Source organism: Papilio xuthus, unplaced genomic scaffold (genome assembly GCF_000836235.2).
Source record: "Papilio xuthus unplaced genomic scaffold, Pxut_1.1 DF825928.1, whole genome shotgun sequence".
NCBI lineage: Eukaryota > Metazoa > Arthropoda > Insecta > Lepidoptera > Papilionidae > Papilio > Papilio xuthus.
In genome coordinates, this window is record NW_013532721.1 from 6,390,276 (window position 1) to 6,520,751 (window position 130,476).

The 130,476-nt window shown below is 35.1% G+C and overlaps 4 protein-coding genes across 4 annotated transcripts; 2 read left to right on the forward strand and 2 right to left on the reverse strand.

Annotated features, from left to right (window-relative positions):
- Positions 1-14,951: 14,951 nt before the first annotated feature.
- On the reverse strand, positions 14,952-15,827 carry LOC106125222 (ubiquitin carboxyl-terminal hydrolase-like). Its single transcript, XM_013322332.1, has one exon. The coding sequence runs from the start codon at positions 15,740-15,742 to the stop codon at positions 15,056-15,058; it is 687 nt and encodes a 228-aa protein (XP_013177786.1). The 5' UTR covers positions 15,743-15,827; the 3' UTR covers positions 14,952-15,055.
- A 6,879-nt stretch (positions 15,828-22,706) lies between these two features.
- Positions 22,707-63,839, reverse strand: spg (dedicator of cytokinesis spg). The gene is made up of 35 exons (XM_013322505.1): positions 63,673-63,839; positions 62,663-62,746; positions 62,243-62,436; positions 59,616-59,764; positions 37,989-38,103; positions 36,190-36,468; positions 35,216-35,413; positions 35,013-35,112; positions 34,518-34,753; positions 33,849-34,008; positions 33,308-33,431; positions 32,954-33,108; positions 32,551-32,719; positions 32,141-32,275; positions 31,296-31,542; positions 30,881-31,067; positions 30,313-30,554; positions 29,955-30,116; positions 29,617-29,745; positions 29,277-29,421; positions 28,822-29,050; positions 28,358-28,514; positions 28,046-28,159; positions 27,524-27,652; positions 27,018-27,209; positions 26,535-26,676; positions 25,976-26,133; positions 25,596-25,703; positions 25,019-25,332; positions 24,561-24,650; positions 24,387-24,486; positions 23,867-24,042; positions 23,586-23,680; positions 23,314-23,454; positions 22,707-22,878 (listed from the first exon to the last, which is right to left on the reverse strand). Exons 1-35 carry the CDS (start codon positions 63,707-63,709, stop codon positions 22,709-22,711), a joined length of 5,562 nt encoding a protein of 1,853 aa, XP_013177959.1. The 5' UTR covers positions 63,710-63,839; the 3' UTR covers positions 22,707-22,708.
- On the forward strand, positions 44,237-58,993 carry Inx3 (innexin 3). The gene is given in 9 exon segments (NM_001311926.1): positions 44,237-44,416; positions 49,058-49,243; positions 55,403-55,599; positions 55,918-56,040; positions 56,395-56,490; positions 56,564-56,674; positions 56,850-56,986; positions 57,218-57,365; positions 57,588-58,993. Coding segments are annotated over 8 exon segments (1,161 nt in total). The 5' UTR covers positions 44,237-44,416; positions 49,058-49,080; the 3' UTR covers positions 57,774-58,993.
- Positions 63,840-67,587: 3,748 nt separating the features above from the next.
- RhoGAP100F (Rho GTPase activating protein at 100F) lies at positions 67,588-98,994 on the forward strand. Its single transcript, XM_013322854.1, has 22 exons — positions 67,588-67,674; positions 86,399-86,518; positions 86,877-86,960; positions 87,846-87,944; positions 89,448-89,724; positions 90,035-90,164; positions 90,443-90,607; positions 90,735-90,875; positions 91,028-91,158; positions 91,252-91,720; positions 91,794-91,879; positions 92,047-92,198; positions 92,885-93,119; positions 93,320-93,582; positions 93,665-93,853; positions 94,114-94,336; positions 94,531-94,731; positions 94,870-94,980; positions 95,266-95,436; positions 96,217-96,297; positions 96,440-96,552; positions 96,640-98,994. Exons 1-22 carry the CDS (start codon positions 67,588-67,590, stop codon positions 97,258-97,260), a joined length of 4,149 nt encoding a protein of 1,382 aa, XP_013178308.1. The 3' UTR covers positions 97,261-98,994.
- The last annotated feature ends 31,482 nt before the right edge of the window (positions 98,995-130,476 follow it).

The window sequence follows — 130,476 nt, forward strand, 5'->3', positions numbered from 1 at the left end:
TATCGATATTGAAGAACTAACTTGGATACATGCGTTTAAGACACTGGTCCATAATGATTATACTTTTTAATTGTTATTTTTCTAATATATTTTACTTAATACTTACAGTTTTTATCACTACGGTTCTGTAGACTTTTGTCAACAGTTTCGAAGCTTAACAAAGTTCATTAATATTGTTGAATGGACAAAAACAATTGCAACGTGCAAGTAATGTAATTAAAATCTATGAGAGTTGGATTAATGCAAATTTCCTAGCTGTAATACTTCGTAGATTCTTCGCCAAGGTAGCTGTGTTCTTTAAACTGTTGCTAAGCTTTGTGCAAAGATATGAATAAATTGTATAAATATTTATCAGCACGCATAATGGCACCAACCACCGGCGTCTAGAGCGGACAAAGCCGACACAAAGACAAGATTCTGGTCGACATAATTGTTTTTGCCGATACCCGGGAATGTTATCGGCCGGGGCACACCGCTAGTGCCAGTTATGAGAGGCACATCATTTATGCAGCCACAGATTTTGTCCATCCTTTTTATAACTATTAAACTCATTCTGATTTCAAATTAATGCGCAAACAAAAGCAGTCCTTGGAATATCTGTGATCTGTAGCAAACCTCTGCTTGCAATACTATTTTGAAAATTAGAATATTGTATGGCATTTCAAAATGTTTCGCTGTCTTTAGTTTGACTAAGAATGTCTGCGTTAATTGTTATAAAACTGCTAGAAACGTCGACGTGGTTTGTATCGGCCGTTCTGAACTTTCTTAACATTGGTACCCACTTTGTCCACGTTTAGGAACACGACCGATCGACGAAAGCTCCGTCTCTCCAATTGATACCAAATGCAAATACGTGAAGCATTGTCATCGTTGCACGACAATAAATCAAAGCAATACTCTATCCGTCGCCGTCCGCCGCACCGCGGTGAGGGCGCGGGTATCCCGCTGTTAAACCGCACAAATTTACGACCGCCCCCGAACGTTCCCGAGCGCTCGCCAGATGCCGATCTTATTCCCGAGTTATTTTCAACAAAATATCTTGATTTATACAAAAGTTTTGCGGGCACTACGTACTCTCTACCTCTCGAGGCTAATATCTCTTAAAGCGAATGCAATAAATTATATAATGCCGTATTCACTTTGTATCGAGATAGAACGCGCTGTTACGACTACGGAGCGATCTTATTAGATTCGAAAGGCAAGGACCCGGCTACACTATTGCTGAGGTGAGGTATTGTATTTTCATAATAAACCAAAATAAACATATTATGTTGTAGAAAAGAGGGACATATTTAATCATGGCATATTACAGTCTCTTGTCTTTATTTTATGAGAAAAACAAACTTAATTTCCAATCGAACATCACAGGGGCATCCACAGAGCGACAACACGGCTACATGCAGCACCTCGCTGCGCCATAACTGGTACACCCCGAGCGAGCACTTCACGACCTCAACACGAATAAATATTCCTTTTATTCCAATTTGTCAGTTGAGTCACTCTCAAAGCGACCCATCTCTCGGAACGGTAAGCTCTCGCCAAAAACAATAAGGCAGTATCGTTAAAAAACGTGCTCGGATGCGGCATTTATCATCGCTGATTAAATACCATTGTTTCGTATCGGCGGAGACGCGGCGGCGTCTTGCTCCTTTTGGCCGAGGCTCGCAGCGAGCTCGCATTATGGCCGCACGGAGACAATAAGTCTGTTAAATTGGCCTCCTCCGCCCGCCGCCGTACGACTGTTCGTGTTTGTTTGCGTGGACGCTTGTTCCTACGTCTGCTCGCAGTCGCCTTGTAAATTCTTGGCGGGGACGAATGAAATTTGTTTTGCGATGTTCGCGAGTTATTGTCTACGGATGCGAGGATTGATTTTTTTGTTTGGAATACACATTGGATATTTCGTTAGATGATAATGTGTACTTAAATATTTGCTTAAAGACATGATATATTATAAAAAAACAATTTAATTAACAAGTTATAATATTATTTTAACCACATTTATATTATTTTTGTCATAAAAATCTACAGTCGTGACTCTAAATAGCAAAAATAATATCTTAAAAAGCAAAAAAAACCGTATTTCCAGCTATTCAAATTTACAAAAAAAAAAATAACGGAATTTAATTTTATTCTAAATAAGACTTAACTGGATTTTCAAAAGCTTAAAAAGTAGCAACACTCGGAAATTTAACCGCGCAAGATAAAAGATAACAGACGTAAAACGAGATCTTTAGGAAGACACGCGATTCCTATATCTAGATCTTGAGCTAAGTGGACACCGCGTTTTTAAATAAGTACTTTTTGGAAAGACACGCGTCCAAGTGCCTACGTGACTACATAAACTGCGCCGGCGCAGCTCCACTGTCCATGACTACAAGCCTCTACTTTCCTTCCATTGGAACAAAAAAAATGTATCTATATATAAATCTATCATACACTTCTTTTTATTTCTTAAATTAACAAAAAAATAGACTAACTTTCCAGCGTGTGTTGTCAATATTATCTTAAAAGCTGCGCTATTTAATGTTTCTCAACTTGTCAGTAACTTAAAAGATCCTTACGGATTTTTTTCAATTTGATGCGTGTATTATACAAGGATTGGGAAACTCTACGTCATTTTAATGATTACCAAAACAGTATACAAGAGAAATTGTAATTTAGGCAAAGTTTCAGATGGAAGAGTGATTGTCATTGACTTCCCGCGAAAATTGTCGATAACTCCAAAAAAAACTTTTCAAGCAAAGAGGACGGTTATAATTATTAATTTATTAAGTTACATAGCGTTCATTATCATATGCACTTGATATGACTTATGAAATATACATAAACCTGAAACTGATTGGATAATCTCTTACTCCAATAAGGAACAGCATCGTTGGAGCATAAGAAGTGGTCCTTGCAGTCATCGCTTATCGCAAAATCACGGACAAAAACTCATTCAAAACGTACCTCCCATTGATAAATTACAACGGAAACGTTATGAGATAATATGACAAAAATAATAACCAATGTGATTCAATCTTTGACTTGAATGAACGGCATAACGGCTTATAATTAACCATCCATCGAACTTCGATTTAAGTCGCGAAATATGAAATGGTCCGTCGAACGAAACAGCATTCCCAGTTTTCGAGACAAAAAATAACGATGTCATATAAATGTAGTTCCGACATATACGTACGTGCCAAGAAAAACTGTAACCGCCCAAGCGTAGTATTAATATGGTTAATTAATTTATTAATTAGCATCAATTAATCGTAATACCGCCGCGGCGGAACGACCCAAGAGATACGGATGGATAGTTTTTCCAATGTAACCCAAAGACAGCGTCTCACTTGACTATTCCTGAACGTCGACTACAAGGACGCCGATAATGGAAATGTATCAATGTAAGATGGAAATGAAAAGACAAAAAAACGAGAATTACGGAACGTAAAGAGCTACCGATGTTTAATTATGCTATCCTGGTGTTTGCAAGTCGATAGAAAGCGGAAAATAAACACGCTTTATGTTAAAAGAAAACCATAGTGAATATTAATTTGTTTTTTACGGATAGTGTTAATGAAAAAGGTTACACAACCGCATTTCTTGAATGTAGTTTTTTCGATGATGTTTATTAATACATCGTTTTGTAACATTTCTGTTTAAGTAATTGCAATTTCAAACAACTTACGTCTAAAAACAGTAAAAATGTATTACTTACATGAACAGGAACAGTTTGCTGAATTTTAACTAAGGCGAATTAACAAAAATCATTTTTGCTGTTTCTTAACACAATCGTCATCAAAATGTCATTGACCTTATATGACAGGTATTAATGACGTTTAATTTCACGTTCGTTTTGGGACCGAATTAAACATAAAACGAATACAAACAACATATCGAGGGTAAAACATGATTTTCTTGTAATGTAACACATTTTAAAGATAACTTTCGGGTTATTTAATTGTAACAAACGATCAATATGAACATTTGAGAGGTATGCAATTAGTTTTTATTGTGTTTTATGTCAGTTAAGGTGCAAGGAAGTGCGTTGTTCGTACGGATATCACCGCCATCATTAAGGCCCGTTGCCGGCGTTTTGCGGATCTTTTATGGATCGTATTCTTGGTTTAGAGCTGTCGTTGTAGATAACGGTGTATTGATGTGTTTTAGATTAGACGCAGCGCATCGTTTTAAGGCGTTTAAGCATTCGTAAAATTTACACTATTCTGCCAATTGAATGAACAAATTATTGCAATTAAGTTTGATTTTATTTTTGTTTTAAATAAAAAACAATGCTGTTTTGTGTTTAGGAAAACAATTTTTTAGCAGGATTTCCATTATTTGACGGAGGAGAAGATGCATAAGAAAATAATGTAAGGCGAAATATTCTACGCTTCTTCTCCTCCTTCGATTAAAGGTAAGCAACGCATCTGCAATTGCGAATATCTATATGAGTAAAGGTCGCTTCGCAATTACGATGAATTTAGATGGCCGTTTGCTCGTTTGCCTCACTTCTTAACAACGTTAGTACTTATAACGAACTAAAAGAGTACAGTATTAAGTTGATTCTCGTAAACTTAAGGGATCAAACAGGAAATATTTTAAGTGGCATTTCATATGAATACAGGGGGCTTATTAGATTGGTATTTGTTGGTCAAACGTATAGTGTAGTGTCGGTAGACTATCAGATACAGTAGTGTTCCATGAGGGCCATTACTTTATCATCTTTTATCGCTTGAGCTGTCCCCGATATCTGTCGATACTTCAAAATAGATAGTTGAGATTTTTATGGCCCGACGCCAAAACTCGACTATCGTATGATCTGTTTGGCTGCTGTGTTTAGTTATTCAAAACCTTCGAATAAAAAATCATAAGTGATCGTTAAATGAGTACTTTAGTTGTTTATTTTTGTATTAATCTTTTGTATCATTTGAAAACGTTTTGTATGTTTGTTTAAAATTAGAAAGTAACATCTTTAGACCAAGTTTCAATAGGGCTGACACTATTTGTATATTTCTAGAAACCTTACCTTGATTTTATTAAATTAATAAGAAATAGTTATTATACCTTCCTTTACTATTTTATTCTTTGTTTCTCGTAGTTATTTAATTTTTTTTTCAAAATCTCAAACTTGAATATTGATTTAACGAAGTATTTAGAAAGATGGAACGGATTTCGAGAAATTCGAAATGACATTGTTGTGTGTTTAATGTTCGTATACATTAATATTCGTAGGATTTATGTGTAGTGGGTAGGCAGAGTCCCAGGGGCTGCGCTGCGGGGCTCGGGGCGGGGGGTCCCGGTAGCGGTCGCCACCCGCAGGCCCATGTCACTCGCTATTACCCTATTAGAGGTCCTACTTATATAACTACCTAATTAACGAATGCTTTTCAATGTTTTTAATTAAAACTAATCTCTACCTCATTTTGAATATTAATATCGTCTATAAAGGATACTTTGTAGATTAAAAAAATATCGGTAGCGTTATGATTTTTTCATGCGGTTATTAATTTTTTTTTCATAGCTATTTTAGTAAATGAAGGCAACTATTATATACATATGTACGTACATATGTCTACAATGAATATAGTTATGTACATAAGCTTAATTATTACAGGCTTACTTTTTCCGTATTTGTGACAACTTATCATTGTATTGGAATAAAGCATTTGAACGGTTATCCTTTTTTGTGTACATAAAATACATTTTGTAGGAAATCTTAAGATACAATGTATACGTATAAGCTGCACCTACGTATGGCTTCTGAGAAGTAGCTAATCCTTGGATGTCCTGCAGCATGGCCTGCATCATCACTCACATCATACTTATAATGATGTCACAAGTTACCTAACATCGTTTCTTGTCCACCCATTGTACTGCTCAGTGCACCAACAAAAAAACATTCCCATTTAAAAAATGACTTCCAATTTATTTGAGGCACAAAGAGGCAACATTTCCCATGGCAGAGTTCGACTCGCGCCCGAGCGCCATCCTTCTTTATTATTTCTTGTTCGTTTTTTATTTGAATAGCTTTGACATTTTGGAAGTCAGGCCACTTATTAAATTAGCCTTTGTATTTAAATGTACAAATGTAATTATATATGTTGGTTAAGCTTCTGTTTGTCTGTATGAAAGATACTGATAACTCGCGTCATATTTAATACTAGCTGTCGCTCGAGACAACGATAGCGCGGGATTAAAAAAACTTAATTAATAGGCTATGTGTTCTTCCAAACTATGTTCTACATCTATGCTAAATTTCAACGAGTTCCATACAGCTGTTCTGGAGATATAATCATGTATTTATTTATCATATTCTTAATATAGTATATTTAAATAAAGAAAAAATATACAAAATATATTAAAAATAGAGCATCACCGGCTGGGGAATCCCATGAATCAAATAACCAGTAGTCAGGGCTGCACAGACAGGAACATTCTGACGATGCGTGCGGTTTCTATGATAACTGCCTTTTGTACCGGGCCCTTAATCCTACTGTTTAACGAGAGCTTCTTGAGATGTTGGTGGAAACTCGCATTTATAATATTAGTAAGATGTGTATTATTTACATTTGAAGGTAACAACATATTACAGTAGAGATATTTTGGCAATAGGAGCCCAGGATAAGGTCAAGAACGTATCCTGTTTTCACTCAATTAATTTAAGTACTCCAAAAATCTTGGGGTAAGATCAAGTAGATGATGAAATTGAACTATGTTACCTGAGACATCAGGTATCGGCTACTGAGCAATAGCGTACGTATAAAATTAACGTCAAGTGTCAACTCTTTGTTTATATATGGGTATTAATCAAATGGTGATCAATGATTTAGTAATACCCGGTAGCATCGGATACCGCGCCTCTCCACGACATCCATCAAACTGCGTATCTACGCAACGCATCTAATTAGGAATGTAACCAACAAGTAGCATGTGGAACCACCTTCAAAAATTGTCAATGGAATTTAAGATAATCTGGCATTTGTTTTTTTCAATGATAATTTTAAATGGTTTGTTAACCTCCAGTGTTTTTATGTAGAAATATTTTTCTTTATTTAAATTATTTTATATTTAGATGCAGCATGTAGACTAGTAATTAACATAGCCAAACATTCTGTATATGTGGGTAAGTTCCATGTATGAATAAATAAAGTAGAAGAAGGCAAAGGGGTTGGTCGTGGAGTTTGGCTTCAAAATCTCTATTTAAAAATGTATCGACATCCCTGTCTGATGCTTAACAAAGCAGATATAACAATATGTTTTAAACTGGGATTTCGTACTCAGAAACCCTCGGTTAGTCGCCTAATGTACTTTAGTAAAACGTTATCAAACTAAACAACAAATGTTGTAGATAGACAAGTTCAAATCAACATAGGTAGCCAGTAAACCAGTGATTCCGGTAGCCGTCCATCACGCGAACGATATATCAATCGATCTCAGTCCCGGACAAAGTTGAACCGCAGTCGGATCGCTGTCGGACCGCGGCCGGATTCCCGAAACGAGCCGATCAGCGGCATTCCGATAATATACAGTAATGAACCGAGTGATGAACGATTTCACTATCAAGAACGCGACTCGGCATCGCTTACCAGTATTGTTTCAACCGTATCATTCAACGGTACCCGCGATATAGAGAATCGAATTGTCCCTATGCAGTTACATTACAAACTTTTGACTATCGCAATCAAAGGGCAAGACGATTGTTCGGCAAACTAGAAGCATAATTTAATGATTTAATTTCAACGATAGATAAACGATTGAATGACATTTCCTTGGTATAAAATCTAATTACGTGTGTGTCCGTAGACCTACATTTTTAATTTTTTTGCCTGAAAATTAAACGATACTTAACACAGTAACTAAACATTTTGTCAATAAATCTTAAATGTAGTTAGTAATAACTCAGATATCAATGGTATCTTTATTAAAATTTAGTAGAACATTATCATTGGTACATATTTTGTAAGATCTAATACATAAAGCGTCCTAATATGATCCCTCAAAGTATCAGATGTCGATTGAAGAATTCGACGCAACGACAGGTCGGGCGGGGCGGGGGCGGGGCGGGACGCGGAGCTAAATGATGTCCGACATTAATCCTAATGTACCAGCCTACTGACTAAACGTCGTTTAATCTAAACACAAATATTTCAATGCGCCCAATAAAACTATGGAGCGGAGAAAAAAGCCCGGTCAAATGGTGCACGCCGCCCGTAAGGTATTCGATGAATATGACTTCTGGGAAGCTGTGCCTTCCACTGTCATATCACGAGCGATAGTGATGCCCCGTGCTATGCCAGGAATTTCCATATCGATATTTACAAATTAAAGTCAAGGTACTTAGTCAATTAAAAACGGATTATTTGTAATGAATCACAGTTGATTCTTTACGTACTGAATTTACGGACACAAAAACCCCTGGAATACCACAAAAGCTGACTAGTACTGAGCGTAAATAGAATCCTACTGATTTATAAGTCTATAAGTAAGTATATAAGTATTCACCAAATTTAAAAAGACAACAAATAAACTAATTAACTTATTACAAAATAATTTTGTTAATTAATATTTTTATCGATAGCTTTAATTTTTTGTGGTCGCAGTCCTAAAGCAAGCATGCGCAGGCGCAGGCGCACGACAGATGATCAGTCATGCGCCAGATGCAGCGCGATAAGCCCGCGGTAGCCGCTCATTAATCTGCCCACTCCCCACTCCCCACTACCCGCTACCTACCACTTCAATAATTACGCGGACACAAAGATACATAGCCATGGATTCTATGAATCCATGATGGATACTGTTACCAAAGTATACGGAAATTATGTAAACATAATCTAAACAGTTAGAAATGTTCATATTTGTCACGAAGATAAAATATTTATAAAAAGAACCAGGAGGGCTATAAAAAATGCATTCGCACGAACTTCAAAAATGTATAGAACTGACAATAACTTTCGATAAGTCACGTGATTGTCGCGCATCAGTTCCATACATTTTGTAGTTCATTACGGAATCGCTTTGGAGCGAATGCATTTTGTAACTAATAAAAGAATAAGTCCTATTGGTGATGATATAATAGTCTCTGTGGTCAAGTCAATGATTCATCATAGTAAACAAGTATTAGAAAAAGAGCCGCGTCCTCATTTCGATACTGATTTTCCATATTTGGAGTTTGGCTTCTCAATCACTTAGTGTTTTTAACCAAGCACGAAAAGGTCTATGCACTTTTTTCTCTTGATAAACTTGTTCCAAGTTTGTTCATTTGTTCAAATGCGGACAAGATATTTTACAACTTGTAGGTTTGTTTCAAATATTCTTTTCTTAAATATAAATTTAGTTTGATTTGATATTTACTTTCTTTTAAAAGCATTGTATAGAACTAAATTGTTTTATTAGTCTTTTTATAAAACTAATTTTAGCAAACATTTGAAAAGATATAGGACAAAATGTTTTGTACTTAAACGCCAATGTATTTCTGTTTTTGTTCGTAACTAAATCATTATTATTATTGATGTTTAAAACCCTTATTAAACTCTCGTTGGTAAATCAGGATTTTAAATTACAATTAACGATTTAATTACTACCGACTTCAACGCCAATTAAATTGTAAAATGTGGCCAAACACGAATATGTCGTGGTTGTTTGTTACCTTAACGCTTCCCTTACTTTGGGTTTCTGAGACCAATGTCCTCGTTTAAAATTTACTGTTTTGTCAAAGATAATGACGGGAATGGTATATTTTATGCAGATTTTAGTCTCAGCAACCAATAGTTAGTGAAATTTCATTGTGAGAAAGATCGATTAAATAGAATAACATAGCTTGAAGTCACCTATTTTAAACAGTGAAATTTTAATATCTCTCTTTTGAAATAAAAAAGGAACAACTTTAGCAAAGGTAAAATAAAATAAAAATTCAAATTTATTTTATACAATGCAAAATAATATAACCGTCTCATCGTTGCCTTACTAAAGAATTTCAAATATGTATGCACATCAACATAATAAAGTCGCATATTTTCTTTGTAGCGGTGCACTGTTGTTATTTTACAACGTTAAAATGAGCTGACAACAATCGACAACAGGTTCCGTCCGACATAACATCCCCAACTTACTGATATTGCCAAACGTTAACTGTCTCACTTCGTTACTTTTGCATAAAATTACAAAAATTTTAACTTTTAGATGCTTTTGGTAGCAAATTAAATGAGTACACCATGCATCGAGCTTTTCTTAGGATATTAACCAACAAAAATACAAACGTATATATTTTCAAGACAAGAAAACAAAAGAAAAGACGCAATTTATGCGTAAACCTGAAAATACATTACTATGTATGTATGTAACATTTTAAACAGTTAACAAGAAATTAAACACTCGAAAAGTAATCGTAATACTATGGTACTTTGCGAGAAAAAGTTGACATGACTTTAGAAAAGGTGAAGACTGTTTTTAGAAAAGTTTACGCTTTAATATGTCCGAACATACCTTACTTCCACGTTAATCATCAATAAAGAAGCAATATCAGGGATAAGTCTCAATTCGTTAATACCTCATTCTTTGTATCACTTAAAAAATATAACGAAACAATTTTAATCCTGTTATCAATACAAGAATGATGGTCATCATATTCATAAAGAGCGTCGTACCGGTCAGCAGCGGTAGTTGTGTTGCGGACACGGGTTTATCAATCAAGAGACGAGTTTACGAGTGCAATCAGGACACCGCCGGCATTATATTTCCACTGTTAACTCACCATTTGTTTTAATGGCCGCCCAGCGTATGCCTAATTGAAGGAATACAAAACTCCGCGGGCGGCCGCTGCCGACTTCGATCGAGTTTTACAGTAATATTTGAATTGTAAGAATATTGTTCTAAGATTTATTTTGTATAACAATTGCCAAAGACTTCATCCGTACGGAAGTAATTAAAATCTAGTAATAAATAGAGCATATATTGACATAGGTCAACCGGAGATAGTGTAGCTTCCCAACAGTGAAATTATGTTTCAAACCAATTCAGTAGCTTTGGAGCACATTCAATGCAAACAATCAAACCATTCCTAATAATATTAACATAGATTTAAGATATCTTCCAGTAGTCAACATAACCACTTAATACCTAGAATCTGATAATATGTTTAAGGCTAAATTATAAGCTTCTTTCTTAGTTTATTAGAAAAATCTTTACATTCGTTTTTTTAATAACTTTTTCGGTGATGTATGCAAGCTAATAAAATTTTTAATATGTAGTAGAAAGCTGGTTTTATAATCATAGTACTTCTATGAGAGCACCTCGGCCGTTATGGACTTAAAAAATTGTTTAACCTGCGACCTCAAGATCGCACGATAAACGACTTTAGATCAAAACGAGCTGCTCTTGATGAAAACGTGATTTTAAGAATGCAAGAAATATGCGCGTATTTTATATATTTTTTTTAAATTACGCAGAACGCTAAAAGTGACCATCTCGCAGGTTTTACGACCTATAAAGATTTTAAAAACAAAATCTCCCCGATGTCATCAATTCCGGACCCAAGCGGTCACATCCACCTAATTTAATTTAGACAATTTACCGTTTTTAGAAGATCGCTGCATCGTGCCTTACCGCAGCTCTTCTCGGAAATCGTAAAGGACTCGCGGCCCGGCTGCGCGCGCATCGTTTGTCCACATCATCCCACTTTCTACATTAGGACATGAATATACGTTACGGCGTATGTTAAACGCATCTCTACATTTTACTCTCGTCACCAACACATTATTTTTAGTACCTTTTTATTCTACCGCAATTTATGTAGCTGAGTAAATTTATATAATACATTTTACAGATAAGGAATACTTATTGATTTAACTTTTTAAAGGATTAATTTGACTAATATTATAAATGCGAATGTTTAGATGGATGGTTGGATGTTTGTTAGAAGGCACAATGGATCCCGATGAAAGTTGGCACTGATGTAGAAAATATTCTAGACGAACACATAAGCTACTTAAAAAGTTTTTTTTGTAATTTCGCGCGAACGGAGTCGACGGCAAAATCTAGTTAAAAATGAAACTTGTAAAACTAGTTAGATTATAAAAGCGATTCCCAATCGAATCCAGAACGCCTTACTGCAATCGGTATTGAAAACAATGATGATGTTTTATTCATAACCAACATCTATGCATACTCGTACTTACTTCTGATCTAATTTCATAACATCCTATATTGGTAAGTTATAAAGCGAAGTAAATGAAACTTATTACTTAATACTATTGAATTAAAACTAATACAGAACATTACCCTGGTTCATGACACAATTAATGTAAATTTCGCGGCAACTTCTTGATATAATTTAATTCATAACCAGATATGTCTTTTGTTTCTGTTATCATAGTAATTTTATACGCTATTAAAATATCACCATTCCAAACATTCTGTTTCGAACTTATCAAATCAATTGTATCGCACAAAAAAGGACATCAGTTTAAGATGGTATGGTTTTATTGTCACTTTAAAAAGCAGGACACGTTTTCAATCTACAAATAAACGGGGTCCATTGAGGTCCATAAATCAACGAGCGAGAGCGACGGCCGTTCAAGAGCAGCCTATTTCCATGTCATTAGGCGCGCGGGCCGCAGTGTTGAATGGACAGCTTATTAATATCGTGCAGCGGTCAAAAGTTAATCGGGTTTAAGTCGCTCGTATCGCCCACGAAGATTCATCACAATCGTCATTATTCACACACAAATTATGTAATTTCAATAAATGGAACTTATTGAATAGTGATGAGCGTCGGTAGGCCGGTGCGGGACCCCCGCCGGCAGCCGCGCGCACTCAAATATTATTAATGTTCTTTATTGAACTCGGTTCTACTTACAATGCATGATACATTACCATTTCGATTACATAATTACAGCCTCAGTCGCCTTGTGAACCAGCAATGTAATTCACGTTTATGTAAACAACTGAATTTCGTACGCTACGCGGAAATTTTACCATTAACTTAAAAGCATTACATTGTTTTTTTAGACCAATACCGTTTCAAAGTCCGCCTCCGAACTTAGTTAAACAGTTTACGCTTTCCTACTCTGATGATTTCGAAAGTTGCGATTTGATAAAACAACAAAAACTGAATGAACAACATCGATGTCCCGTTCACTTGCAGGTTCTTAGTCATCAAGTGGCAATAATTTTGAATGTATTATAATAAAAAAAAATCTCAACGTGTAATCAGTCAAAAGTTCATTAAGGATAAGTTCAAAGTGTACGTCTTCGTACATATTGCATTATTTATCATCACCAATAAAGAAAGGAGGTGTAATAGATCGAACGTTATATCCGACACGTTTGTAATTGATTTATAGGCAAATATTAAATCTGTTCTCGCCGGGACTCCGGCTGAGTAATGGCCGTGTAAAATGCTGTTTGTGCTTTTGTTAGAAACACTACGCCAATCAATACAATGATTGGATCTCTGCACTCTTAAATGTTTCTTTTTTATGCCCGAAAGTGACAAAACACAACTTGTTAATATAAAAAATTCGAGATTAAATTCTACAATAAAATATGATCGTATTTGCCGATTGTTCTATTGTTTATAGAAAAAATATTGAGAATCTTGGTAATATTATAAATACGAAAGTTTAGATGGATGTTTGTTTGAAGGTATCTCTGGAACGGCTTAACGGATTTTGATACAATTTGTTTTAATTCCGCGCGGACGGGGTCGCGGGCTAGCATATACAAAGACGAATGCTACAGTTTTGACAGTAATTTATCAGATGTGACGTTTTACTCTTTTTATGCAAAAGATGGGAACGGCTTGTTCGGTGGCAATCACTCTGGCCAGATGAACAGGGCGACTCAATCACACGTGTAAGTTGTCGACAAGGCCCTCAGGTACGTACATCGAGTGGAGGGGTTGTTAGGACAGGGGAGGGGAGGGGAGAGGAGGGGAGGCTCAGGTTATTAAAACAATACAAAACGCGGTATGTTGTCGATAGTGATCGGGACCGCGACGAGTATCTAACTCCATTTTTTGTCGCTTGACATCGCGCTAATAATACTTATGAGAAAAATGCACGCCGGACCCCCGTCATCCTCCTTTTGTTTTTAATTTCTACCTCAGTGGCACCGATTTAATTGGGCTCGCCTCGCACCGGCGCACCTTCGTATTTCACCCCGGCTCGCTTCATTTGAATATTTAAAGCGTTTCGGGTCCCCGTCGCATTATTTTGTTTATTTACACAAATACAATATTTATATATATTTATTTCAGGGTCGGTGTCATTTATTCGGTGACGTGACTTACCGATGTCGCGTCCTTCCCAGTATCGGCATAGTTAACGCGGTGAATTCTCTCGCGTTCCATTTTAAAAGTTTTAGGTGATTCGTCGCTTTTGTCTTTTTGTCACAGCCGCGTGTGGCGGCCGGCGGCGGCGGCGGCGGGCTGCGCTCTTCGTTGTTTTCTCACCGGCTCTTATCTTCGACAAGATTGCTCGTTTTTAAATGAAGTTATATCGTCCCGATTGAACACCGGCCACGGAGGCGAGGCGAATTTTTAATTAGTTTCCGAAGATAGGGAATTTTAAGGAGGAACGCGGGGTCCGTGTTGAGAGTGTGAGCGGATTTCTTAATCGAGTATCGTCGACGGGGGACGATTTGTTAAATGCAAACCGATTAATTATGAATTAAGAGCTGGAATCGAAAAGTTCGCGAGAAAACTGCCGGCTTGTTAACTACTCGCTAACGAAGGCAGGTTGGCGTAGAGCGCTGCAGTTTGCAGCTCGCGTGATGCCGCTATACCTCGCAGCCACCTTGTCAAACTGCTACTCCACTTATACAAAGATGAACAAACATCTACAGGACTCTGCTAGATAAAACAATTGTATTAATTTTATGAAAAGCAAACAATATGTTTTATTTATTTTATTTTATTTCTCATATTTGGGAATATAGTATCATTTATTATATTATATATATTACGATAATTAATCGCACTTTAAAAATGTAAAATAAATTAACCCTTACCTATAGGTGAAAAGAACACATAACTTGTGAAATTCTAAGTATGGAAAAACTAAAAATGAATTCACTGTTCTGGAACGAGAGCCATAACATTGAAACAAATGTTATCAGGTTCGCGCGCAATGAAATCGCGCACTATCTTCGCTGCGTCCTCTAAAAATCGGTCTTCATTTGTGGGGCCGTGCTCTATAGGGAAGGATTTTCTGCCATCCAGTTCATATAACGTGCCGTCTTTATGAACGAAGGTAACAAAATGATGACTCACAGTGTCCGGCGCTGTGACCTCCTCATTGCTACTGGCCGCTACTATATCTTTGTAGGCTTCCATCATGGCTGCGGAATTCTCAAGTAGCGCCCCCTTAGCCGCCGCGTCTAGACCATTGGCGTTCTTTAAATAAGTCTTCAAAATACCTTCTTCCAGTTCAATTTGATTAGTGTTGTTTGCGACGCTGTGAACTAAAGCAATAGTTCCGCACACGTTGCTTAGTACTTGCCTCAAATGGAACACATCCTTGGGTGCCTGGTGGCCTTTTTTCATCAAATCCTCCTCTTGTTTACTTCTTAAATCTTCGTAAACCTTAGACAAAGGGAAGAGGAGAGTCAGAGCGAGGACTGGTCGCGGTACCCAGTGCAGTGCATCCTCGTCCAAGCTGATGACGTCAACCATCCGCCACTTATCAGAAACGCCAAGTCTCTTCAAATATTTGTTCATTGTCTCAGGATTCGACTCCATTGCTAGTGCCGCTGACATTTTTATTATTCAAAATATTTTGCTAATTATATCAAGAAAATTATTTCAATGACAACTTTTAAGACAATTTTGCTTTTTACTTATAATGACAGAATTATCAAAGAGGTTGAAATTATGCTGTAAAGTTTACAGTAAAATTTTCAAACTATAGACCGTATAGTGGATTATAGAAGGTCAATGGGAAAGTACACACTTGGTTAATATTTTTTTTAATGTGATACAATCCTAGTTCTTACTAATATTATGGATGGATGGATATTTATTAGAAGGTATCATCAAAGCTGCATGAATCTCGCCAAATTTGGCACAGATGTAGAACATAGTCTGGAAGAACAATTAGGCTACTTATTAAGTATTTTCCCGAGCGGACGGAGTCGCGGGCGACAGCTAGAACACAAAAATACGGGTGGTCAATTCACTACAAAGTAATGAAAAATAAACATTGTTAGTGAATGCTATAAGAACAATTATGACGATTATTCCTGCCCTAGGAATTACGTGGTCGACAAGACAGGGTCGATTGTATCAACAAGAAGCATAATTGCTGTGTAAAATTAAATTGATATTAATTGCGATGTTCAAGTAACTAATACGTTATAAAAAACCTTCAGCTGTATTTTTTTATGGAAATTTCCATTCAACAATTAGTTTTAAATTATTTGATATGTCGGACAAGGCTTCAAGAATATGTCTAATTTCTTTAAAGTATATTTAGTAACAGGATATAAAATCAAGAATTAGTGATGAATAAAGAAAAAGTCACATTTTGTGAATGCACTTTTTTTATATCATAAGGTGGCAAACGAGCGAGCGGCCACCTGAAATCGCTAAAATAGCGAAGTGACCGTTGCCCATAGACATACGCAATTGCATATGCGTTGCCTACCTTTAATCGACGGAGGAGAGGATGCACAGAAAGAAAATATTTTCCCTTTCCATGCATCCTCTCATCCGGAAAGTCGACTTCCACTTCCCATCTTTTCCTTATAAGAAAAAGGGTGAGAAGGGAAAGAGGACTAAACTTGGCCTCCGGGACGCACAGTCATCAGAAGAATTGCTTCCACTTCACGCCTGTCTTCTGTGTGGTCGTGGTATTTCACCGGGCGAGCCGGGCCAATTCGTGCGAAGATGTTAAAGCGGGCTCTACCACTGTCAAACTCTGACGTGGATTGTCATGGAAACTTTTCCTTGACTTGTATAGACGAACTTTGTTTGAAACTAACTTCAATATAATAAAAAAAAATTAGCCAGTAATTGACATTAATTAACCATTTAAACACTTTTAATTTCAGTTCTGATGTTAATCCAATTTTTATTTTTATTAGAAATTACATTAAGTTGAATGATATTAAAGAGCTGCCTTTCAAAGTAACACATCTTCTGGCCTTTGAGTTACCAAGGTCCAGTGTTACCGCTTGTTATGTAACACTCTCAAAGACCTCTTCTCTCTCATTAAGGTGTCATATATTGTCAAACATTCTCAACGTCCATTAAGGACAGCGGAGGCGGGGCGAGTGTTAAGTTAGCGAGCGGTACACAAGAGATACGGATCAGACGATCAACTCTCGCGATCCCTAGATCTTAAGGATTACTCCTTCACTAGTTAACTATTGAGGTTGTAACAGGTGCATATAAGAATTACACAAATTAAATTATTATAAATTACTTACATTACAAAACAGCGCAACATAAAAATTTCAATTCATTACAAATGATTACAATAAGTACTTTGTTCTGTTCGAAAATATATTACGAAACAAAAGCTAATCTTGTAAAGTAACGCTGTTATAAAACAAATCAATATATATCTTCGGACATATCCACAGATGAACATGCACGTTCTTGGGGCGTTCCCGATTGTCCGCTGACTACCTTCAATTACGGCCAAAGAGCGCTCATTATTACTAAATTTGCTCTGTTGATAATCGATTCGCATGTAATTACGTCGCCTCTAGCGCAACTTGATATTATAGCAACACGTCACACAGAAAACTCAGCGTTATTACAACCTTTACCACCTTTCGTTTTGTTTGAAAGCCTAAATTAACAAATATAACTTAACTCACACATTAACCGTGAGTTTCTGATTCCAAATACTCTATTTAAACCATAGAGACGACGATATGTTTTATACAGACATTTAGGTGTCAGAAACTCACGGTAAGTCGAACAAGGATTCCTAAACCGGTGATAGAGGATTTTCGACGTTGAAAGGGGGGCGCTAGTGAGCTGTCAACCTACTCGGAGCTTTATGTCCACCGATTTAGATAGCCTTGGTCTATAAATAGAGACACGTCAAATTCCGTATATGGCCATATTAATATTAGTTAGTTTCTATGAAAATTGTGAGATAAAAAGAAATGATATTGTAAAATAAAGATAGGTAATTTTATTACTACAAGAGAAAAAGTGTTTTAGAAGAAATATTTTGGAATTAACGTCTTTTAGCGTAAATTGAACTTGGGTAATGGTAATACAAACGAAATCACATTAGGTCAATGCCATTTCAAATAACTACTTCAGATCTTAACCGTCAGTAAAAGAAAGTAAAAATCACTTTATAGTTAAAATTGCACAAATATTAAAAAAAAACAATTAAGTTCTTATACAAAATAATGTAAAAATAAAAAAATAAAAAATTTCATCTAAATATTTTTATTTCGCTCGTATGCGTACATGATTAAAAACGATTACACATTTGCGACGATTTCCCTACATCCCTACACTTTGTACTGGACAATTTCAAATGATGGCCCTATTTGTAAAATCTAAAGAGATATGTCAATAAAATAATACATTAAACCCAAATATACACGTACATAGGTGTATATAAAATAATACATAGACTATAAGATGCCTTGTCATTTCTAAATTATAAACAAAAATTTGCCGAGACCAAGTATACACCTACTACAAACTTAGCCCCACATAATAGTTACAAGTGGGGGAGAGGAAACCTAACACCAGCTAGAATTGATACTAAACTTTCAGTCATAATAATTCAAACCTAGGTAACTTTATTTTAGGTGGGAAAAATAGGTCACATTTGACATTTCATCATAATCCAACGTAACCTTGTAACGGCGATCAAAGTATATTTTTTGAAATTAGAACTGAATAATTGCATATTTATTAAATTTCGATTACATATTTTTTGTTATTATGATCATTGAACGACATTACAATGTTGCCAGTGAACCCTTCATTGAAAAATCGATTTATTCCCAATAACGAAATATCGATTTACATGTTATCCGTATCGATTAATACACATTAATCGATGTTATTAATCTTTTTACTCTGAAGCTTAAACTGACAGACGTCAAATGTGACCTATTAAATTTGCCGACCTATAGTCGCGAACACCAGACACTACACAGTAAGTAATAAAAAAAAGCAAAACTACCAAACTTTTTAAACCATGTTCAGAAAATTTATAACGCGTATTTGATTTAAAAAATCACTAACTTTGCTTCCAAATGTTTTACAAGAGATCTACAAAATTACCAAAAATAAACTAATTCTCTTATTTAAGATTATTTGTTAATACAAAAATATCTTTCTTACTTTCGGGAACATCGCAATGGGAACATTTTTTTTATAGAATTCAAATCTCAAACGCGATATTAGTCAGAAGGATTGGCGACATTTGGTCTTCGTAGAGTAAGTCTTGGAAGCCAATTACATAGTGAAAACCAAGCAACTAATTTAGTATATCATTTTGTATTCATGTTTGAACTTTCAAGTCCGTCTTATATCACGATGGTAAAAAAAACATAAAAGTTACTATAGGTAACATTTTAATTTACCTAAATGAACTTTGAACTTGTCTTATATAAACTTTGTAGTTTTGCGTAAACTTTGTCGTTAACTTGGTTTATGCGCAGTGTCAATTCTATAAACTTTGGGATTATCTTATATATAAACAAAATTGGTTACTAAGGTTACTAATCTATTTACTAAATAGTATCTCAAAAACAACTACAACATACAATAGTAACTACAACATACAAAAAATAACAGTACAATTCCATTGCGTTACACATGAAAAGATACATATTTTTGTCTCTTTCATTCTCTTTGATGATGAGCGTCGGTGGCTCAGTGGTCAAGCACTTAACTTGCAATCTGCAGCTTCTGGGTTCGAATCCCGCCATGTACCATTGTGTTTTTCGATTTCCGATTTACATATGTACATTTATCCTATGTTCTTACGGTAAAGGAAAACATCGTGATGCAACCTGCACATATCTGAGAAGTAATTCAAAGATATGTGTGAAATCAACCAACCCGCACTTGGCCCGCGTGGTTGACTATGGCCTAGACCCTTGATTTAGGGTAGGCTCCGAGCCCCTCGGTGGGGACGTACAGTGAGCTGATGAGCATTCTCTTTGATAAAAAAGAGACAACGATATGTATAAAAGAATTACAGCAATGGAATTCTACGGTTATGTTAATATAAACAAGCAATTTAATTCGCATACAGAGTAATATGAGATAACGCATGACTTACAAAAAAGTTTACATATATTTTATGAAATTGTTCGTTGGAAAATCGACTTAAACACTAAACACTTAAGAGCTACAATTATAAAAGCTACTGAATTGTATATTATTTGAAAATATCACTCGGTTATTGGAAAGACTTGAAACTGTCGATTGTTAAATTTTGTGCATTTGACGTATTTGTAACAGTCAAAATATAAAACTCGGAAAACGTATTTTATATCTACAATTAGCAAGTCAAGATTGCTAAGAAACTTCTTAATAACTAAGATCCAACTCTGATTTTCGCGTATTTATTAACGCTAGTGGTCACCAATTAGTCAAAATTCATAATCAAATAATTTCATTTCAAAAAACATTTAAAATGGACATAAAAGTTACTTAAATTTTATATAAGTTATAAATTAATAATTTCATAATAAGAGATCTCAAAATACAAAAATTGTGATAGATTTATCGTGGGTTTCTGAGACGAAATTCACGTTTAAAACATATTAGCATCTTTATTTTCTCAAAGATAAAAACAGGGACGATATGTTTTATACAGATATTTTGGTCTCAGAAACGAACGCTTAATCATTTCTATGAGCTTTAATGACTTCTGTTGGTTCCATTCTCGTATAGTTTAAAATAAAACCAGTCTTTTTATTTATAAAATCGTTTAGAAAACTTTATAAAACTGTCAAAATGTATTTAATATTACTTAAGCTAAGATTGCACTGTCCATGGAAGATACTACGCGCGTCATAAGAAATATTGCTTTCATAGTTAGGAAGAAAACTGTAGTCATCATAAAAAAACTATTTTTTTATTTTTCAAAATAAGCATCGCACTTAGATATTACTATATTTTCAAGTGTATAAAATCTATATCGTTAGTTTTTTAGACACGAAATACCACTGGCAGAATACTTTTATTAAAACATTTTGTTTATTTAATACTGCCAAAATCCATGATTGTAAATCATTTTTTTTTGGATAATTTTTTCAAAATCAAATTAATAAAAAAATATCAAGAAATTATATTGAGCAAGAAATTCGTTAAATTTAAACTAATAAAAACTAAAAAATATTTTGAACAAAACAATAAAATTATAAAAATAAATTTCTAAAAAAATATATTGGAATTTTAAATTTTATTTTTTGCAAAGGAATGATTCCATGAAGTTTAAAGATTTTTTTTAATTTTTATGACTCGCTTATAGTCAAGTCAATTTAGCAGCTAATTAATCTGTTTTGTCAAAACCCTTAAATTTCAATTAAATAAGCAATTTCTCATCTGAATGATCAACATTTTTAAAACCAAAGTTGTAATAATACTGATAGGATTATGGTTGTTTCCCGTTGGACCGATCAGCCTCCCTATCATCGGCCCAATGGAAATATTATCATTATTATTTTAACTCCAAATAATGTCATAAAATGTCTTGCTTGTAATGAAGTATTACATCGACCCATGCTTAACTACATATTTGGTAATAATATTAATTAGATTAAAAAAAATATTAAAAAAATAAAATTATGTTTATTGAATATGATATAAACGAGACCTAAATATATCAGCGTACCAAAAAATCACAAATTACGATCCTATAGGGCTAGGGCTGCCACTAAAATAAAATTACGGGCCTATACCAGGGCTAGGGCTGCCACTAAAATAAAATTAAAAAAAATATTTATTAATATTAAATTCATTGTATAATTTTATGGCTTGAATATTATTTAAATGCGATTTCATTGTTTCCAAACTATATCTACAAAAGTAAAATATGTATGCGATAGTGTTATTTTCAAAAGCAAAAATAAAGTATTTTGTAAGCAAATAAGAACAAATGTATTATGTTTCTTAATTATCAATTCATTTATCTTTGGCATGCTCAGATGATATTAAAATTACTGCTTAAATATTATTTAATTTTATAAAATTATAAATATCAAAAAAAAATATCGTGTATTGCCAAAAAAAATTAATATTATCAATATAAAAAATATTACTTAATGCCGTCATAAGAGAAAATAATATGTTTTCTACGATATATCTGAAAAAAGCGACCTTACTAAAATATCAAATATATAATTTCAATATTAGCTTTAATTATACAAATATTAAACGTCTAAGCTGAGATTTGGTTGAGTTTTATCATCGTATTTTATTTTTTAAACTACCCACACAGTTAATGCCAGGCCAGCACCACTGTCTTACTGTACTGGAATACTGTAAATAAAGCATTATTGACAAAAATGTTCATATGTCAGAAATCCAAGATGCTGACAAGAGCAGACGACTACCCTAAACTGTATTACAAAAAAAATGGACCAGGCATTTTCAGAAATTTTGCATGTCTTATTTGAAATATTCAACTTTTATACGGCGTTTGACATATTTCCCCTTTACTGGAATACATTAATCCAATAAGCATACAGTAGTAACTAGGTACTAGGTATAAGAGAGAGTGTGCAGTTAGCAGTGCGACTCGCCGTTCTCGTGATGTCCGGAGTCAAAGCTGCTGAGATGTCCGAGTCCCTTGGGTGGGATGGGGGGCGGCGTCTCCTCCTCCTCCACGCGCAGCGGCTCTGACATCATTGAGATTATCTCCTCATAACGTAACGACTCCACTGTTAAGTCAAGATCTGGAAAGTTAAAAACCGCTACTTAAGCAATCATATAATTAATTAAAGAATCTGATTTTTTTACATCACGAGCATGCCTACACTAATTGTAGATTATTGCCTGTCTTCATAGAAAGAGTATGTTTACCTTCCTATGCTTCCCCTCCTCTGCCAAATTCATTGACCTTTTCCGCATTATAAAATGATGGGAAAGGAAGGTAGATTAAAATTAGGCTACCGACACGCGCACACGAGAGAAAACTGGGCTCATTCCATCAAAATTGCTTGGCGCCTATCTTCTCTATGTTCGTGGTATTAAACCAAGCTGACTCATTGGTGCAACAGATTTTGCTGGATTCTATCACCACGTGTACCACTGTGTTTAGAATGTAGTGTGTGCATGTACGTGTACATGTGCGTGTACGTATGCATGTACGTGCACGTATGAGTGCGTACCATTATGGTGTGCGCGGTGCTCATCCGCATTGGTATACGCGTGTGCGTCGATGCTGACGCCCGAGTCACGCTCATCACCCGCCTCACTGCGCGCCGCTCGTCGCGGCACCGCCGGCGCTTCGCCCCACGATCTCTTGTCACCTATACATGACAACATTGGTTAATAGAATTACAAATATTACCAGAGTAGAGTACCTATTCCGCTAAACATATGACCAGGAAAAGTTCGGTGAGTCAATATCTCACATACTAGTTGGTAGAAAACTACTAACCTGACACTCTGGGCGGCAGGGGCGGCGCATCACCCGGCTCACTCCACGATGCTCGGCTGTGTCGTCGGGTTTCTACTTCTTCATCCATTGAATCCCTTCAACATTTACACATATTAAAGTTAAGTACCGTATAGAGTAGAGTGAATAGACATTTACTAAGCAAGCGCGTACCAACTTTCTTCCACATCATCACTTAACATCAGGCCTGATCGTGGTCAAGCGCTAGCTTATTCCAAATAACAAAAATCAATAACTTTATGAATGGCTTGGCAAGTAGGCACCTGTAGTTATCCAGTGGTGGTCTGGTAGGGCTCCTGGGGTCTCCGGACTTGGGGCGGCAGGGCAGGGGTGGTGCGGAGTGGGCCATGGCACCGCTGTCCACACTCTCGCGATTGTCTTGCGCCGGCAGACTGCTCGACATCACGCCGCTCTGCTGCTCGCAGTCGTCCAATGTGTACTGGTATTGGATAACAAACATTTTTTTAGTTTACTTATGGAATCAATGTGTGACTTTAACATATGTAAGGTAATTTTATGGTGTTACTATATTTTTAACAAAATTTATACATTACTAGCTGTCGTCCGCGACTCCGTCCGCGCTGGATTAAAAATAGATGTTGGCCAATTCTCAGACCTACTCAATATGCCCACAAAATTTCATGAGAATCGGTCAAGCCGTTTCTAAGGCGTATGGGAACGCAAATTTTGACACGAGAATTTTATATATATATGATATACGAGAACACCTGTATTTATTTTGGTACGCTAATAAACACTATATTTAAAAGTATAAATACTCACAATGGGTTTATTATAAAGATGACCATCCTCATAATAATTATCACTCTGTTGTATGCTTTGAGATCGTTTGTCCAGGGCCGGTACTGGCGGCAGTGGGGTGCTGTAATATGCATCATTATTTAATTATGTATTTAAATACATTTCAACATTATTATATATAATTAAGCAACTTACTTGACGATACTTTCAGACATCTGTCGTCTAGCGCGTGCTAAACCAGGCCCCAAATTCTGTCGTAACTGATTAAATCTTTCCACCAATCGCCTGTAAGTTAAATTAATGTTAAGTATATAAACCACTACCTTTTGCTCGCGACTTTGCCCGTGCGTAATAAAAAAAAACGTAATCAGTAGGATACGTGTTCTTCCAGACTGTGTTATTTCAGTAAGATCCGTTCAGCTGTTTTGGAGATACGTAGTAACAAACATCCATCCTAACATTGTCGTTCATATTATTAGTTAAAAATAAGACAAAAGTGACAAAAATATTCGCCACTAATGTGAGCAAATTTATTTTAGTATACTTCAACCTTATTTAGACTAACTAAACATATTATGTGACTTTATGTACCATTTTAACCATTCGTCCCCAAAAGTCAATATAAAAGGGTATAAATGGGCAAAATGACTCACCGATGCAAAGGTTTAACTTCCTCGGGAGCCAATCTTCCATGCAGCGTCAATCCAGCATCAACAACAGCTAATTGCGAAGCTATCAACCTCCTTAGTTTCGCTGCAGCAGCTAATTCCCTCGGAGATGCAGTCCTTGCGAATTCCGCGGTTAAGAACGCCTGTTCGTATTTACTGATGCCCCCTTGTACGTTCGCATCTATAGTTCCTTGTAATCTCATTGAAAATGGGTTGATGTTTTGTGTAGGATCCGCTGTGTATTGGGATATTAGGCTTCGCAGCTCGCGTTCTGTTGCCTCCATTGTTTCACATGCGTACTGAAAATTATCAATAAAATAGTGTCAAAATTAAGCATACTAGGAATAAAACTCTATAGCCTATATTTTCTTCCAGGCTATGTTCTACATCTATGCCAAATTTTATCGAGATCTACGCAGCCGTTTTGGAAATACCTTCTATCAAACATCCATCCATCCATTTATCCAAATATTCGCATTTAAAATATTAGTATGACACAACATTAAAGGTCCCTTGATATTATAATATTTGTTTGTTGTTAATCTATTAAAAATTGTTTTACCTCGACAGGTGGAATTTCTTCAACAGATCTCGATATAACTTCCGACCATCTTAATATTCCTGGCAATGTGTTTTCCGTCACTAGAGTTGTTCGTTCTATCCAAAGGCTCTGAAATTATAATTTAACCAATTTAACATGACAACAAAGAGATATAAGGGTTCTTTTTTTCCTTTTGAGGTACGGAACCCTAAAAATGGTCACTTTTTGGGGTTTCGTACCTCAACTTTTTTGAGACTTTATTTGTTGTATAACAATTTTTCCTCAGTGCGGAAAATATTTGTAATAGTATATTATGTTTGAACCTAGGCTTCTATTGCTGTAAAATTTTTGTATAAAGGTTTCAGTAGTGTAAACCCACGGTTATTAGTGTTGTGTTATACCTTAAACTCGTTATCCTTATCGATTGGCGGCTTGTGCAGCGGGCGGTCACAGAGGAATGTGTCGACGTCATTGCAGGCGTAGTAACGACGCACCGCCTCCGCCGCGCCCGCAGCCACCGCACGCCCGCACACCGGCTTCACATTGCAGATCTGGATGTCTGTACAATACATACATCTATTATCTATACATACCCCTTCTAAAGCTAAATTTAGGAGAAAAAGGCCTCCGAAGGGCCTTTTGTTAGGGTAAATTTGAAAAAAAATGACATTTTTAAAATCAGAACACCTATAGGTTATTTATATGTATGCTTATACGAATTTAAACTGCTAGGTAAAACAAGTTACTCGTTTATTCAGATATTATAAAAACGGGGAGACCCTTAGTATGTCTTATCATTGCCAATCTTGTTCTAGCACCACTCTAGGGCCCAAGTACTCAGAGGTCATATAGATCGATTTAAAAGGCCGTGTGCGGTTCGGTGCCGCGTGGAACTTGTTCGACTCTCTAGGAGTCTTTGCTTAATTCCTAGTATGAGACAAACACAGCATCATCCCTTACATTGTCCGTCAGCAGCTATAATAGAATCATCAGGGGGCGTGTTCCGCATTAGTATGTGCGCGGCGACGTACTCCGCCTGCAGCCGCTGCGTGAACGCGCCGATACGCTCGTAGTCCTGTCCGCGGTACACGAACTGTTTGTTCTGGAAATTGAAACATGGCAAATGCTATAAATACATTTTCAAAGATATATCACAATGAGTTATATAAGATATCCACAGTTTGACCTAATTTTAATGCTCTAGGACCATCTTTATCACAATGGAAATGGTAGTAAGAGTTTGTGAGCGTCAAAAACTAAAGATTAGTCAAATTAGGTAAGTAATTTTGCAAAATTTCATCATCCCGGTCTTTCTCCCGGTCTGAGATAACAACATATTTTATACAGAAATTGTGGTCTCAGAAACCCCTCATAAATAAGCCAAATTGTTTCATATATTCATCTGTATTAAGTAAGACTATGACTACAATGATTATAACTTACCCTGACAAAGAGCGGGCATCCTTTGCCGTAGAATCCAACTCTGAAGTACTCAGGCTCAGGTCGCAGCTGCTGCAGCGCGGCGTCGAGGAATGCGGCGTGTCTGCGCAGTACGTGCGCCAACCGCGCGTAGTCGCACTGCGCCTCGTGTAGTGCGCCTAACTCACGCAGTAACGGCAGACCTTTCTCCCAGCACTGGGGAACATGGAAGTTTTTATAACATAAAGAGGTAAACGAACAGCGGAAAACTGCAGATACGTTTCGTTACCTGCCTTTGAGGTGATACATTGATTAATATTCATTTAAGGTAAGCAAATCTGTAATCTTCAGTTTTATTCCAGATGGCTAGAAACAACTATAACTTCGCTATTTTGGCGAAATCAGATGACTGCTTGATTGTTTTTGTAACATGAAATGTGTTTATTTTAATCTTAGCAACAAAGGCAGGTTTAAATAATTATTAACATAAATATTTTGGTGTTTATTCGCACCAATAAGATATTACTTACTTTTCCGCGATCAAAGTACTCGAGCACTTGATTATATAACGCCTCTTTACGTTTCCATTCCGGTACTTCAGGATGCTCAGGATCTACGCCTATTTGGTCACTGTCCCAGCTTAAGGTCTCCGCATACAACTGCATCAATTTATGTAATCTATTAAACAGTTATATAATATCCACTCAGATTAAAATTTTGCTACAACAAGAAGAAAACTCAAAATGTTACTAATCTTAGATAGCGGTGTCGCCGGCGACTTCGTCAGCACAGAATAAAAGAAAAAGACTATAATATGTTCGCATATATAAGCAAAGCAACATTCCCGTGTAAGTCACGTAAAAATCGGTCCAGCTGTTCTGGAACAATCGCGGCCGTACAGACATACATACAGACAAAAATGTTAAAATTTGATTTTTCGTCGTCTGCTTCGCAAATACTTGATGTACGAAATATAATTTTTTGATATCACATAGAGACACTTGAATTTTATTAATATGAATAGATTTGAAATATAAGAAAAGTTATGTTACAAGGAGCGTGCAGCCGGCCTCGACAAAGTTGTCAGAGGCGATGTGCAGGTCGTGCAGTTTGTACACGTAGCGCAAGTACATCTCCTTGCGGTCTATCTCGTTCTTGTAGAAGTTCTGAAATCACATATCAGTCATAATTCAATTCATGAGAAATGATACACTCATTGTCCTGTCTAAGCTCAACCCTACTTAATAGGGTTATAGGAATATGTTTTTGTACAGACAATTCGACATTGGAAACGCACGTAAGTACGCACGTTTGTGAGGTGGGCGTGTCAGAGTGGGCGTGGCTGTGTATGTGTGGGAGGTTACCAGGAGGTTGACGGTGGCTGCCATACGCTTGTCGCGATGCTCTGCGCCCTGCATGACAGCACGGTAATCCAGCAGCCGTTCCAGTAGCCGCGTCACACAACCCACGAACGCCGCGCCGGCCTCGCGCCAACCCTCAGTGGATACGCGCTCCATTAGCCTGCATAGAGTACAATGTTGAACTGTGACGTCATAAACACTACGTATACATTATTTTTCAACCGTCTTAGTTCAGTCTTGAAATATTATACGAGTAAATAGTACTAGATATACCGATACTTACACTGAACTCAAATGCTCCCTGGGGATATAGTAGGCATAGTGAAAATATAGAATATCAATTAATATCGGACAATAATGAGACAATATGTTTTACAAGCATTATTTCAAGTTGACTTCCTTTAATAAAAAAAAAGATGAATGAAACGTGAGAATAGCAAGAGTTTATCTTCAAGTTGTGTACTAACACGGTGTCAAAGAGTCGTCTATAATGATCATCGGCTTTGTTATCAGCGACGAGGGAGTCGAGTTTATCAACGAGTGCGGCCTCAGTGCGGCGTGCGCCTCCTGTGGCCGCACGCTCGGCCGCCATTAGTGCGACCAGTGCCCCCAGCGCCGCACGACGTAGTGCGCCCACCAGTGTCACCTCCAGTAGTGCGCCCACCGCCACGCCTATAAGGTGGAGCTGTGCCGGTCCTGAAAATACATAGCACAAAAAAGTGAGACTTTTTCACTTGAATTACTTTTATTCCACACGTGAACCCTAGACATACTTTGAAATTGCACTTTTCTGACTTGTGTTAATTCATATTGTCATATGTATTAAAGAAGTTAAAGGAAGGAATTTCTTCATTCTCAGTATATAATTTTCAAAGGCATTAAAGTATCTGAATGTTTGCAGCTATACTATATGTTCACTAACCAAGTCGGCTCCATACAGCAAGCACCTGGAGCCCGGCGGCGGCGCGCATGCGCGGGCGGTCGGGGCCGCGGCCTGCGCAGCGTTCCCACTGCAACGCCCGGCACGTCACCAGCGCCACACCCAGCTCTAAATACCCCGACCATAGCTACACACATACAAATTTATTGGTTTTAAATGGTCAAAAAATCTAGGTGACATTTAACGTCTTGCGCCTGCCAATTTTATCGCAGCAAACTCAACAATATGAAAAATTGTTTTTCGAAGTATATCAGATTATATCTTTACAGACGATTTAATCAACTCCATTAAAATTAAGCGCTGTTGAGAATGTCAAGTTTACCTGAGTGTCAAATTGAGGAGGTTCATCGCCCATAAACCTCTCAAGCAATGGTTTTGCCAAATCTTGTAACGCTGACAGTAGTACTTTACAGCTTTGAACTCGTAGCATCATCCAATCAGATGGAAAAACCTGAAGAAAAATACATTAAATTTAAAAATATCTTATATAGTATTAGAAACATTTCATCAAGAAGCACTTAGATTTTTCACACTTAGAAGTTTCTTTCACAGTTGTTTCTGTTCTTTGTTGGTTTTTACAACTTTATCACATCTCTTATATTTTTGATTAAATTTACTGAAATTTCAATAGGTTAAGTTTTACTAAAGTTGTCGACGTACATCCTGTTCTATGAGATGTCTAAAGACAAGGAAGGCTCGCATGAGGAAGTCCTTGAGAGGCTTGCGGTCGTGCGGATGCGGCGCCAGGTGACTCCACAGACGCTGGTAGTGCGCCGGCCGCAGCAGCTCCATCGTGCCCAGTAGACCAGCCACCATAGAACCCTGCAACACATAGCGTACGCACGTAATGAAAAACATCCGCCAATTCACTATCAACCAAACAGTTCAATATGCTGTATTAAAAAAAATCATATACCGTTGAATCGTAACAACCATTATCTTAGACTATGTACTACTTTAATTTAGAACCATTTATCTATTCAATACATCTAGATAAGAACAAAATTTTCATTCTCACCAAGACCGGCGAATTTCCTCCAATCAAATGAAGCACAGTCTCTACCAATACATCGAGTGTGTTCAGGCAGAGCACATCGACGTCTGGGTCTAGTTCATCTTCCACAAGGTCAGGGTCCTCCTTCTTCCACAGCAGCGTCACCAGCTCGCCCAGCATGTCCGCACACTGGGACAGCTCGTCACGTCGCGCGAGATGCACGCGCAGATGATGGCAAGCGGTTGTTAGAACTATGTTACGTGCCTCTGCAATTCATTAAATATAGTTGGATGGTTTTTATTGATTATACACGTTTTAATTAATGTAATAGCTATAACCAAGGCGTGAGGCGTTATCAATCAAACAACAATCATTTATACGATTGACTCCCATCAAATCAAACAAAATCATATGTCGATTTAAAAGAGTACGATGAAGGTTTAGGCCATCCGACCACCTCAAGATACGATTTTTTCTTTTTTGGAAAATGTGTGGTTCATAAATTGGAGCAATATGTATAAAACTCTATAAAAGTAGATTAAAAAATTACAGAAAAGTTAAATAGAAGTTAGAAGAAGAATAATGTACTAACCAGGGTCCTGTCCCAGGGGTCCTTTGAGTATATCCTGTGCGGCGAGAAGGCGGGCCTTGGCGAGCGCGGGCGGGGCGTTGCCGGCCGCCGCGTCCAGCATGGCCGAGGTGACTCGCGCTGCCTCAACCGCACCCAGCGCTGACGCTACCTCCTTCGCCACGCTCGCCCATGATGTCATCAGTGCTACCTAGAAAGGTCCCAAAGTCATTAAGTAGTCACCCTTAGTGAAGATTAATTATGATTTACAAATACTGAGCATTGATTTCGAATGAAATAGCGTCAGGTTTCCTTGACCATACATTAAGAGGTCAAGAGCAATATAAATTTTAACTAAAGTAATACTTAAGCAAAACAACGTAAGCATAACTTCATACTAACGATATCAGAGGTAATTTATAACTAGAACGAAAAATACTTGTGCAGGTGCGAGATGTTCCCTATGCGGATGCTGTGCGAGCGCTTTGAGCGCGTGTAGCGCAGCGCGGACGTCTCGGCGGAAGCTGTCCTCGTACTGTCCGCCAGTAGCACGCGCGAAGAGACGACGCGACCGCACCGCCAGCCGGAACACCGCGCCCAGCGAGCGCAAGCACTTGCGGATCGGCTCCTGACCCTCCGCCCCCGCCGCCCACTCCGCGCAGTGCTGCACCGACGATAGCAGACCTCTACAGAATTAAACATACATACTGTTATATATTTGGAGCCTCGGTGACTCAGAGGTCAAGCACTTGATTCGCAGTCTGCAGGTCCTGGGGTCGAATCCCGCCATATATCAATGTATTTTTCCATTTCCGATTTACATATGTACGACTTTTTACGACGATTTACATATGTACAATTTATCCGACGTTCTTACGGTGAAGGAAAATATCGTAATGCAACCTCCACATATCTGAGATGAAACTCTAAGATATGTGTGAAGTCAACCAGCAGTGGGCTAGCGTGGCTGACTATGGCCTAGTCACCCATAACTTAGGGTTAGGCTCCGAGCCCCTCAGTGGGGCGTATAGTGTGCTGATGGTGATGACTGCAATATTTGTTTTTATTTGATTATTAATATCACTCTATGTAACAGTGTTCTGTTTTTAAAAAAAAATCTCGTCGTTAAATCAACCCTATTGTTGGTTTGGTAAGAAGGCGCGGCAATATTTCTGTAAGTGGAATACTACTAAATTCCCCGACTGTACGTGTTTTATGAATAATGTCTGTGGTAATAATTGTTTTTCCTTTGTTCCTTTCTTTCATACGTGCAAAAAAACTTACTTGTAGACCAAAGCAGCTGAAAAGTGTTCTTCTATGTAGACGTCGAGCACGGGCCGGAAGTGTTGGAAGCGGCTCTCGTCCAGCAAGCTGCAGATTGACACCAACACCAAGAACACCGTGCCCGAGTGGGGTGTGCTGTAAATAGATTAAACGTTCATATTAACCCATATAAAATCAACAACTCGAATTAGTTATAGCAATTCACTTTATGAAATAATGTTTATGTAGGTTTCCTTATAATAAAAAAGGTGGAAGGGAACATAGACTTAAGTCAAAGGCACAAAATTATTTATGAACATATGCAAAACACTTTACGCACGCAATACGTACGTGCCATGTTCATGTATACAGTACGTACGCACTACAAAAATGATGAGCCTATTCAATTAGGTTGAGTATTCAGTATTAACCTGTTGCCGTCTTCAGTGGAGAAGAGTGCGAAGAGTGCATCCAGCACGTCTCGTAAGAATTTGATCAGCTCTTCACAGCTGAGGCCATCACCCAGTCGCAGCACTCGCAGCAGCGTCTCCTGAACACGTTCTGGGCGCGCGCGCCACTGCAGCAGCGCCAGCAGGTCCTCTGAAACATATAATCGTAAATGTAAGTAGTACATACTTTGCTGACCCTCCCTTAGAGCAGGGAGGTGAGGAACGCACCAATAGTAACTCGGGATAGGCTTTCAGATAGCTACTCTGTGGCATAGTGTGAAAGAACACATAGGCTACTTATTAAGTTTTTATTAATGCCGCGCAGACGAAGTTGCGGGCTACAACTAGTATATTAAAAAGAAAAGTCTTATACGTAAAATCATACCATTTTGTGTAAGTTTTGTTGAGCATAACAACGTGCTGATGGTACAAATTTCTTTGGAGCTCCTCTGGAAGGTGGGTATGACGCCGTTAGATGGCGCTGTACGCGCTGTGTCGTTTGCACACGACGGCAGCGACAGGTAACTTGCATTCTGCAATCTGAAAACATCACAACAAATATTAATGGCATTTATAAAAGAAACAGTTGTCGATAATAAATATTTACAATTTCTATACCTTTCATATGTTTTTGATAAGCTTTACAATCACAATTACGTATATTTACTAAGTTTTTTCCTTAAGACTTAAAATGGCTAAGAATGGCAGATATAAGAGTATCAATGTACAATATACTGACTTGGTGGGATCGTCGCATTTATATACGTAGAGGTCATGAGCGCCATCTCGCAGCGTCGCTCCACTCGCCTCCATCAGCCGCGCAAACGAGAACCCGAACAATTTCCTCTCGTTCTTGTCCCGAGCTGAAACATATCAAATTTAAAATAGTTAGATTGCACTGGAAGACTTCAAATAATAAGTAAGTTAATTAAGACGATAAAAATAAGGTCTCTCTCAATCTCACTGTTTTAGTTATCCTTATCTTAAAGCTAAGAAAAGGCCTTTTTGTAGTTCAAGAGCTAGGGAATTAAATCTGTATCTAATGAAAAAAAAAACATATTTGGAGTATAATAAATGTTTAAACATATCTTGGCGGCTCTTAACTTTATGGGAGTTTGGGTTTAGCGGGACGTACTGGCTATGTGGGGGGAGGGCGTCACTTAGCGTCAGTGACCTTGGACCGCCAAGATATTTAAAAATACATATTATTGTCACTGTTATTTGTAAGAGAATGAGTGAGATGACAATAGAATAGAATATAGTATGTGGAGCAGACAAACTGGAGCAGTGTCGGAACTCGATGCGGACGTGCGCGTGCGTGAAGGTGTCGAGGGGCACGGTGAGGCGCAGCTGCTCGGCCCAAGCGGGGCTGTTGTTGTGGTACAGCACCAGCGACTCGTAACATGATGCGCCTGCGCCGCTCGCGCCCCACACGCACTCCTGTATCAAACAGTTACCGATTACTTTATCAATGATGCCAACCACATCATCGTGAATAAGACTGGACTAAGATCTTGTATATTTATTTCAGATCTAATTGTCACATAATATTGATGTGCTTACATACTGTTTCTAATAACCTCCTATGTTCTTACATCATAGAATAGTCAGGTAAGGTTCTTTCATTGATTGACTAAGTAACTAATTGTTAAATACCCTAAGGTCAATTATCGATAGTCAAAGTATTTTCATAGCCTATGTTACTCGACTGAGGTGTGTTTTTTTAAAAGGGCAAACAAGCAGCACGAAGAGTTGATAATTGAAAATAGAGAAACTGCAGATGCGTTACCGGCGTGAATAGGTGAAGATAATCTAACTTCTTCAAAGGGCTCTAAGATGTATTGTTTTGGAATTCCGTAAGAATCTTACATTTGAGGGTTAAACCCATCATCTATGTCCCCACCGACCCTCGGGTCATCTCTGCTGAGGTAAAATTGAGATGTACTGACACTGATAAGCTGCCCCGTGTTATCGTGCACGTTGACAGTGGCGAGCACGTTCTTGGCGGTGCTCTTGCCGCCGCGCTCGAACTCCGCGCGCTCCAGCGTCAGGTAGAGGTCGTTGCGCACGTCGCCCGGCATTATGATGTCCGGGAAACCGCGCTTCGGTGTCACTGTCGCCCCGGAACCCACCGCTTCAGTTATACTCGCAGGATTCGTTAGTAAACGTAATGCTACTACAATACCTGGGGAGAAAAACAATTTGATCCCATCAGTGTGAAATTAACAATCTATTTATGACGAGTTGTAGTCATCGACTCTGCCCGCGCGAAATTAAAAAGAGCCTAATAAGTAGCCTGTGTTCCTCCAGACCTACTTGTGTTCTCTTGGCAACTTTTACCAGAACCGTTGATTCGATCCGGCTTCCGGCTTCCTTCTAACATCCATCCATCCATCTTAACTTCCGCAGTTATGATATTACTAACATAAGAACAAATTACATACCGTAGTTAGGTTGTCCGGGTAGAATATTGCACTTATTTGTTTGTTTACGTATCAACATGTCATGCAGCTGATGAAAATCCTTCTCTTCACATTGATAAACCTGAAATAATACAAATATTTCTAGGTAATAAATATCAAAATGTAAAATAAAAGTGTAAAATCTATCCCTCTTTGTACTTTGGCTTAATTTAGTCTATAATTACCTTAAATGTGTATTCTCTTTCAGCTGGATGATGTCCGGGCTGCCTGAGGAATTCTGCCAGCGGCAGCACGCCGGCGCCGAGCGGGCGGCGTGCGACGGGCCCGCGCCGCTCCGTGCCCGCCGCGCCCGCCCACCGCCCCACGCGCACCACCCACGCCACCAGCCACAGTTCCCGGGACAGGTCCGTCATCGACAGGTCCTGAATACAACACAAGCTAACTCACAGACAGACACCGGATTGATACATGAGTGTATGTGTATTTATTTACTTTAAGGTTTACGAATATTTAAACACAACGCATGTGATGTTTCTCTATGTATGAGTTGATTTATGGAGTCGTGTTGTCAGATTGCATTATAAACTTTAATTTCTATATTAATCAATGTAAAAATAAGTTAGCCATTTTATATTATGACCAAACTAGTGTACACAATGACGAAAATATTATGGATAGAACATATCTTCATCACACATTTTTGATAAACATGTCACATTTATAGCCTTAAAGTTAAAAAAAAATAGTTCATTGTGACCTTTTTATCGTATTTAGTCACTTTAAAGTACTTCATTACGTTATGATGAATAAATTAACGCAAGAGGAAGGGCAAATGATAACATAGAGGTACATGAATGGGATTTTAATATCCGACTAAATGATGAGTAATTGGAAATTTTTATATCTATATCAGTGCGATTTCAAAACACAATAATTTCAACGCCATTTTAAGTTTAAACATTTACTTAAGCCGCTACTATTTTTAAAAAACTTGAAATCCAATTCCACTTTTTTTGTTCTAACAACCATCAACGTGCGAAACAAAATAAAATCAAGTTACAAAAAGCGATGAAGAACCTTCTTTAACGTTTCTTCATTTATTTCAGTTTTCGATTTGCCGGTTCATTGAATGTTTAAAAATTCTTTTGTCATAAAATCTTGAGAACGAAAGTAACTATTCAATAGTTATAATACTCACAGAGAAAAGTGTACTATTAGCGTGTAATCTATCCACGTAATTGGAGAATCCATCCCTCGCTATTCTGACGCGAAATCTCTCAGATAACGGCTGCGCTCTCCGTGCATCATGTAACCATAGCAACAGCTCTGCCTCGTCTCCGCCCGCCGTGTGGCCGAAATCTCTCATGCTGCACATGAGATGGTGTGACTGGGCGGGCGCGCTGGAAGCACCACTGGTAAGCGTACCAGAGTTGAAGCTGCTGCCTGAACCACCTGCACGACGAAGAGTACCCCGCCACTGAAATTGTTTAAAATATTTTTAAATTACATGCTCTTTTTACAACATCATTTAACTTATGCAGTCTTTTAATTTCTCATTCTTATCCAAAATCTACATTAAAAATCACCTTCCACTGTAGAGCTCAATAACTAGGCTCAAGCTAGATTCAGAAGTCTTTAACTAAAATATCAACCTAATTAGAACACTTTTGTAAGATCAGAATTACCATACCGTTAGTGGCTAACTACCACCAACAATCTTGGATAAGATCTAACTACGGTTAGACTCACGCTATCGAATAATACCAATAAAATTAAGAGGATTGGTTTTTTTATATCTTATTCGGTTTCTTCTTACTCTGGATTTTATTTTATTTTATGAGGATTAGAAAGATAAGGCATATTAAAATATAAAGACGTTTATTCTACATTTTTTCTTTCCGGAATTTTAGACGTATTGTGGTGTCAATAAACTTAAGCATAGGCCAAAATAATCTTTACCAGTAGATCACCTTAAAGACGCTGCTCTAAATGATGAACTTAAACTTTAAAAGAATATTTTAGTAAATTGTTTTACTTATATAAGGAAAAATGTGGTTTTAAATATACTCATTTGGTTGTAGGAATTTTCTTTTTGAAATATCACCAAAAACCACTAGAACAATGCATTGTATTACAATACAATTCATGGATGACTTGCCGAAACAAAAGTAATAACAGTGACAAAGCTCACGTACTGTGGGTTTCTGAGACGAAAATGCCCGTTTAAAACATTGATGACTGTATGTTATGATACAGACATTTTGTCTCGGAATCCAACGGGTAATCGATTACAAGGTAACGCGACAAAGTTCCAAAACTTTAAACATTTATAGTGACGCAACCGTGTCGTGGATTGTGCAAATTACAATAAAATTGCTACATTTGACACAATTTTAATTTCTACGCCCGCGGTTTTTATTAATAGCTTCATTGCTTGTTTTGTTGATTATGTAACCTTGGCTTTTGACTAACATTATTTTAAACATAGTAAAGATAAATTGACTAGCAGTTTTATAAAATTTCCTGTTAAAACAATTTTATGTAAGTTTCATAATTTTATCTATACCTTATTACAGCTAGTAATTAGTCCCTAGATGTATAAGTTACATTCAATAAAGCGCATGTGGCAAGGAGAAACCAGATACGTCGTATGTCAGCAACATGCCCATAAACGGCCCGACTAATATGACCCCCTTACAGAAAACATTTCACCTTAAGTAATACGTATATCAAAATAATCTTACTAATATTATAAATGCGAATATTTATGGATGGATGGATGGATGGATAGATGGATGTTTGTTTGAAGGTACCTCCAGTACAGCTCAACGGATATCGATGAAATTTTGCAGGGATGTAAGAACACAAAGGCATTTGAGTCGCGGGCGACCGCTACTAAATTTATAAATATAATATAAAGCTGTACCTATAATTCTTCATAACAAATGTTTACTACTGAAACGGATAATAATATAAGAGGTTTATGTAACAACTTACTGCTGCAGCTCTCTCCGCACTTTCAACATGCACCCTGTACAGTTCCACAAGGCTGATGTCCTCAGGCTCCACAGCCTCCGCACCTCGTCGTGGCACCAGCTCCAACCCGAGTTTTCTGTTAACAAAACATATCGTTCCTTTCATAAAAGCATTCATTAGTGATTTAATTATTTCTTTTATTCTTGTTGTTTAGTTATGTGACTAATGAAAACAAAGTAGTTCAAATCTAGGATTTCGCTTAAAGCACTATTTACTTAAGTATGCTATCGTACTTAACGTGTAAGTACTAAATGCAAAAATAATTAAGAAAATTACTAACAAAGTGAAACATAACTACAATCATTTTAGTAAGAAAGATAGGAATAATAGTCTAAAACGTTCTTTCAATTTAGTATCCCTTACTGACTACGTGCTCTTGAGGCATTAATGTGTAATATGTTCGTACTTTTCCCGTAAATATGTCTCATTTTATGAAACCGCAAATCCATTTGTGCTGTCACGTATTAAGATTATACGTTTGAATGACATGTTGTCATGAATTATAGGGTGTAGGTATCAATTCGTAATAATAAAACAGAAAAAAATTGTGTTTGTTACTTTGGAATCTGTAAATATATATCTTACTTCTTTCTAATATTATAAATGCGAATGTTTAGATAGATGGATGTTAGTTTGAAGGTATCTCTAGAATGGCTGCGCGGATTGTCTTGAAATTTTGCATACCTATTCCGCGCGGACCAAGGCACGGGCGACAGTTAGTGTACACGTAATATCAAACAAAACAAGAAATAAAAATATGACAAAAAATAATAATTGCACTATAGACTCGCTACAAACTAACTTCAATTCAGTTTGAATTATACATTCAGAAGTAAAAATAATAAATAGCAAGCCAACGATTTAACGACAATATTCACTCGTACAATAAGTACGCATTGTACATAATAATTTTACATATCATCAGTCGAGTCTCACGAATGCCAATATCAACCAAACTTATTTCTACGTAAAACTGTCCAACACTCGGTCCGTGTGAATGTTATGAATCGCTTAGTAGGCTTTCGCGGAATCGCACACATGGACAATCGACAAGATTCAATTACTTTTAATGTAACTTAAAACAATACTGCAACTTGAATAGCGTCAATTGAGTACTACACAAATATGGTGTCTGGAAAGTTAGGTCAAAGAAGGTCGTTCCCAAATTGGCAAAAGTCGTAAAAAAGATGAAAGAACTGGAATCATCTACAAATATATAGATATCAGAGCAAAGTAGCAACAGAAAGGCAATAGAATAAATCCCAATACTTGATTAAATTAACAAAAACCATAATGTATGTCTTTTTGTAGGCAAATTGTTTGTGACTAATTTTTTTCAAACCAATCACTTATAGACAAACTAGTCTCCATTCATAAATTTTTATTAAATAAATATTGTTAGGGATTAAAAAACTAGTTTGGACTAAAAGTCAGGTATGATGTATGGTCATGGCTGACCCTTTCCCAACAAAAAAGTGAAAGCCTTTGTTTTTAGTTTTTTTTTTCACTTTTAAGACGATAAGCTACAGGGATGACCTTCTTAGAAAATGTAAAAAAAACATGAGAGAATGAATGGAGAATTTCACAATAAAATATTGCAATTTAATGGAATTACATTTTAATAAATAACAAATATATAAACACCAATGTATATGTACTTTATATCAACGATAGAGGAAACACTCAAAAGAAAGTTCTAAGCCTTCAGCCCTATTCTCATGTAAGTTAGACCAAAGATGTTTCGACGTAATAAAGAAATATTTTAAACAAGGCAAGGTTCTTTTGTTTGAAAGGAGTTTGAAGACATAAGAGACAATATTTGAGGAAAAAAGAGCGCAAATATCGCTTTTTACTTTGATAAAATCTTTCTTATCAAGGAACAAATCTGAAACTGGCAACTAAACTTCAATAATAGCACAGACATGTTTGCAAAAAAAAACACTTTAAAAGTCAAATTAGATAAAAGGATAATCGGTCACGTAACCGCCATTGTGGTGAGCTTTCAATCAACTCACGTACTTCGTAAGTTTGCATATTAATAAAGACAATCAAAATTTAACTTTAGTCTCACAGCAATAAGGATCCAAGTTATAATATTACAAACATTAGTAACAAATAAGAAGTCATGAAACAGAAACTTTGTTTTAGTTAAAGAATGTATGTAAAGGTTTGTTATGTACTCAAAAAATTTGCTCCCTCGTCATGTTGCAAATGCGATGTATGCCTATGTAGATGGGAATGACGAAATAAAGACAAAAAGGTTTATTTATTTGCCCCACTTTGCGAGATCAAATCGATAAATGTTAATGACACATCAGCACTAATGTGGCACGACGCAATTTCGACACTTGTGATGCAATATTATCTGACTGAATAACGGAATCCGCATGTATGTACTTTAAACCACTACAGCGGTAAACTTGTGTTTATATGTGTATTGTACTAGGTGTCGCCCGCGACTACGTTTGCGAGGATGAAAAAAAACTTAATTACCCTTAGTACTTTTACTTTTTACCCATAGTAACCTCTACTTGACTTTTCGTAAAATTGAATCGATCGTAATCAAAACATGCACAATAATGTATTTGGTAGGTTCACATGCAGTGTCAAGAACACTGAATATGTACAAAACACTCATCGCAAAAAAGGATATGCAAAACAAGATTTGCAATAGATTAAAAAAGTTGCAAACGCTTGAATGTTTAGTTTTTATTGAAACCTTGTGCAAGGAAAAATTAAATATAAAAAGGTTTAAAATGTAATGTCTTATATGTAAAATCATTTCGAATTTGTTATACAGTTGATGTATGATATTACATAATGTAGGCTGAGAGGATGAAATCACAATTGGAAGATGAAATGAAGTTTCCAACGTGAAGTGTCACATATGTATTCTGTTATCTATCAGTAAGTACTTTTGTCAAAGTATTGATGTGATCCTCTCAACAAGAAGGCTGTCAATTATCGAAATAAATACACCTATCCATAGACGTCGTACGATGGCGATGATAAAAAATCTTGGATATTACTAATAACGAGTTATATCACATACCATTAGGTTAACGACCTATCTCCTCGCTTACATAGAGAAAGAGATATAGGAAATCCCACAGATAGATTATAAAAAATTGAAGAAAACTGACGATAGTTCGCGCAAATCGAAAACCAATAATTTATAGTAGCGATTTCATATCAAATATCAAGCTGGTTAAAAGTTTCGATCGATCAAACATATCACTGAAATCGATTTCTTTCGTTGCGCAGCAGAAAGGTCGCCAAACCAGTTGTAAGCGCGGCACTGGTGTCTCGAGCGACTCGGAACGTTAGGCGTATCTTGGGAACTAAACGTACTACCTATATGTTTGTGACATTGTTAAAACCAGGAACACATACATCTGGTATATACTTGCGCGTAAAGAGGAAATTTGTGTGGTAGAATCATGACAGAGACTTTATTTATGGAGGGTACCAAATACACAAAATGACTAATATGAAATGTAAATTTTGTGCAAATTTAAATTGATACCTTTGTAAATTTTATAGGAAGTAGGTAATTGAAGATAAATTAGTTACTATTGTTTGATACTACTACTAATATCACAAAGACAAAAACGCGGATGAGAAATAATCAAAACGCTAAGGAAACAGCAACAAATATGAAAATTTTTCTTTTCTAAAGATTTTGTTAGACTATTGATGTTACAAACAAAGGTTAGTTAATTCCGAATATTTTCCCCATTTTAAATGTAACGAACTTTTCAAAACCTGATAGGCTCTTCAAGTAATAAAATTGCAGTAAGACTTTCAAGCTTTCGTATAATATGCTTTCTTACTTGTATTATCGTAGTTTGAGAATATCTTATATTAAATTAAAAAGTAACAAAGACTTGAGTAAAATTTCAGAACATCACAATTCAGACGTCTAGACGGTTCCCACAAGAGTCGAATCTTGGCACTAGTAAATCAAGTTTGACAAGTATTTTGGAGCATCGAACTTTATTTTATTCGTTAAGTATTACGTAAGAGTTTATTCTAATTTCATTAAAACACAGGCTTGATATTTAACGACTTTAAAAAAAAAGAAAAATATGTTCAAATAATATAGAACTTGTTTAAAAATGTAATGATAGCAATAAATCTTTATAGAATGTTTAGTGTTTACACACAAGTCAAAAATTTATTAGAATTCGGTAGCATAACAACTATCTCGTATACCTTAACAAAAACACAATGAAATCAAAAGTTATAGAGTCACTTTCATTACCGTGACTTTCAAATGTTATCAAAAAAAACCTTCTATTAGTAAACATTTCACTAATATAATTTAAAAACATAAAATCAACCAGAGATTGACTAATAAGGAATATTACGAGCGCAGCTATATAAAGTTATAGATCGTTATTCTTTATCCTTGTGCCAAATTCAGACTTAATACAAACATCCATAAAAGTTTATAGTCATTATGTTCATAAATGTCTATTTCAACTTATAGGGTGATGCATCAACTTTATTATGATTTAATTTACATTTATCAAATTCAAGGAAAAGTGGAGTGTAACATTTTAAATCATTCAAAAAGTTGGTTTTCGTAAAACATAGCCATATTGCACAGTTTACTCAAATCGAAAAAAACCGGGGTTAACGTTTACTATTACTATTACAATGAATGAAATAACCATTTAATAATATAAGGCATAACGTCTTAGCTTATTTGCAATTAAGAATATGCGTTTTCACTATGGGAAAGGCCTATGCCAAGCATTGGGGAGGCAAAGGCTGTTGATGATGATGATGATGATGTTTGCATTATCTCACTTTAATATTATGTTTTATAAGAAAAAGTTGAGTGGCATAAATCATAAAAATAAATGTAGGTTCAATGACCTATCTGAGTCGTATTTGTAGACACTATCAATCTATAACTTTATATTGGGTGTTGAAATATAAATAAATCGTACGACACAAAACTCTGCATTGTCTTGCGGCAAAATGATTCAGAATTGATAGAAAAAAGGGATGAATCAGCTTTTTACCTATAGATTTGAACAGGATGTAGTTATTGGATATTAAATTAAATTAATCGTCCTGAACAAGTAAACTAATCTTAGTAACCACATCCAACTGAGTGATAGTTCTACTATTCCTTTAGAAAAAATCGACGCTGTAATTAGGCATGAAGCTGAAAAAATGCTATGACTTTTCTAATATAAATCGTGCTAAAGAATATAACGTAACTAATACAAGAAATATACAAAAAGCACACAGTTAAATAACAAGTTTCAATACTGATTCGGTAATGTCATTGAAAACCTGATTTTACATAATGACTTCGTAACTCTGTATTAATTTGTGAAATTAAAAAAGTGTTAAAAATTGGCAAAACTAAAAGTTCAGATGATTTATACGTTCGCGGAACCGATAATGTGAAACCTGTCTATTTCTCGTAATTTATTCCTTTATTTGTAAGGATCGGGCGGGCAACAGGTAGATGGTCCGCATGCCTAGCCAATGACAGAGCTCCGGTCGCTTGCGTTGACCTCAGCCCAGACATTTAACTTAGCCTCTTTGTGCCCGATATGAATTATTATTAATCAGTGTAAATTGCGACATGCGACATCGACGTCGATGGAACCGCCTCGTAATTACAAACATTAGCGAGATACGACAGACTTGCATAATCATATCAACTATGTATGTTCCAAACAAACATTCATTACTCGATACCTATATAATAAAAATAAATTCTTTAATCAGTTATGTTCATAATACTTTCAACTGAAAGCGCTATACCGATAATTAAATCTTTTTCAAATTATCATTAATATAAATGCCGTCAGTTCTGATATTAACACATAAGGCGACGCGGTTTAAATGCAGGAAGCAATTCTCACTCGTATAAACCGGTAATTATAGGCGCATTAAAAAAAATTGCCATACGAAATTTCAAAGCGCCGCTAACGGAGAAAAGTGGTCACGACAGACTCGAACTCGTTCGATGGATTCTCGGATCCGACTACTGTGCATTTGGGACGGTGGAAAGAGAAGGAAGTCATATGGGTACCGGTTGCATTAGGAGAGGGAAAGAGACAAGCATAGCTGCGTACACGCCGCGCATCAGCCGGCAGCGCGCGACGAGCGGGCGCGCGGCGACGCGCGAGTGCGCTTTCCAGTCCGCGCTCCCGACTCGCAGGCGACTGGCGTGCCCCTGCGACGCCTCCACCGGTTTCAATCTACTCAATATTATGTCCATGACGTATCATTTAAACTATGACGTATAACTGAACGAGTACGCGCCACGAGCCCTCCGTTGTGTTGTGACGTTAGGAAGGACAATTAGTGCACGTAGTTTTGGGGAAGCGACGAGGGAAAAGTAACTGTTGATTTTAAAGGTAAGTTAAGTTGTGTCATAAAGACTCGGCTGGACGAATCGGAAACACGTTTCGGCGACGCAAGGAATGCAGTTTGACGGCATGTGTATGGTATATGCAGGAACAAAAGCCTTGTGCACAGTCATCGTGGATCTCTTTTTACTCCGAGTGCTACCTCGTTAGGCCGCTAGGTAAACTGAGATTCCATCCAGACGGTTCAATAACTTTTTTTTTTAAAAGCACAAGGTGTTAGCCATCCCATAAGCCTACCTGTGGAATACTTTGTCACTACCTGTTTGTAATAAAAGACAAGGGTTGTCCCGAGAAACATTTGAATATAAAAGACGAGGGAATAGGCCGTATTACTAACAAATCTCGGTAATATTTCCATATTGTTGCGACACTAATTTAAAATTGAAACGAAGCAACGGCCGTATCGTAATGTTAGTGGTTAATGACCCTCGATAGTTTAGGAAAAAACGTAGAATAGCTTGTGCTATTTAAGATGCCAATCATTACTTTTTATTTGTGGCACAATATTATTTTTCAGATCCGCAATAATGAAAGTTAACGGCGACAACAATGTTAGTCTTTTTGTGAGCACAAAAACGAAATTGGAAGTATTGATATTCTCACTTTGATTACAATTAAATGAATATTGAAGGTGTTTAGTTAATATTTCTAATTTAACGTCACACAAACAATTCAATCATTAGCATAACTTCCACGTAATATTATTATTCATAATTAATTACATCAATGGAATTAAAAGTAAAATAACTGTACCGCTTATATTAAAAGAGAAAATATGTAGTTACTTGATATGTGTGGTTTCAGAAATTACTAGCCCGAAATAAGACATAAGAATATATTATTTCGGTCTACTAATTTCTGACAAATTCTGCCAAAAAAAAATATAAGCACAATGAAGAAAAACCCACGTCTACCTACATCTCTAAAAATTGGCCGAGATTAGTTTATCCTAGGTTAGAAAAACGTGTTCTTTATGCCATATCTGCCCATATTGGTTGTCTTCTTTTCTAACATTGGGACCGCATCAATGAAGTTCGATGGAACATTCGTTCTCTTACAATGGGCATATGATGTTACATAACACAATACGTCACATTCAACATGTGAGAAGTGAAGAAGAGTTTCCCACAGTAGTGCGCGGGAATTAATTTCATTGTACTCCGGTGGCATCTTTAACAGGTCACACTTGTTGGATTCCAGTCACGCGGCGTGCGCGCAACCTGCATCGATTATCCCGGACTTTAGTATATTTAGAATACACGTTCTATTTATAAATACAATCCTTATTTATAATTGTGTTATATTTATGATAGAAAAATAAATTATAAAAATATCTTACCAATATTATAAACACGAATGTTTTGATTTATGTTTATTACTACTACTCTAGAACGACTGGAACAGGATTGGAACATAGATATACTGGAATTAAGCAGAATACTTACTGATACTTTGATTCGACGCGAACAACGTCGCGGTCGATAGCTAGTTTATGATATAATTAATTACAGGTTTGAGTAAAATTTGCCGGTTCTTTGTTCTATGAACGTATCTCGTTTGAAAGCCAACGAATTGATATACACCGCGCGTCATAACAATTAGTATGGACTTGTTTTACAATACGCGACTCGCTTACCAATCTTCGCGAACATATCGGTAACTTTGACCTTTATGATAGCCAAGTGAACGTATTAAATGTTTACAAATATTGATAACATCATTAAATCCTTCTAACCAAAAGGAGTAAGCATATAGCACAAATTAACTTAAGCGTTAATATTTTAACATTATTAAAATACATTATATTATGATGGATCAATCTTAACAAAAAACTTGACATGTTTTGTTTCTGAATTAAAGTTTATTTTTCATGCAAGAATTACCGGAATTTTAACCAAAAATAACACACATGTATTTAACAATATTTAAGAAAAGAATCTCAAGGTTTGTTACCAATGTGGCTTTGCTTACGTTATTCTAATTTTAAATATAAAATAGAGAATAAAATATATTATGCTTATTCGATGAGCAAAAGCTTGAAGTTATACATGAAACTTGGATTATCTGAAACGTGAGTAAAACACAAGGGTAACCGCAACATAGATATGCGATGTTTCCGTATTACTTGATATTGTTCCGATGACACACAGCGGTGCCACAGACAACCTAAAGATTACCGTCTAACCACCTCACTATATAGGCGAGATACCGTGGGTTTCTGACACCAAAACCGTTTAAAACATATTAATTTCATTAAATACAAAGGGTCTTCCTGAGTAACCAATTAACAAGTCAGGGTATACGGTAACGATCATATTCTTTTGTTGGATAATCCAGTAACTTTATTAGTTTATGTTCATTGAGTAATCCTTCCAAGAATCTTCTAAAGGCACTCATTAGGAATTCAGGGAATACAAAATAGTTAGTCCATTAGTATTTATGATACCTTCGGATATAATCTACAGCGTTACTTGTCTCTTCAATCAGTGGTAGGAAATCCTAGAATGGTATTGGACAATACTGCTATAGCCATAGATTTTGAGCTATGGATTTATTCCAAGACAAGTTTACATGTGATCGGATATTTCATTTTTATTACTTGAGGTTCTTCCTCGGTTACCGCTGTTATCAAATTTAAAACAGATCGAATTATGAGATTGAATACGAGAAGTTGTTGTTCGTTTGACGTCGTCACGTACAATTACGACAGACAATTCACCATTCACTTGCATCCGACCGCAGATTACCTAACAAATGCAACGCGTATCAATGTCGCGTCATTAGATACGCTTTTACACGCCCATATCGTTATTTGAGCTCGTCTTTTAGAAACTTGACACAAAAAGTGTCTACAAGTGTTGTACAACAAAAAGTGTAAACAAATAAATATATTTGCCTCTCTCTCTCTTTTATTTCTGTCTTTCTCAGCCAAAATTGCAACCACATAAATGTTAGTATTTTAACCGAGAGACGTATTTGGGTGCTTTTATTTGCCCACCTTGTATGCGACTACACTTCCTATTGTTAGCGATTGACTGCATACACACGGAATTCCTTTCCCACGGACTAGTCGCACTATGTGAGCCCGCCAGTCCGCCCGGTGGTACAGAGCACAGACGCGATCGTCTCCCGCAATTAGTGTTCATTCAGGGAGCCGTCGCGTGCCGTCCGGCTCAACAAGCGATGCGCACAACCTCGGCTCGCCGCATTCTTAGTTCAATTTAAATTATAATGACTCATTAAACATGCTAAAGATTGCATAATTTGTAAATAAAACAACGAGAAAAACATAATAAGAATATTATTCATTATCAAGACAACGTATCTGGTTTCTAGAGACGATACAAAGAGAACGCCATGACGTATGCGTCTGCGACTGTCATAAAAAAAGAATGCTCCTTCGTGCCCTTTGCTCACGCCCATGTTATTATCACTGAACAAACAGCGCACAAATCAAACACTCGTTAAATGAATACTTTAACGATACGAGATGTTCGTTCAACGACAATGTCATAGACATAATTATGATAATTCCGGGTAGTAGAGGACTAATGTTTGATCGGCCGTTGCAGAGAAATTCAACCGTCAACCGTCGTAAGTTCGCCAAATCGTTCAACATTGTCGCTACGCAAACTACAAAACTGGTTTCAGCGTAAAATTGGCGTCGGCTCGCTGCAGGAGTAGCAGGCCGGGGCGCACGGAGCGAGGGGAGGTTTGAGCGCAGGCGGAGCACGGGCCGAGTACCGGTCGACGACCCGCCGCGGCCCTGCGCCCGCGCACCATTCGCCTTCGTCGCGGTCGACCTCATCCTACCGCGATTATGAGATTATGATAAAAGGTTTTCAAGTGTACTTAGTTCATCTAAGATTTACGTGCCAAGACATATAAACGTCTTATTTAAAAACTAGTAACATTACAAAATAAAAATTATTTTCGAAGAGCGTTTAAAATGATATTAGTTTGTACCTAGCATGTGACCTAAATAACAACGTGGACACTGCGTAGGAACGGGATCAAGAAGTTGCGAAGGTCAGATCCATTTGTGATGAATTACCCACTAGGATCGTATTCATTCAATTCTACTTGCATATTTCATAGCGACAGACAGCAGTATATTCTCAGTACGTTACAAATGCATAAAATAAAAATAGATATAACGATGTGTCTATATCGACGCGTGTGACCGCTTGAACTGTGAAGTCGAATATTGGTTCATAAAAAACGCGGACCCGAGATTCTAATGCGGAGCGTGGGCGAGAAGTAGCTACATCGTTAAATTATATGAGAGGTCATCGATTGAGATGTGTGACTTCGGTACTCAGTCAGTTGTAATGCCTGTATGATTTAACGTTGGAATCTTTTAAGTCCCGAAACCGGACCTTTATCGGAGCGACGAAAGCAAATATAGATATAAATTCGGGGCACTGTATAAACAGTGAGAACGTACAGATTACAAGAAGGAACGTAATAAAATATACCGTTTGAATTTCGATTTAGTATGTGCACCGTATGGCAATTGTCGGACATGTCAATGTGACGGTTTTATAAATAGACCCCTAACCCTAACCATTGTCTGGTTGTTTGGATCTAAACGTAAGCATATAAATGAAACAGGTTCGTTTGTTACAGACAAGAGGAAGAAATAATCCAAGATGGCGCTGTTTGGTATGGCGTCAGCGGTGGCGGGCTTCGTCAAAGTCCGCTACCTGATTGACAAGGCTGTCATCGACAACATGGTGTTCAGAATGCACTACCGCATCACGTCCGCCATACTGTTCCTGTGCTGCCTTCTCGTTACAGCCAATAATCTTATCGGTAAGTTCTTTGTTAATGCAACGACCTCTTCCTTTGTATTTTAGAGATATTACAAGAAAACAAAACAGTACAGGTTTCCTTTTTTCCGTTGGGTCTATCATAAAAAAGGTTTAGTTGTTACTTTTAAGAATTTATAATAACTTAAGTCATAAAATATTTCAAGCCAATATTAGCGTAAAGTGAAAGTTTAATAACAAAAGTTATAATTAAGATCAACAATCACACCATTGCAGTATTAACCGTGAAATTGAATGACCTAGAAACCGAAGACCAAATAACCCATAAATATACTAGGAAATAACAGTTCGTCTAGCCGGACTATGTGATTTTGTAACAACTGTAAATACATGAGTCACTTTCAGTTCATTCGGAGCGATCGGTGTATGTAACAGTTACCCAAATCGAGACATCATGTCAAATGAGACGTACAAACAGAACAACGTGGTAGCATACGTGATAAGGTTAATACCGAGCGTGCATGGGACATTGAACTTGACGCAAAGTTACTCTTCCCAACAAAGTAAAAGGTACTTCGCTACATGCATTCACTCACGCCTTTATTTATATTCTTGTTGTGTTGTATATTCAATGCCTTTACATTTGGATGCTCAGAACAAGTCTAGAACAAATCATTAAGCCTGTGGATTAGATTTCCATTCCAATTAAATTAATATTATAAAACGGTTTTATATGTCTACTACTTCAGGAGCTAAAGGCACATCGCGATTATCGACATGAAATAGTTCGTAGTTAATAAAAGGCTTTGAGTTTATTATATTCTGTTCTTTATTCCTCTTTCTTTGGGTTAATAAACTGTAGCGTTAGAAACAGTTTAATATTATAATCCACAACGTTGATTAGCTTGTAACAGTGTCAATAGCTAACTGCAGGAATTTGAACTCCAGCCTCTTTAATGACATGTAACATGTAAATAAAAAAAATAATTGACTATATACAATAAAGTACATTATTCCGCTATCAAAGTAGTGCAGACCGCGAATGAAATAACGACGTCTATTATATTCATGATAGCAATCATCTTGAACCGGTTTCTTTATTATACATGCGTGCGCATACACGATCAAATGGTGCAGAATATAATGTCTGGATTGGAATTATCAAAGCTGTAACTTGTACTACGATAAGAGGGTGAACAAAATTAAATGAAAACTATTCATCTCTGATCGTATGTGTCCATTGATCTTTTACAGATGTAATTTAAAACAGGAACAAACAGGCTAATTTTTTGTACAAGAAATTGACACGTGCTTCCCACATTTGGAATGTTAAGGCATGTAGCATCAATGTTTCATTAATAAAATGTTTAATAAGGAATAAGATGGACTTGTTTCTCATAAAGTAGCATAACTGCGTCTAGTACTTTTATACATTTTCCATAACTATGCAGTTTTCGAAAGGTTTTTAAAATGAGGGGGGGGGGTGTAAAATAAACTTATTACTTACTGACGTGAATAAATTGATTACAACACAGACCAAGTCACGTCTAACTTCACCACAAATCGATATGAGCGTGTTATTTAATACTTTTTAAATTCCACTTAAAGCGTGATGAGTGGCCAGTTAGTCAATTGTTATTCATAATATTGGCGCTATATCATCAATGATCATGATCCGCACAGTAATCAAACGGTCTCAGGTTACAATTTCAACTGAATTACTGATTAGTATTAAAAAAAAACAATTGCTTATGCAAGACACATAGTCATATCTTTACACAAATACTAATGAGGTAACCACGCTGACACGAACTTTTAAGTATTTTTTGCTTTTAGAAAATGAAAATAATATTTGCTTTTTTTTTAATACTTTTAAATCCTTTTCAATTCCGACTAACAATGATAGAATAGAGCCCCTAGCCGTAATACAAATCCTTACAATTGCTCTCGTTTCCCCTACAACAAATTATTATTATTGTTCGTAGGCATAAAAATAAAATGAGCATGTGCGTGGCAAAAGGCGTGTACTCAAGCTGTGCGTATGCGCATTATTATTACCTGCACAAATTACCGGACCTAGATTGCATTAAATCACGTTCACTATAGCTAAATGTCATACATTAAACAACATTGTTATGAACGTGTAATAAATGTTCTTATCCACGTTTATACAATTGCAAGTTCTAGATTCAGTGAAACTAACTTATATAAATTGTTTTTAGTTACCTACTTTACAGTTACCTTTACGTATTAAAAAAACCTATCCAGTTTGTAAACAGGTGATTCTTCTAGCAATTATGACATCATATTTTGCAAATTAATTGTTAACAAACTAAAGAAATGATTAGGCATGACCTATTGTGGTGGACTAAATATAATTTTTATCACATCTTCGTAGGGACATGATCCTATTTCATTTTTACCAAGTCGCATAAGCATTGTAAGATAAGTCAAATGCAACGTAGTAGTTCGTGACCCACTGTCCATTGCATACGCCTGATATTGCTAATCGAAACAATATAACGATAACGGTTGTAATTAGATCCCATCTGTGAGAAAATTATAATCGAAATTAAATCAACACATCTTCGAAACTGCAGAAGCAATTGATTTAATTGTTAATTCAATTAACTTTGTATTACATGTGAATGCAAATATTATTTTGTTTCTTTTTATTTTATATCATCACTCAAAATTATGAAGTCTAACTTTTTGATAGAAACGAGTTACTACATATTTGGTATCTAGACTAGCTTAAGAGGAGCTAAAAGAGGAGGTTTTCAAATCATCTATGTATTGTGTTTAAACAGTAAGACATTTCCAATTGATATGGTCAACGCGACATTTTATAGCGCATGTCGCATTCATCATAGTATCTCATAAAACTTGGTATTGCGAGAAAAATAAGTGAGTATTGTTAAAGTAATTTAATTACACGTAATGGTAATATTTGTTAGTTGCTATTGCATTTAAGTCCATTGTTAAAAATATATAAAAATCCCAGGCGTACAATCATAAACTACGACGACCGCATGACAGGGTATTTAGTATATTTGACTATCAAATCCCAAGTACATACATAATGCATGTATTCATGGAGACATATTTAACTTTATTCTAGGCTGAGACTGCTTTAAGATGCGTATTTTAATTGTATTTCTTCAGATATCAGCAATATAAATCAATGTTGCATATATCGTCGAAAGTTGCATCGAAGTATAGCAATTTGGAATCGAAAGGTCCCAAGTGCACGCAAGGCTAAAGTTTGCAAAGAGCCCAAGTTTGCCGTGACCCAGTACTGAGCGCATGAAAACCGTACCGATGCTAGTTATCGACGATCGTTAAATCTTATCACACGTGTCGCCGATATACACACACCAACATAACGGTACAATTAACATAACGAGAATTGGCCCGCATGCGTTCTTACTCAAGTTACTAAAAAAATGCTGCACATGTTTGAGCAAAACTACTTTTATATTGAGAATGATTAAGTGATAGTTATGGTCCGACTGAAATACAAGTAGTTTACGCCCGCGACTCCATCCGCGCGGGATTAAAAAAATAGTAGCCTGTGTTTTTCCCAGACTATGTTCTCAATCTTTGTCAAATTTCAGAGGGATCCGTTCAGCCAGTCTGGAGATATGTTCAAACAAACATCCATCCATCTATCTAAACATTCGCATTTATAATATTAGTAAGACATTAATTATAACTAGAATGAATTCTATTAATATTTGAAACGTGTAAAATTGTGCGTTAGTTAATTTTTTTTCTAAGCTTACCACTATATCTATATAAGCAAACATACGTCATTCAGAGAAAAAACACTATTACTTTTACGTCTACATATTTCCTTTCTTATATACTGTGTTGCTTAAGGACAGAGGCTGAAGACTAATTTGATGATTAACGCACTAACTATGACAAATGCTTGTTAAATGGTAATTAGAATCATATGACCGAAAGAGATATATGTACATGAAGTTCTCATAGAATTGTTATATACTATTACTTGTTAAAAGGTATCTCCAGAGCAGCTTCATGGATCTCGCTGAAATTTGCCATAGATGAACACATAGGGTAATAATTAGGTTTTTTAATCCTGCGCTAAGTCACAGGCGACAGCTATTGGCTTCAAAGTTTCCAGATAAAACTGAAATTAAATATAAATCTTTTACCTTTAACTACGTATGCTTATGAATAGGACATTACAAGATTCTATAACTCTACAAACAGGAAGTATCGCTTCCTCTAATTATATACTTAGATTACAAGTTACATTTATTGTACTATCTCGGCGTCATCATGTTTTGCAACACTAAGCATTGGATAATGATTCAATGCCGACTGGGAGTGTAAACGTTTTGTCCAAAACGAACGGTACGTGACTACAGACTACTTACGATATTACATCAGTCAACCTTAGTCATAAAAGTAAATTCTATATTCATACAAGTTAACATGAATCGGCATTCAAAGAATCGCGATTGTGGTTAGTATAAAGGAAAATATTTACCCCTAAAATGTCGTTACAATTTTCCTTATTTAATATAATTTATTAACTAAAATATCGCACTGTCTCGATATATTTCTTAACCTACTAACGACCTATTTAATCTTTTTAATATTATAAATGCGAATTGGATTGTTTGTTAGAAGGTATCTCCATAACGGATCAAAGGATCTCGATGAAATTTGGAACATAGTCTGAAATAACACATGAGCTACTAATTAAGTATTTTTTTACTTTTGTGCGGACGGAGACGCGAAAACGGAATAGATGGAAACAGTGAAATAGGAAATTAAAAGTCAACAAAGTTATTGCAATCGATAAAATATGTTCAATAAGATTGGATCCAGCTTTTAAATAAGACAGTGAAAGATATTATTCAACATCACATTTAAATGACCAAAATTCTTTCTTCTAATTACAATTAAAATTACTTCTAAACAAGTTACGTATATGTGCATTTCCGCTTTAGTTCCTTCTCCGTTTCAAGCGTAAACGTAGATATTTTATGATCTAACTACCAATACATCCGCTTTAGTTCCGTAACTGTTAAACTGTACCTACGTGCACTAACAACTTTACAAATACTTATTCAAAGTATAGGTTGGGGGTACTCATAACGGACAAGGTGATTGGAGTCACGGCCGATACAATTACTATAGGCAGGGGCACTACATTTAGATATGTCCTCGACACTGGGATCGGTGTAGGTAAAAGGAAATGCAGTACTGCGTCATTACCGTCTCATACATTGTAAAAGATTCGAAACCAGTAATAAAGTTTTAAATTTAGAAACATGTTAAGTCACCAACCAAATATTTGTAGTCTTAGATAACTTCAGTTTGTACTATTTGCCATGCTTCCCTCTCTCTCTCTCTCTCGCTTTATCTCTGCGTATTTAATTAAAAAAAAATTAGATCACAACAAGTTTTATCAGTGCGATCCTATTTGTAAAAATATGTAAACGTTCAAAACTTTGACATGACATCGGCTACAGTTGGGTATAATATAATAATATTTTGTATTGGAAGAGATAATTCATTATAGTACTAACAAAAACAATGTCATATATGGAGCAACTTAAACTATTTTACCGTTCACTAATGACTATGCGTAATGTGTCAATGTTGATAACACTAAATAAGCAATCTGAACTTGGAACAATAACAATGTTTTGATTCATCAGTCTACGTACAAAATTAGTATAAATCGTATAAATCTAATGAAAGCTTTACATAAAGACAATCGAATCGATTTTATAGTCACTTAAGACCAAGCAAAAAATGATTAATCTATACTAATATTATAAAGCGGAAGAGTTTGTTTGTGTAAACACGCTAATCTCAGAAACAACTAGTCCGATTTGAAAAATTCTTTTTTTGTTGGATAGTCCATTTAAAGAGAAAGGCTTTAGGCTATATAATATTACGTTGCGACCAACAGCTTTTTTTTAATGCCGCGCGAATGGAGTCGCGAGCGACAGCTAGTAAAGTGTAAATAGCATTGTTTAGAATGACACCAATTTAATTGATGTACCATTGTTTTTTCTGCCATTTTATAAGCACGATTAAACAACAAACTCACACACTATCATACGATTTCTGACAATGCTACTATGAATCACATCAGGATATTTGGCAAAAGCTTCCCTTGAGTGCTTGCATTAAACAGTCTTTCAATTGTTTCCAGGCGATCCGATCTCGTGTATTAACGACGGTGCGATTTCCCCTCATATCTTGAATACGTACTGCTGGATTACCTACACGTTCACCCTGCCCTACACCAAGAGCAAGGGCATCGCGCATCCCGGCCTCGGCAATGATTACGAAGAGGAGAAGCGCATACACGCCTACTACCAATGGGTGCCCTTTATGCTGTTCTTCCAGGTAAGGGAAAATACATCGAAATGTTATAACTTAAAATGCAAAGGAAGTTAAATTCGCCTATGACAACATGCCTGGAATCATCAAGACATTAGATTGGAAGATATGAGGTCGAATTAATTGGACGCTTTATTCTGATAAATTACACTAGCTAGGAATCTTTACATGTTTCATGGATGACTTTTATCCTAGCATAATTAATTACAACACGTGATTAATGTTGACCACTGACCGATACTAAGTATAGTTGTGTTGTAGTATCATAACGTTACATAAAGACTTTGTATACATATTTAACAAGGTTGCTATAATAAATTCCAGGGTCTGCTCTTCTACATTCCTCACTGGATCTGGAAGAACTGGGAGGAGGGCAAGGTGCGCATGATCTCTGACGGAATGCGTGGAACATCCGCCTGCATCGCAGACGACAAGAGCAAGAGACAGGTAACATATTCCCGATCTTGTTCATATAACTGATACAATGTCCCGCTTCACCAATTGCTACAATTGAGATAAGGCACGGTGCTAATAAAACTTGATATCCCTCGTAATTGACCCCGTGATCGTTGTACGAGTAGCATTATTTGTGCGTTATTAATATCATTCATTTCATAATAACCCACAAGTTACATATTGCTTTGATAATATATTCATTAAATAGTAACGCGGTATTCATCCTAATTATAATAATTTACATTTAAATACAATCTTCAATACAGAGAAAACTACTAACGAAGCAGACCCTTAAACTATTTAGGAATATTCCGGAAATAATTTTATTAATTTGGTTAATTACAGAGTCGATTGGTCCAGTACTTGTACGACACCCTTCACATGCACAACACCTATTCTTTCGGCTATTTCTTCTGTGAGGTTCTCAACTTTGTCAACGTTGTAAGTATAGACTCTAAATATTATATCAACTGATGTTCAAAGAAATATTAATAAAATAAATATTATTTTTTAGGTTGGTAACATCTTTTTCCTGGACACATTCCTCGGAGGCGCTTTCTTGACTTACGGCACTGATGTCGTCAAATTCTCTAACATGAACCAGGAGCAACGTTTTGACCCTATGGTAAGTTCGGTACTTTTCATATTTTTAAATCCATTTGAACTTTAACTAAAATTACCATCAATTTCCAAACAATATCTTACGCTTCCTATCATCATCATCAGCTCACTATACGTACCCACCGAGGAACTCGGAGCCTCGCTTACGCTTCCTATAATAATACCAAATTTATTTTCAGATTGAAGTGTTCCCGCGTGTAACTAAATGCACATTCCACAAATTTGGTGCTTCTGGAACAATCCAGAAACACGACGCTCTCTGTGTTCTCGCCTTGAACATCCTTAACGAAAAGATATTTATCTTCTTATGGTTCTGGTAAGATATGCATATGTATTTTATAGCTAATTCGTACCTGAAGCGTACATTAAAGTGTACGACGTTAAAAACACAAAAAAATCCTTGATGGATAACACTTCCTAATGTAAAATTAATTGTTTTTCAGTCTCCGTATTTGTAGGGCATTTCCTACTTGTAGACAAAAACAACTGTACTGAGTCACTGGCTTTGCTATAAAAGAGTGTTTTAATATTTTTTTAATGATTTTAGGTTCATCATCCTGTCAGTGCTGTCGGGCTTGGCACTAGTGTATTCAGCTGCTGTGATCCTCCTGCCGAGTACCCGCGAGACTATCCTCAAGAGACGTTTCCGCTTTGGTACACCTAACGGCGTTGAGGCACTTGTTAGGAAAACTCAGGTATGGTTTAAAAAAAGGTTTTTTTATCCACTAGATAGATTGTACCAAGTCAGATGTCACTATTTGCCTTTAAACGAACAATCGTTTCAACTTTGGAGTAAATTTTGGATCCTAAATTAATATTGTTATAACTGTAACTTATTTGTACTATTTTAAAGCCACTGATGGCTGTAACATACTTTAAATAAACTAAATTTTAAGATTGCTATTTATTTTTACCAGGTTGGCGATTTCCTCCTGTTGCACCTTCTCGGTCAGAACATGTCAATGCGTGTGTTCGGTGAGGTATTGGACGAGCTGTCGCGTCGCCTGCATCTCGGCTCCAACGCACCCTCAGCGCCATCTACTCTCGAAATGGCACCTATCTATCCTAACATCGAAAAGTACTCGAAAGAAACCGAGACCTAAGCGATACGGTAAACTCAATTATGTCTCATTTACATTTTTTGAGATATCTCCCCTTGATCTTAGGTAAATCATTTTTAAATCTCAAACTATGTATTGGAGACATTGCCATTTTTTGTTCCTTATATTTAGGTATTCAGAATATTCATACGCTATAACGGTACCTAGTGTTACGATTTCTATCGAAGATAATTCCATTTCATTAGCTTCAATACATTCCTTTGTGTAGACAATATTACCTTTGTTAAGGTATCAAAAACAGTTTACCTTGTTATTAGGCTTTTACATGGTCTCAATCTGAATGTTGTGAATGATAGTATTTTATAATTATAGCTCCTTTTGGGGATCATATACTAAATTGATGAGCATGACATTAGTTGTTAAATATATGTAGTGAAAGCATTGTGAATTGACAATTAGACAATAAAGAGAAATGTATGAAAAATTGAGAAACAAAACAGTGTCTGTGATCTTACCTATGCAGGGTAATATAAAAAATCACTAATCCTAGAAAAAATATACACTCTCTAAATTAAACATATCTAAAACATAGTAAAAGACATATCGCTCAAATTATTCAGCATCGATTTAAAAATGTAAAACTGTATACATAGTTTTTAAACGAAATACTTTACATCGTTGAAAGTATTATATTTTGTCTACTGATTTCATTTAGTTTAAGATAGTAAATAAACGACATAAGCGATATGAATTAAATCTTAGTTTATATAAGCTTATGGTGAATCATGTATGAAATAAGTGAACATTGGTGCAAAAGAGGTGTGTATAATCTGTATAAAAAATGTTATACTCGTTTACTGTACTCTGACCATTGTGCCATTGAAGCCGTGTAGATGCACCAGGCTTGCATTTGACGAAAAATGAATTCCACTTTTTTATATATTGACATAATTAGTATATAAGTTTTTTTTTTCTATCAGTCATTTAAGCCATATACAATAAGTGCCTTATGTATCTAACATCAATGAATCTCCAAAATTCTTCCATATTAATAATTAAGGCATAATAGCACATATAGGATATGTAGAATAATGAAATTTATTATTGCAAATTTAAACTAAGTATCGATTAATTTGAATTTAAGCATTCCTAGATTAGATTCGTTTTGTTGTATTCAACATTATTTTTAGGAAGACTGCCTTTGTAACGATTTCTATATCAATGTAATTTCTTTTTGATTTAGAATAAAATGAATTATAATATATCAGTGTTTTATTTGGATATTCCTATATTTTTATTAGAAAAGTCACGTTGACATTTTGAATTTTACAGATCGCTTGACATAATATTTGTGAAATAGAAGGCATGTCTAGTCGCAGTGCTGTGTAATTTCCATCAGCCTTTAGTGAACAGCACTTAATATCACAAACGTACATTTAACCAATTTTGCTTAGTTCTGACACTAGAGGGCTTTAATTATAATTAGTTTTAGAATCTAAACATATATTTTTGCAACTAAAACTAAACTACCAAGACAATGTTTTTTTATAGTGTTCGACCAGCGAATAAGTAAATATAGATATAGCGATTTACTTTACATCAATAATCGTCTCCTCACGTGACTATAAAGTCTGAAAAATCTTCAACATGGCCTCTATAAATAGACTGGCTATAAGACGTACTTTTTTGCTCCAATTTGATTATGCATTTTTGCGCTGATGGTAGCAGTGGTGTGGATTCAAACTAATAACATAGATAAAGGTAACTGTCACGTAACACCAACAGCCGCGTTTAAGCATGTGGGAACGAAGCAAAAGCTGTCATTTCCCAATCCATCAGTGTTAACATTAAATCAAATCAATTTAGCAAGAAAAAATAACTCACCTATTTCCCCAGTCCAGTTTGGCAACGAGCTTCAACCGCAGCGCACGCGTTTGGTCCTGCGTGAGCGTGCCGGCGAGGAGAGCACGTCGTCCACCTAATAACTCTCGCATCACCTTTGCCACCGCACTAAATCTGTACGTTTCTCGCTCCTGGAAGTTACACGACTATTAATAAAAAGCAAATTATAAAAAAAAAACTAGGAGCCTAAAAACATAGGGAATTTTTTTTCATTCTGTGCGTCCCTTCGATCGATTAAAGGCAGGCAACGCATCTGCAATTGCTGATGTCAATTGATGAATACAGGTGGCCGGTTATTTGTTTGCAGCCTTATAATATAAAAAAAGTATGATTGACTACACACTAAGGGTCACCAAAGTAAATCTTTCTTTCTTTCTTTTCTTCTTATCTATGTTTCGTAGCTAAAAGGAATGGATACTAAAATAAAAAAATTGCAGGAGACAGTAAAAGCTTGGTTATTTAAACTAGAAAAATATCGTTACAAAATTGAAGACAAACCTCTCAACAAAATAATTTCAAGGTATAAAGCGGAATTACCTTTAATTAGTTTGAACTTACGTCATACTTAAAAAAATCTTGGACCAGACAAATAGCATCGGTAATTATCTTATTTGTATAATCATTAGTAACGAGAACAGACATTCGGACAAACAATAACTTAAACCAATGACTAGTTTACAATTCTCACTTATCTATAACACAATTGAAGACAATAGAACATGTAAAGAGGTGTCTACACTAATGAATATTTCATTTCTTCACGTATAAACTTTTCTATACTAATAAAGCGGTAAAGTTTGGTTGAATTGTGTCATTAACTAATTGAATTTAAATAATTAAAGCTCTATATTTCTTGAATAAGAACATAACTACAAGAAAACTAGCCATTTAGTTGCAGATGAGATGAAATTTATAATAGACTAGCTGTTGCCCGCGACTTTGTCCACGCGGAATTTAAAAAAAAAAATAAGTTATGTATGCGTTCTTCCAGATTATGATCTACATCTAAGCCAAATTTCAGCCAGATCCATGCAGCCGTTCTGGAGATGCCTTCAAACAAACATCCATCCATCTTAACATTCGCATTGGTAATATTAGTACGATAGTAAGATTCCATTAATATTTGCCCAAAACTATAGTTTGAAAATATAAGTTTTTTTTAAGACATTTGAAGACTTAAAATCAATGCAGCCGACTATTTAAAAAAATATTGGTGTAAACGCGGCCTATTCCCACTCCAGATATCATGTTAAGACCACAAATCAACCGCAAAACTATACAAATTGAGGCGTAAACATATTAAAGCAGAATAAAACTATTTGAGAAGGTGATAAGTAACAAATGATATCCATTCATCTTACTAATATTATACATGCAAAAGGATGGATGTTTGTTAGAAGGTTTCTCTAAAACGGTTGCATGAATCTCGCTGAAAGATGTAGAACGTAGCCTTAAAAAAACACATACGCATTTGCTTCAGTTTTTATTTAATTCCGAACGAACGGAGTCAAAGGTGACATCTTATTCTGTATAGAATCCGAATATGCATATTGTTTATTTAATCATGTTATTAGATCTTCATACAATGAGGTCAGAAAATACCAACATGATAGGATAAACAACAATAAGCAAATAACAAGACAATAGTTAACGTCTGTGCAACAATTGCGTCACTCAAAGATATGATACGTTTGAAGCGAAATTACAATAAGATAACATCAACATTTACTGCACAGGCTTAAAGATGACCGAAAGTTCAAAATTATAACGAAAATAATGTCTAGAACAATCACTATTTTTATTTTGTTGTTACTTAAATGTATTTAACATTATATCTGTCATGTTATATGAATGTTGCGCCAATGGAAACCCACGGTAAAAATTGAAAACAAATTTTCCAACACAACAGTCAATGTTCTCCATAAAGTTTTCATATGGGAGGGCAATAAGAAGGGATCCATATATGTCCGCGTACAATTACGCGATATAATAAATATGTCCCGCGCGTCCGTCGCTTCCGGACTGCGGACTTTGACCATGTTCAACGACGTGATAGCAATGGAACACAAATCATATTCGGTTCCGGCCCCTGATGTATAGCAAATATGCGCAAGCGCAAAATTATTGCACATTTAATATTTGCAATTGCATTCTTATAATGGTATAAAGCCAAAAATATAGAACTCTCTAAGCTTTGAACTTTACATCACACTAGCTGTCGACCGTGACTCCATCCGCGCGAAATAAAAAAGAACCTATGTATAAAAGTAGCTTATGTGTTCTTCCAAGCTATATTCTACATGTATGCCAAATTTCAGCTAAATCCATGCATCTGTTCTGCACATACCTTCTAACAAACAGCTATCCATCCATTCAAACATTCGCATTTATAATATTATTAAGAAGTAAGATTGGTCTTAACATATAAACACAAGAAAATACATACTTATAAGGACATGAATAACTCTATAAATGGTCAATAGATACTTTTTTAGGAAAGGTATGCACATAGATTATGTAAAAACAGAGTTGTTAACTCTTAAAAAAATAATATATTCCTTACCTACTATTGTTATTGGAATTAGATTAAATATATTTCTTATACATACCACATAAAGCTTCTTCCAGAGACGTGCCCAATCCCTCAAGACGCTTGCTATCTCCCGCACCAGAGGATCATCTTTCAACTCCGCAATCGCTGTGGCGCCTGTTCCTTTGACCGTACACGGTCTAATTGATACCACACACGCCGGGAATATGCCCCATGCTGATCTGTTTGTTGTACTGAAGCCTCGATACCAGCCTGAAAGTAGCAAACATAAGTTTAGAAGTTATATGGACTTGAGTAAGTTTGTGAAAGGAGACATTAAAAGTGGTGGCTTGTATGAGTCTGAGATGCTTACAGAAGTGTGGCATGAATCAGGTGGTTACCAAGTTAGGTGCTGAAGACCTAATATCCTTCACTTCAGCATTTTTAACTTTAGTGGGTGTATCGATGTAAAATATTGTAAACTTAATAAAAATCTTACCTCCATTTTCTTCTAATATTTGCACTGTCTCTCCAATTTCCAAAGGTAATCCGGAACGTACATCTCCTTTCCAGTTGTAGACAGCTGAAAAGGTTTATTTTGATTGTAAATTTTAAAAAGTAACATTTTAGTCGATTGTTTCAATAAAAATTGTCTTACAAAAACATATCTTACTAATATTATAGAGTAATTAAAAATATGAATGTTTAGATTTTTATTAAAAGTATCTACAGAATGGCAGCATGGACATTGTTGAAATTCAGCATAGATGTAGAATATAGCCTGGAAGAAGACATAGGCTACTAATTAACTTTTTTTTAATTCCATACCAACTGAGTTGCGGATTATAGCTAGTAATTTATAAGTATAATTTATTTATTCCAAGAAACTCTCAACTGTTTGCAAGTTGTTATAACATTTGCTTCTTATATAGTCACATGTTAGTGTGTTTGTCAAGATAACATTTTTTAATTGTTTTTTTATTGATGTTATTATGAGCTATGATATAATTTTTTAACTGAAATAATTTAAGGGGACTTTATATTTGTATAATTAAAAACAAGAAGTATTTCCATTGATTATTTAAATTAGTTGCCACATGTATATTAAACATAATGGTAGTGAATTGAAAATCTCTTAGAATATATAATGTTCAAAATAAAGAAATTATTGAAAACTTGTAACTAAAATACTGATTTTTTTTAAGTTGCCTTGTATGAATAGATTGTGAAAGTATGCCACATAGTATTCAACACAAACATTTAATCATAATGCAGACATTTAAATATACAAATGTTTTCTTGCAGAAATGTTAAGATCTTTTGTTAAAAAAAAATCCTTTGTACTTTTGTATAGCGTGAAACCTAGTATATCTCGACGATAGGCGGAAGATAAGGAGAAGTAACATTTTAAAATATTATTTATTAAAAATTCAAGACATGTCTTAACATTTCCGCTGTAATAGTAATCAGGATACATTAATTTTGATTAAAACTATATGTCAAACTTACCGACACCTAGTTTAGGTGTTTTTGATGCAATCCACATTATTACGATGATACGTTTAAAATATAAAGTCAACACCACTTAAAGACATCACTGATATACAAGAAAAAGTGCAAAATTTTATCCAAAAACAATAAACACAAATTGTACTACAGCTCTCATTCAACCTCTCAAATTCTCAAATCTGTTGTTATGTAGATTGCACATAGATTAAAGCAAAGAGTATTTAAAAATGAATGATCTACAGACTGAATATTAAAGGAAATGCACTGAAAGTGCACCAAAAAAGCAAAGTTGGCGTTATATTTACTTAAAAACTAATAAAATTGTCAAATGGACAATAATCATCGATAAGGAATAACCGAACATTTTATTTAAGTTAGAGCTTGATCTTCCAAAACAAGATATGACCTGAAGGTCTATGTTACCAGGTCATAAAATTAAAAAAAAACCGGACATTGACACACGAAAATTGACAATTGAAAACGGATACTGCCAACTGCTGACGGCTGTCAATATATCAAGATAAACCCTGACATATTTATGTTAATTTATTTCTAAAAAAATAATAATAAGTACAAGACTATTATAATTTAAGTAAATATGAATTTAAGTTTCCGTGAAAAGCAAATCTATATTAGCCCGAAGTTGTAACAGAACACGATATGATATATGATATTGGCGCCAGTAGTTTTGCTTAAATTGCTTGTTTAAATTGTTAATACATTTAAAAGTTATTTATCAAAGGTCACTCAAGTAAAGCAAGAAAAAGTTAAAATGTCTGACGACTTTATTCCTTTAAATCAAAGTACGCCTGTACAAGACCGATGGCAGGGAAGAAATCAAAACACATTTCAAAATAATAGGCAGCAAAATTTTCAAAGGCGACGTGGTCATTATAACAATCGTTGGGGCAACAATTCTTCAAGAAATAGCTATACGGTATAAAAGCCATTATATTTATAACATATATTATTTTACATCTATTGTTTAAAAGCTCGGACTGTAATTCTTCTCTCAATCTCTACTTTTTCACATTCAACATTTAAATGCTATAAGGTTTTAACGATGCCTTTGCTTTTGTATAATCGCTTAATTTTATTGATTTTGCTAAATCTTACTCTTTTCCTATGTATTGGAACTCATAATAAAAAATCTATCAATAATATACTGTATTCACAGAGTGACAGCAATAGCAGTTATGGAAGAGATAATAAGAACAACATTGATGCATATCTACATCCTTCAATGCTGCAGGATCCATGGGAGCAGCTTCGGCAAAGGAAAGAATAATTAATATTATTCACATTAACAACTTCTTGGAATAATATAAGAATGAGATTTGATTGAATAAGTGTACTAATTTGTAGAATACAGTCAAACTTATAGCGAGTCATTGTCCATTCCTGATTGACTCTTGCTAATCCATTTTCGATTGTTTATAGTTGATGAATTAATTAGAATAAAATATCTTAAAAGTAAATTAAATAACTGTAGCAAAATTAGTTAACAGAAGATTGTAATTGCTTTTGTTATATTAATTGTGAATTGTAAAATATTATTTTAACCCTGTAACATATCAATAAATGTCATGACAATTTTTTTATTGTAATAATGGTTCCTGTAAAGTGACGGACTCTAATTTCTTTATCAGAACTAAATTATTGAAGGCTTTTAGAGAGCAATAAATTTTTTTACCAAAATTAAATAATATTTTTTAAACTTATAAAATTGAGTTTACAGTAACAGTTCCATCGCTTCGTTCTTCTTTTCAATCATTTTACGCTCATTGCCTGACTTAGGCCCGCCCCAAAGATTGCTTCTATAGCTCTACATTGAATGAAAAAAGGTCTGTTTAGAAAATTGCCATTTGCATTAAAACTGATTTGTTGACTGGAATATCGTTCCTTTTTACTAAAACCTACCTAATCGTAAAGTTACGTTATTGAATATTTTTTATATGCTGTGTTAGCATGAAACGCATTCGTCATGTCCTCGCCTGAGGGTGAAACAAAAATAAAAAATAATTTAGTAAATTGCCCTAATCAATTCGGCTGGTGGACACCACGCTATTTCGAAATTAGGGACTGACGACTTTGTTTCATGTATATATGTAGAGTAAGTCTAATATTTCGTATATAATTTTATTATTGTATATGTGAATAATATTTTAATACTTAAAGAATAAAAATCTTATCTTTTTAAATGTACTTTTCTTACACGCATAAAGTTACTCACAGAAAGCTACCTATCGACATTATCTTTAGCTTTATCACTTTGATATTTAAAAAGGATGAGAAAGCTGTAAAAAAAAAGTTATCAGGTCGAAGTATATCACGAGGTTAGAATGCTGATAATTAATGCAAAAAGCGCGCGCTATAATGTACTCTACATTCTATGAAAAATGTACGGTATGTCAAATTTAATTTTACGTTATGGATTTTTCATTGTTAACGGTTCTTCGTTGCTTTCATTCAGCTTAGCTATTCCAGGTCACAGACTGGGCATACACGTGTGAACACTTTTGTGACATTCACCTCCAAAGGTTTTTCAAATCTCGATTTGTATTACGCTGAGTGTGCGTGGATCAATTTTCACAATGGTTAATGTTATCAGCACGCGATCCGCTTTTATGAAAACATTAGCGTTGCGTCAACATGTTTAACATGATTTTGTTACTTTGCCAATTAGACGTAAATTTTTAGTACCCTTAATATATATAGTATACGACAAATCAGAATAAGAAACAAAATAAGTTTTTAAAACTTTTTTAAAATACCGGTTATTTTTAAGACTGCAAATGTTGCCCTAAATAAAAAAAAAAACGTACAATTGAGATGTGAGATTGAGGATCAAATACATGCGAAGTTTTTATAGAAAAACTGTTACAATACTTTTGTAACGTTGCCTAATATGTAACAACTACTATTTAATCTTTTAAATTTCATGAATTAATAGACCATATCCTTGAAGAACATTGGTATTGTTTGATTGTTTATTGCTGCCACGGTGGTCGCGACACATTTATGTATGCTAAGTATGTAAGCTGGATGCCAGAAAGCTCGTAGAAATTCCATTAATTTACGGCCACGTTACAGTAACGGAGTCTTAAAGTAGGTACCTAAGCAAAGTTTGTGACCCACCCTCGTGCGGTTTTGACGGGCCTTTGTGTGGCTAGAGGAAGTTAGGGAAACCGACCTGCGGAGTAACTTGTTAGGAATATTTTTTAAATCAAACGTAACATTTTTGTGTAAACCTATTTAATTTTTTGTTTGTTATTTTAACGTGAACTTTTAATAAAAAAAGGGTATTCTAAGAAAAATTACGTCAAGCAATTTTTTTCATAACGATTTCAATCAACTTGGTGTATGCTGAGACTTGGTCAATGAGTTAAAATAGCTTTATAGAAAAATTACGCAAGCGGTAAGCCGGCGTTACTACAATAACAGTTTATTGTAAGTGACCACCTGTTCAGGTTAGTTAAATGACCATTGATACAGGCTCGCTAAAGGGTTAGAATCGCGAATGCGAGTACGTCACTAAACATCGACCTTATATATGTCGCGGGCCACTAATAGGCCGTCTGCCGACTCGGTTGCACCTCGGAAACGGCTCGCACCGAATAATCGCATCGATCGCCAAAAAACTAACCCACATACGCACTGCCAGCGTAGCCGGAATTATTAATCGCGAGGAGTAAGTGGGCAGGCGAGGCGTGTGGGGTGTGGGGTGTGAGATCGGGGGTCGTGTCGCGAGCGCGAGGGCGGGCCGGCGCAGGCGCGCGGGCGGCGGGCGGCGGGCGCGGGCACTCCGCGAGGAAGGCTCGCGCGCTCCGGCCGCGTACCAGGTCCGGCGGCGGCGCGATGCGCGAGCAGCCGGCCCCGCGGCCGCGTCCGCAGGCGCCGCGCTAAACTGTCCCCATGCAGTGGCGCAAGCTAGCCAGGTTGAAGACTTCGCCGGGCGGACAGTCGCGCGCTCGGAGGATGCTCTGCTGCGGCCGCAGGAAGGTATGCGATCCGATCGATAGCGCGCGCCGAAACCGGCGCCCCTCCCGGCCCGGACGCGACGCCGACGCCGTTCGACGACCCCGCGCGCTACCACCCTAACTCCTAGCCTCTTTAGTTGTCCTGGTAACTTAAATCTCAAAGAGAATCATCCATTTTTACGTAAAAGTATTGAAAAATCTGTAATTAACATGTTATTAAACTATCTTAGTGCTTTATGAAGCTTTTGATTGAAGTTCTTTAGATGTATACGTTTTAGGTAACACGGTATAATCTCATAAACGAACGGTTAATGTTTTTTTCATCTCCAATTTATAGAGAAACCCCTAGAAAATTACCAATTAAGATATTTGTAAGGTACTCAAATTTTCCTTGAATATTAATTATTGAATATGTTTACTAGTATGGACATTATGTTAAGCATCGTTTTTTGATCGTAATTTAAGTCATTAAAATGTATATATATTAGAATGAGGAGCGCACAAAGCGGTTAGGTTAACTGCGCTCTTTATCGCTCCTGAAGCATCACTCGCCATCTTGTGGACGTTTTAACGTGCGCCAAGAGTGGACCGCCTTTAAAATGCATATTACATGTTGTGAACGATCTTAAAGGACGCTTGGCGCCGCTGATAACATGGAAAAATCTTTGAATTTAAATGATGTAATAGGTTATAAGTTGACATACTTTGGCTTGTCAATTATTTAGGTCACTCGAGTTACAATGGCCGAGTAGGTGAGTGAACAGCTTTCGACACTGAGGAGCGTGAATTAATTTTCAAACAACGCCAACAACTTTTTATAAATTTTATACAATATTGACATCTGAATCAAATGGTGACATCACTAATCAATAATGATAATATTGAAACGGTAGCTATTCGCCTAACATGCATTTTGTCCAACTACCTCATTTGAAGGTATAGGTACATTTCGTTCGCGTTGCCATCTGACGTAGTATTAGGTTGGGAAAAAAAGAATCAGTTATTTTAATTTTTACGAGATATCGATCACTACACAATCATTAAGTTGTGAGTTGCAAATCACTAATATTGAACATCACCAAAGAAATTTTGTAACATATTTTTTGAAGGTCGAAATGTAAGCCAGGCGCCTGTAATTGTGAATGGTAATTATTTGGTGCGAAAGTTTGGATGGATCAATAGATGAATGTTAGAAGGTACCCAGAACGGCTGAACGGAACTTCATGAAGTTTGCCACAGATGTAGAATGTAGTCTTAAGAAACATATTTGGAAGATAACCCTACATGTCTTTAAAGTCAGACGGTAAATAAATTTTTTATACTATCAGAAAGGTTAAAGAAATATAGTAATAGTACAGGTTAATAATGAAATCTAGGTCACATAGTCGAAGTAGAATAATTAACGGATAGTTAAACTTCCAGATCTATCGTAATATCGTGGGACGATAGAACAAAATCGAAAGTCACTCGTATATAAATAAACTGACCTTTTCAAATATTCCACTTTAACCTCATTTATACATTCATATATTCTTTTCCTAAACTTTGATATTTAATGTTGAAATATCTGTACAATAATACATTGTCATCCTTATTATCTTACTTATATTATAAATAGGAATGTTTGGATATACAGATGGATGTTAGATGATATTTCCAGAACGGCTGCCATCTCGATGCCATTTGGTACAGTTTTAGAACATTATTTTTGACTAAATAAAACAGTCAATATGTTTCAAGATCTTTTAGCAGTTGATGCCCACGGTTAAATAATATTTAGTTGTAGATTTTAAAAGAAGATTGCTTATTTATCTCGCTACAAAGATAGGCATCTTCAAACCTATACGACGGTAAACATTTCATTAATTTAGTTAGTGTAACTTAGCGTGGTGGAAATACACTATATACTAAATGTATATTATATGTATACTATACTACATGTACTATACATACTATAAGACGCGTGTGAAACGCTATGTTCATTTTAACCCGTTAGCGATGTCCAACACGACAATCATATCTATAAGCAAGCCGTATTTCGTTTAGTCTCTATACGACATATCTATATGTCTCGCTTCGCGTCACAACTTGTAAATAGGAGAAAATGTATGCTATCTGGAAAGTAATAAAAAAGACAGTCTAAGGCTGAATGTAAGAAAATAAGAAAATGTGACTAAGATTTGTTAGCAAGTGTCTCAGAGCTTTTCTCTCAGCGGTACTGCTACGGAAGACTCATTTCCTTTCCTAAAAGAGTGCATAAGACTTTTTAGAGAAGATCATTCCATTTTGTTACTCATAAATCTTGAAAATACTATCTTTATGATGACAGGTTTTTTACCAACATAGTATGTTAATAAAGTTACTAAGATTTTTACACATATAAGTGAGTTAAAGTTAGCACGATAGCCTTAAATATATGGTGAAATTTGAACGATCAGGTTTTGATGGCCAATTATAAAGTTATATTAAATAAAAACTAGCTACACTGGCCCCTGACTTCGGTGAACTTGAGGCCACGGACGGGGCGGGGTTGAAATCTAAATAATCACAGCCCTCGACTGCACGAGTTACTAAGTAACATTTGTTAAGGCGACAACTTGACAAATGTAGCACTTATATGAGGAACTTCTAGCCGCTAATATCTGGTTCAAGTTTGACTTGACTTTGTTTGTTTGAGGATATGTAATAATAGAGTTTGAATTACGTTTCGTGTGCTTACTCATTTTCTTGACTTGAACTTACTAAATATACTATACTATAATAATATAGTACAGCAATATAAAGCTTTTCTTAGAGATGCTTTTTAATTTTGATTTATTGATAAGGTGTTGAATTTTGTCAAATAGTTTTTTTTAGATTTCAAATAACCCTTACATATTTTTGTTAAAAGATATTTTAAGAGAATTTAGGAAGTATTCTTGACAAACATAGTTAAGCGGCAGCTTAACCTATTTAAAGTTTCATTAATTAAACTTAACAATTAATCGTTCGTCAGATGAACCAGCTCTTTAGTGACTATAATTTGAATAATGCCATTGTAATAATTCAAATAAGCCCTTGCTCCGATTTGCTAATTTAACATTTTTCATATTAAAATCGAACGTTGTCTTTGCAAAATTTGTTGAAAATTTAAACTTTTTTAACTACATCACATATTGTAAAGTTTTTAAAATTAGTGCAAATCCAAATCATATGTTCGATCAGATTAAAATAGAAATAGGTATCTTATAGCCAATGTATGTTCCTGACATATAATAGAGCTTTTGGTAATGATTTTTTTAATCTACAAAATAGTTTTTGGCATCTTTGGAGAATGAAATCTCATTCTCCAAAGTTAATATTTATAAAAACTTCTGTTTTAATAATATTTATTCGAGTTTGTTTTATGATGGCAACATTATTTTATTTTGTTATCTTTTGTTTCAATAAATTTATCTCTCGCCTACGTAATGCATTAATGCATTAAAAGGCTTCAACTGCTATCCGCCCACTGCTGATGTCATATGTGACGTCATCGCAATAAACGTTCCTCTCAATACCTATTTAGTGAATATGCGATAAAGAACGTCCAACACATGCTCATTGATATACTTACGAACATTGAAATGTGTAAGTAAATGATGAATAATATGATAAAATGTTTAGCTTTTAATTTTTTCATTGATTTAATTTTCTTAATATCTTTTTGTCTCTTAGGTATTGTTGTTTTTGAAATCTTTAAGTAATACAAGTAAGAGTTGTCAACATGTTTTTAAATTGTCTTTAATTTTGGTTTAAGACGACATAATCACGTATCTACGGCGTAGACTCTACGCCGTAGATACGTGACTCTATAGATACGGGTCTATGATGTTGCTACGAGTTGCCCGTAGCACGAATTTCTTTTCCATCGTCGTCATTGTCGCCGCGTTATCTTTAATCATAACTTATGTAATTCTGGATTTATTGTAATTAGGTTTATTTGTTTAAATTCTTTAATCTTAATAATTTTTAGTATCGTACATACATAAAATTATTTTCTTTAATGTAGAATTAAAATCTTATATTTAAGACATTACATTTGGTAATTTAATTTTAAATTACTACCATCAACCGAGTATTATTTTGTTAATTAGGTAATTATAGGGTAATTATTATAATAGTCTCGGTGTAATTATGGAATAGGAATACAAAGCTATAATTGTACACCTAATTTTCTTGTCAAATATTTAACAAATTTTATTAAAAATTAATTTTAAAATATTTTTAACCAAAGTGAATGAAAAATACTGTTTCAATACAACATAAGTGATTTTTAAAAGTCACAAAACATTTTCATATTCAACAACGAAAATGGAGTTATAATTGCAAAGTCTTCCGCAGCGTTGTTACAACAAATAACTGATCTAGAAATTAGATATCGACATTGATTTTTGAATTCCAATGAATAGTTTATTGTAACATTTCGAATGATATTAATCATGGAAATATATGAAGCATTAAAAAGTAATTAGGTGTTCTTTAAATATATAAGAAGCGATTATATACATACATGTCTACATTGAATACGTGTTACGCCGTAGAACATGCTACGATTATTTTTTTATATGAGCATAGCATAGTAGGGCTGAAATTTGTAAGTATAATTTGTTTAGTATTAGGGTCAGGTCTCAGAAATTATACTCATATTTTAATATATTATATGTACAAAATATGATATAATATGTCTAAAGAGATAATTATTTTCTATAGAATAGTACTTATTCCTTGAAATAATATCGGTTTTCTCTTTGATCTATTATTTCCTTTTAAAATTCAGGTTACAATCGACTTCAAAAGCACTTTGAAACGAGGAATCGCAAAAATTCTATCAACAACACCATTTGGCGTTTCAGCGTGAACAGTTTGCAATCGTTCTTATTCCGTTCGCTATCTTATTGCTTTAGCGATAGGGTCGATATTTGTGATTCCATCAATAATGTTTTAACGTCCCAGTTTTAAGCTCCGTTCTTCGTATACTCTAGAGCTCTGTAGACATCGAGTTGGCACAAAATTTTTAGATCTCAACGCTTCTTATTAGAAGCAAGAGACGTAGACGTAGGAAGGGGAGGGAAAGTCCTGTTATAATAGAATGAGACGAGCATGTTCCTTGCTGCGCTAAGAGGGAACATTTTGCTCCTTTTCAAGATTTATGACGCTATGCGGCTTCTTTTGCCAACATTAAGCTTCTTAAGCTTTTTTATTAATTTATAATATTTAGCGTTTAAGATAAAAATTATTCTGAATTTATTGTTGCTTATTATAAGTATTTTTATAAGGAAAGAAAAAATCGACACGTATTTTATTTGATAGTCATTTCTTTTAGAGTATGTTTCTAAATTCTCGTGTATTTATTTAGGTTAGAATCTTCATCATCAATTTGTTAAAAAGATTCGTCTATCTTCAAAATGCAAATAATCTCTTAGTATACAAATATAAAAGAATGTGTGATTATAAAATAAGTGAAGTGATAAAGTCCTTTATCACTAACCTAGTAGAGCGAGTGATAAAAGACTTTGCCATTCGAAATTCTATCGATTAGATGTCCATCTACTCTTAATTATGCTACAAAACTCCTTGTGATATATCAATTGTGGTCTTCCATTAATTGCCTGAATTAAATCAGTTAGAAGTAAATCAACGATTTTCGTATCATTAAATCTATTGAAGCACGAGAGACCTTAAGTGGGCGTGGCTGTCTGGAGCCGACGCTTGTAGGCGGCCTAATGAGCCTCTCTGAGAAAAGATCAAAATCAACTCTGTTTACTGCGCAGTAAAGTTGAATTCACGTAATGTCCTGCGACGTCAAAGGATTTTCCGGTAGAATGTTGGAGATTGGCGAAAACGTAATACTCAAAGCGATGCTTAAAAGTAGATACATATTCAGGTTTTTTACTTGTACACGTAACGTTTTATCTCGTTGTACGATGAGACATTTAAACAAACAATCTTGTTTATACCTTTTCAGTTCAGTAGTAAAAATAAACGCCTACTAAGTTATTTTTGTAAAAGTTAAAATGTAAAGTAAAAGAGTTGGATGTTTATAACTAAAACACCCTATACTCTCTTTTACAAATGTAATTTTACTATCTTACTAATATTATAAATGTGAATACTTTTGTTGGATGTTTGTTTGAAGGTATCTCCAGGACGGCTGAACGAATCTCGATGAAATTTAGCAAAGATATAGAATATAGTCTGGAAGAGCACATAGGCTACAAATTATTATTTTTTTAAATTCACGCTGACGGAGTAGTGGGCGTTGGCAAGTTTCGAAATAAGGTAAAATTGTGTGGATTACGTTTAATGGAACTTTGTTCTCATCGTTTATCTCTATTTAATTTTAAATTACGCAACATTTTACTACTATTGTTAGTTAGAATTACATTTATTACAAAATACAGTGGCCTAAATATAAATGTAGAAAATATCGGACTCGAGATTGAACAATGGTAGGCCTATGCTTCCGTCTGGCGTAGAATCATTGAACTGACCCAGTTATTAATTCACTCCGGTAGTTTTTAATAAAACGCCTATTTGTAGGCAATGGTTGAGTTGTAGTCGGGCTAATTGACCTAAATTTAATAAAAATTCCAACCGGCATTCAACTTCTCAATCAAATGTACAAGTTACGAACGTTTATTTCATACCCTTTTTTGAAAAATTAAATTTTAATGTTCATAGTGCAATTATAGCCAAACTTATCTTACCCTGTAAGAAATTCCATCGCGGTTAGTTCTCTCCGAAAATATTTAAAACCTACACGAGCATAGAAAATTGCATCAAAGAAAAAAATCGACAGGACAACTAAAGTTCAAAAAGGACCTGGTGTTATATTTATGACATTGGCAAGATGGCGTTATTGAGTTATCATAATTTAGTTTGACATATCCTTGTCGGTCTATAGTGAATACTTGTGCCAGTGGGAACCAAATTTAATTCTCCAACTGTATACTCGTTACAAAGGTGACGTCAAACTTTTATAAGATTTAAAAGCTTCATAAGAACATTTCGTGTCGTATAAAGTCCAATGTGAATATAAAGTTTTAAGTGCGAGAACGTGACAAGTGAGTAAAGAGTCTTCCGTTACATTTAAGTTACACAAGTATGTGTATTATTTTACAGATATTATGTTCATATTCATATTGAGAGCGTCCGTGGCTCAGGGGTCAAGCAATCTGCAGGTCCTGGGTTCGAATCCAGCCATGTACTAATGTGTTTTTCGCTTTACATATGTACATTTATCCGACCATCTTGCGGTGGAGGAAAACATCGTGATGCAACCTGCACATATCTGAGAAGAAATTCAAAGATATGAGTGAAGTCAACCAACACGCACTTGGCCAGCGTGGTTGACTATGGCCTAATCACCCTAAACTTAGGGTAGGCTCCGAGCCCCTTGGTGGGGACGTATAGTGAGCTGATGATGATGATGTTTATATTTGAAACTTTTTCAATTTAATATTTTACTGTACAAACTAAAATGAGGAAATTAGAAAAAGGATTCATCTGTAGACAGCAAGACAAATGCCATTATTGTTTTTAAGTTTATTTACCAGCGTTTCTCTGTTAGAGATTTCTACAATCTAATATACATTTTATAAATATATGACGCAAAATTGAGTTTGTATAAATGCAATATGATATTTTAAAAACATAAAACGAAATGTGATACATTTATTACATTGGAAATAAGATTTTCCAAGATTTTTGAAATAATTTTATCGCAAGTCTTTAGTAGGAATAAAATGTTCATGAATATAGCAATTTGCTTATATATGTATCATTATTCATGTCTATTTTTGTCACATCATAATATTTATTGCTAGAAAAGTTCTTTGAGAAAACAGTGTATAATTCCATGTACAAATATGCACACTATGATAAGTAAGTGAAAAATAAGTAGTAAAAAGATTGATAAAGGCATTTTCTTACATAACTTGGTTATAATACGTGTTTTATAACAATAAATAAAAAACAATGAACGAGCTATTAATTACATTAAAACGATATTAAAGGTTATAAATTGTTTAAGGCAGTCTATTCCCGTACCATTCGGTGCCGACTTAGTTCATTGAATGAGAAATATGACCGTTTTTATTTCTTGCGAATGTTACGCGGCCTGTGCCTGAACATAATAGCACATATTGTTTCTGCCTACTCAATTCTAATAACCGGGTCAACATCATATATTTTAGTACCTACAATAAATTATAAACAAACAGACTACTAACTTGTATCGCGTCTCAACTTGTGTAGTTATTTGGAAGTGCTTTCTATTACTAAAAGGAATTTTAAAATCTATTCACGTGTTTTATAATTATTAATTAACGAACAATTAGTTAAATTATAATACTAGCTGTAGTCCCGCGACTCCGTCCGCGCGAAATTTAAAACTTAATAAGTAGCCTATACTGATCGCCAACCTTCGTTAGTCGGAGAGGCACCTCAAGAAGAAGAAGAAGTAGCCTATGTGTTCTTCCAGACTATCTTCTATATCTGTGCCAAAATTCATCAAGATTAATTGAGCCATTCCGGAGATAGGTTCTAACAAACATCCATCCTACCATCTAAACTTTTGCATTTATAATATTAGTCAGATTGGTTTAGACAAGTAGCAAGTAATAAATACATTAAAAACTAAACAAAATCAATTAGCTATATGTATTATACGTTTACTAGGATTTTTATTCTGAAGGCTCGAATCAAATCATTGTATAATTAGAGCAGGAGGTTAACTCGTTTTGTAAGATTAATGCTTTTTCTGAAATCCTAGTTCTTTCTTTTATTAGCCGTCGACAACGGTTCGACTGATCGTTTATGCAGAAACAATGAAACGGCTCGCTGACTCACTTCGCCTTTGTGAAGGTGTAAATACTGGCTGGGATTTGCAGAATGAAGGATGTTAAAATTTTTAATAAATATCAGCAGTTCTTAGATTTGTATGAAATTTTAGGTACTATTTTCAGGAAAGAATAATGTATCCCTTTAATATAAACCAAATTACATAGAACAAGTTCAATTCATATGACATGTCTGTATACTACACTGCTCTGTATTTATATAATTTAATTTAGGTGTGACTCTGAATAGTAAAGCGGCCGGGAACTGGGGGCCGTGGTCTGTGTTGACTTGCCATTTTGGCCGGGTTTGCTCTAATTAACGCTGGCAAGAGCTGGATGAGAGTGGACGTGGATCGTGCTCAGTGGCGTGCCATGGGAGAGGCCTATGATGATGATGATGTGACTCTGAACTATGTTATGCAACAAAAAAAATTAACATAAAGTCATTACAACAAAGATTAACCAAATCACCAAGTAAAAAATTAAGAACCGCTTTATTCTAAATAAATTCAATAATGAATATTGACAAGCAAACTACAATCTGGACCAAATATCTCGATGAATTTAGAACGGTTTATGTAACTGACATAGCTATTGGAAAGTTATTCGTGAGCCTTGAAATATGTCGCTTCTTAACGTCATCTGACAATCCAAGGCCTTTTCGTCTAGACTGGCGTCTGACCGACTTAATTTTATTACATTGATAACTACTGACAGTGGTGACGCAAATTGGACAACCCTAACGCGTTATAATCGTTTTGAAAATTGACAGCCCTATTAATTATAAGAAGCTTTCATGTTACACCAATTAAGGTCTGGTTAAATTGTCGCTGTGATTTTGTAACGTATTTTGAGTCAAATACAAAAATGTGTCCTTTGAAAAACGAAACAAGTTTTTCTTTAATGATAATTTTCAATACTATTAAGAGCGTATTACCGTGAGTTTCTGATTTCGCCATCTCCGTTTAAAACATATCGTTATCTCTGTCATTATCTTTGACAAAACAGAGATAACAATATGTTTTAAACGTAGATTTTGGTGTCAGAAAGTGATGATTAGTTATTTTACTTCGTCAAAACGTAAATTATCATCGTTTACCATCAACTTTTAACCTCAAAATGTACTTATTACGTGTCAAAATATTATTTTTGCCTATGTAAGGATTATTGGGAAATCAGAACCAGATTAAATTTCATATTAATCAGCGTTACCTCGTTAAAAAGTCTCATTAAAATTGACCTAAAATCCTACGTTTCAGAATATAGTTTTTATAATATAAAGGATAAAGGCATTCAAATAAGAAAGGCGTAGAATCTATCGTAAACATTTTATTTACTGCAACTAATTGCAAATTGGATGGGTATGCAATTAATTTTCGAGTCGCTCGTCGTCGCAAGCGTGTCGCCGGCCCGCGCTAACATTGTTACATCTAACTTAATAACTGAATAATTGAGATGCATTGCCCTACGATACGATTATAATTGAATAATTCTACGATACTCTTGTAAATTTTATTAATTAAAAAGAATTGCCTTTGTGCTTTTACACTGCAGTCTTTAGAACTGTCCAATGGATTTCAATGATGTCGTTGATTATGCTTAGAAGAAGCTGTTACTTAATTTAAGGTACAAATCTATACTAATATTATAAAGAGGAAATTTTGTTTGATTACATTGAAAAGGTTCCGAAACTTCTGAACGATTTGTTGAAATTATTTCACTGTTGGGAAGCTATCCCGGGGTAACATAGATTATAATTATTACTAGATTTGTTTTAATTCGGCGTGGATAAAATTGCGAGAAACTGCTGGTATCATATTACCAAGATTTTAAACTAACTCAAAATGAAAATGTCTTGAATTTTTATTAACTTTTTTCTACTTTTAACGACCGCACTCTTAGTCTCCTTTAGTGACCAATAAACGACTGTGAGTACGGCTGAAAATATGTTTTTGTTAAACGCTGTCGATGAAGTAGATTAAAGTTGCATTTGCGCGGCTAAAGTCAGTGGCGGTGACAAGTTGGGTCGCGGCTAATCTTCCTAGGTCCCAGCTCAAATGCCGCGTGTCTAGACACCGCCCCCCCTGGTATTGACGTGGCTTCACCCTCACCCCCTCTGTATGATTAAACATATACATATTTAATGCCATATTTACGTTGTTTTTGTATGATATTTCACTTAATACATTTTTAAAGACTCTCACTAGTCGCCCGCGACTCCGTTCGCATGGAATTAAAAAATAATTAATAGTCTATGTGTTCTTTCAGACTATGTTCTATATTTACCCCAAATGTCATCGAAATCCGTTCAGCTGTTCTTGAGATACCTTCTAACATTTAACTAAACATTCGCATTTACAATATTTGTAAGATTTATATTAAATTTATCGATGATCTTTACGTACGTAGCAAAAATTTTAATACAAATTTTATCGATGATGTTACGGAAACGTTCTCACGAATATTCGTGCCGACCCTCTGTTATATTTTGGTAATTAGTTAACCTCGAAAAGATATTCAATTCATTCAATTTGTAAGGTGGCTAGAAGTGATCTTATTACGCAAATAGGATTGAGAGATACTTGATAAACGAACCGCGCTAAATTACATTCCCCCGCCATCTCTAAGAAGTCAAGTTTCGTTTAACTTGAACTCATTTCTCGCTTTGGGTCCGTAGGAAAGTTTTATTGGGCGTTACAACTTTGACGTTTAGAAGCCAGACATTTTTGCTTGCTCGATGTTCTAGTTTGTTGCTACGGGTGTATAAAAAGTAAGTAGTATAGTCAAGAAATATCTTCTTCTTCGTATTCTTCATTACTGAAGGTGTGCTTGCAAGAAATATATGAAAACAATTTTGTGAAATAAGGTCGGGTTTCTAAAGTAATTCCACTTAAATCGTATTATAAAGAGCGTGTGTGTATAAAATTTTAAATAAAAAATTGCATTCTGTATATATTTAACCGCTCGCGGTAAAAACACATTACGTTATGTTTCAGAAGCTTTTAAGCCTTAATGGCGCAGGTTAAAAATATAATTTACGCAAACTCCTAACTTTAAAACTATAGCGTGAACTTTACTCTTAGTTATGGATATATAGAGATCAAACAATCAGATGAATATATTAATTCAAGCTAGACTTATGTAGACAATTTATATAATAAGTGTACTACATTGAGAATTATTTAATCCATTCGTATAATGAGGCAAGCGTGACTGAGGATAAGTTTTGAGCATTCCTTAGTATTTGCACCACTGCTCAAAACAATAAGTGGTTCGGTGTTCAGACGTCCAATAACTCTAACGAAGATCATTATCATCCCTTCTACACACCACTGGCCCCTACTATGCACCCTTGAGTGCAGCGTCGAAGGTTGCCTCGGTGCAATGACACCGGCTACCCGACTGAAACGTGTGGGCGTGTCAGTATGTTAGGTTGGATGAATCTCAGCGGACTTTTCGATGTAGTCGAGTTATATCTGGGAGGTAGTATCAGCAACAGGTGTCGGCGCTGCGCGTTACGTAAGCCGGGCTGCGCGCGCACTCCATTGAGGCGGTAGTACGAGCATATCGATCGGGCGTACGCCGCCCATCGATCCCGCGGCCCCGAGCGTCTTTTTAAGTGCTTCGTCTTGGGCCGTCTCTTGTTTTTTTAATCTGTGGAGGCCGTTAACGAGACTCGCTCTGATTTAACTGTCCAATGCTGAGAAGCTCAAAGTGTTCATACTGTCCACGAGTACTCATAAGCCCATTCTTTCTATTCTTATCTTTACTGCTCCTTTGAGATAACGGATTTAAAAAAGATAAGGAAATAAATCTTTGCGATATTTTTTGAAACTGAAAAAGATATGCGATCAGATACTTGACAAAACGTGTGGAACCACATGTAACTGTAAATGGATTTACATAACTGTAATTAAAAACGGAGACATATATAGAAAAATAGCGGTCACGCTCGTTTTTGTTAACTCAGAATTTAAAAAAGAAGCCTAAAATTATGCCCGCGTGCCTTAGCTACCTTCCCGTGAAAGTCCTGTTAAAATTGGTCCAACCGTTTCGCATTCCCTCGCGGCTGTACGCTTTTTCGTGACAGAAAGAATCTAAGATCTCGTCTATCAAGAAGTTTCACTTTAAAACGTAATTATGAGACTTTGAAATTATATCTTAGTAAATATCCATTGTGTTACAGTGTCTGCGGTCGGGAGACATTGTAATATCTGCATTGTAATGTTTTAATGGGAAGCTGTTGGTTAGCTCTAAGTTTAATTCTTCCCTGTCACCTCGTACGTTAGTTACGGTTGGCTGTGGAAGTAATTGACAACCATCCCGTACTTTATTTTTTATCATGTCCCGAGACAATATTTAATTAAATAGTTATCGATTATATAACAGTGTGTTCGAAAAATCTTTTTGATTTTTTTCTCTTAATTAAAAAAAAACAAAATTTCTTATAGTACTAAAACTGATATTTCATACAGATAGGTAATTAAATTAAATTTTTAATAAAAAATAATTTTAATTACATTCTACAACCATTGATCAGTACCGATTTTTTTTTGTTTCTATTTAATTCCATTAGTTAAAGATATTAGATTGCTTATTAAAATATTTATTATATAAACATTTATTAAAATATTATACATAATTATCTATTTTTATGTAACAAACTTATCTTTGAAATAATTTTAGTTAAAAATTCAGTAGTCAATAGTTTACATATCTCCAGAAATACCTATCACCAGAAAATGTTAGTACGAACAAAATTTACGATTCAATACGCGTGGCAATGTCGCTCAAGGATATACGCTCTCATTGCCAAAAAGACCTACATATAATGTAATCAATAACATATACTTATATAACGTATAGTTTGCTTAATGATCTGAAGAGAATTGACCTTTACATACGTAAGAAGGTCTTTGTTTTAAGAGCTTTTTATATCTCTAAGTAAATCGATTTAGATTCTATTTCTATATATGTGAGTATGTAAACACTAAGCTTTATACGTTTAGTAAGCCCTTATAATCCGTGGAGTTGCAAAGGTTTCTAATACTATCAGTCTAGCTAAATTGTAACGGGTAAATAAAAGTTTGAAAAATAAATAGTTTCTAACAATAAAAAAAAATTCAACCACATAGTTCATCCTAGTTCCCTTTAGTTCCAATCTAGACAAAATGAAGCTTACGTCAGCTCGACTGTATTTAATCTGTCCTGAGGCGGGCGCGTGTGACGTTTGGAAATTGAAAATCTTACAGTTTGAAATAAGGATCTCGATTTTATCTCGTACGTTATTGCTATTTGAATAGGATCGATAGACTCAATAGGAATTTCAAATGTAAATATATTTGTGCATTGCAACGAAGTATTCGAAATAAAAGAGCGTCGGTTGCTCAGGGGTCAAGCACTTGACTTGCAATCTGCAGGTCCTGGGTTCGAATCCCGCCATGTACCAATGTGTTTTTCGATTTCCGATTTACATATGTACATTTGTCGGACGTGTTACGGTGAAGGAAAACATCGTGATGCAACTTGGACATATCTGAGAAGAAATTCAAAGATATGTGTGAAGTCAGCCAATCAGCACTTGGCCAGCGTGGTTAGCTATGGTTAATCACCCTTAACTTAGGGTAAGCTCCAAGCCCCTCGGTGAGGACGTATAGTGAGCTGATGATGATGATGATTCTAAATAAAGAATGTCCATGATCTCGTCCCATTTTATTGCAATACTAGCCGCCGCCCGCTACACTAGCCTGGCGGAATTTAATAAAAACTTAATAAGTAACCTATGTGTTCTTCCAGACTATGTTGTATATCTGTGCCAAATTTCATCAGGATCTGTTGAGCCTTTCTGGAGATATCTATTGATTCGCATTCATAATATTAGTAAGATGGCTATCGTGCAGAAAATATAAGTGGGTAAAAATATCTGTTTATTCGAATTTGTCTCAACTTGTTAATTAGTTAAAGTTTCGAAACTTACGGAGTTTTTCAACCCATACAAGTGGTGAATTAATTAAGTAAACACCTAACAACATAAGAGAAAGTCGGTGGCTACTTAAAGCAAACTTTAAAAACTTAACTGAAATGTTATTTTTCGTCTCGACTTTTTTAAGTTTTCTAATTAAATTCTTGAAAGATCTTGCCAAGAATCGCAGACTGCAAGCTGGCGGCCTTTTACGTGAGATAAATATATGCAATTAAAAATAACTACATTATACAATGTGTATGTGTGTACAACATTAGTCCAAAATAAAAGCTTGTGAACTCCTTGTGAATTTATTTGTTTATTAAAGTAAATATTAATATGTCTTTATTCACGGAGAATCAGAGTATTGATATTTTTTTGGGTGAAATTTTTATGTTTAGAGACTACGTATGTTCGAAATTATTTACAACACATTCATTTGTGTAACAAAGTCAAGTAAGAAAAATTTTTAGTAATTGTATTTCAACATAAACTAAAAAAATTTATTCTTTGTTTCTTCATATGTGTTTTTTAATATCTTAAACAATAGTGTCATTTTTATACAAAATTATTTATTGTATTCTTTACAACAAAGCCACTGTTGCGAGAAGGTTAGGCCCGTAATTCATAGCCGACCTATTTTTTTACGTTAATATGTTTTTTTTTTCAAAGATTTGAGTGATTAAATTTGTTTTATTTAGCATTCTACTAATGGATTTTATTAGGAGAATATACATATATCTTAGCAGAAGGTAAAAATGTTGATTGTATTGCATCTTGGAGTACTAAACAAAGAGCCAAATGTACCTATACATATATGTAGACACATTTTACTAATATTATAAATGAAAATGGATGTATATTTGAAGGTATATCCAGAACGGCTGAACAGATCCCGCTTAAATTTGGCATAAACGTAGACCATAGTCTGGAAGAACACATACGCTACGAATTTAATTTTTTTTTCAATTGTGCGCAGACGGAGTCGCGGGCGACAGCTAGTATAATATATACAAGAAATAAAAGACGACTTAACCAAAGGGCACTAATGCCGGTATAAGTTGACAGATCTATCTACGTTATGCCAATATCTAATTTTTACCTTTTCTTAGAGGTACCAAGTGTAATTTATTATCATAGAAGTTCAAAGGGAAGTCATTGCCGTAGAGGTGAGACGATTCTGTATTCACGGCACAAGTCCACTCACCTCTGCGGCATTCGGAGGCTTGCAGCTGCAGTACAGTGACCTCGTGCGTACGCGATGGGGCGCGGGTGGCGGGGCGAGGGGAACTAGGTCAGGGCCCCCGACCCCCGACCGACACCCCGCCGTCTCCGAACTCGATCGACCGCCAAATTTCCCACGCATTCGCATCGCATGGAAACAAAACTGTTCATTTGCCGAATTTGTCTACAGTCTAGACTGACGGGAGTACTAACTTAACAGGTCAACATTCTATGTTATTTTGCATTAGCTTTTTCAGGGTTGTGTAAATGTATCGTTTCTTTTCGTAGCTTTTAGTTGCGATACGTTTCCGAAAGCCTTAAAAAGTTAAATAACAATATATGTAAAAAAAATCTAAAGCTAAAGTAAAAGTACCTTTTTATCTTAGCTTAATATATCTATACTGATATTATACTGTTCTATAAATCTTCTTTCTATGATCTTTACTATAAATTTAGTTCAGGAAAAGCTTACGAAAGAGACTGAATATCGTATTTCAGTGTGTACCAATATCTTCCTCTCCAACTTTTATTAAATAGTCTACTCACGTACGACAAAAAGTAATAAATGTAATATTGCAAGACGGGTTATCCGTATATTTTTTAAGTGAAAAAATACCATTATGATAGCTTATCCCCCGTCAAACAAATATTAGCTGAATTCTTTAGGTAGTCTTAGAAGATAAAAAAATATCACGATGATTTTTGCATGTTACTACGTTTAAGTTATTAATCGGCGATTTATCATTGGTTACTGAGACCAAATTTCCTGTATAAATATTGTTATCTCTGTCTTATCAAAGATAATAGGGATGACGAAATGTTTTATACAGGGACTTAGGTCTTAGACACCGACAATTAATCTGTTTTTGTTTAGTGTACATGTACAGAGACAATATTACAAATATAATTTTAAGAATAAATGTAATATTTTTTCAAGTTTATGTTTATGATAATATCGAGGTTAATATTTTTCCTACTTTTGTGTAAATAAATAAAACAACAAAGCTCCAACAATCTGCTTTGTTGTGCTCACGCTTTTTATGTTAACAGCGGTATCCTATTTTGTCTCAGTGATGTAGCATTTTAAAACAGGCGGCCATTTTTTTATAACAAATGACTTCCTGTTTGAGCTTCCGCGTTCCCTTTGATTTAAAAAAAAAAAAACTTTTATATACATTAATCATTTGTTTATGTATAATAATTTAGAATGTATTTACTATGTAAATAGTTTAATTAATTTAATGGTTATGCTGTAATATTATATACATTCTATCTTGCTTAAATCCTTCACAAACGCGTGAAAACATTGTACTAACTGAAGCTGTTTGCGAAGTAGCTCTAGGATCTCTATAGCATCACCGTAACGTTTGCCCTTTTATTCAAATTAAAATCGTATTTTCTGTTAACTACTCTAAATTTCAGTATAATTAGGGCCAGTTTTAACATTTCTAATGCCCTGGGTGAGAATTTAGAGTCACCCTCTTTTTTGGTGTCGAGTCAAATCTTCCAAAGATTGGGTTATTACTTGTCCTACAATAATTACTATGTATAATGGAGTTGAACTATTGCTTCATACATCTACTTCAGATATTCACGATTCCATCGACCTACATTTTAATAACAAACGTTATTGCAAATACAGTTTCATGGTTTATTATCCGTCAGTGTTCCATATACATTGATTCCAGAGCGGAAAGAAAATAGGATGCGGGAATTTGTCCCCGTCGATGGCTGAACGGAACGGAAATAAGCCGACGGAGTTACGTTTGTCGAGTAATAACTCCTGAATGAAAAGGGTTGGCCGGCGGTATTCCAATTGCTTTTTTTTTCTTTATGTTAACGAAAGGAATGTAATACATTTTGCGAAGCAAATGAAATGTCACAGTAAGATTTAATCCAACTGTGACAAATGAAAGACGATATTTATGATTGTTAACTTCGTAGTTAATAAAAGGTCAAGGAGAATTTGCTAATAGAAGAGTTCGCTCAATTCGTACGCGTATGTAAACCTATATTTTAGAATGGCTTTCATATTCCAATCAATATATTGTTCAGCAGTCTTAGATATGTTATTGTAAATAAATTAATTCGAGTTTTTTAATTTAGTTCATTTAGTGGCTTATATATTTATCAATGCTCTATCATTATTTACTTTGTGGTTTATTCGAAGGTTGACACGCCAATTACTAAATACAATATAGGACGCGTCGAATATCGATATTGTGATGGAGATGCAATCTCCCGCCCCCCGACCTACTTTTAACAATAGAACGAATGAACGGTACACTGGGAGGTTAGATGCATAGCGTTTGAATTTTATTTACAACTGACATGCAATACAAGAGCATAGAAATATCTATGATCCAATGACATTTTAATAAAGTATAACCTTAAAATTAATATAGTTTTTTTTAACTTTCAAACCTAACACTTTCCATATTAATATGAGTACACATTTCACACTTGTTTTTTTCTTTAAGAGCTTAACGACGAGCTCAGCCCAACAAATTTATTAGAAAAACGCGAAATTAAGAAGAGAAGCGGTCAAGAGGCACTAACTTCCGCATTTATCAGTCAAAACTATTTATTCAGTTCACTTAAGAATTAAAATCATTAAACGCCTAGTTTTAGGGCTTTATTTTCCCATTCTAATGATGTGTTTCTTTAAGGAGACGTTAATGAGGTTTGGTTGTGTTTAGGAGAACGGGCGCGCGGCGCCGGACCTGACGGCGTCGCCGGGCCGCGCGCCGCCCGGGCCACCGCAGCCAGCGCGCGCCAACCACGCCCCGCCCTGCGTGCTGCAGCCGGACTTCCGAAAGGTACATGGGTTAGCCGCTTGCTGCTTTCTTGTCACTTGCAAATAGAACTGAATTGACTGCACCCTACACTTTGTTTAAGTCATATACGTTAGATTTTTTGACCTTGACGTACACAAATTACAAGCAGAAGGTCGGCATAACGTGTATGGCATACTGTATACGTTGTTGTGTATAATTTATACCACACACGTTAGGCTTCTTACGTTCTTTATGGAAGCGAGTTCTTAATGTTTAATTAATAAGAAGGTATCTTAATCTCTGAAGCTCAAAATATACTCAAAGTCTACAGAAGAGATGAGATCGGAAGCTTATAAATAAACTCGGACTGTCTAGAATATAAGTTTGGATCGTATTTCAGGTATCGGGTGTGAGCAATGAAATATTCAGGCAGATTGAGATGGTCGAGAACGACCACGACGCTACCACGGCCGCGGCGCTCGAGGTAAACAACATTTCTTACTGCTTTATGCCTCTACATTTATTTTACATCTAAAATATCGACATAGAATATATTCTGAAAACATTACTTAATAACATGCAAACACTGTTCAAAAAATATTGCAATCAATATTTACTTTGAACTGGACGTCTAAAATAACATTTTGTAATCATCTTCTTCAACAGTTTCTTGTTCGTCTTTCTTCTTACATTTCTTTTATATCACAAGGTGGCAAACGAGCGAGCGGCCACCTGAAATCGCTGAAATAGCGAAGTGACCGTTGCCCATAGACATACGCAATTACATATTCGTTGCCTACCTTTAATCGACGGAGGAGAGGATGCACAGAAAGAAAACACTTTTCCTTTCCATGCATCCTCTCATCCGGAAAGTCCACTTCCACTTCCCATCCTTTCCTTATACGAAAAAGGGTGGGAAAGGAAAGACGACTGAATAAGGCCTCCGGGACGCACACTCATCAGACGAAACGCGAAATTGCTTCCACTTGACGCCTGTCTTCTGTGTGGTCGTGGTATTTCACATTTCTTTTATGATATTTATCTATTTATATTTTCATGTTATAGTGTATGTATGCAAAAAATTAAGGCTATAGAGTAAACAGCCTTGAGTCCGCAGCATATAATTACAAACATTGTATTCTGTGAATGCTTCGCTAACGAGTATAAAAGAAAATTAAAATTTAATTCGAAAGTCATATTAGAAGTACTACGTTGCTATTATTCAGTTAAATTGAACAGAATTCAAAAAATGATGAAGTGGAATAAGAAGATGGGACTATGGCTTAATCAACCCTAATATATATTGTAGGCTCCGAGGCCCTCAATAGGGAAGTATAGTGAGCTGATGCTTATTCTGTTTCTTTCACAGGCCGTGGAGCGTCGTGGGGAGATGATAGTGAGGATATTGGAGTTGAGACAAGTTGGAAGAAACAACATAGAAGCCGCCAAGAAATTCTTCTCCCTTCAGGTTTGTTAGCTTATTTTAAATATCATAGAAGCTGATATGACTCATCTATCGCTACAATTATTCATCAATGTTTTGTTATGATGTTATCACTTACACATTCTTCTTCTTCTGGACTGGTCGTGGTCATCAAGTGTCAGTGACCCGCTTTACCAGGCGCCGCCACTCGTCCTTAGTCTACATCTCTACTCTCTACAGCCTCTCTGATTTGGTCGGTCCACCTAATAGGCGATCTTCCTTATACATATTTTGTCTTTATATTTGGTATTATAATATTAGTTTTGTCTGTGTCCCAAAAAGAGTAGACTTGGTTCCTTTTTGTAGAAGTAAAGATGGATATCACTATTCTTATCTAAGCTATTATTGGGTTAGTTTGTAAAAGTTTTATTGATTTGTCGCAAGCAATCATCTCGGTCGTTTATCTGGGTTAAGGAAACTGCAAGATTACTTTTCTGGAATAAAATATGGTTGCGATTCTATCGCTTTATAATATGATTCTCCATCTTGGCAACGAATTGAGTAATATTTTAAATTACTTTTCTTTTCATACTAAAAGTAACATAATGTTAGTGCGTATTAGTTTTTATATAATTAAATTTGAACTTTTGAATTCATGGAAATTATGTCGTTCAGTCCAGATAATATTTTAACATTTGCAAATGAATGTTATCCAGACGATAACTAATGTGTGACCTATACCCGCTCATCGCAAAGGGAGATAGCGCTATCACGATTTATTTCCCTTCATAAAAAAATTATCAAAATTTATTTTGGATTTTTTTTTCATCAGATACTCGCGGTAAATTACACGAATGTCTTTGCCCTTTTTATCTTTTGTTCGTTACGTACCCATCCTCCATAAACAGCCTCAAATTAACATTAAAACGGGTAATGTCCAATGCTCTATTGACCCGAATATTCGACGTAACCTAGGTGAGATCGGTTAAAAGAGCGCGGTGCTTCAGTCCTATTGTTCGGGGTTGGCCTAGATCGCGCGGAATGTACGCAATCTGGACCAGCATTGTTGGTATGCCAGCAGTTTGTTCCCGCGTCTAGCTATGCAACGCCGGGATCCTGCGGTCGATTGGACCGCATACGTTTACATATCTCAGCACTTTGCGGTTTGCAATTGCGCTCTTTTGTAACTGTTGTCGGAAGGACGGCTTTTATATTCTTGTAGTTACAAAAGGATGCTGTGTGGAAAAAATAGAACCTTTTGTGTTATTTTTATGCAAAGCTTTTTTAATGAATTGAATTAAACTAAATCACCAGTCATTTAATATAGTTGTTTGTCGACTTTGTATGGATTATTGCGGAAATTAAAAATGTATTTTTAATTCAATCAGGTACTTATTAGTTTTCTTTATTGCACCAATATTTAAGTCTATTTTTAGACTAAGTGATTATTTATATGCATACTTATATTTGACTAAGTGAATGTCAAAAACAAGACAAAGAATTGTTACAGATTCTAATGTATATCTAACTTGTTTATTAATTTCACAGGACACCCGCCATGTAGTCCAACTGGTGGAGATAGTAAAGCGTCCTGGTCAGACCCTAGGTTTGTACATCAGGGAAGGGGACGGCGGAGGGAGGACAGATGGAGTATTCATTTCCCGGATAGCTCTCGAGTCAGCAGTATACAACAGTGGATGTCTGAAAGTCGGTGATGAGATCTTAGCTGTGAACTTGGTGGACGTCAGGCGAATGTCTTTAGATGATGTGGTCATAATTATGTCGATACCAAGAAGGTTGTTGTTGTGTACAAGGCAGAGGAAAGGTAAAAATATAAAGTTAACAACTTTATTAGGATTGATATAATTAAAATTTTATTTAAAGGTAGAAAACTAAAGTAACACAACATTAAATTATCTGCTAAAAGACCGGGTTTAGACCCTTCTTGTCTTGAATTCTAGACTCCAACTCTATATTCTAAAGATACTTCCACAATCAATTCGAATCACAGTTTATGTGAAATAGCAACAGTATAGTTTATATTTATTCTTTTTCTTCTCATGTTATATTTATCTTCTCTTCATTTTTTTCTGTCTCTGAATTCTTTTCGTTATGAGAGTACACTAATACTGCAGGTAAATCAGGGCCGGGTTCGCCGTCGCTGCCACGCACCGAACACAAACCGCCGCCTGTTGTCGTGCTAAAGAGGGACTGCCGGGACGATGACGACCGCGACAGAGACCGAGTTGATGGCCTATATTCACAGTAAGTTGTTCTACCACGTATTTCTGACTTCGTTTATTTACCAAACTATCATTATGTTGATTAGTGTTATAACGAATGAAAAAGTGGGTTATCATTAAAAACTTGTCCATTACTTTGAAGTTACCAAGTCATCCTCATCATCTTTTCCATGGAATTTAAAGCTTGCTCAATATCAATAAAGCTAAAAAGATTAGTTGGTGCTTTTAGTTACGATAGTTACAATTATATTAATTGATTTTTAACTAAAGGTAAACTCAGAATATAATTTAATATCACAGACACGGGACCCTCCGTTCGACGGGGGGACCTGGCGGCGGCGTGCGGCCGGTCGGCGACGGCAGAGAGGAGAGGAACAGATTACAGCTCGGGACACTGTCACCTGATGCCACGCCCCTCGACCTATATTATAACTCAAGGCCGCCGTCAGATCATTCCACTTGGAGGTAATTAGATACATCGAAACCAAACGTTTTAATTAAGAAAGATGATATTTCTATGAATGGGGACTTTTCTTCCACTAAATCAATTTAAAAAATCTACAAACGCTTAGCCTTTTTATTCAATTTTCAGTTATCGGCCGCCACCACCCGTTATAACCGAACAGCCAAAGTCTACGGCGACACACTTCGTTCCCTACGAGCGTTCCTACCCTAATACGCTAGAGAGCCTCGCGGAGAAAGTGCACTCATTCTATCCGCAGGAGAGTGGAAGGTAAGAGGTCTTAGAAAAGATAACTTATTTTGTCTGTAATTTTCTTGTCGGAAATTTCAGTAAAAATAAATATCGGCCTAAATCATTTTAAACGTAAATGTAACTTGTGTAAGAAACAAAGTTGTTGTGTGTATGGATTTGTATTTACCTAGCACTCGGTTCGGCGGGCGAGTCCCGCGCTCGGGATCGGAGCAACAGCTGCCACGCGCCGAGACCCACTCCGACTTCGGCCGACACTCGCTGCTTAGGTCCAGCTTGAAAGCGTCCGCTGCTACCGGAGGAGGTAAAAAAAACCCGCTTACCCAATTCAATTCAATCCATCTTTGGATTTACTAGACTTGAAATGATATTAACTTTCTATTTCCTATGATTGCAGCAGCCAGTTTGTCAAGATACAATCATAGATACGGTGGCGTTGGAATGACCGGTCCACCTCTACCAGGCAGTGGATTAACAGGAACTGGTTTATCTGGTTCTGGCCTCGGTGGATCGGGATTACCTTCCGGTCTCTCAACCACAGGCCTCAGTGGCCTAACTGGATCCAGCTTAGTGGGATCCGGATTGTCGAGCACAGGACTCGGTGCTGGACTCACCGGTACCGGTTTGGGTTCAACTCTAGGAGGTGGATATGGTACAACCGGTTTGGGACTGCCTTCATACAGCAGTAAATTCGGCACAACGCGCAGGAATCGAAGCTTGGATTATTCTTCGGATACGGAAGCAACAGCTCCTACTAGAACTCCATACTATTCGGGTCTAAGTGGTTATAGGAGCAGTACCTTAGGAAGAGATATCGGATCAAAATTCAATTCGTTACCAAGAGATGTCAGGGGAACAGGCCAAAGGTGACTTTTTGTTTATCGAGACTTATGGTTCCCCACTTAAACTACCATTGAAATTTTGTTTTATCTCCATCAGATTGGGCTTATCAAGACGTGCCGGTAGCGTTCTCCAAGACGAACCCGAACCACTTTCATCGCGTTTAGACCTTCGTTCTTCCAGAGGTATTCTTGATTATTATATAAATAAACATGTCTTTTTATTTTGGCTATTTAATTTCACCATTTACTTTTTGTCGAATCACAAAATGTGTAACATTATTCTTTGCCAACAAATATATTTGTGAGGTAAGTGTGGACGTTTTTGAATGACTTTGCCTCATCGATGACAGGTCGTCTGCCTTCTTCGCCTTCAGTGTTCACATCCGATGAGTACCGTGCATGGCTGTCACGAGCGCCCTCAACTAGTGCACTTTACGAAACACTACGCCCTCGCCTTCCTACACACTATTCCGCTGAAAATATACACGACGCGCTCAAAAACGTAAGTATTATTTTTATTTTATTTTTATTAAGTACTTGTATATATTTAAGTTTTCATTATGTAATATATGCTTAAATAATTATACTCTACATAAGATATATCTCCAAAAAATGTTGCATAAGAACATTTCTTCTATTTATGGGACAGCATCAAAAAATCACCTAATCATCATCTGATGTTTCTCTTATCACTTTTTTTCATGAAACCTCTACTTTTCTTTTAACATTCTTTATTAGAGCTGCTGTATTTATTTTCATACCGGATAGTCTAAAGCAAAACATTAATTGCAATTTTATATTTTGTCAATCACTTTTGCTTACTAAAACAGCGTAAAAAAATTTGCTTAAGTTTCAATAAAAGTTATATAATGTAAATGTATATATGTACATCTAAATTAAAAAAACAATAACTTTCACATGATAATTAAGTTAGTGCTTCTTGGAAACTAAGTGTGAAAGTACAATTTACTTTAAATGGCCACTCGTCTAAACTTAAGTTAAACTGTATCTCTCTCTCTCTCTCTCTTCCTGAGCATTTTTATTATTCAGTAAGATTATGGTTAGTGGGCCTTCCTTCTGGACGTCTGTCAGTTACCAATTAATCAATCTGAGTGCGGCAGTAAGACACGTGTATGTTTACAAGTGTCTCTTTTATGTATGTTATATATGTTATATGTACACATACAGATGGAGAGCGGTAGCCGGTTCGGTTCCTCACTAGGCTTGGCGCGACGCATGGAGCGGCCGCGGCACTTGCCAGCGCGCTCACTCTCCTCGCAACAGCTGGGACCCAGCGGCTCACCGTCGACACGCCGCGTGCGACAGCTGCTCGAGCTAGGGTCCCGCTTTAACTGTCCCAACCCCAGCCCCGTGCCAACGCCCAGCTCAAGACACCAGCGGGTTTTGGATTTTAATATTAATGGTCCGTAATGGTTTCCTTGGAACTTATTATTTTCCATTTATTATTGCAAATTATAGGTTGTTTCAGATCAAAGACAGTTACGGTATGCAGGAGGCTTTGAGTGAATGGGAAACGTATTCGTCCAAGTGTGAAACCCGCACCTTTGTAAAACATAGTTATGAGTAGTAACAATACATTTCCAAAAGAATCGTCTTTTTCAGATTTCGTTAAATACAAAGTCGAGAAGCCTGCCACCGGTGGACTGTCTTCTTCGATGACAGGGCTCTCCCGGTTGTCGGGCGGGGGTATATCGGGGATGCTTTGGATACACCTGGTGGCGGGGCGTGAGTTGCGGACGCACCCTACGGGTTACTCACCTGACTCTCCACCCTCGGGCCCGCTGGCGCCCATACAACCTCCAGTCACTCCCAGAGACCTTTACTGTGTCCTGGAATGTGATAGAGTCCATAAAGCTAGGACTGTGGTAAAAATTGTTTTTAATATTGATGTCATTAAAATGTTATAGTTTTCTACGTCGGTTATATTAAAAGTATTGTTCTGCAAAGGTGCGCACGGGGGAGCTGAGCTTCGAGTGGGATGAGTCGTTCGAACTGGAGCTGGTGGACAACCGGCAGCTGGACGTGCTGGTATACTCGTGGGACCCGCAGCACCGTCACAAACTGTGCTATCGCGGTTTGGCGCTGTTACCAGACGTCCTCAACGTCGCGCCGCCCTTACATCAGGTTGCTATAAAGGTAAGGAAAAGAAACAGTCTATTAATTACAATGACTTCTGAGTAGACTTTATCTCTTAAGGGATATTGATGAAAATATCAAAAGAACATTATTTTGAATACATATATACTGATAGCAATATTACAGAAATGTACTTCCCGAAAATAGTCAATATTGTTTAAGATTAAGTTTGATGAGGTTTGTTTAGCGTTGAGTTATTCAAAAATTGATGAACAATAGGAGAATGATACAGTACTATCAATGTAACATTTGACAAACAGTTGGAACCTCGCGGCACGTTGTACGTGCGGCTGCGGCACACGGAACCAAACGAGCTGTTCCGGCGGCGGCCCGCTGCTGCTCGCCTTGCACCGCCGCCGCTCTTCGGCGCCGAGCTGGAGTCAGTCGTAGCGCGGGAAGTGCGCCCCTCGCACGCCCCGCCTGTGCCGCTAATTGTGAGGCGCTGTGTCGAGGAGATTGAACGTCGTGGCCTGGATATCATAGGTGCGTTGTAATTTACACTTTTATTAACAGAATATCAATCTCTGTAAACTTGACTTAATTACAATTTAGGAGACGCTTTAAACTGTGCATAACTACAGCTTAAACATGAATGACTGTGACGGAGAATACAATGAAATGATAATTTAAGCAATCGAGTCGATATATATAATTTATTTTGTGGAATTTATTCACAGGTCTATATAGATTGTGCGGTGCGGCAAGTAAAAAGCGAATCTTACGGGAAGCGTTCGAGCGCAATGCTCGAGGTGTTGAGCTAACTCCAGATTCTGTTCCTGATATCAACGTCATCACTGGCCTTCTCAAGGATTACCTGAGAGAGCTGCCGCAACCGCTCTTCAGTCGCTGCTTGTATCAAATGACATTAGACGCTCTCGGTAATGTAATTTATAATTTGTTCTCCAACTCTATGTAATTTTACCCTTTTCTTCGTCAAATTTAATTAATCGTTAAATGTCATATTGAGCTATATGTCTTATCTGTCTTGAATTCAAATTTATTTCTTCATGTTCTAGGGGTATGTCTTCCAGACGATCGGGAAGGTAACGCTCGGCTGATGGCATCGATTGTGGAATGTCTGCCTCGGGCTGCGCGCGCTACACTAGTCTTCCTGCTTGATCATTTAGGTATATCCTGTAATATTCATGTAAATCTGGTTTTGAATAATATTAAATGTAAAATGTCAATTTGGAGAATTCTGTGTGAGTTAAACTTTAGCGATCATTGCTATTGACTATATTTCAGTGGGTGGAGAGGTAGGAGTAAAAGAAGAATACGTAACGATCCCGGCACTGGTCCAGATAGTATGGAGAGATTGTATTTCTGTGAAATAGCTGTTATTGACGTTAAATTGAAGAGGTTATAACATAATTTGATACTTCGTATGATTCATCGTTATCTTTCTGCTTTAGCTCTGGTGGTAGCTGCACAGGACCGCAACAAGATGTCGCCACAACACCTCGCCGTGGCCCTCGCGCCGCCTCTCATGCTACACTCACAACCCCCTAATGAACTAGACTATAAAAGACCCATACACGTACTACAGTGTTTACTCCAAATATGGCCCCCGCCTAAACGTTCAGGTAATGTCACCTCCAATGCCACAGAGCACCGAATGTAGACCCGCCGAGACCCGCAACGAACGCTCATAGCACGACCGGTAGACTTCTGCTTCTACCATATGCCATACAAAATACTTCCATACACGTAATATAATTTTGTAGTTAGCACGTCTTTACAAGACTTCATTATCCCTGCTCCTGTTTTATGCTATTTTTAGATAATTAGAATGGTTTGTAAGGTGTGTAATTTTTACTAGAGAATAACTAGTAATCGATCTCGAGAAGACTTTAACACATTTTATTTATTTTTATATGCTATTTATATCATCATGCTATCTACCTACCTATCGATTTCCATCACCATCTTAATAGGGGATATTTTATTTTATACTAATATGTTCAACAGTATACTTATTTTGCATGTTGTTTGTTTTCATTCAGTGTTAAATGTTTTCTTGTACTACATTTTGAACTAACTGAGTTATATAAATTTTTATTGGCAATTAGTATCACTAGAAACATTTACAATATAAAACTTTCAAATATATTCAACAATTTTCAAAATTCACTTACATTTTACGCATAACACGAAAAGATTTTATGCTCTCTACGAAACTTTGGATCTCTGAAGATATTTTATATTATAAAAAAATGCGAAACTCTTGCAGAAGATATTCCTATTAACTTTAACAAAGTTTACTTAATAACTTCAGAGATGCAAAGTTGCAGTGTGTATGTACCAAATGTATTCAACAGACTAATGGCTAAGCGGTACCTTAACGCATGTATGTTTGTAGACAGTTCGGCGCGGCGAGCCAGCAACCGGGCCGCGTGGAAACAGAGCCAGTGCATCGCCAGCGGGCTCAGCCACCCTACCCCAAGGTCTCCATTCTTATACTAATATTTTTAGTACTTTAATACGAAACAAAGTCTCGTGCTTTCCGTTGGAAGCTTGACATAAATTATATTAGCTGAGTTTAATACAACATAATCAGACTTTAGTAATTTTTAACTTGTTGCATAGGCCGAGTTCTGCCCTCAGCCAGTCCATTTCGGCCTCCAGCGGCAGCATCAGCAGCATCTCCGCCGCCAGCTCTCTTGGCTCGGCACGGAGTCGACCGATCGCCGCCCGCACATGTATGTACATTTATCAAATTACTTTCTTTATCAACAAATCTTAAACCTAAGTATAATTTTTAATTTTAAATATTTAATTTATTGCAGGTTCTCTCATCAGTCAGGGCAGGCCAATATCGTCCGCAGTCGCCGCTGCGCGGCCCTCTGCCCGCTCCTCCTCGCTCCCGGCAGGTGACAGTCTCATCTCCCGGTTCCCCCAGTAGCAGCTCCGGAAGCCACAGCCCGGCGGACACTATCAAACATGGCGGCTCCGTGTCGTCCATCCTGAGGCAGCCGGAGCGCGCCGCTTCCCCGCGCTCCTCACCCAGGAACTCACCTCGGGCCTCTCCTCGCGCCTCTCCGCGTGACTCTCCGCGCACACCGCGTGAGACCACGCCGCGAGACTTAACGCCGCGTGATCTTACGCCGCGAGACCTGACGCCGCGAGATATGACGCCGCGAGAGTTAACCCCGCGCGACCTTACACCTCGAGACTTAACGCCGCGAGAGATGACACCAAGGGAGACGACGCCACGAGAGTCCCCGCGCTCTGCCATCCCGGGGACCTCGGCCGGCCTTGCGGTGACGCTCAACTCGAGCGCTGCGAGTGGCGGATTGAGCCCGCGCTACAGTTCCACCAACCCGTTCCTGCAGCAGTACGACGCGGAGGAGGAGGCGGAGGCGTGGCACGCCGCCGACATATTCTCCTCGCCCTCCACGCACACATAGTGCTCATAGCGAATTGAAATTTTCTAGTCAATTTTTTTATTGAATCGAAAGAGTGCTACGATTCTGCTGTATATTATGTTTTTAACGAACGTGGTGCGCGTTCGTCTAATATTTGTTATATATAGAGCAACTTATGATGTATATTATTCTGAGAAAGTTTACCTTCTGACGCGTGAGGCAGGAGCCTCGCTGCCGCCGGCGTCCCGCCCCGTAGCGTCTGTAGCTATAGCGTTAACATATTGTATTGTACATTGTATATAATATATATGTATGTGCGCTCCAGTTTTGTACCAGTTAGGCGGGGCGGCGACGGACGGCCCGAAGCGCTACACACATCATCCCACATATCAGAGGCTTGCGTACACATTCGACACTGAAAACTTTACATTGTTGCAGATCACCAGTACCTTCCCAGAATCCACCAACATTTTTACCACATACCAAAATAGTTGACAAGTATTGTTTGGGAAGTGGTATTAGGGTGTCGACAGTGGACACAAGTCAGTAGGTCGAGTAGGGATATCGTATCGTAGATCAGACGTATGGACTGTCTTGAGACTGAGACCATATCAGAAGTAGCTCGTACAGCGGTAGCGATGGACATCCGTCGTAGAACGAGCGATTGCGTGATCGGATCGGTTGGCGACGTCCGGCAGGTGAAGCAAAAGCAAAACAGTTTTGATTGAAAGTTAAATATTCGAAATAATCCTTGTTCATTATTCAATTAATATCTATAATTATATAACGGTATATTAAACTAAAAATAGATTTAGTGGAGCATTTTTACGAGTCGCTAATTCTATGAAGGAATGGTATAATTTCGTTTGAGGTCGCAATCTCAAGGTCTATTTGCTATTTTCGAACGTCGAACATTCGATTTGTTTTAGGACTAACTATATAACTAAACAACGTTTCTATGATCATTCGAAATTCCGAAATAGCATCTCAGTTCTTATGAAGTGCGTCTGTTAGACATATAAGAGTGGTAGAAATTGACCAATGACAGCACTGATGCAACTGTCACTGCCATGATTGGTCCATTTTAAATAGAGAATGTAACGTATTTATTACACTTGTTTATATGTCTGCCGGAGGCTGTTTGGTTACAAACAACTTTTGAGCTACACTTCAAGGCGAAGTTTTGTTATTACTGTTTATTATAATAGCATTGCACAAATAACACGACTGATATGGGACACAATGTTTTTGATACTTTACTGTTTTACCTATTTCTCGTTTGTGATACTGAATACTTAAGGTAGGGTTATATGGAGAGCTTTGTATGTTGACTGTATCACTATATTCATCGTTTTCAAGTACATGCAATGATTTAAACTCATCTGTAACTATGTCCCGTCATCATATATCCAAAGCTTTCCATATAATCCGGCGATAGTACTTGTTTTGACCTCGCCTAACGTAACTAACAATCGTTCACGAATTCCTTCGGCCAGATGATTTCTTTTCTTATTCGCGTATTGCACCATTGTTCTTTGTTTATCATGCTATTCATTAGGTTATAATAACTGAAAAAAAAATCACATTGTTAATTATTCAATCTATAAAATAAATTTATAAACTATTTAAAAAAATAACTTTTTGCAAGAGGAATATGTAGTTGTAGTATGTTATGTACTTAGGTGTATTTCCTATGCTAAATAAAGTCGAATATTGCTGAGCAGAAAACTAATATGTACTAAATAACTAAACTTAAAATATAATAATTTAAAGATATTTAAACTTTATCATACCCATCGTGCGTAAATTAAACGAAATTAATATTTTTTGTCAGGTCAGGTTTGCTGGTGTCAAGCACTTGACGTGCAGGGTCGTGGGTTCGAATCACGCCATGTACCAATGTGTTTTTTGATTTCCGATTTACATATGTACATTTATCCGACGTTCTTACGGTGAAGGAAAACATCGTGATGCAACCTGCACATATCTGAGAAGAATATCAAAGATATGTGTGAAGTCAACCAACCCGTACTTGGCCAGCGTGGTTAACTATGGCCTAGTCGCCTCTAATTTAGAGTAGGCTCCGTTAATAATTTATTTTTAAATGTCCTGTCTAACCGTTATTATTTCTTTAAATATACCACCTTTTGCTTTTTTAATGTATGTAGTAACCTAACCTATTTATTGTGTCATATTTTTTTTAATCCAATTAAATCATCAAATGTACAATGCATTGAAAATATTTGAATAAACAAACTAGTGTAGATAAATTTAAATGTCTTGTTATTTATAGTATTTATAAAATAACTTATTAGTGTTTTAAAGAATGATAAAATAAAATAAAAATTATAATATGTATTTCTTTTTTACGCACGACGGGATTTAATTACGATTAATACTTTTATATCAGGTAACAATGTAATCGAAAAAAAAATGTTGAAAAATCATTGATCGCTTGTAACAAGGAATTCATGCACGAAATACATTAAAACATCTAAATAGCCAGCTACATATCTTCAGTTTTAACTAAACTAGTTAGACAAAGTGCATTCGCTTTGATGCGATTAAATATCGAAGTTCAAAAAATGTATGGGACTGACGCACGATAATCACGTGACTTAACGAAAGTTATTGTCAGTTCTATACATTTTTGAAGTTCATTATGAAATCGCTTCGAAGCGAATGTACTTAGTCGAGTCGTTGTTCAGTTGAAACGTGTGTCGACAACATTTTCACTGTCAGTTAAATTATACAATAAAGTACACGCTTACATTTTAATTGAACAGTTTAGTTAAAACTGAATATGTGTACCATAAATCTGAAGGTTGACAATCAATGACAATATAATTTTAGCTATAAATTAAAAAAAAAAATGTGTAATGAATATTTAATGGTAAACGATAACGCCTACTAAAATTTGTATTACACTGTATTACTTAGGTCGGTTTGTATCGTTGGGTAGTTGTAGTTTAATTTAACCATCGGTTTTCACTGACGAAACATTTGTATAGAAATATACTGTTATCACATTTGTTGCAAAGGGAATGAAAGAGATGCCAATAAGTTTTCATACATGTGATTTAGTGTTGGAATACATTACATCAAACTGCATACAATGTTTCATCTGAATACGTAATACGATAATTGTTTAATTAATTTTCAATATTCGTACCTTTTTGATTCTTGATACCAGTCAACCTTTCCTAACCACTAATTAGATTTTAATTCCTATATTCTAAAATAAAAGTCTATTGGGTAACATATTTATCATTGCTGGTAAAATGGCATGTTTCTTAGGGTTTTTTATTCACACAATATAGTGAACTGGATGATAAGTATAAAAAGGTTGATCACCCCTGACTTTTGAAGGTGCATCAGGAAATGTTCCTTATTGTTAGTTGGTGAAATATAAGTAAGAATCTATTTTGATTTTGCTTTTGCCGTATTTTTTATTTAATTCATGTAAGTATTTTTGTTAATTAGATATTTGCTCTTATAATGATTTATGTTACAAAATGCATACTTATTTGTTATATTTGTATCTGTCATGGCACGAAATAAAACGATCCTAATGTTTATTAACTCATTAAAATTAAAAACAGGGTTTGTGTGGAAATATATTGTATAAGAATTATTGTTAAATCCAACAATACGAACCGATATATAGTTCTAAGTGAGATGTCACATGGCCGGCTAAATTGCTGCTAATTGATTCAAAGCCATTAAGTTGTCAAATACGATAACTGTCAAGTTGTCAAAAATCTTGGAGTATCAATTCGAATTTTTTACACGGGGGAATGTGAAGCATAACAACAGGCCAGTATAATATTGATAATGTTTTAAAATTAGACGCCGAACAGTGCTTTTGACAGTAAGTGTGGATGTTAAGGAGTACTGTGCTGCCTCTCTGTGCCCTCGTGTGTAACTTTTTCTTTATGAGTCACGCATCCAGCGTTACATCGCCGCTCATGTGGCATCTCCCACATAAATATAATACGTGAGACTTGAAGTGTCGCTCGACAGTGTGACCGGTAGTGTAGTGACGACGGCGCACGGCTTGCGTTGGCTTTCCCGCGGCGGCACCCCCACACCTCGCCCTACACTCTCCTATATATGTAGATAGATTTGTTACGTGTTGTGCAAATGAAATCCATTAATAAATTATAACTGTTGGTCTTAAAGATCCCAAAAGTTTTATATTAAATTCATCGAGTCTGTTTCTTCCATTTTGGTGTAGAAAATTTGTAGAGTTTTACCAACGAGTTCTTTAAAACGCTGGCCCGTTTAAATACTGCAAAGATTTAATTTTCTGTACAAATGATATATTCCTTTGTACACTTGTGTAGAGAATAGTATATAGTTTATTGTGAGATATTTTGTAAATAAATTCATTTAACTATTCTTGGTGTTCAATTATCGATTGTTGTAACGCGGAGTTGATTGTTGATAAAGTTTTAACTAGGCAATGCTTCTGTTGAAATGTGAGTCGAGATTAATATTCGTGTTTATCTTATAAATTTAATTAGTCGTGTGAGAAATTATTTTCATTGACTGAAAGTACAGTCAGCTCCATAAATATGCATACACTTTATAAAACTTTAGAAACTCGTATCGGTCTTTGGTTCAAAAAATATGTATTCCAATAACGTGTAATCATTGTCGGAAGCATAGGGTCAGATAGATGCCCGTGTACATATTTTCAAAACCGAAGGTGAATACTAATTTTTGAAGCTTTATAAATGTATATATATTTATGCAGCTGACTGTACCGGAGAGGTAATAGTTATAAACCCCAAAGCCCTCCAATGCGATTGGAGGGTCCACTGATAGCACCAGATGTAGAGCAATAATGAAATATTTTCGAATTGTTATTCAGATGTTTGCATGTAAATAGTGTTTTATGTTTGCGTTTCGTGTCCTGTATGTACGTGTACCTTAGGTGTTCATAGAGTAGGTGTGCAAGGGCCCGCCAGGGGGCGCCGCCGCCGTTCGTTTGCGTTGCGAGGCCCTCGGCCTCACAGATAATATCAGTATTTCGAAAATTTGATAATGTAGCGTTACTACGTGTACTAAACGTAACCAACGCCGCTCGTATATGTACCGGGCGGCTGGAACACAGATGAAAATAAATAATACGACGTTAAACTATGCATTTCATTTTTTCTCCTAACAATTCTTAGCATTTTGTATATAATGAGGTGAAGCATTATTTGTTGGGCCCAAAACTTTTCTAGATCTGGGATCGATTGTCACTGACCAATAGATACATTAAAGAGTGGATTAGAATTAAAGAATGATAAAATTACCCACATCCTTAAATGTTTAGATGCAAGCAGTGTATCTTGGTGCATTTTGAATTATTTTACTCATACTACCAAGATGTTTGCCGAATAAGCTGTTGTATGCAATAACATAGAGATTGATAACAAGATTTCACTGTTCCGTAAATCCAGATACTGTCAATAAATTCATATTACACTTTACATATTTATCTATAGGAATTGTGGAATCTCTTTTCTAGGTAGTTATACAATGAGCTAGGTAACAATGTGTTTTTTATATCAGTAGGTGGCAAACGAGCGAGCGGCCACCTGAAATCGCTGATATAGCGAAGTGACCGTTGCCTACCTTTAATCGACGGAGGATAGGATGCACAGAACGAAAATATATTCCCTTTCCATGCATCCTCTCATCCGGAAAGTCCACTTCCACTTCCCATCCTTTTTTTATAAGAAAAAAGGTGAGAAGGGAAAGAGGAATAAATTAGGTGTTTTGAAAATTTGTTTTGGAATAAAATGATCATATAATATTTATACCATTTGGTATAACTAATCTTACTAATATTATAAATACGAATGTTTGGAAGGATGTATCGACGTTTGTTTGAAGGTATCTCGGAAACGGCTCAATGTATCTCGCTTAAATTTGTCATAAATGTAGAACATAGTCTGGAACAACAACGAGGGCGAAGTCACGGGTAACAACTACTTGAAATAAAACATTAGAGGTTATAGATGACAAGCAAAATATAGCCTACAAAAGCTATAGAATAGAAAGCTGTATCGATTGTAGGCTAGGATTAAACGCGCAGAAGCGGAAACCTGCTGATTGCGAGGATTTGTTATTCTAATGACTTGGATGACACGGCGATCTGTTTTGAAAGCGACCGGCGAAATGCTAAATATATTATAACATGAATTATGAATTAGGGTCTATAATACGAGGAAACATTAATGCATTTTATATATCATCATCATCATCAGCTCACTATACGTCCCCACCGAATGGCTCGGAGCCTACCCTAAGTTAAGGGTGATTAGGCCATAGTCAACCACACTGGCCCAGTGCGGGTTGGTTGACTTCACACATATCTTTTAAATTCCTTCTCAGATATGTGCAGGTTGCATCACGATGTTTTCCTTCACCGTAAGAACGTCGGATAAATGTACATATGTAAATCGGAAATCGACATACATTTTCTATATCAATCCTTTGGTATTGATACCTTATGTGATAATGATTTCACGAACATATCACAAAATATCAATGGTGTACTATATACCAATGAATATTTAAAGTAATATATAAATTACACAGGTGTTTTAGTGTATTAATAAATTGAAACGGTAATTTTTCGTTCTAACGTTTTGTGATTTCATCCAAAATTATTATATTAATTCGACCTTAATTTTTCTCGATCTTGAAATAAAATAAGTTACAATTTATGAGCAATAATAATATATTTAACATAATAATAAAACACAAGTCAATTTTAAACAGTTCAATTATATATTAAAGTTAAAATAAAATGATTATTACTATAATAAGCTCTGTTGTAGTGTACTTCTTTGAGTAAATTTCCACATTTCTCTTGTCTTTGAATTACCGAAAATCCAAAATAATATTGAAATTGTACAATGATACATTGATAAAATACTAAAAGATATAACAACATATTGTGTTGTATTATCAATTTTATATACTAACCAGTAAATATCCACAACTAACTGATGTATACAAAAACTAAATATTAAAATCATTATAACAACAATTATCCTTGGATTGCTTTCACTATTACTCGTATTACATTTAAGTATCGATCTCAAAATTAAAATTAAAAAAATGAATATTATAAAAATAACTGGCCACTTTATCATAAATAGAAATATTAACATATTTCTATGATATTGTTCATTTTTAATGCAAAATGAGACATAAAATAATATTGTTATTATACCAGGTAACAGCCAAGTACACAAACTTACTAAATATAAATTATGTTTTTTACTTTTAAATACGTGTAGAAAACAATCATACATATGTTTACTAAATACAAACATCCAAAAGACAAGAGCCAGTTCCGTGTAAATCATTGTTAGGGTTTCGATGTTTTGAAATTTTACTATTTCTAAAAAATGCATCCTGCTACTAACGTAACCACGAAGTGCGTAGAGAAATCTAGAGAACATAAATTGTATTAAAAGTTGATTCTTGTAATTTTGTCTCCATTCTTTGAATAGACATGCAGTCAGAATTAACAAAATTAGAGTACACGCCAATAACACAATGCCGATTGAACGTGTCAAATAAACGAAATTCAACAAAAACGTTGAATTATTTTCGAACACGAAATACGTTTTAACGTTATCCATCCCCAATACAGCTCACATACATTACTTATAAATAGCTTGAAATTGTTTTTTTTTCAAAGGCTTTTTATAAAATATCACTTCACTTTTTAAGTTTTTCTATAAAATTGATAAAACTTTTATAATTTTTAAAACAATTTTCTGCTGCTCGTATAAATGGTTTCATGTTTTTCTTCCTATTTATTGTATTTTTTGAAAACATTTTGTTTATAAAAATATCGTTATTTTTTTATATACCTCTCACATACCGCGTTATATCACAGAATATTCTGTAAATGGTTTGAAACGACGTCCTCTGAACGAATTAATATTATACTAATACTTGAAGATAACATCATTTATCTAATGATAAAATGGGATCGTCCAATCATTATTCGACAAACATTTTATATTGGACCTTCATGATTGCCTTTATTGACAACTTATCTTGTTACCACCTTATCAAAAGGTAATTAGGAATATAAAGCGGTTTAACATAAACATAAACTCAGATTTTTATAAACAAAATGCTCTATAATTTATTATAATATAGAGGTCAATAACTAGTTATTATCTTGTCTTTTAAGTGTCAATAGTATAAAACATAGAGGGGGAACGCTGCCATTATCTTCGGGACCTTGCCTAAAGGGTCTCCTTTTAATAACATATTTTAGTGAATTATTCGTTTTTTTTTTTAATATTTTATTTCATAGATTTAAGACTATATAAAAAAATATTAAACTTCCAAACCTATATAAATATATTGTCTTTTAGCCATTACATACTTGTAAGCACCGTCATGTCATCCATCCACTTATAAAAATAAATAATATTTATTAAAAATAATACGTCAGAGAGCCCCATATGATATGGGTTTGAGTAAGGAAAGGCATTGTAAGACCGTCTATTGTTATCCGATATCCAATCCGCCTCACAGCCTTACGATGCTGTTTCCATTCCGGAGCCAAGTTCGCTTCATATTCTTTACGACCTAATGACAAAATATGTTTCAACAACAAAAACTTTAATAACGCGAAAACCAATTTAATAAAAAAACTGGCAACATGACTATCATTAAATTTTATTTTTGTGTTTTGGGTATTTTTTTCATGATATAAAAACCTAATCACTATCAATGAACTCGCCATCAACCTTCCCTTATCCCTACAGAGGGTCAGCATAGTATGTACTACTCCTCCATACATCTCTATCAACCGGCACATTAGAATTCACCTCCTTCCTTTGCATATCCTCTTTCACACAATACATCCATACTTTCTTTGGTCTTTCTCTACCTTTGTAGCCATCCACATTCAATCTAATTACTTTTTTGTTTATGTCCAAACCAGGATAACCTTCTACTCCTTATTTTCTCGATCACTGGCGCTACTTTCAAACTTCCTCTAATATACACTAATAAATTAACTGAGTATATAAAAAACACTTCTCATGCAGAAACTAACTTACCCTTAATAAAATTAATTTTAACTTAATATAAAAAAGTTGACAATCAAATTTTAAATAAACTTTATTTACTAATTATAATACTATAGTCTCACACAATAGTCTAACAAAAGTAACTAAAATGAAACAGTGACATAGTTAAAGAACTAAGTTTATACATAAATGGCTCAGTGCCACTTCGATTTAATTAAATTTACTCGACAACATTACAATATCAAACTTTGACAAATTCTAAGTCACTCTGCAACTTAACAAACTCCTACATACGGTTTGTAATAATGTTAAGAAAGTACATTATCTCAAAATTAGTATAATATAATGCAAAGTTTAAATTTCCAGAAATAGCTCGTAGAATTCGCTATGGCATTCATGCCATACTTTCAAGTCTTCTTATAGAAATAATTTTCCCTGACACCTTTTTTTTATAAGCTGAGCTGCTGTAAACAAAGTTGTCGACGTCCATGGACATCCACAACACTAGAGGAACTGCAAATGCGTTTCCGTTAAAGGACCCTAAGTCGCATCAGTTTGGATATATGTATTACGTTTATTTCTAACTAGGAAGTAGTTAAGGTTCAAATTTCTTAATTTACAGAATTTAAGAGTGCTGTATAAATAAAATACAATCCGAAGTCATCGGTTTAAAAAAAATATTCTATTTAGAATCTCTCCCTTTTCGCCCTAGCTTTATATAAGATTATATGAACTCGAGTACATAACGTACTAAGATATGAGGCCATTGTACATAGCTAACAAAGCCTTTCACTAATCGCAGCGAACAATATGCTTCATCATCTAAGCTTAATTAATGCCTGTCGTAGCTTAACGTCCTGTCAAGTCCACGCAGTATATATTAGTTCCATCTTCGGTTATATAATATTACGTGATATTTAAAAAAATAAAATAAAATTAATTACTTAATTCTTAACATAATTATTTTTTAATTTGTTTGGTATTTTAAGAAAGGGAAATAAACAACTGTAATTTTAAAAATCTCACTCAAGACCACGTGGAATTATAAAAAAAAATAGCAAAAAGGGGAAGGGGCGCATTGGAAGAGAAAGTATCCTTATTCTGGGCGTCCCCTTCTCCGTCAATTAAAATTATAATCTGCAATTGCGGATGTCTGTGGGCAACGGTCGCTTCGCTATTTCGGCGAATTGAGGTGACCACTTTCTCGTTCGCTACCTTTTAATATAAAAAAATACATCTTTCTTTTCTTTAGACGTGGGAAAATTGTTCAATTGTTTGGAAACTCAACAAAGTGGAAGATATTACACGAACGAACAGATCGCTTACATGTCACTAGAACGTTACTACTTCTACATAATATACGTATATTCTTTTCTCTACCTAACGTGAATCAGAACAAAACTTATCGGACAACCTATTAGTATTATATCTAAGAAGTTACATGAGAAAGAAAACGACTAAATGTACGCTTACATATATTGACCCGCGCCTTACTTTGTCTTGATGCGATGCTGGCGGTGTGGATGATAAACGTAGCGCTATGTAAGATCATTTAAAAAAGTAAAATCAGTTGTGGGCCGTGTGTACGGTGCGTCCGGCGCGAGCGAATGAACGCGTAGATTAAAGTTGTTTTTTTTTTAATAACAGAAGTGGGCAAACGAGCAGCAGGAACACCGTAGTGTTCAACGACGCCCATGGACATCAGCAATACCAGAAAAACCGCAGATGCGTTGCCGGCCATTGAGATGGTGATGCGCTCGCTTCTTGAATGACCCTGTTTAAAAAATAAAACTGAGAATGCAATCAATTTAAATTGTTAAATTGATTTAAATTTATTATAATATTAATATTTAATACAATTTCTGTTATATCTGACAAAATTCTATATCTCTGATGTCGTTTACTACGAATTAAGAATCATGCTGGGGGCTGTAACCTAATCAGGTTACCTTGTTATTGACGGCTCTTTAACTGATCCCTTTTCGATTAGACCCATAACTTGATTACAAATCAAACCCTTTTCATCCACAAAAAGGCGGCGTGAGGAAGTGTTAAAATTTGCTCTAACGATAACAAATTACTGGAAAAAATTAATTAAACCAATATTTTAACAACATACAGCTAATATGTTTATTTTTAAGTGACCGTAAAGTTAGTTTAAGTGATCGTTATGTAACTTTTTTTTACAAAATTTCATTCTGATGTAAACTTAAATTATATCTCATCGCTAAAATATCATAATCTATTATCAATATTATATATAGCCAAGACATCATTTCTGACAATTTAATTTCTTATAATATTTATATTAATCTTGAATATTGTTATTATATTATGTATTAGCCCGCAAGCACGTATGTTATATTTTACATTAAATAAAGATCTTTAAACCGAACAATTGCTCGAATTATGCGATCCACTAAGAAATGACGACAAGGTGTCAGTGAAAAAAAGTGTATAGAGCTATAATTTTTATATATCTATTTAGTTAAAAAAGGGTCTTGACAGACAGACGGACGGACAACAAAGTGGTTCTATAAGGGTTTCGGTTTTTTTCTATGATGTATTCCTTTAATCAACATCTTCAATAATCAAATTTTGTTCAGACCGCCAGTTCTGACAAATATATATATATATTTCCACGAATTATTTTTCCTATTTTTGTCCGTTGGGATTTCAAACATACAAGATTGATTTCAATGAGTCGTTATTTAAATACGATTTCTAAGAAATATAGATTTATCAATCGACGAAATAAGAATTGGGAATCCTTTTTGATACGCAGAAAAGTTAATACTGTGCCCCTTTGGCCTTTCTTTGCAATTCCTTTGGCATTTAAATAGGTCAGCCGCTCTTTGAATCGGAAATTGATTTTTAAGAAATGTCCTTAATGATGTAAGCTCATTTCCATTTAAATTAGTATTTTCAATTTGTATGAAGTCTTAGTCAAGATTTAATAGGTAATATAAGACTTTGGCCACCATTCTAAATATTATTCACGTGTTGATGATTACTTTAGCAATAACATTATATTAAACGAGTTATTGCCGTTAAAGTTAAATAAAATTGGATATATTCACAATAAGACATAATATGGCACTGATTTTAATAACGATATATTAATTATAGAATTCTAAGCTAACGATGTTGTGGAAATTAACATAAAAATTCACATTCTTTACACATAAAGGTCACAAAAATGCGAGGGTGGCAACTCTTTGGCTAATTGACTGAATACACATTTGCTATTAATATTTGAAAGGCGTATTGGTATGAACATTAATAATTTAACTGAATTATTTTCAATTTCTAAAAAGAAACGTAACATTATTAATATATAGAATGTTTTATTTACTTGAAGGCAGTGTGCCGTGACAGAGACTCGGCGTGACATTATACTGAATCTCGTTTGCCGGCTAAAACACAGTCAAATTGAATTTCCTTTTTTCATGTAACAGTCTCTGACGGCAGAGATTGCCTTAAAGTTAAAGTGATTTTGAAAATTTGCTCCCGAAATTGCTGCCTCCAAAAGTAAAATAAAATTGACGCTATTCGTACAATGTACGGGCTTCACATAAAAAAAATGCTCTTCAATGTGCTTATAAAAACAACATCAAACATTCACGTATCCGAGACATGCCTTAATATTATAAACAATCATAAATAATCCAATATTTATAGTTAAATATCTATACATATTAGTTAAACGTAGTGTGTCTGTATATAATATCGAAGAACCAGTGTTTAAAATGTTTGTCTGTCTCCACATCAGTTCGTAAGGCTATGTTTGTTACGGATAATCTCCGGAACGGCTGGACCGATTTTGACGGGACTTGGACGGAAAGGTAGCTGAGGCACACAAGTATACTATAGGCTACTTTTTAAGATTATGGGCTGACGAAGACGTAGCGACTACAACTTTATATATTTTAAACAAACTATGAGCTTATCACTATCTCAAAGGCCGGCAACGCATCTGCGGTTCCTCTGGTATTGCTGATGTCCATGGGCGTCGTTGAACACCTGAGTGTTCCCGCTGATCGTTTGCTACTTTCTGTTATAAAAAAAATGAAGAATTGTTACAATTATAAAACAGCAGCATGTTAGACAGGGGTAGGCTGACGGGCTGACGGGCTGACGGGCTGGGCCAATCTACATAATGTATAACTTTACTTTCAATCGTAACACGTGACGTTACTCACAAAATATCACCTTGAACTGCCTTTTTTCCTAGATATTGTTTTTTTTCCCTAAAATATGATTACTTTATATTTTTGCCCATTTTGAAGCAATAGAATATTTAACATTTGTACATACAAAGGAAAATTTACTGGAAATAAATCATATAAATTTTCATAAAATTATACGTTTTCAAGTATTTCTGACATATTTAAATTTACGACCGAAACTTGGTCTGAAAGCCGAAAGAAAATATTTTTAATGTAACGAGCTGTCCGTCATTTGACTGCCCAATTTGTCCTTCTTCTACCAACCCAGCGGAGAAGGTTTTATGTTAAAACCAAAAGCAATTTTAATAAAATGAAAAAAAAAAACACAACAGAACAAAACAAAATAACATTTAATCCTTTCGCTATTGCAATGCAATTGATAAAAACATCATAAAATAATTATTAAGAAGAAAAAGGAAATATTTATACGATTTCTGTTCTTCAGATTTCGATTTTCTTCACTGGACCACTCAGCGCTGATCTCCCATGAGAACCCTAAGGATTATCCGCACGCCAGTTACAGCGGTGGATAGCCAAATATAAAGCTAAAACTTGAAACTAACATATTACAAAAGATAACAATTAAAAGTCAAAGTAAAAAGCATTTAAAAACTTATCACAAACATTTTAAAGGAAAGTGTGTTCGTGACATTCCGGAAAATTAATTAAAAACAGTCATCCAATCTCTCCCACATGTTTGACATATCGATTAAATTTATATGTCATCTTGTCTACCACACGTTACAGTAGGCTTCCACTGAATCACCTATACGAAAAATTACTTATCTCTCTTCTAAAAAGAAATATTAGAATACAGAATTATGTGTATCATCATCAGCTCACTATACGTCCTCACCGAGTGGCTCGGAGCCTACCCTAAGTAAGGGGTGACTAGGCCATAGTCAATTATGTGTGTCAAGTATGTCAAAATTGACACAATAACTACCAGTTTATATATGTCTACGGGCTACTTCGATCGGTTCTTACGTTGGGCGTGTTCAAACAATAATGTATAATAGTTTACGATACTCGTAGCCAGTAATTATGGCCCTACGTTTACCGTTTTATTGTTACTCATGTTATGTTATACCAACGTGAATGAATTATGATTTTGTGCCTATACTTCTACTACACTACTAATGAAAGACTAGATTCTTTTTTTTATGTTAATAAAATAATTGATAAAGATGTCACTTGCGAAAGAATGTTGTTAATTTTTTTTAAAACTACCTGTAACCCGCCACTCCGTCTGCTCGAAATAAAAAATATATATTATAGTATCCTATGTGTTCTTAAAGGCTATGTGCTACATTAATGTCAAATTTCTACCAAATCCATGCAGCCTTTTGGATATATCTTCTAACAAACAACCATCCATCGATTTAAACATTCGCATTTATAATATTAGTAAGATATGATAGGTATTTAGAATTTTAATTTATATCTCCAGTTAAAAAGCTTTAAATATGACGTCTTAATTTTATAAATGCGAATGTTTAGATGGATGGATGTTTGTTTGAAGGTATCTCCGGAACGGCTGAACGGATCTCGCTGAAATTTGGCATAGATGTAGAAAATAGTTTGTAATAACTCATAGGCTAGTTATTTTTTTTTAAATGCCGCGCGGACGGAGTCGTGGGCGATAGCTAGTGTTTACATAAATACATGGGATGTATAATACAATTATGACAAAGAGAACGTTGTTAGAGTACACTCATGCCTGAGATTAAAATTATGCAAAGATATGTAAATGTTGGCGTCAACCCGTAGGGGCTTTTCATCCGTCATCCGCACGCAGCGTGTGTATACAAAGATTTTATAAAACAGACAATTAATATTTACATTTTAATATGAAAAAAAACATCCGTTTTAAATGCGTTGAGATTTGTTTTTTATTTATATCTGAGATTACACAATTACTTAATTAACTTTGTGTATAAACATTTTTTTACTATACAGTTAAAAGTGTTTTATCTCTAGAAAGAGGTGCAATATATTATTTGGACATATAGTAATCTTACTAATCTTAATAATTTTACTATCTATATTATAAATGCGAATGTTTGGATGGATGGATGTTTGTTTAAAGGTATCTGTAGAAAGGCTGAACAGATCCTGCTGAAATTTAGTACCGATGTTGAACATAGTCTGGAAGAACACATAGGCTACTAATTAAGTTTTTTTTTAATTCGGCTCGAACGGAGTCTCCTGCGACTGCTGTAACTTTATAAAAAAGAACTTATGATCCGAAATAGTTCAAATTTTATCACTTAATGTAACTATTGTATAAAAAATAAATCTACGTGTATAAACAATACTGAAATAGTTTCTACTTTCCTTTGTAATCTAAATAAACTACGTTTGATCCAATAAAGCTTTAGTGTGTAAATCCGAGCGCGAGCCGAAAAGCGAGTTCAATGGAAAAGGCAAATTTCGCTTTTTATTTCAAAGCAAGCTGCGCTTTTCAGGTATTAGTTTTTGTATTCTATTTGGCATTTTTAACGTTTCTGTAAGCGTTAGTTGTTTTAAGTTTAACCCTTATGTTCATTTTGTATAGTATACCATATATACAACTTTATAAAAATATACGATCACTATAAAATAATTTTTTACTTAGTTTTTTTTCTTTGATTTTTGCTTTTCTTTAAAAAAGAAATCTTGCCACAATTAGGACTAACTTAACCCCAAAAAATATAGTTAGACTCTGTTAAGTTAAACACGTGTTTTAACCCTTAATTCGATGGTGGTGTAATTCCATCGTGATGGACACATATAAAAAAATCTACTGAACTAGTTTAGAGAAAATTACTTTACTAAAAAAACAGTTGTTTTGCTACAAAAAAATTCTTCGAATTAAGGGTTAAACCCTTCGAACGCCGATGAAGGTTATAATGTTAAAGTGGTTATATGTTGTACTATAAATATGAGTCACCACAATACTTTCGGTGTCATCATCATCTGCTCACTATACGTCCCCACCGAGGGTCTCGGAGCCTTACTTATAGCCATATACTTTCAGTATATGTTTCATTATTTATGTTGATCAAGAACTCATTTTGCAAGGCTACATATGTTTTCAATAGACATGATTTCTCAAAAATCTACACCTGGCGTTATAGGCACGATGTAAAAAGATTGATGTATGTTTAAGCTAAAATGTATGTTTTTATTTTGTAAGGCCCTAAGTGTTTGTTTCAGATTAACAATTTGTTTTAAATAGTAGTGTTAAAATAGAGAGTGGACAGAGCGAAGTGGAAGAGACGGATTGGGAAAGCTGACCCCACCACATTGTGGGAGAGAGAGAGAGTATAGTTAAAATACGCAAAATTATCATCAGCTGCTGGTCTTCTCCAATACTTTCCAGAATTAACAGAATTTACATATCAATATGTATTTTCACTAATTATAAAACACCTTAATGTATTTTAATATTTATCATTCATTCAATACGTGCCCTTCATCTGATTGGAGTCGCTCTCAGCTAAATTGAAAGCCCTTCCAAAGTGGATTCGATGGATTGGTCTATAAGTACCATTCGATGCGTTTGACCGAAATATCGATGTGTGATATATTAAAGAATTAATAAAAAATAATAAAAAATTCTTCTTGTAATTTTTTTACTTTAAATCGATTTTTAGTTGAAAGTCTATGTGACACAATCGCACGTAATAGATAAGTTACTAAAGAAGACCCTTGTTGAAGATTTAGTATGAGAAATCTACATCAAGTCTTAAGTCTTCTTTAGTTTAGTTTTTAAAAATATATACTATACTATATACTTAAAAACTCTTTGTACGTTAGCGTATTTTTGGTCGCTATTTTAACAGTGTTAAAAATTATATGCAAAAATAATTAACTTACCCAATTTTTTAAACAAAAAAACACAATCTATTAAGATTAGAACTGAATAAATATTTTTATAATAGAGTGGGTTAAAAAATTTATTTCTAAATTGTACAATTTAAACCATAGATAAACTATTTCCGACATGTTCGTAAGTTTTGTACTATCTTGCGAGAGCACAACTTTTACTAATAGAGTTCAACAAAGTTAGAGACGGGCGTCCAATCGATCAACTATTTTATTTAATTACTTATCCATACTGTAATAAGTTATCTGTGTTGATTGCTGTTAAATAACATGTTAACAGTGGTAGAGCCGATTTAACATCTTCCCATGAATTGGCAGGTTTGCCCGGTACAATACCACGACCACACAGAAGACAGGCGTAAAGTGGAAGTAATCCCGCATTTCGTCTGATGAGTGTGTGTCCCGGAGGCCTAATTTTAGTTCTCTTTCCCTTCCAACTCTTATAAGTAGAGGATGGGAAGTGGAAGTCGATTTTCCGGATGAGGAGATGAATGGGAAGGGAAAATATTCCCTTTATGTGCATTTTCTCTTCCGTCGTTTAAAGGTAGACAACCCATCTGCATTTGCGGATGTCTAGCGACAACGGTCGCTTCGTTATTTAAGCGACTTCAGGTGGTTTGCTACTTTATAATATAAAAAAAAGAATTAGTCAATATTAATTCCAAGTTTCCAGAATGTTCTTGTAGTATTTTGCAATGTTTTTAAATGCAATATTAAAGAGCCGAACATACTTTGATAGCAAACATAAGGGGATAACTTCCCCTATTGAGCATACAGAACTTTGGAAGAGGAGCAAAATTACTTCGTGCTTCAGCATATTTTACTTCGAGTATTTAAGATATTGTTTATGTTTATACTTCGACTTATTAGTGTGTTATTAAAACAAAAAATACAGTAAAATTGTTTGAAATAAAAAAAACTGAAACAGTATAGGCAAACGAGTACGTTGCCATAGTTTGTCCCTCTCAATTTTTGTTTTGTATTCAAAGTGCATTATTTTTGTGAAATTTAACGGATCATGTCTTCAAAAACCATAGTTCGGTTAACTAACACTGTATCGGAAGGAAGGAAAATACAAAAAAAAAAATCTTAAAAAAATCTCATTGCCTTTCTCATTTCATAAAAATGAAGAAACCGTCTGAACGGAAACAGCTTGAAAATGAATTTCTTAAGATGTATCATGTTGCAGAAAATATTCCATTTGATTTGAAATGAGGTTATTATAAAATGTATTTCTCGTTTAAATTCAAGTAGGAAAAGTTTCATTTCAAAAATACTTGTATATTCGTTTTAAAAAAAGAATAGAATTAGAATTGTTTAAAAATTAAAAATTGAAATATTATTTAATTTTTCAATTAGTTTATAAAATGCTTTTTATAAATTTATCAGTCTTTTAGTTTTATAACACTCGGCGAGCCAGAACACAATTCCCAGAGCTGGTACAAATGAATTTTTAAACGTTAACTTACTATGAATAAGATATAACTTTGAATTATTAAGAAGTTCACGCCTGTTGGCAAAGATTAAAAAATTAGTGTCCTCTTAAATATTTATTAGGCATATACTCGTAAGTTACTATTGTTAATTTGTCAATAGTATCCACCTAAGGTTACGGCCAAAAAGCTTCGTTATTGGCTAATTATTTGCTCAAATTAGTTCTGTATAATGCTTTTGAAATTTTCCACATAACACAAAGAATTGTGTCTTTCAACAAATATAACAACATATAAATTGGGCTACAAAATTTGGCCATTATTAAATGTTTTTTTTTTAAATCTAATTTAGTCTTTGGCATTTTCAGGATTGGTTTTCGTTATTGAAATTAGGTCAAGGAATTAACTATTTCCAATTAACGTGCAAACCTCGTCTGCTCGGAAATTAATCAATTACTTACTGAAAGTTTGCCAACGAAAGTGTTTTAATTCATACTTTAAAATTTGCTCTTAAAATTACTGTTTAAAGTGCTCAGTCATTTTTTTTTTTAGTTTAAACTCTGTTAGTTTATAATTAGTATTAGTTTTGTGTATTATTGAGAGCGTCGGTGGCTCAGGGGTTTTAGCACTTGACTTGTAATCTGCAAGTACTAGGTTTGAATCTCGCCATGTACTAATATGTTTTTCGATTTTCGATTTATATATGTATATTCATCCGACGTTCTTACGGCGAAGGAAAACATCAAAGATATGTGTGAAGTTAACCAGCACTGGGCCAGCGTGGTCGACTATGACCTAGTCACCCCTTTTTTTTTTTTTAATAGTCAGGAAATGCATTTACGCACGCCTACGCCGGGCGGTGCAATGGCGTAGGGAGTGTGGGACTCGCCGGCCACAGAAGGTGACCAGAATACTCACTAAAACCTGACTGCCCTCTGACGCATCGGGACGGGACCACGGGCACGCTTTCGCTCTCGTCTGCGGCCCCGTCTGCGCCAGCTGCCGAGGCAGCTCCCTCACGGGGGGGGGGGAGGAGTCCGCCCTCAGTCGCTGGTGATGGTCTCATGACCTAGTCACCCCTAGCTTAGGGTAGCCTAGCCCCTAGCCCTCAGTGGGGATGTACAGTGAGTTGATGATGAGTTTATTATTTCTATGCTGAAGATGTGATTGCTTTTATCTAAGAAACTAGGCGTCCCGACATCAACTGCACGGAATAAAACTAAATTAGTAACCTATGTGTTTTCCCAGGTTATGTTCTACTTTGCCAAATTTCAACTACATCCATACAGTTATTTCTGTGGATACCTTCCAACTGAACTACGCAAGATTTATGGCTTATTTAGTTGCAGTAGTCTCTAGTGTCATATTCAGAGATATATGACCAAAGTAAATATTTTATTAAATTTAATTTAGTCTACTATTTTAAGCATTAATTGTATCTTCATTTGCTTTAAAAATGGTAATACAGTGGTAGTATAAAGTGATAAAGTGAACTCATTTTAAATTCAAAGATTTATTGGATTTCAACGCGGGTTTCTGAACGAAAACTTATTTCGAAAACTTGAACGTGACTGGCTTAAGCGAGTGGTAATCTATAACGTTTGTGAGCAGAAGTAGGATACTTTGTTACAAACGTTCTAATGCAAACAATATCTTACCTTTGACTGGGAAGCAATATCCTTTACTTACAGTGTGTTTCTGAGACCAAAATACTCGTTTAAAACATATTGTTATTTCTGCTTTGTTAAAGATAACAAGGATGACGATATGTTTAATACAGAGATTTTGCTGTCAGAATCGAACGGTTAGATTGTAGATGTAAGTACTAAATTAGTAATTTGAACTTAAAACTACTTCAAATACACATTATAAGAATGTCATGCTTACTAAATATTCGGAGTGATGTTGGTATTGCCGCGCAAATATAAAAGTTCGTCTGATTTCACACTAACCTCATAATGACTTAAGTGAAATGTATAAGTTAACTGCATACAAAATAATAGGCTACAGAATGAAGATCATTTGATGTACATCGAGAGTCTTGAACTTACGTAATCTGTGAACCGATCGTTGTAGTTCCTTAAGGAAAAATCCTTTGAATAAAATTACAATAGCACATGGAATAATATTATTTAAAACAGACGAGGGTTCGAGTTAAATACGTTTAATCGAGAGAACTTTATTTATCGCCAGTAATACGTGGAAAGGAAAGTAAAGTCCAATTGAAAAGTTTTATGATTTGCTAAAACTGATGGCTAAGAATTCGTATGAAAACCTACTTATGTATTTTCAAATGGGGGTTTATAGGCTTTTTTAATTTGATTAGTTTGATATATATATTATATAACTGTGACCCACGAATACGTCCGTACAGAATTTATAAAAAAAACCTTAATTAGTAGCCTTTCTGTTCTTACAGAGTATGTACTATATCTTTGACTTGAATTTCGTCAAGATCCATTGAGCCGTTCTGGAGATTCCTTGTAACAAACATCCATCCATCTATGTAAATATTCTCATTTATAATATAAATAAGAAGTAACATTAAAGTACACATTTTTAAGAATACCTAACCAGTAATATATTATAATACCTATTATATTAATCTATGTACCTTTCGTAGTTGTTTTGTATTTGGGCACACCCGCTACGTCGTAATATTGATCCTGAAAGCCGACAGGAACCAGGCAATGCTTTTAAGCTCTCCCGCATGACACGCGTACATTTTGTACGTTGCTATACGTTTCTAATATATTGATAGAAGAATCGATATTGGCAATTGTAAGTCATAAGAAAATGGAATACGTTATTATACAGGTTGATATAAAAATTTAATTTAAATAATAATATTCGTGTTAAAAATGTCGTTATGAAAAAACAATCTTCTATAAAACATATATTCTTTTTAAATAGACAATAACAATCATAACAAAAAAAGTATTAGCTAAATCGGTCCTGCCGTTCACTTGTAATGCCGTTAGCAAGATGAGAGGATGCATGGAAAGGATTTTTTTTTTTCTTTCGGCAACGGTCACTTCGCTATTTCAGGGATTTCAGGTGGCCGCGCGCTCGTTTGCCACCTTATCATATAAAAAAAATAGCGATAAATTTTTATATAGGACTATACATAGTATAAATGTCTACATTTCATTAAAATGACTGCTGAAATGTATAATAATTAACAAGATTCTATATACATCTAAATTCTCATTCGCGACTTTAACAAACTTTTACAATATATTTGAGATAGACTTTATTAAAGCTAAAACGTTAGATAATATTAAACGAGAACAAAGAAGTTGAACATTAAGCCTTTGTGTTTAAAAACTACAAACGACTTACTAAAATATTAACGTATAAAGGTAGATATTTTCAATCGCTCTTTTACGCAATTAATTCACTCAGAATCAACAGTTACTAAGGGAGCGGCTTAGCGCAGACGATGTACAGAAAACTAAACAAAGGGACTGAGTTACCATTGAAGGCTGCTAGAGTTACCATTAAAAGACATCATTACCGTAGTCATTACAAAAAATATTTGATATACCAAAAATTAATTAAGCGATCTTACGGAGATTGCGAAATTTTGGTTGACTTTGTGATCAAATGAATGCATAATTTGAAACCGCATTGGCTTTGATATCAAAGCTTTCGAGTGAGATGTGACGTTTACCATAATAAAGTGACTTTATCGACCGGAGAACGATGCCTTTGACAGTACTTCGTAGGTAAACCATTTTCAAATTGAAAAAGTAAATTTAAATCAAAAGAATGTCAGACACACAAACCCCTATTTTAAATATTTAGAACAAGAATATTTAAAATGAAGGTTTGTACTGAAATATGTTTACGCCATCTTTCAAGTTACGTTGCCGAGGGCGAAAAATTTCTGAACACGAATTTCTACTTTCTTGATATGCATTTATATTCGCGTTGTAAAAGTGGTTACGTTAAAAAAAATCGTTGTTCAAAATGACCCAAAAATTGTGGTATAAATTAAATATTATTAACACGTTTTTGTGATTCAACAAATTTATGTTTCTCTATAGTTGCTTTTACTCAATGTAAATAATTGCTACAATAAAGAGTTTTATTTTTACAATAGAAAAGGAACGAACAAAAGGACTGCCCGATCGGAAGAAATCGCTATCGTTTAATAACGTTCGCCGTAACAAAGCATACTGTGATAACCATATTACTAAAGGAAATAGAAACCTAAGGAAAATAGTACGATAAAATCGATTCTAATATTCCATTTACAAGACTTTGTCTATTTATTAATTTTAGAGTTTTATAATCTGTAGTTACTTAATTTTTATTTCATACTAGCTGTCGCCTGTGACTTCATCAGAGCGGAATTATAATAATTAAATTTAATAGTAGCTTGTGTATTCTTTCAGGCCATTCTATATCTAAGCCTAATTTCATCGATATCCATGGAGTCTTTTTGGAGATATTTTTTACGGAACATCCATACAAACATTCGCATTTATAATATTAGTAACAAAAGATTGTAAAATCAAAATATTTTTTTATTTAATATTGTCGTCATAAAAACAACTCAATCAGCTACAAAAGTTTGTGGAACTATATGTGTACGTCAGACACGATCAGTCAAAATTCTTAATTGACCAATTTGTTTGGAACATCGGGCCGTTATTTTTAACGACATCCATCAAAACGAAAATGAATGTCCATTTGAATGATAAACGACTTTAGTTTACCATAAAATGTGGATCAGATTTTTTGTCTTTTACAATGTCAATGATTCTATCAGGTAAACATTAGCCATTATATGTTTGTATACAAGTGTAATAATGAAACCTACGTTCCAGAGAATATGCTACAAAGTCATAAAGTTGTCATGACAACAATACTAAGGACCAAACTAAAAATCTTGGACACTTTAATTTTAGTTTCAAATCTTTTATCGCACGCTGAATATCATTATCATGATTTCTTTTTATCTCATAAGATGGCAAACCAACGAGTGGCCACCTTAAATATCTGAAATAGCGAAGTGACCGTTGCCATTGACATATGCAATTGCATATGCGTTGCGTAAAATTATACTTAGGCTTCCGAAATGCGATCTTGATAAATAACAAAGTACTTATATGGAAGTATCCACGCTACATGCAACCATGGACTTGCGGAAAACCGAGCCCATGTAACTAACGGAAGCAGTTTCGATGACATGTATTTAAAGGTTAAACATACTCTACATAACTGCGTTGGCGTACACAGTATCAACCACCGGCGGTCAAAGGGTTAAACACATGTTTTACTAAACAACTTCTAAGTATTTCTAGTAACACAATAATTTTTTAACACAACCTTTCACATCAGATCGCGTAAAAAGAACGCGTACAGCGTCCGTAGCGTTTTAATTATAACATACAGGCTTTAAACGAACCCCCATTGTTTACGGGGATTCATTAAAATGACAGTTAAAATGCGTTACGTAGATAAACTACGGATGCGTAAAACAGAATGACGTAGCATTTTTTATTGAAATAAAGAAAAGTATATTTATAATGAAAGTTAAACAAAGTTTATTTTCTTCTACCAATTATTCCGAATTGATCGCAATGTAAATAAGTGTCACTTTTTTAAAAACTTATTTTAAGAATAGGGTTAATTAGGAATTAAGTATTTTTGATATACATAATAACTAGTAATCGTAAATTTTCACATTAAAAAAAGATTGTTATATATAATTTATGTTTATATTTTTACAATGAAAACTAACCAACTTCACATATAGTGTACGAACGGACATAGCGAGCACATTTGAAAGGAGATTAATTGTTATTGATCCTGGAGAATCCAAGAGGGGAATACTGCAGTGTGCTTTGAATACTGATATACGCCCTGATAAATAATATAATAGAAAAAAATGTCAGCAAGAAATATTTGATAAATTACATTTAGACATTAACGTTGTTCTTATTTTAAGGGATACTGTATCTAATGCTAAAAGCATTCTAATACTGAAACATTTTTCTGAGGAGTTTAGTAGTTTTTTAGTTTTTCAATGCTAAAAACATTCTAATACTGAAACATTTTTTGAAGAGTTTTTAATTTTTTAGTTTTTCAATGCTAAAAGCTTTCTAATAATGAAACATTTTTTGAGGAGTTTAGTAGTTTTTTAGTTTTACAATGCTAAAAGCATTCTAATACTGAAACATTTTTTGAAGAGTTTTTAATTTTTTAGTTTTTCAATGCTAAAAGCATTCTAATACTGAAACATTTTTTGAGGAGTTTAGTAGTTTTTTAGTTTTTCCTTTCAAATATACATTAGTTCAAATAAAAAAAGTTTATATTATTATAAACTAGCTGTCGCTCGCACTCCGTCCGTGCGAAATTAAAAAAAAAAACATAATAAGCTTAAGCGTTCTTCCACACTATATTCTATATGTATGCCAAATTTCATCGAGATTAGTTCAGCCGTTCTGGAGATATCTTCACACAAACATTCATCTATCCATCCAACGAAGATAGATAGTATAGATGTATAGCTTCCAGTGAACATAATTTAAATAACTATTTTATGAGCTCTCAGTGCGGCATCTGTTGTACAACTGAATAAATATTGACTCCTCGGAGACCAAAAAGCATCACAATGCTTTTAGCCTGTGACAGAGGAAATATTTATGCAATGCAATATTTTATTCTAATACGAGCGTCAGGCAAACTATAAATTATATTTTTAATAGAAGTAGCATCCGTTGAAATATTCATTTAATTGAAAATGTCAAAAAACAAACAAATATTGTTAAGGATATATATTGCATGACGAATACAAGCAAAATAAAAAATGTTCGATCTTAAAAAAAATAATGACAACTGCAAGGAAGAAAAACCGAAAATGTGCCAGTGTATTGACGCAACACTAGCCTTACTAAAATGTCGACGTTTATGTCCCCTCACTATTCATTCTGACACTGGACTTTGTAACGAAAGCACGTCATTCGCGCTAAATGATAAAACTAATAATGTCTGAAACTACATACTATTTATATCAGTATTCTATACATATTTTAATATTCTTTTTGTATGAAAAATGTTGAAATAATATAACAATAATATTCTTTTTGAAAACGTACGAATTTTGCGTAAAGCCTAAGAGTGATATATTTCGTTGCAAAGGGGAGAACATTACAGGTGACGTAGACATATCGCGGGTGTATCCAAACATAATATCCTTGTCTCACGCTACGATAATTTGTTTCTTATGCATCATAAATTTAAAGAATGTTTTTCTGTAAATAAAGAGAAATATTCACTGCAAAAAACAATATAAACTGTTGGTGTTTAGTATTTTGCAGTGAATATTTAAATTAGTTTTATTCTGCTTCGCTTTGCACTTTTTTCCTCCACCAATAATTTTATAAACTTTTCATAAAAAACACGAGATTTTCTAAGGTCTTATTTATTTTTATTATTAATGCCTAAAGGAAGCATACATTTAATATTGCAAATAGGAAAATACTGAAAACTCTTTCTACAATTTCTTTGACGAAAGAAATATTCGTTAGCAATTTAAAACACCATTAAAATTTTCCAGCTCCACGATTACAATATTAAAATTGTTTGTGTAAAATCCAGAGTGTAAAATCATTTTTGTACACACTCATGTTGTCGATTAGCCATGTAAGACTGCACTGCAACGAATATAAATAGATCTCATTATAAAAATAGGTCAGCCTTGCTTCAGAAATATAGTATTTACAGAATTACGTGTCGCGGATTGAAGCTATTGACAATTTGTAATAGAAATTATTTATTCAACTATGAAATGAGAAAATTTAAAACTAAAAACAATTAAATTTAGTAACATTATAATAGCGAAATAAAAATACAATGCTTTAACTGACGTACTTGTTTCATCATCACCTCTGTATAGGTCCCCACTGAGGGGCTCGTAGCCTACCTTAAGTTAAGGGTGACAAGGCCATAGTCAACTACGCTGGCCTCGTCAACCAGCGTGGGTTGATTAACTTAACACATATCTTTGAGATTTATTTACAGATATGTGCAGGTTGCATTACGATGTTTTCCTTCACGTTAAGAACGTTGGATAAATGTACATATGTAAATCGAAGCTCGAAAAACACATTGGTACGTGGCGGGATTTGAACCCAGTACCTACAGATTACAAGTCAAGTGCTTAACCCCTGAGCCACCGCATGTACTTGTATAATAGTTACTTATTAGTTAATTTTTCATTCTAAATAAATATTAAGGGACTGCCTTAGTGACAATTTAACTTCTCTTAATGCGAAATTAAACTAACTTCTCTTAATGCGAAACTATATTAAATTGAATCAAGTAACTATAGCATCCCATTAAAATGTTTAAAAATTAAATTGAAAGATATTTTTTTATTAAATTAAAAATAAACACAAAACAATGATCTACATTCTTAAACAAAAGAAAGAAATAATTAAAAATATCGCGTTAAGAAAGTGAGGAAAACCAAATGGTTGTCTTTAACAAAATTGTATTCATATTTCATTTACATGGAATTGCTGTCTGGCTCGGTACATTCACGACGAAATAAAATTGCCTGCCTTCAGCGAGATAATGAAATTTTACTACCGTGTAATTTGTCAAAGCCGCTGACGAAATTCTTTTCGGCCTTCATTTTTGTTTTATATAAAAAAAGAAAATAAAACAAAAAAATATCTTTGGATAATCGACTATGAATAGATAGAGTTGGAGTGTAAAATAAGTAAAAATTAGAAGAGATTAAGTAATTAAAGAAAGAATATGAATGAACGTTCATGAATTTTAAACGTCACATTTAGTTAGTTACATTGTTTAGGAGTCGTAGATAAACGTTGGTTTCTGAGACCATCGACAATCGAATCCCAGTCGAATATCTTAAAAGAGCAGAGATAACATAACTTTAAACATGGAGAATTGGATCTCAGAAATCCACAGTAACAAACAAATATACAAAACGATATTTACATTAAATTATTCAAAAACGTTAATATTTGCAGTCTGCATAAAACATGTGTAGTAATAATTTTATTCACACAACATACTATCTGTTATGTCATATGTAGCTTTGCTAGTGAAATTACAGTTTGAACATCACAAACTTTAACGTTATTGGAGTTACTGGTGCAGCGAAGTTAATTTACAGCTTAGCAGTTACGTGAGTTCTATTAGATGTAATTAGAGAACATATTAAAAGCGTTCCTATATTGGAATGTCTATATTAATTCGTATGTTTTAATATATTTTGTTAGAACATATTTTACATTTTGATTTGATATCATAGCAACATATTCGTTTAAACTTATATAAAACGGCTAAACACTCAGTTCGTCCGGTGGCGGCACCGACTAGTTTCGAGTCCATCAGGGTGAGTGGGACTAGTACCAGTCCGTACCGGACGTGGCCCGTCGCTCAGTGAGCTGGACTCGAAACTAGTCGGTGCCGCCACCTGACGAATATTCGTGAGTGTTTAGCCGTTTTGAAATAAGTTTATTATAATGTCTCACGAAAATTTGAATAATTTATTATAATAATATCAAAGGCCGGCAACGCATCTGCGGTTCCTCTGGTATTGCTGATGTTCATGGGCGTCGTTGAACCACCTCGGTGTTCCCGCTGCTCGTTTGCCATCTTCTGTTATAAAAAAAACATGTTCGGTTGATTTTAGTTCATTGGTTACAATAATTAAATATATTTTAATTGAGAAGAATGACATAAGCATATAGAAAGGAGCAGTTTTATATAGTTCTTAGGCACGTGTCGCTGAGATTTTGTTCTTTCGTCGCCAAAGTCAGCTCGCAACCCTTTTGTCAATATTGCCGCGAAAAAGACGCCGGGATTTTCAACATGGCGAAGTTAATCTAACCAGCTATCTAATTTTTTTCACTGTTAGCTACAGAAAATAGTATTTTCATTAGCTAACATCATCAGTTTTATGTGGAATGTTTTTGGGGGAGTTCTAGGCTACGCGGTAAGCCAGTACTGGTGTGAGGGCCGGTCTAATCCTCCGCCTCTGAATATGTCGTCGTTATCAATGTCGTCATGTATGGGTATCATATTGAAATGGAATAAAATAAAACAGTTCTTTAAAGTGATTTTTTTTTATTATATGAATCTGAAGTGTTGAAATTGAGTATTCAAAAGTGATCACGGAATCTCTAACAGACATCAATAAATTACCAAATGAATGATTCACTGACGACATGTAAACAAAATCTTGGCACTAAGTTAACATTCTTTCTTTTATTTATACAATGTTTGCGATTGGTTCTTCCCTAGGAATATTTACGTTGGCGAAAGTTTTCTTTTCCCTTTTCCTGTTATTTGTCACAGGATTACTTAAAATGTATGTTTTGCACAATGTGTTTGGAACGTTCTTGTTTGTAATGTAGTAGTTTAACCAGTTTTAAAATTTTCTTTATTTTTAATATCATTATGCGTTACATTGCCATCGTTTTTATTAAATAAGATAACTAAAATAATAAAAAATAATTATTGAAAAATAAAATGGTACGTAACGTATTTGGTAAACAAACAGAATGGCCGAATTCACTGCCCTCATTTGCAAATGGGATCGCGCGATGATACGTGCAAACTCACACGTTGTTTGCACGTTAAATATCAGATTGTTGTTGTTACCTAACTACTTATTAATAACCAAATTTATAAAAAAAAAACTTGTATAGTTTTTAACTGTGTACAAATAGCTGTTAGAACTTAGTATCAAAATTAGAAATGTGCTTTTGTCAAATAAAACAACAATTGGAGGAAACACATGTTATATTCATTTCCTGGTCTGTAAAAGACAATGTTGTAACACTGATTTATGTCTGTCCCTAGCTCTCCCTTTTCAAACTTGACAGCTTCACAATTATGTTTATTTTGACAGTTTGAGATGAATAAAGTTTTGGCTTCATTTATATTATGATTCAGTCTAGTTCTGTAAGAATAAATTATGTAGTCGATTCATTTCAACACCACAGAACTCTTCATCCAAGATTGATGCGAATAGTTTTATTTCCTTGATGGGGGGATTATAAAATGGAACATATTCTTATCAAAATGGGTTTTAAAATTCAACTTAAAATATCTAATATAAATAAATATGAAGAGAGATTGATTATTGGATTTGATTATATATATTCGACTTACATCGGAACTTGATTTGATAAGATTAGACTAACTCAAAGCTGTAATACTTCTTAGTAATCAAATTCCAAGATCTCGAAGTGAGGATTGCATTACGAATTAATTAGATAACGCTGTTACGGAGAAAATTTCTATTCAAATTATTCAAGGAACATGACAAATAAAGAGAGACTGTGTACATTAAAATGGTCTTATTTTATAGCAATGAATTTGTTAATTAAAGGGGGGTTAACAACAGGGGAAAGTACTAATTAAATCATACTGTCGTACTATTATTATAAATGCGAATGTTTAGATGGACAGATGAATGGATGGATGGAGTTTTTTTATAACTTCGCGCGAACGGTGTCGCGGGCTACAGCTCGTAACACACAAAAATATACTAACGCGCAAAAACATTTATTTCCTGAGTCAGTTAGACAAAAATATTATTTAACTCAATTAGTTTTAATAATATAAAAACTAATATTTTCTTAACATTGATGATTATAATTTCGTATCGTATATTTTCCTCCGAAAGTCACAAGTTTATCGCCCATCCATTCCCTCGCCTATTTCTCGAGCTCATATGAATTTTGTATAAGCAATCCACTTGCTGAGCTGTTTTACGATAAAAGCATTGCAGGTAGATGTATTATACTGGCAGTAGATATGACAAAATTATATCTGAAAGATACTTTATTCGACTATTTTTTTTATAAAAAAAAAACAAAGTCTTAGCCATTTAGAAATAAGCCGTCCCAGGTGATGTGTGAAGGATTATTTTTGGTTTATGGAAAATCTATTTTGCATATAAAATATAACTTCACCCCTTTATTCTTAGAGTGTCTTTAGTAAAAGAGAAATGTAGACTTGAAAACTTAAATTACGTTTAAATGACTTTGAGTACGTAATTAAAATATTAAGTAGCTAAAAAATTACCAGAATTTATTTAAACAATTAGTAATAACAAGTTTTGTGAGTAAATAAAAAGTACAGAAAATGTATTAAGCTTTAACGATTTTTGGCCTAAACACAGCTGCCACATCCAATTAAGGCTGAACAGGCTCAGATAATTCACGTGACACGGGACCGGACCTATTCGCCAATTTATCGTGTCAAGTGGCCGCTGATAATGATGTAATCCAATTTCAATTACTGAGAAAACATACAGGCAATTCTAGATCCAATTTACAATGTCATTTAAAAAAGAATGTTATATCCAAATTATAAGGTTTTTTATATTTATTTAAACTTATTGAATTAGTTTCCGTTTAGAATTATTGTCATAGTTAAATGGCAACCCACGACCTCGTGACCTGTAATTTGTAACCTTAACTAAATATACTTTATGATTTAATAATATATATATATAGGACTACTTTATACGGGATATTTATATATCAATCTTTTTATACATTGGAAATGATTACAACACACCAATAATAGTTATTTTAAAAATCAACTCTAAAAAATATTTTTCATAAATATTACTTGGAGCGTATTCTGCAGCGGAGTGATATTGGAATGCGGTGGATGAATGCGAATGCTTCAATATATCGCAATCACGTAATTGAGGCAACCTATATGTGATTTAATCTCTTTGATGTATTTAATTGCTATTACTTTACCGTGGTGTGTTCATGGCAGATAAAGAAACTGTATATATGCGGTAAGACGAAGTTAATTTTGAATTAAAAATGCATAAAATATTTTTATCGCCATCGCTCCTAAGTCATCATCATCATCAGCTCACTATACGTCCCCACCGAGGGGCTCGGAGCCTACCCTAAGTTAGGGGTGATTAGGCCATAGTCAACCACGCTGGCCAAGTGCGGGTTTGTTGACTTCACACATATCTTTGAATTACTTATCAGATATGTGCAGGTTGCATCACGATGTTTTCTTTCACCGTAAGAACGTCGGATAAATGTACATATGTAAACCGGAAATGGAAAAACACATTGGTACATGGCATCGAACCCAAGACCTGCAGATTGCAAGTCAAGTGCTTGACCACTGAGCCACCGACGCTCAGTCCTAAGTCATATATAGATCGATTTCTTAATTGATAACATCAAAAAATTCTTCAACATCCTCATAAAATCGTAAAAGTCGATAAGTAGAATAAGATCTTTTATACTACTAAGAATACTTTCAAACAATGTCAATTCTATTAATTCAACTTCACAAGAATTTTAATCAATTTTATATTCGGCTTAAAACATCCAGGAATGTCATTGTGGAGATAAAATTATTTGATAATCTGAGCGATATTTTAACTGTCCTCCATCAAAACTTTCCAGATTAAACTAAGATTTTCTAAAAATATAATAAAGATGGATATAAGAAAAAAAAACGGATATTTTATCAGAGATATCATTAATGACCATAAACAATCCGTAAAATCTAGACATTATCATTTGTAATTTCATTTAAAATGTGCTTCAAATTATTATTACTTTATAACGAGCTTTTAGAGTGAAACAAATGTTTCTCTTCCCGCTCTACCTAGAGTTATTAGAAGATAATATTAAAAGCAGTATTTCATAATACAGGCCGCAGACTGAAGTCTTTATTTATAATAAAACTGGCTGAATAAAATTAAACCTTGTCTGTTTATTATGAATGTAAGTTATTTTCATTAAGTTGCCAGGAATTCATAAAGAACTTTTTGTAATTATTTAAGTTAATTTATAAATGTACTTATTTTTTTCCGTTGTTTAATTAAACAAAGAAACGTTAAAATGAGAAAAAACACTTTTAAATTTTAGAAGCATTTTTATCAAATATAAAATTTAAAACTTTTTTTTTTTTAATTTTGGTCAAAAACATTTATGAACTATATCATTATAATGTCAAATTCCTCAAAGAAAAGCTTTAAAATGTATTTAGATTAATATCAGTGCTGAGTAGTACTAGAAGCATACTCTGCTATCTGACGATGTAAGATAACTTAATTGCTCCTTAAAAGGTTGTGGGAACCATAATTACGTCGACGGCAAGATATTATAGAAGTAACTTTGTTAAGTATGAAGCAGAACTAACTTTAGTGTACTTTAAGCTTATGTCTTGTAAACAATTCAAGTTTTTATAAGTATTAAAATACTAGCTGTAGCCAGTGACTTTGTCCGAGTTGAACTAAAAAAAAACTAACTATTAGCGTATGTGGTCTTCCAGACTATTTTCTATGTCAATGCCAAATTTCAGAAAGATCCCTTCAGCCTTTTGGAGATACTTTCAAACAAACACCCATCCATCCATCTAAACATTCGCATTTATAATATTAGTAAGATTGTTATAGTAATATTGAGTACCGTAATATTCAAGTCTAAAAAAGATTCGAAAGATTTAATATATATTAAGTTAAATAACTAAAAAGGTTGCGGATGTATTTAAAATCTTTTTTATTAGTTTTTTATAATTACGAACAAAAGCTGATTTCAAATCGAGAAACTTTTATTATTGTTCGCAAGTTTTAATACAAAGATTTTCACAGTAGGACTGCGACGATCTCAAATG

Coding starts and splice junctions, on each gene's coding strand:
- LOC106125222 (XM_013322332.1), bottom strand. CDS start 15,742: ATGTCAGCGGCACTAGCAATGGAGTCGAATCCTGAGACAATGAACAAA.
- spg (XM_013322505.1), bottom strand. CDS start 63,709: ATGTGGATTGCATCAAAAACACCTAAACTAGGTGTCG. Junction 30,555..30,880: donor ACCCCTGGGACAGGACCCTG/GTTAGTACATTA, acceptor AATGAATTGCAG/AGGCACGTAACATAGTTCTA. Junction 23,681..23,866: donor CCACCACTGGATAACTACAG/GTGCCTACTTGC, acceptor TAAATGTTGAAG/GGATTCAATGGATGAAGAAG.
- RhoGAP100F (XM_013322854.1), top strand. CDS start 67,588: ATGCAGTGGCGCAAGCTAGCCAGGTTGAAGACTTCGCCGGGCGGACAG. Junction 96,298..96,439: donor CTCAGCCACCCTACCCCAAG/GTCTCCATTCTT, acceptor CTTGTTGCATAG/GCCGAGTTCTGCCCTCAGCC. Junction 96,553..96,639: donor ACCGATCGCCGCCCGCACAT/GTATGTACATTT, acceptor AATTTATTGCAG/GTTCTCTCATCAGTCAGGGC.